This window comes from Panthera onca, chromosome B3 (assembly GCF_046562875.1).
Source record: "Panthera onca isolate mPanOnc1 chromosome B3, mPanOnc1 haplotype 2, whole genome shotgun sequence".
NCBI lineage: Eukaryota > Metazoa > Chordata > Mammalia > Carnivora > Felidae > Panthera > Panthera onca.
In genome coordinates, this window is record NC_138344.1 from 147493502 (window position 1) to 147637680 (window position 144179).

The 144179-nt window shown below is 42.7% G+C and overlaps 1 protein-coding gene, 4 pseudogenes and 1 gene segment (V, D, J or C); all 6 read right to left on the minus strand.

Moving 5' to 3' along the window:
- Positions 1-7043: 7043 nt before the first annotated feature.
- On the minus strand, positions 7044-9314 carry LOC144616502 (uncharacterized). Its single transcript, XM_078447653.1, has 3 exons — positions 9201-9314; positions 8664-9102; positions 7044-7311 (listed from the first exon to the last, which is right to left on the minus strand). Exons 1-3 carry the CDS (start codon positions 9244-9246, stop codon positions 7044-7046), a joined length of 753 nt encoding a protein of 250 aa, XP_078303779.1. The 5' UTR covers positions 9247-9314.
- A 2729-nt stretch (positions 9315-12043) lies between these two features.
- Positions 12044-12575, minus strand: LOC145715545 (immunoglobulin heavy variable 3-23 pseudogene; annotated as a pseudogene).
- A 9048-nt stretch (positions 12576-21623) lies between these two features.
- On the minus strand, positions 21624-113095 carry LOC132675544 (immunoglobulin heavy variable 3-43-like). The segment is given in 4 exon segments: positions 21624-21748; positions 22787-22938; positions 37943-38330; positions 112961-113095. Coding segments are annotated over 4 exon segments (711 nt in total).
- On the minus strand, positions 55869-56754 carry LOC144616599 (disintegrin and metalloproteinase domain-containing protein 21-like; annotated as a pseudogene).
- LOC144616483 (immunoglobulin heavy variable 3-74 pseudogene) lies at positions 56753-59682 on the minus strand (annotated as a pseudogene).
- LOC144616512 (disintegrin and metalloproteinase domain-containing protein 21-like) lies at positions 72435-74689 on the minus strand (annotated as a pseudogene).
- Positions 113096-144179: the final 31084 nt, after the last annotated feature.

Sequence of the window (144179 nt, forward strand, 5' to 3'; positions counted from 1 at the left end):
AACTTATCTTACTATTGGTATTCACGTGGGCAGATAAGCGGAATTGATTTTCACAAAGTCTATTGATACCATTTCTTTTTATGGGTGTTGTGTTCTTAGCTATAGTTTTCCTTTTCTTGATGATTGATTGCTTATGACTAATATTTTTTTAAAATGTTTATTCTTGATAGAGAGAGAGAGAGACAGAACGTGAGCGGGGAAAAGCAGAGAGAGAGGGAGACACAGAATCTGAAGCAGGCTCCAGGTTCTGAGCTGTCAGCATAGGGCCTGACAACGGGGCTCAAACCCTCAAATTGTGACACCGAGACCTGAGCTGAAGTGAGACACTTAACTGACTCAACCATCCAGGCACCCCACTGATTTCTTGACTTCCAATGTAACTAAAAGTCTTGTTTTTTTTTTTTCTGGTTTCTCTCAATGTTGACGTGTTCCCTATTTGGTCTCTGGTGACTTAGAGTTTTGTCGTTTGTTTTTAAATTTATAGACTCTAGCAAATCATTTTCGTGGCATGGTTTTTCCTAATATATGGAAATTATGTGGAAATATATAAAATTGAAGTTCAAATTTCACAAGAGTTGCCATTCTGTGTCTCTTTGGCCAGACTGTTCATCAGATTTGATAGATATGCTCCTGGGGTCCAAAAACACGTTTACCTTTTCAGGTGGTGGGCTTTCTATATGTCTCCGGAGCCGTTGAGCTCTGTGCACACAACCGAGTTTTTGACACAATTTTTCCTTCACAATTCTATGTGAAACCCTCAAAATCCATTTTTTGCATTGCCAATTTTAGACACTTCATGAATAGAACACATTGAAACTCTTGTATCATTTACTAAAATTATTTTACCCTTGCGTGTGTGGGACTGTAATTTTTCTTCTTCCTTCCAAGGGGAGCTCATATCCCCATTTGTGGAATTCTTCCAGGCTTCTCATCTCTTAATACTTTTCCAACGTGCTGTGCAGTTTTTGACCAAATGAATACTTAGGTTTATTTGTACTCTACCACATTGGGTGATAGGAGCCGCGAGAGAGGCTGCATCATATGGGTTTTTTTTTTTTGTCCCCTTATATGTTACCTGTCATATTGAATGTTTACAGAACATATAGCCCCTCACTTTCATGAACCACTAACAGGGGACATGGTTCTCTTCAAGAGACAGGAAAGGAAGACAAGGGAGCTGAGACAGCAAGTCGGGGAAGGAAACCCAGAGCTTCTCAGGAAGCGTCAACTGTCCACACTTTCCAGTTCTGTAGATGTGGGTCCCTGCTGAGGCCCAACCTGGGTTCTTGTGCAGGTGTCTGGACAAGCTGCCCATGATGCGTGGGCATAGTGGAGTTGGGAAGGGCAGCTGTGGTATGAATTCCAGCTCACCTGGCACTGCTGTGAAAATTCATGAGTATGTTAATTTATGTCCACCATCAGTTAGGGATATAATGAGTAAATGCAAGACGTTAGACTCACTACCTTAGATTCCATGTTCATGACAATTAGTGACAACAATTCTCCCTTCCTTTTTTCCACTTTTTAAATTTTTTAAGTTTGTGTTTAAATATTTGTTAGTTAACATATTGTGTAATATTAATTTCAGTAGTAGAATTTATTGGTTCATCACTCACATTAACACCCAGTACTCATCACAACACGGGGCCTCCTTCATCCCCAACACCCATTATCCCATCCCCCACACACCTGCCCTCCAGCAACCCTCAGTTTGGTCTCTAACCTTAGAGTTTATTTTTATGATTTCTTGCTCTTTTTCCCCTTCCCCTAGATCTAAATTCCCCATAGGAGGAAATCATTTGTTGTTTGTCATCTTTGACTGACTTACTTTGCTTAGCATCATGCCCTGTAGCTGCATCAACATCTTTGCAAATGGCAAGATTTCAATCTTTTTTATGACTGAGTAATGTGCCATTCTATACATATAGCAGATTAATCACATGGTGGACTTTTGGTCTCTTTCCTCAGTTTGGCTGTCATAGTTAATGCTGCTGTAAACATTGGGGGGCATGTACTTCCTCAAATCAGAAGTTTTGTATGCTTTGGATGAATTCCTAGTAGAGCAATTGCTGGAGGGTAAGGTTGTTTAATTTTTAGTTTTTAAACTGTTTTCTGGAATGGTCTGGGCACTTTGCATTCCCACCAAGTGTATAAAAGGGTTCCCTTCTCTCCTCACCCTCATCAATACCTGTTGTTTCCTGAGTTGTTAATTGTAGCCATTCTGACAGGTGTGCAGTCATCTCTCATTGTAGTTTTGATTTGTAATTCCCTGATGATGAGTGATGTTGAGCGAATGTTCGTGTGTCGGTTAGCCATCTGAATGCTTTGTTTGGAAAAGTATCTCCTCATGTCTTCTGACCATTTCTTCACTGGATTCTTTGTATTTTGGATGTTGAGTTTGAGAAGTTTTTTTTTATAGATTTGGGATGGTATGCCTTTATCAGATATGTGGCTTGCAAATACCTTTTTAATTTCTGTAGAATGCCTTTTAGATTAGTTGATTGTTTCTTTAGCTGTGCAGAAGGTTTTTATTTTGATGAGGTCCCAGTAGTTCAAATTTGCTGTTGTTTCCCTTGCCTCTCAAGACATGTCTAGTAAGAAGTTGCTATGTCTGAAGTCCAGGAGGTTGCTGCCTGTTCTCCTCTAGGATTTGATGGTCTCCTGTCTCACATTTAGGTCTTTCACCCATTTGGATTTATTTTTGTGTATGGAGTAAGAAAGTGGTTCAGTTTCATTCTTCTGCATGTTCTGGTCCAGTTTTCCCAACACCCTCTGTTGACAAGGCTGTCTTTTTTCCCATTACATAGTCTTTCCTACTTCATCCAAGATGAGGTGGCCATACATTTGTGAGTCCATATCTGGGTTTACTCTTCTGTTCTCTTGATCTATGTGTCTCTTTTGTGCTTGTAGCTTACTGTCTTGATAAGTACAGCTTTGTAATATAGCATGAAATCCATAATCATGAAGCCACCGTTTCTTTGTGTAGCAGAGACATTTCAACACTACTTGCTCCTTAAATCCATGAACATGAAGGTGTTTCCATTTCTTTGTGTCATCCTCAGTTTCTTTCACCGTTTTTAGAGTCTTCAGATTATGGATATTTTAACTCTTTAGGTATCCTATTATATTTGGTGCAGTTGTAAACGGCATGGATAGTTTTTTTATTTTTCTTTCTGTTTCTTCATTATTGCTGTGTAGAAATGCAGCCGATTTCAGTATGTTGATACTGTATCTTGTGACTTTGCTGAATTTGTGTATCAGTTCTTGCAATATTTTGGTGGAGTCTTGAGTTTTTTATATAGAGTGTCATGTCATCTGTGAAGAGGGAATGTTTGACTTCTTCTTTTCCGACTTGTATGCCTTTATTTTTTGTTGTTGTCTGTTTTTGAGGATAAGACTTCCACTGCTGTGTTAAGTAGAATGATGGGTGTGGACATCCCTCTTGTGTTCCTGACAGTAGAGGAAAAGGTTTTTTTTCCCCACTGAGGATATTAGCTGTGGGGTTTTCATGTACGGACTTTATGATGTTGAGGTGTGTTTCCTCTACCCCTTGTTGAGGGTTTTATCAAGAAAGGATGCTGTACTATGTCAATTTTTTTTTTGCATCCATTGAGAGGGTCATATCATTCGTATCCTTTCTCTGATTGATGGTATGTATTACATTGATTTATTTGTGACTATTGAACCACCCTTACAGCCAAGGAATAAATCCCACCTGGTCACGTTAAAGGATCCTTTTAATGTCTTGTTGGATTCAATTTGCAAGTATTTTCTTTCTTTTTTTGCAACGTTTATTTATTTTTGAGACAGAGAGAGACAGAGCATGAATGGGGGAGGGTCAGAGAGAGGGAGACACAGAATCTGAAACAGGCTCCAGGCTCTGAGCTGTCAGCACAGAGCCTGACACGGGGCTCGAACTCACGGACCGCAAGATTACGACCTGAGCCAAAGTTGGACGCTTAACCGACTGAGCCACCCAGGCGCCCCTGCAAGTATTTTCTTGACAATTGTTGTATTCTTGCTCATTAGGGCTAGTGGCATGTAAGTCTCATTTTTAGTGGGGTTTAATCTGGTTTGGAACCGTGATCATACTCATCTTATAGAATGAATTTGGAAGTTTTCTTTCCATTTCTATTATTTGGAACAGTTTGTGAAGACAGGAATATTCTATTCTACTTAAATAGAATATTTTACACTCTTCTTAAATATCTGGTAGAATTCACCTGTGAACCTGTCGGGCCCTGGATTTTTGTGTGTCAGTAGATTTTTGATTAATGATTCAATTTCTTTGCTCATTATCAGTCTGTTCACGTTTTCTCTTTCTTCCTTTTTCAGTTTAGGTAGTTTACATTATTCTGGGAATTTATCCATTTCTTCCAGATTGCCCAATTTGTTGGCATATAAATCTCCAAACTATTGTCTCATAGATGTATTTCTGTGGTGTCAGTCGCAATGTCTCCTCTCAAATTCTGATTATATTTACTTTCGTCCCTTCTCTTTTGTTTTTGCCAAGTCTGCCCATGGGTTTATCATTTTTATTTATTCTTACAAAAACCAACTTATAGTTTCATTCATCTGTTCTACTGTTTTTCTTTGTTTCTATATCATTTATTTCTGCTCTAATCTTTTTTGTTTACCTGTTCCTGCTGGCTTTAGAGTTCATTTGTTCTTTTTCTAGCTCTTTAGTTGTAAAGTGGTTGTGTGTTTGAGACCTTTCTTCTTTCTTGAGTTTGGCCTGTACTGCTATATATTTCACTCTTCCATCAACTTTGCTGCATCCAGATGGTTTGGAACTGGCATGTTTTCATTTTCATTCGCTTCCATGTATTTTTTATTGCTTCTGTAATTTCCTGAAAATCTCATTCCGCTTTTACTACAATGTTCTTTAACCTAATGTATTGGCAGTATTGCTCAAAATTTTCTTGTGGTCGACTTCAAGTTTCATGGTGTTGTGGTTTGAAAATACGCATGGAATGATCTCAGTCTTTTTGTACTTGTAGAGGGCTGATTTGTGACATAGTATGTGATCTGTTCTGGAGAATGTTCCATGCACACTCAGAAAGAATGTGTATTTTGGTGCTTTAGGATGGAATATTGTGAATATATCTGTTAAGTCCATTCAGTCCATGTGTCTTTCAAAGCCATTGTTTCCTTATTGATTTTCAGCTTAGATTGTCTTTCCATTGTTGTAAGTGGAGTGTTAATGTTCTCTATTATTACTATTGTCTATTATCAATGAGTTTCTTTATGTTTCTTACTGAGTTATATATTTCAGTGCTTACATTTTTGGAGTATAAATATTTAAAGCTTCAGATCTTCTTGTTGGATAGACCCCTTTATGATGATATACTGCCTTCCTGATCTCTTGTAACAAACTTTGGTTTGAAAACTAGTTAGTGTGATATGAGTGTGATACTACAACTTTCTTTTGACGTCCGTTAGCATGATAAATTGTTCACCCTCCCCTCACTTTCAATCTACAGGTGTTTTAGGTTGAAAAGGAGTCAATAGTGTGCAGTGTATAGAAGGATCTTGTATTTGTTTTTATCCATTCCGGTGTTCTATGTCTTTTGATTGGAGCATTTTGCCCATTTACATTCACAGTAATTATTGATAGATATAAACTTAGTGCCATAGTGGTACCTCCAAAGTCATTGTTTCTGGAGATTTTCTCTGTTTATTTCTAGTCTTTGTTACTTTTAGTCTTCCTTTCCCACTCAAAGAGTCCCCTTTAATTTCTCGCAGGGCTGATTTAGAGACCATGAACTCCTTTGGTTTTTGTTTGTCTGGGAAATTCTATCACTCCTTGTATCTGAATGACTGCCTAACTGGAGAAAGTATTCTTAGCTGCAAAATTTTCAATTGCGCATGTTGAGGATATGATGCCACTCCCTACTTGCATGAAGATTTCTGTAGAGACATGTGCCATAGTTTTTTTTTAATCTTCCCTTGTTAGTTAGCAACTTCTTTTGTGTTGATGCTTTTATGGTTTTACTTTATCTGGATATTTTGCCATTTTCCTATGATATGTCTCAGTGTTGGCCTGCTTTTTTTTTTTTATTTTATTTTAATGGGTGTTCTCTCTGCCTTCTAGATGTGGATGTCTGTTTCCTTCCCCAGCTTGTGGAATTTTCACTATATTCACTCAGCTAAATGTATCCCCCTTTTTCTCCCTCTTATTCTTTTGGGACTCCTTTCAAAAGAATGTTATTACAGTTTATGGAGTTGCTGATTTCCCTAAGTGTAAGTTTGTGATGCAATATTTTACTTTTCCTCTCCTTTCCAGCTTCATTTCCCCCATACTTTTATCTTCTATGTCCCTTCCTCATTCATCTGCTTCTTTCCGCCTTGAGGTCATTATATCCAATCAGTTTCACATCTCGGTTACAACATTTAAAATTTCCTCCTGACTAGTTTTTAGGTCTTTTCTGTTTGCAGTAAGGGTATCCCTCATGTCTCATATATTTTCCTCAAGCACAGCTAGCATCCTTATGATACTTTTTGAAAATCCTGTTTCATAATGAGAGTTTTCAGAAATTCTGTTTGAGGCACATTAGTTTATGTGTTTTAATTATATCCCTCACAATGACCTTTTATCATGTTTTCTTTTAGGATGAGTTCCTCCATCATGTTGTTGTCTATGTCTCTGCCTTCTTAAATGTTGTAGAAAATCCTGTTATCTTTTCTGCTTCTAGGGTAGTATCTTTATTGAGCAGTGTTCACATACTGTCCAGGGCCTGACACTTCATGAAGGATTTATGTTCCGTGGCACTGTGCTGTCGTGTTTTGGCTGCTCTGTCCCTCAGGACAGTCCTCTGCGGATTTTCTCCTTGCCTCCAGTGGGGAGTGTTGGACTTTGTGCCCAGTGTTGTGAGTTTTAACTAGGTGAGTTTGGTCTGCTTGTTAAAAGAGGCTAATTCCTATCTCCCCTAGAGGTGAGGATATGCGTCACTGTATGATCAGCTGACTTGGTGCGTGTGGGGATTTACAATGGTCTTTGGAGGTAGGGGTGCAGTGGTGGTCTGGTTGCCAGGCACTCTTTCCTAGTAAGCAAGCACTTGATGGGGGCTGGAGTAGGTGGAGCTTGGTGTTAGTGGCTCAGCTTGCACTGGGGATGCTGTGCTGCTGAGTGAAATCTGTCCATGCTGATTGGTGGGAGGAAATATTGGCATCAGCTCCCTCTCTAGTCCCTGGAGTTGGAGGTCCCAGCCTCCCCTGTTCAGGAAGCCCTCACATAGCGAGAACACTTGTGGGTCCCAGGCTTCCGTCAGAATTTCTTTCACCCTGTCTGCGTCCAAGCCATTGACACATCTGGTGGCACAGGGCTCTTATGTTTTATCTCAGGAGCTGTAGCTGGGTTTGAAAACTCCAAATTGTGTGAACTCCATATGACAGGGACCCCACTGATCCTCTGGGAGAGGGTCTTGATGTGCTGTGCCTGGAGCTGATTTACCCCAGATGGGCAGCTGCATCAATACTAGGGGCTTGGAGTGCATGGTTAAGAACAACAAGAAGGCAGCATCCAGCTAGCTGCTCTCAGAAGAGGCTCCTGTGCTAATGATCAGGGAATTTTAATGGTGCCTGTCAGCTCTCCTGTCCTATGAGAGGCAATGCCCCGTCTCCCAAATGCACTCCACAAAGGGAATTGTCTCTCCCCATGCGACCCAGGGGATACTCAGACCACAGTTCCCCTTATGGGCCTCTGCCCTCCTCCACAGGAGCACTGCTGTGCCCACCAGACTCCACCCCAATGATGGGATCGACTTTTAAATCTTCAGTCTTTGAGCTCCACGTTTACAGGAGGATGACTTGTCATGATTAACTTTATAGGTTATCTTGACTGCGTCATAGGTTCCCAGATTCACCACTGTTTCTGTGGATGTCTGTGATGTGTTCCAGAAGAGATTGGCATTTGCATCCATGGTTTCTTTCTGCCTGGGCACCACCCATTCCATTAAGTTTGTGAATAGAATCTGATGCAGATGGAGGACGAATTCCCTCATTTTTACTTCCCATGTGCTTGTTTGAACTGGAATATTGGTCTCCTCTGGCCCTTTTTCTGAGAGTTACATCATCAGCTCTCCACGTTCTGAGACTAGACACTAGTCAGAATCAGACAAGAATCACATCACTGGTTTTCCTGGGTCTTCAGCTGGTGACAGTAGATCATGGGACTTCTCAACATGTTTAGTTATGGAAACCAATGACCTTTGGGTTCTGTTCCTCAGGGGAATCTTGACTAATACATGGAGATTGTTTGTCTCTCATTTCAAGTAATTGAATAAAGCTGTAGCTCATTTAAAGTCCTGAGTAGCAAAGGGCTATGAAGAAAGTGTCACGTTGTTTGAGTGGGACAAGGGCTGGGTGAGGATAAGGAGGAGCTGTGGGATCCTGTGTTCCTGGCTGCACAGGGAGCGCATCTGGGAATCCTGTAAACGTGCAGCTGTTTTGCCTCAGGAAATCTGTAATTCACTCATGTTGAGGGACCGGAGTAAGCAAGTGCAAACAACTGTGTCTTTGTGCATGTTCATCTAGTTTCCCTATGAAAACCCAGTAGCTAATTCAGAGAGTTAATAGGTAAACACAGAATCATATAACCAGGGAGGCTCCCTGGGGAAACTGCTGTGTGGAGAGGAAGCCCCAGACCCTGACAGGAAACCTGCCTGTAACCTCCATCTGCACCTGCGCCTGGGAACACAAAGGAGAATTGTGCATAGTGTGCGCCCCCTGGTGGTGCTGATCCCTTCCAGGAGGGAGGTTTGTGTCTGGGCTCCCAGTGATGTCCCCTCACTGTGTCTTTCGCACAGTAATATGTGGCCGTGTCCTCGGTCTTGAGGTTGTTCATCTGCAGATACAGCGTGTTCTTGGCGTTGTCTATGGAGATGGTGAATCGGCCCTTCACGGAGTCTGCGTAGTATGTACTACCTCCACTACTACTAATTGCTGCGACCCACTGCAGCCCCTTCCCTGGAGCCTGGCGGACCCAGCTCATTGCATAGCTACTGAAGGTGAATCCAGAGGCCACACAGGTGAGTCTCAGGGACCCCCCAGGCTTCACCAGGTCTCCCCCAGACTCCACCAACTGCACGTCACACTGGACACCTGCAGACACAAGACATGTTGGTCAGGAAACTGTCACACATCCACTGTTTCACCATATCCATTCACAGACTCAGTGTCCCTCGTTCACCATGAATTACCTTTTAAAAGAGCAACCAGGAACACCCAGCCCAGCACAAACTCCATGGTGAGGTGTGTGTGTTCTGTGCTGATCACAGAATGGGAACACCTGGGACTCCTGGGGCTGGGGCTCGTCTCCCAGCTGCACGGTCCGGCTGGGTTGGTTTTATCAGCACAGAAAGGGCCCCATTTGCATGTCCTCTGACATATATATCAAGCTCCAGACTTAGATTTGATTGTGTAAAAGTGAATGACAGGGTTAGGGACGCACTTCTACATTAGTTTGTGTGGATGACGGTGTGACAATATGAAGAATTCTTTTTTTTTTTTTTTCAGTTTTGGATCTTTATCTTTATTAATGGAGGCTTCGGCATAATCTTTAAGAAATATTTACCTCAACAGCATGATCACGCATTATTTTCTCTTAAAATATTTTAATTTTTTATTATTAATTAGTATTTATTGTTAGTTTTAAAAATTAACATCGAAATTAGTTATTATATAGTGCAACAATGATTTCAGGAGTAGATTCCTTAGTGCCCCTTACCAGTTTAGCCCATCCCCCCTCCCACAACCCCTCCAGTAGCCCTCTGTTTGTTCTCCATATTTATGAGTCTCTTATGCTCTGTCCCCTCCATGTTTTCATGTTATTTTGGTTTCCCTTCCCTTATGTTCATCTGTTTTGTCTCTTAAAGTCCTCATATGAGTGAAGTCATATGAGTTTTGTCTTTCTCTGACTGACTCATTTCACTTCGCATAATACCCTCCAGTTCCATCCACATAGTTGCAAATGGCAAGATTTCACTCTTTTTGATTGCCGAGTAATACTCCATTGTGTATATTTACCACTTCTTCTTTATCCATTCATCCATCGATGGACATTTGGCTCTTTCCATACTTTGGCTATTGTTGATAGTGCTGCTATAAACATGGGGGTGCATGTGTCCCTTTGAAACAGAACACCTGTGTCCCGTGGAGAAATGCCTAGTAGTGCAATTGCTGGGTCATAGGGGAGTTCTATTTTTAGTTTTTTGAGGAATCTCCATACAGTTTTCCAGAGTGGCTGCACCAACTTGCATTGCCCCCCAAAATGCAAAAGAGATCCTCTCTCTGCATCCTCGCCAACGTCTGTTGTTGCCTGACTTGTTAATGTTAGCCATTCTGACATGTGTCAAGTAGTATCTCATTAGGGTTTTGATTGGCATTTCCGTGATGATGAGTGATGTGGAGCATTTTTTCATGTGTCGGTTGCCCATCAGGATGTCTTCTTTGGAGAAGTGTCTATTCATGTCTTTTTCCCGTTTCTTCACTGGATTGTGTTTTGGGTGTTGAGTTTGATAAATTCTTTATAGATTTTGGATACTAACTCTTTATCTGAGATGTCATTTGCAAATATCTTCTCCCATTCTGTCAGTTGAATTTTAGTTTTGCTGATTGTTGCCTTCACTATGCAGAAAGTTTTGATTTTGATGAGGTCCCAGTAGTTCATTTTTGCTTTTTTTCCCCTTGCCTCCGGGGACGTGTTGAGTAGGAAGTTGGTGCGGCCAAGATCAAAGATGTTTTTGCCTGCTTTCTGCTCGAGGATTTTGATGGCTTCCTGACTTACATTGAGGTCTTTCATCCATTTTGAGTTTATTTTTGTGTATGGTGTAAGAAAGTGGTCCTGGGTCATTCTTCTGCATGTCGCTGTCCAGTTTTCCCAGCACCACCTGCTGAAGACACTGTCTTTATTCCATTGGATAGTCTTTCCTGCTTTGCGAAAGATTAGTTGGCCATACATTTGTGGGTCCATTTCTGGATTTCGTATTCTGTTCCATTGATCTTAGTGTCTGTTCTTGTTTTTTTTTTAATTGTTTTTGGCATTTATTTATTACTTTTCAGAGACAGAGACAGAGCATGAGCGGGGGAGTGTCAGAGAGAGAGGAAGACACAGAATTCCAAGCAGGCTTCAGGCTCTGAGCTGTCGGCACACAGCCTGATGTGGGATCTAACTCACGAACTGCCAGATCGTGACCTGAGTCAAAGTCCGATGCTTAACAGACTGGTCCACTCAGATGCCCCTGAGTGTCTGTTCTTGTGCCAGTACCATACTGTCTTGATGATTACAGCTTTGAAGTATAGCTTGAAGTCTGGGATTGTGATGCCTCCTGCTTTGGTTTTCTTTTTCAAGATTTCTTTGGCTATTCGGCGGCTTTTCTGGTTCTATACAAATTTTAGGATTATTTTTTCTAGCTCTGTGAAGAATGCTGGTGTCACTTTGATCGGGATTGCATTGAATATGTAGATTACTTTGGGTACTATCAGCATTTTAGCAATATTTCTTCTTCCTATTCAGGAGCGTGGAATCTTTTTCCATATTTTGTCTTCTTCCATTTCTTTCATAAGCTTTCTATAGTTTTCAGTATAAAGATTTTTCACCTCTTTGGTTAGATTTATTCCTGGGTATTTTATGGTTTTTGGTGCTACTGCAAATGGGATAGATTCCTTGATTTCTATTTCTGTTGCTTCATTGTTGGTGTATAGGAATGCAACAGATTTCTCTGCGTTGATTGTATATCCTGCCACTTTGCTGAATTCATGAATCAATCTGTAAATTCACTCATGTTGAGGGACAGGAGAAAGCAATGCAAACAACTGTGTGTTTGTGCATGTTAGGGTAGTTTTCCTAGGAAAACAATGATCTAATTCACACAGGTAATGGTAAACACAGAATCCTGTGTCCAGAGAGGCTCCCTGGAGAAACTGCTGTGTGGACAGGAAGCCCCAGACCCTGAGAGGAAACCTGCCTGTAACCTCCATCTTCACCTGCTCCTGGCAACACAAAGCAGAATTGTGCATAGTGTGCGCCCCCCGGTGGTGCTGATCACCTCCTGCAGGGAGGTTTGTGTCTGGGCTCCCAGCGAGGTCCCCTCACCCTGTCTCTTGCACAGTAATATGTGGCCTTGTCCTCGGCCTGCAGGTTGTTCATTTGCAGATAGAGCGTGTTCTTGGAGTTGTCTCTGGAGATGGGGAGTCGGCCCTTTACCGAGTCTGCGTAGTACGTGCTACTTCCATCATCATAAATATATGTGAGCCACTACACCCCTTCCCTGGAGCCTGTCGAACCCAGCTCATTCCATATCTACTGAAGGTGAATCCAGAGGCTACACAGGAGAGTCTCAGGGAACCCCCAGGCTGCACCAGGTCTCCTCCAGACTCCACCAGCTGCACGTCACACTGGACACCTGTAGACACCAGACATCTTGGTCAGGAAACTGTCACACATCCACTGTTTCTCACTCTTATCCACTCACATACTCAGTGTCTCCCGTTCACCAGGAATTACCTTTTAAAAGGGCAACCAGGAACACCCAGCCAAGCACAAAGTCCATGGTGAGGTGTCTGTTCTGTCCTGAGCAGAGAATGGGAACACCTGGGACTCCCGGGGCTGGGGCTCCTCTCCCAGCTGCAGAGTCTGGGATGGGCTTGTTTTATCACCATAGAGAGGACCCCATTTGCATGTGCTCTGACATATGTATCAAGCTCCAGTCTTAGATTTGATTCTTTAAAAGTGAACAACAGGGTTAGGGACGCACTTGTAGTTTAGTTTGGGTAGATGGTGCTTTGACAATATGAATAATTGTATTCAGTGAGTACAGGTGTATTTGCAGTCCTGTGTGCATTTTTACAGGTCTTTCATCAACATAGATCATTTTCACTCTACAAGTATTTGACATACTTTTTGAAGTTTAACCCAAAATACTTTATTCTGTGCCATTTTCACTTGTATAATTTTGTTATTTATTTTGCATGTATTTTCATGCTGGTGTGTAGAATCACAGGTGGTTTGTTTTTATTTATTTTCTTTGTTCATTTTGCATCCTGCTCTTTTCCTCATTTAAAAAAACTGGTTCTAATATTTTTTGTGGTATCTCTAGGGTTTTGTTATGTTTAAGATCAATGTCACCTGCAAACAAGTAATTTTCCTTCCTCCTTACTGATTTAAATGTCTTTTATTTTTTTTATTCCCTATTTTTTTCTGGTTACGTCTTCCAGTGGTAGGAGAAGAAAGCTTTTCCCTTATTTTTTTCTGGGATTTAGCCAGTGTAAGGATTCAATTGACATAAGACCTATCTACAGGAGAGAATAAATTTCATTTTGTAAGTGCATGGCCTTCCTAATGACATGACACCCAGAGAAAGGACAATGTAGGTGGCAATTTTGTCTTTCAGACAAAAAAACATTGGGTTTGGCAAGAGTTAAGTTTGGGGTCACCAAGTAAGTAGGTTTGTTTGCATAGCCTTCTTGCCCCTGTATTCTTTATTCTGGTTCTAACGATGGTTCTTCCCTCTTGGTACATGGGAGGGAGATTTATATCCTGCTGACAAGGGACGATGGAGAGTCTGAGTGTACTTGGACTCTGTCTCAAGTGACTTTCACCCAAATAAGCAGTGTGACAAGATGACATAGTTTGAGGTGGCATATGTATTCTTCACGTTATCATGGGGAACACTTATGTTAGGGGTGACCATCATTGCCTGGCTCCTGAAATGACAGGAAAGCCTTCTGCATTTTACCGTTCAATATGCTGTTAGGTGTGGGCTTTTCATAGTGGCCATGATCATGTGGAGGTAATTTCCTTCGGTCCCTTTTTAATTGGGTTCTTTTTAAATGATGAACATGTGTTGAATTTTGTCTAATGTTTTTTTGAATCAATTAATGATGGCTTTGATTCAGTCATTCCCTCTGTTAATGGAGGACATCACATTTATGTATCTGTGTATGTTGAAGGATCCTTGCATCCCTGGAGTGAATCACACTGGATTATGTTGTATGATCCTCTCAATGTTCTGTTGAATTCAGTATGCTCAGATTTTGTGAAGGAATTTTGCATGTATGTTCATTTGAGATAGTGACCTGTAGTTTCCCTTCTGGTGGTGTCTTTCTTTGGTTTTGGTGTGAAAACAATGCTGTCCTCACAAATTTCATTTGGGAGTGCTGTTTTTTTATCAGCGGTTTGTAATAGTTTGAGAAATATTGGCATTACTTCCTCTTTAAATACTTAGTAGAAGTTTTAATAAAGTCATGGACTCCTCAGCAGATTTTTTGGAGGGTGAGGTTTTAGATAGAGAAATCTTATTAATTTTTCTTTTGTTCCTTTTGTATTTTTCCATGAAGCAGTCTTGGTGGCCTACATTATGGCATAAAATGTGTAATTTGTTCCTGGTGATCTAATTGTTGGCCTATAAATACCTAAGTTTTTCTTTAATGATTTTTTCTATGTCTTTAGTTCAGTTATGTCTCCTCTTTCAATTCTGATTGCATTTGTTTGAGTCTTCCCTATTTCCCCAGGCTACCTATTTGTTTCAAATTTTACTTTGCCAAATACAAATTTTTATGTAATTGATTTGTTTTCTGAATTTGTGATAGTCTCTATTTTCTGTCTGCTTTATCTTTTTATGGTATTTTTATGTTTATCTTTTTATGTGAATAAAAATGCCAATGAGTTTTTAAGGAACCTGAAAAATATACAATTCATATGAAAGCACACAACACATGGAAGCAACAAAACAATCATGACGTCGAGAGAACCTGGAGACATCACACTTCTCTCTTTCTAAATATATTGCAGAGGTACATTAACCACAACAGTGTGCTTCTGGCATCAAATGAGATATTTAGACCAGTGGAGCTCATTATGGAGCCCAGAAGTAGAAGTTTGCAGATGCAGTCAGCAAATCCTGCACGAGATTTCCAACAATGCACAGTGGGGGGAGGATAGTGTCTCTTAAACGTGGTGTTGACTAGGGGCACCTGTGTGGCTCCGTAAGTTAAGCATCCCACTTCCACTCAGGTCATGATCTCACGGTTTGTGGGTTCGAGCCTCACATCAGGCTCCTGCTGACAGCTCGGGGCCTGGATTCTGTTTCTGCCTCTATCTCTGTGCCTCCCTACTCATGATCTGTCTCTCTCCCTCAAAAACAAAGTAAAAATTAAAAAATAGTATTGATATATACATGCAAAATAATAACATTTGGCCATAATCTTGCTTCATACATATACGTCGACACCAAAAAAAAAAATCTCAAAATGGATATAGGATTAAGAACACTTGAACCTAAATGCCTTCAAGAAAACATGAAAGATGAATATGATGACATTCAGTTGAGAATGATTGATTTGATATAAAAGCAAAGTCACAGAGAACAAAGCATGCAAGGGGGACTACACCATACTAGAAAAGGGGCAAGCAAATATTTGTAGAGCTAGAAGGAAGTCTATGGGCAGGTAGCCCCTCCCTGCCCACTGGGGCTCTCCAGATGGATTTGACAAATTGGCTTCCTCATTGGTAAATGGCTGCTTGTTTGGTGGATGGACTGATGCTGTCTGACTGGACAGGCCATTGCCACGACTGTGGTAAAGAATGGAATGCCTGAAACAGTTCCTGCATTTGCCATTCCATTATGGATTTAGCCAGACCAAGGAACTCACTTCAGCACATAGACAAACTCGGGGGTGATACAAAGACTTGGGGGTGATAATTAGAATTTCATACCCCACATCATCCTTAATCATCACAGAAGAGGACGATGAGGATATGTGGATTAGGGGAACAGATATGGAACATGAAAAACTAGACACAAAATTCCTTCAGGAAAAATCCGCCTAGAAACTGGCCTGGAACATCCAGAATCATTGTCCTTGGCCCTTAATGAGATTGGGAATTCTCCAAACATCAGGCAGTGACTGACCCCCTTTGCAAAGTATTTTAGAAAGGAATCCTTAACCCCTTCTCTACTGATTGAGTGAACTTTATGATAACTTATATGACCAAGTTGATGCCATGCATAGCCATGTCCAAGAACTAACAGGTGCACTTGGGTCATATCATCCACAGACAATAAGAACATGGCCTCTGCCACTGACTAGTCTTGCCACCCTTTCTACAGAATATGGGACGCTCATCAGGTCTTCAGAGAGCACCCAGTGCCACCTCGCTGAGAGGGACCTTATGATGAACTCCTAACCGACTACACTGCCATCAGAATAAGGGAAAGATTCTTCTGGATTCACGCAAGCTACACAAAATAGTTCCAGATCGCCATTGTCAAGACCGTGGATGACCATCCCCATGATGACCATTGGTAAGGATTCCCAGAGCCAATTCCCAGGCTTCAGAAGCACATGGCATCACATAGTAGGTCACGGATCAAAAAACTGCATTTCCACCTAGTTTCATTTTCCGGCTCTTTCCTGTCAGGAAAAAAAAAAAAACTTTTTAAAATGGAGCCTACCCTTTCCCCCACTATTAAAAGACTGACTACATTACCTGCTCTCCCTCTGAACCTCTATGACTGTCTGTCTTCAGACTGTATCTGCCCCATTCACCTGTGTAGTTATCTCAGCAGGTCAGACACAGACCCTTACAGCAGTTTTCCAAGTCCCGTCTACAGTAAATAATCAGTCTGATTGTCAATTGTTTTGACATCAGGATAGCAAGTAAGCCCCCAAAGTAGTGGTATTTCCTGCCAATGCAAGCAGGTGAATGCACCATGTGGATGGACAAATGGAAGGGTGTGGTATCCACAACCAGAACGACAATGTCACTCTGCCTTTCCTTCCACTGCATTGATTGGGACCACAACTTTGATGGAAGCTTCAGGATGGTCCTTTGCTCAGGTGAAGTATCGGGAGAGAATACTTCCCTTTGTATGAAGACAGTCATGGTGCTAGGTTCTCTCTCTTGGTGACATAGCAAGGCAATCTGGTGCCAGGTGGTCACAAGGTGCTCCAGCATAACCCCCATGACACAAACACTTTTCAGATCCCAAAATGTTTCATTGGCACTCAGACTACCTGTGCATCAAGTGACATAGCTCAGCCACTTCCAGATAAGGCTTCCTAACAGCACAAGTCATATGAGAGTAGACCGAAAATCTGGAGTAGCTCAGTCAGGTGACAAAACCCACCTTATAGCTGCTGAAGGACTGCAGGCCTCCCATGTCTCACAAACTTTCAGGAATGCATGATAATTGACCAGTGACAGTGACCCTCAATTGCCCAGACCAGTGGGAACTCATGACAGGCTCTACATGAGCTGGTCAGCCTAACATCTTGGCACTCTTTGGACTGTTAGGAATTCCCAAGGCAGCAGGGTAGATATGTACAGGTTGAGAGCAGACTGTGGCTGGGACTCCTTGGTCATCGATGCTGAATGGGACATACTGGCTAGCTCAGTCATGACAGAGTCTCCCCTGTGGCCCTTGAGATACCCTCAACTGCCTAGACAGTCTTGGGAATGTGAGCCATCTTATGGACAGCTGGGAATTTACATTTCAGTAGTGAACTGTAAAGCACCACCTGTTAGGAGGGGCTTTAATGCCCGTCAAGTGGGCAGACTGAAAGGAGAAATGGTGTGTTTAATGTCCCCCCTCCTTCAGCAAATCTTGAATTATGGGGTGCAATTACTCAGTCCTCTATTGCGCACAATATTGATGTGCATATACTGTCTTAATTGGATGTAGGGGGGTGCAATTTGCAGTCCTACAGACTCCTGATATGTAGTTCCCCCCAGGAAAGCCAGGCACTGGGTTTGTTCCCACTGGCCTTGATGGCATGTGAGGGCATCCACATCATTAACAAGACAATGCACGGTCAAAGGGGCCACCATTGCTAAAAGGGATTCAGTAAAGATTCTTCCAATAGTGACATCAAAGGGATGTTGAGACCCTTCTACTATTCCTCCCTTTATACCTAGTAAGCTAAAGGGCACCACACTTTTATTTGGAGGGGTTCCTGGGAAGCACTGTACCTTGGCTTCAGGGTCAATGAGAGAAATAAAGTGTTGTCTGTGTCTGTGTCCTACACGGTAATTACAGAAGTATACAGGCAGTTGTCCCAGGAGGAAGGACATACTCCACAAACCTCTGGGTCCCTAGGCAGCGGCCTTGGCATCTCCCCAACCACTGGGATCCCAGCTCCCCACTACCAGGGCTTTCATGTCCAGAGAAGTGATGGCACCCACCCAAAGGGTAGGAACAGCATTCTCTTGAAGATCCCAAAGTGTCTGATCAAAGTTTCTGACTTGTGTTCAGGCTGTCCTGAGATTAAGTCACTAGGGACCCCTCTTCTCAGAGCTGTGCATAAAGAAAAGTGTGGGCATCATCTCTAGAGCAAGAGATTTGGGTTGAAGTTCCACCCCTTGAATGGGGCACTGCTGGGACCCTCCTGTGGGCTCCTATCTATGGAGGTGGTGATCCCATCAGCATTTGCAGCAAAGAAGTCTTGGGCTTCTTGAAAATTCTCCTTTTCACATCTGACTATGGCATGCATGCTAATGCCTGCTACACTAAAGCTGGTATTCCCATGAATTGTATTGGCACAAGGCTTAAGATCAGAGTGGTCCTTCAAGAAGAACTCCTTAGATTCTGTTGTCAAGTGCCTCTCCTCCAGGTGGAAATGGACAAGGGCTCATGGGCGCATGACATAAGGCAAAAACAAAACAAAACAAAACCCACAACCCACACCCATTGAATTGTCCCCATTCTATCTTAGAGTTGGATTGCATCACCTGGGCTTGACCTCTCCCAGTGGGCCTGTGCTGTCGTGCCATAAAAATCCAAGTCCGGAGAATCAGAGCTTCTTTCTTCCTACCTCTGTGGACTCTGGGGCCCTAGGGAGCCTCTTCCTCAGAGCCTTCCCCTTTTTCCTTGGTGTGTGTCTCTTGCCATGTGCCTTGGGGTGATTGCCATAGCTTTTGATACAATGAAAAGACTGGAAGCTCCGTAGGTTGTCTCTAAGTAAACAGGCCGTTGATACCTTGAGCTTTTCAGTGATTTATGAATCTGGGGCACTTGGACCAATCCAGACAGCTGTAGTGTGTCAAGCACTTAAAGCAACAGCTTGGAGCCAATTGTGAAGACCCACTAGAGCCAATCAATATCCTTGTCTCCCTCCCTTTCGACAAATGATTCCAGGAAACCTTGCATTTTCATGATGGTGTAGTGCCTGTCACCATTTCTCTCTTTCACACTGGTCCGAGGATATGTTGGTGTAGTGGTCTTAACAGGGAGGACCTGGGATAGAAGTTAGCTCTTCCCAGACACGTGTGCTGAGGCCCCCCACACTGAGGTGTCCCCGACAACACCTGTTAAGTAGGGAGCCATTGTCAGCAGCAGTGAGGTATGCAGCCAGTAGGGGGAGGTTGCCTTGGTCATGTCCTCCGCCCAGGGAGACATGATGCTCCTGGTAGGGTTGCCTCTATCACTAGCTAGGCATGGCTAAGCAAGCACAACACCAGGGTACTGGTTGCAACACAGTGGACCCAGCAGCTGGCGTCTTCTTCGACACTAATCTAGGGATATGGTCTTCGGTGTCCAGCAATATTTCACTTGGAGATGAGTAGGAAATACACACCTCTGGAACCCCAGGATGGTGCCTGATTGTTGGTCTCTGCAGGGAGTCTGACCTTTTATGGCACTGGTAACTTAGGATGGGGGTTTCTGGCAACACCTGGCATCAGCCCAAAGCAAAGCTACAGACCACCGGCAAGCTCCAGCTCCTTCCCAGAGCAGCTGAGATGTGGGGGTGAGGAACGAGTGAGCCATTCTCAGTGCTAACACATTGTTGGAGGGCACCACCTAGGCCCCCAATCCCATCCCTGGGGACAAATGTGTTGGGGACCCCAGCTGTTGTACAGAATTAAGAACATGTAGACTGTATCCTGCTGAAGGATTAGGCAAGAGCCATTGCTCGGGGGTGGACAGGTGGCTCCCTAGGATCTGAGCTCTGGCTTTGGATACCTGAGATGCATGGGGCCCTCTGACTCAAGGTGGCGTTTCAGTGCACCCCCAACAAAGGAAATGGAGGCACAGGATTTATGACTCACAGGGCCCAGAAGCAAGGGTACACAAGGACCTTGGGAAGGGCAGACCTCCTTCCCACAGTCCCAGTGATCAGGACATAGAAAACAGGGTAGCAAGTACCTGATTACTTGAGAATGGATGGGGCTGAAGTCCCTAACTTTTCACAGGCTCACCTCTGTGTGGTTATTCAAGAAGGCTCTCAGAAAGCCAAAGTGGGAATCCTAGGCAGATCCTTATCTAAGGTTAAACTCACTGCAAAGTAGGCAAGAGAAAGAGAGCAGGGATTCACATTCATCGGGCTCCAACTGGATGCCAGAGTCATCCATAGGCACTTGTGCCTGCCTTTCTGTTTCATTTCATTGGGTGCTCCATTCAGTCTCATGGTCTCAGTCTCCCACATTTGGAAATTTTGTCCTCAGGGAGGCACAGCTTGTGCTAGGTGGAACCTAATGCCAGTCCCCTTCCCTCACAGCCCACAGACACTCCAGTTGGAACGGGCAGTGTGGGTGGGTGGTAGCCCTCCATTATCCTGAACCCACATTGGGACTGGGGGAAGACAGATTACCTGGAGAATGAGAAAATGTTCAGTGTGCAACCGCACAGTTTTGGAGACAACTCATGAGTTTGTCCCTGAAAGAGCTTGTGTGAACGTCTCTTAATTCTGGAAGCATATACCTCAGTTCCAGACCCAGACGCTAACTCAGGTCCTCTGCACATAATCTCGGGCTCAGTTTGGGCTCTTGGAAGCTTAGATATATACGTAGAGGCCACAAGCATGCAGTGTTTAAGTTTTATTTCAGCGTTCTGGTCAGTGAGCCATGAGAGATGTGTGTCAGAGCCGTGATGTGCCTGTGGACCCCTGTGTCTCCTGCAGACCCCCGAAACGTGGATGTCAGCTCTGCAGCCTCATTACTGTATTTTCACACATGTGCCAGTTGGATTGTCTATAGTTGTTCAGCAGTCAGGAGGCTAATTATGGATTGTCGTCAGCAACAATCAGTCCCTTAACTTTCTCGGGGTTGATAATTTGACATTTGTGGCGACACCACAAGGAATGCAGCTATTATGGCTTAAATGGGACCAAAAACCGCTCTGAGATATAACAGGGATTCATGACTTTGCCTCACTGGCCGCATTCTTCTTGGAGGGGTCCACTGCCTGTGCTCCCACCAGTGCCTCGTCCAGTGCACCATGGAGGATCCCAGCTTATGTGGCAATGGCAGTTCCTGTTAGTGTCGCACGACCCTCTGTGACTGCATTTCTCCAGGATACAGTCATAGTTCAGCTGAGTCACACTTCCAGTGCAGTAGGTGTCCTGACAGAGCTTTCCAGAAGCATAGGGGGTACCAGTTCTCACATGACCAATCTCGGTTGTTCCTGTGCTACTATGTGAATTCAGCCGCAAACACCAGAACCCTGAGATCTCAGACGGATGGAATCCAACATGCTCTTGCAGCTGAGGGAGATGTGTGACGATCCTACACTGCAGCCTTCCACAAGGCACGTCTGTGTGGGAACAGGGTTCAGTGTTGAATTCCCCGGGGTCTTCTGCAGTGTCCATGTCGGCTGCTTTTTTGATTTATGGTCTAGCAGACATCTTCACCTTTCCAGAATTTTTGCAAAGATTTCTTGACAGTGCATAATGCAGTGAGTGCAGTTCCCATGATAGCAGCAGCCCTCTTCAGTGCACGGGGTTCCATCTTGCATATGGAAGTCATCAGGGCCTGACAAGGACACCCCACGGCAGGATTCTGGAAGATCACATATATTTTGGATTGGCCTGCCAAGTGTCCCAGCATCGAAATCGGTGCAGTTTGTATAGCATCTGCCTGTATTACATTTGTCCCCAGAGGTTAAAATACTATCACTCATACAGCATAGATTGCTATAGCACTGCTTTAAGGAGCTGCAGTCACAATGCTTGCCTGGGTCAACTAAGTAGTTTCCGAAATGATTGTGGGTCAGGCTTTTATTTCAATGCACCATTCAGTTGTTGAAGAGGCACTTGCCTAATATGCCACTAATTTTGTGCTGTATATGAATGAAGGAACACTTCCTGAAAGCTTCAGGTATACAAGAGAATTGGGTCCTAATGCAGTTGGACCTTTTCTGGCAAGCATATTCATCCGTGTCAACCCACAAACCAATATTTTTTGCAATCTGATGTGTTGCTATGACAGACATGAGTAAATAATGTCTGCCTAAATAACCCATCACGATGGGGCTTTGTGGATGGCATATACTTCATACAACTGGACTGAAATTAACTTCATGGGATCCATTTCGAATCACAACTAAGGATGAATGTGGTTTAAGAATTCAAAAACCCTTGGACTCATAGTATTGAAAAAAAAGGGCTCTGATGCAACACATATTTGCCCATGTTAGCTGGATCTCTCTCATTATAAATTATCATGAAACCAATATAGTAACTTACATGAATCCCATGAAACAATGAGTCAATTAAGCTAACTAGCCTTATTAGGAATTGGGCACCTTTTGACCTGTGGTTGAACACACTATATATTGTTTTGGAACTGAGAGCAGAATTCCGTGATGGGATGACTATAACTTACTAGAGATCCTGAGGACTGTACTGGCATTTCCTTGAGGAACAGGGGTCCCTATCCTCCTTATATCCCAGGTTATAAGTAGGTCCCGTTGCATTGGTGTCTGCCACTCTCTGAGAAACAATGTGTTCAAATGTTGGGAATCGCTGATGTGTCTGATTTCATAGGCAAGGTCATCCAACTTCATGATACCTTCAAGGCCCCGATAGCACGTGTCCATGGAGACCATGGAAAGAGGAATCTCCTCCAGGTAGCCAAGGTAGCAACAGTCTGGAGGCATGGAGGGGTAGTCCATCTGCAAGTCTCCCTGATCATCCTGAGTGATCATCAGCAGATGTATGGACCTAAAGGGTTTCGTTGGCCACATGTGGATAACGGGTCTCTTGTCCCAAAACACAGGCTACAGGACAGCCAACCAGTCATCTGAATGCCCTTGCCATTGTGCAGCTCCTTCTTTGTAATTACCACCTCAAGGAGATGTAGCGCCATGAGGGACGACCTTGAGAACCCTGGACAGGAGCCAGCACTGCCCAGAATGCAAACTGCAAGAGGGATGCCCTCAAGGTGACCTGGCCCTCTGCCACCCTCATGCCCCTGCTCAGGGACATCTGCCAGTGAGAGTGTATAAGTGGAGGATCCTCAGCAAAGTGAGGTCTAGGCCATCTGACAGAACAGAGGGCTGTACCAGGTGGCCAGTCCCCTGCACCTGGGATCCACTTGTGGGTTTAGGTAACAGTCCCAGGGTGTGGCATTGTGTGACCCTGCACAACAGTTCAGCTGGGGTGGATGTGGGAGAAGCAGGTGAGCCAGTTCAAGCCGTGCTTACATGGACATAGTAAGGACTTGGACCCAGAGACATGGCTCTATTCAGCACATTCCATCTTTCCTCCAGCTAGTGAATATGGGATATGAAAATTTAACACCCTGAACTTCTCTACCAATTCCATGTCCTGTGGTACTGCTGGGTCACTTTCTATGGACGACTGCTTTTCCTCATTATGGAGACCAATGCTTCCTACTTCCTTGGGATGTGGAGGTGGACATTGTCAATTTTACCTTTATAGGTGACTAAAAAAATAGCTTCGTCGTTTTTCATGTCTCATTCTGGTTAGACATTAGTTTTCAAGCCATTTGATCCTTTGGTTTTTGGTTTGAAGCTTCCTCTGAGTTTACTGAGGAAACATTTCCCAGTATTCTGTCATGATTGGTGAAGTACAAGGTTGTATTTTAGTATTTTTTTTATGGCAGCTGGGGAGAACAGAAAGTACTGCTGACCATGTGTGAGCCCCAGGGGTTTTCCGCTCTAATCCCTTATTGGGGTTCTTTCCTGGCCTCTGGCAGTCTCCTCCCATGCATGTGTGGTTCCCTCCTCAGCTGGAGATGCCAGGGAGTGGAGGTAACTTTGGCAGCTTGCACCGTGGAGTCTGCACATGATCAAAAGACGTTATCAACCATGGAACTCCCTTGTTTGATTAAATATGCTCTCCTCCTTTAAAACCCCCTGCGTCAGGGAGAAACCTCAGAGTTGGCTTTTGGACAGGAGTCTGCATTCTTACCAGTGGCTGGCTTTGTGCATAAAGCTCAAATTCCTTTCCTACCAAAACTCAAACTTTGAATGTTGACCTTTCCAGCAACAGGTAGCTGAATTCGGGATTTGATAACAATAAAACAGAGTGGAGTGGCAGTTGCCAGGCGCTGGCAGAGAGGCGCAATGAGGGTTAGATATCAAGGTGTGTGATATTCTGTTATGCAAGATGACTAAGTTCTAGAGGTCTTCTCCACAACATTGCATGTGTACTTAACAATATTGTACTGTACGGTTAAAATTTAGTGAAGAGGGTGGATCTCAGTTTCAGTGAGATCTTACCACAATACACGAGTTTTGCTTCTCACACAAAGTATGCATGGACACACACTCTTTACTGATAAGTGAAAATAATTTAAAAAAATGTACATACTTTGGATCCTAACCCTGGGGATATGCCATTTACAAGTATCTTCTTCCATTCCATAGGTTGTCTTTTAGTTTTGTTTATTGTTTCCTTCACTGTGCAGAATTTGCTATTTTGAGGTACTCCCAAGAGTTCATATATGTATGTATTTAATTTTCTTGTAATATTTTTAATTTAAATTTAAGTGTGTTAACCTACAGTGTAGTATTGATTTCAGGTGTAGAATTTAGTGATTCATCACGTACATATAACACCCAGTTCTCATTTCAACAAGTGCCCTCCTTAATGCCTATCTCCCTTTTAGCCCAACTTCCCCACTTCCCCTCAGTTTGTTCTCTGTATTTAAGTCTCTTCCTGTTTCTTCCCTCTCTGTTTTTCTCTTATTTTATTTTTCCTTCCCCTATGTTGTGTTTCTTATATCCCACATATGAATGAAATCATATGATATTTGACTTTTTCTTACTGACTTATTTCACTTAGGTTAATACGTTGTTGTTCCACACACATTTTCATTCTTTTTGATGGCTGAGTAATATTCCATTGTATATATTTACCACCTCTTCTTTATGTGTTCATCTCCTGATGGATATTTGGGATCTCCCACAATTTGCTTGTTGTTGATAGGGCTGCTATAAACATTGGGGTCCATGTGCCCCTTCGAATCAGCATTTTGGTATCCTTTGGATAAATACCTAGTAAAACAATTGCTCGATCACAGGATAGTTCTATTTTTAATTTTTTTCAGGAATCTCCACACTATTTTCCAGAATGGCTGCACCAGCTTTCATTCCCACCATGTTAATTTTAGCCATCCTGACAGGTGTGAGGTGTTATCTCATTGTGGTTTTGATTTATGTTCCCTGACGAGGAGTGACAATGAGCCTCATTACACGTGTCTTTTCGCCATCTGGAAGTCTTCTTTGAAAAATGTCTATTCATGTCTTCTGACCATTTCTTCACCAGATTATTTGTTTTTTTTTCAGTGTCGAGTTTGAGAAGTTCTTTATAGATTTTGGATACTAAGCCTTTATCTGATAATGCCATTTGCAAATATCTTCTCCTATTTTGTCAGTTGCCTTTTAGTTTTGTTGATTGTGTCTTTGCTGTACAGAAGCTGTTTATCTTGAGGTCCCAATAGTTCATTTTTGCTTTTGTTTCCCTTGCATCTGGGACATGTCCAGTAAGAAGTTGTTCTGACCGTGGTCAAAGAGTTTGGTGCCTGTGTTTTCCTCTAGGATTTTGATGGTTTCCTGTCTCACATTTAGGTCTTTCATCCATTTTGAATTTGTTTTTGTGTATATTGTAAGAAAGTGGTCCGGTTCCATTAGAGTTTCCTGTTGCTGTCCAGTTTTCCCAACACCCTTTGTTGAAGGGACTGTCATTTTTCCATTTGATACTGTTTCCTGTTTTGACGAAGATTAGTTGACCATATTGTTATGTGTCCATTTATGGGTTTTCTACTCTGTTCCATTAATCTATGTGTCTCTTTTTGTGCCAGGACCGTACTGTCTTGATGACTACAGCATTGTAATATAGCTTGAAACCCAGAATTGTGATGCCTCCATTGTTTTCTTTTTTAGGATCGCTTTGGGTGTTCAAGGTCTTTTGTGGTTCCATGATAATTTTAGAAATATTTGTTTTAGCTCTGTGAGGAATGCTTGTATTATTTGACAGGGATATTTGCATTGAATTATTTGCATTGAATGTCTAGATTGCTTTGGGTAGTATCAACATTTTAACAATGTTTTTTGTTTTAATCCATGTGCATGGAATAGTTTTCCATTTCTTTGTGTCTTCTTCAATTTGTACCATAAATGTCCCAGGTTTTTCAGAGTAAAGCTCTTGTAACTCTTTAGTGAGGGTTATTTCTAGGTATCTTATTTTTTTTTGTGTAATTGTAAATGGGATAAATTCCTTGATTTCTCTTTCTCCTGCTTCATTATTGTTGTATCGAAATGCACAAATTTCTGTATGTTGATTTCGTATGCTGCAGCTTTACTGGTTTATTGTATCAGTTCTAGTGGGGTTTTTTTGGTGGAGTTTTTTAGGTTTTCTGTATGTAGTATAAAATTCAGCTCCAAAACTGAATAATCCTATTAAAAAATGAGCAGAAGGCATGAATAGACTTTCCAAAATGCAACATACAGATGGCCAATAAACACATGAAATGATGCTCAACATCACTCATCATCAGGGAAATATAAATCAAAACTACAACGAAATATCATCTCACTCCTGTCAGAATGACTAAACTCAACTACATAAGGAACATCAGGTGTTTGTGAGGATACAGAGAAAGAGGAACACTTTTGCACTGCTTGTGGGAATGGAAACTGGTGCAGCTTGTCTGGAAAACAGCATGGGCATTCCTCAAAATGCTAAAAATATAACTACCTTATGATTGATCAATTGAACTACTAGGTATTTACCCAAAGGATACAAAAGTACTAATTTAAAGGGGATTGCAACTCTATATTTATAGCAGCCCTATCAAAAACAGCCCAGCTATGGAAACAGCCCAAGTAAGCATTGACTCATAAATGGATAAAGTATATGTGGTATATCTACACACACACACACACACACACACACACACACACACACTCATACTCATACACTGGAATGTTTCTCAGCCCTGAAAGGAACGACATTTGCTATTTGTAATGATATGAATGGAGTTAGAGAGTATTATGCTAACTGAAACAAGTGAGAGAAAGACAAATATATGCTTTCATTCATATGTAGAATTTAAGAAACTTCAAATGGGAAATGGGACAAAGAAGAGAGAAGAGCTACACCAAGAAATAAACTTTTTTCAATGTTTTTAAATTTATGTTGAGATAGAATGGGGCGAGGAGCAGAGGAAGTGGGAAGGAGAATCCCAAGCAGTCTCTTTGCTGTCAGTGCAGAAACCAAAATGGGGCTTGATCTCAGAATCCATGATATCAAGACATGAACCCAAATCAAGAGTCTTAGGCTTAAGCCATGGAACATATAAACCCAACAAAACAGATTCTTACCTATACAAAACAAACTTATGGTTACCAGAGGGAACGTGGGAGGAGGTTTGGGGAAGTAGGTGATGGGGTTGCAGGGCCGCACTCATAATGAGCACTGGGTGTTGTATGGAAATGTTGAATCGCTATATTTTACACCTGAAAGTAATACTACATTGAATGTTTACTATGTGGAATATGAATAAAATCTCAAATGATGTATTTACAGTGTCTGCAAATGGCCTTGTTGGCATTCAGCCCATGAAGAAACATTTATTCCAGAAAAAATACTGACAGACGGCAAAGCTAGAATTTTGAGCTAAGGTATGTGCCTTTCCTTCCCCACCCCAGCTCAGCAAATGGAAACTCCAGTGCAAGGAGCTGGGACTATAGGCATGTGCCACTGAGCCTGGCTGCAACCTCCCCTCCAGACTGTTGCAACCAATACCAGGGTTCCTGGTGACCAGCTCCTGTTCAGAGGACTCTTTCCCAGAGGGACAGGATGTCAGTGGCCCTAAGCTGTTTGCTGTTGAGGCCAAGCCCCAGCAGGTGCCACTGAGATGTGGGACTCACTCATTGTTTGCAGCCCCACTCCCAGGATGGAAACTCTGCCCTGGGCACAGTCCACTCGGGATGCTGGGAGCCTGGTCGCCCCAGACCTGACTTGTACAGCAGGGGTCTCATGCCACTAGGACAAGCAAGCCTCAAAGAAGTGCAGCTGCCACTCACCCCTAAACTGATCCCTCATTTTGTCCCCACCTGCAGCTGCAGAGTTTTGCCCAGGGCAGGGGGGAGCTGGAGCAATCCACTAAACCAAGGTGCAAATCTGTTTCAGTATAACTGACTTCATTTACAGATGAGGGTGAGGAAGGTCTGGGCCTCATGTTGTGGGAGAGTCAGGTGCAGGAGACAGATGGTTTCAGTGGAGTATTCCTAACCTACTCCTCCTCACCTGCAGGAGAGAGCCAGAGCCAGGGACAGTGGAGGGAACAGCTCCTGTCAGAACACATGTCAGATTATGGCCTCAACAACTCTCCATTCAGAGGAGTCCGAGGTTGTAGGGTTTAGTCTGTGGAGAGTTGAAACATGAGAGCATTGTTGAGCGCAGGACAGCATTCAACATGAGGCAGAGGAACTTATCATGTGAATGTTGGGCAGAAAGAGATAAAGAAACCCAGCCAAACACTGTCATCTGGGCTGGCTGTGTGAATGTCCCAGGCCACACCACCTCTGTAGTCTTTGAGACGACTTCCCTTCCCTCATATCATGTCTTTGAGGTTCTCCTAGTTTCAATTCTGCATCAATAGCCTCACATTTCTGTGGCAAAGCATCCCATTGATGGAAGTTTCATACTTGGTTTATTCCTTTTTATTTAGAAAGACTTTTGCCTTATTCCTAGCTTCTAACACTAAGATGCTATAAATATTTACACACCATTTATTTTGTGAGCATGGGATTTCACTCTGGAGCAGACACTCGGGAGTGGTATTTCCAGGTTACATGTTAAGTCATCCATGTATAATTTCATAAGCAACAGCCAACAGTTTTCCAGAGCTGGTGTTCGTGTTTCATTCCTACCTGCAGTGTTTGAGGCCCCACGTGTGCTGGATGCTCACCTGGATGGTGTTGCCAGTGTTCCCTTCATACCTGAGCCCTCAGGATGAGTGCATAGGGCATCTATTGCATTCTTGATTTGAATTTCCTTGACAGTCGATGGTGTGAAGAGTCTTTTCCTGTCCTTACCTAATGTGTCTATAACCTCTAGGATGGGATGTTTACTACGCAAGGCTGTGCTTGTTTTATAGAGTGTTGTTTCCTTTCTTCCTATTGACTGTTGAGGGTTCTTAGCATATTCAGGATGCAAGTCCCTTGGTGGTTATGCAATTTGTGAATATTGTCTTTTCCTCCGTAACTTGTCTTACTACTATTGATTGCCACGTGTTCAGAAAAAAATTATTTGATTTTCACAAAGCCCATTTATACTATTTCTTTTTATGGGCCTTTGGTTCTTAGGTATAATTTTGGTTTTCATAATGATTGATTGCTTGTGACTGATAATTTTTTTTTTTAATTTTTATTCTTGAGACAGAGAGAGAGAGAGTGCAAGTGGGCGAGAGGCAGAGAGAGGGAGACACAATCAGAAGCAGGCTCTAGGCTCCAAGCTGTAAGCATAGAAACTGACACGGGGCTCAAACCCATGAACCGTGAGATCGTGAACTGAGCTGAAGTCAGATGCTTAACTGACTGAGCCACGCAGGCACCCCAGTAATTTCTTGATTTACAATATAACTAAAATCTTTTTTTTTTTTTTCTGGTGTCTCTCAATGCTGACTTGTTCGCTAACTGGTCTCTGGTCTCTGTTGTTTGTTTTTCAGTTTATAGTGTGTAGTAACTCATTTTCATGGCATGGTTTTTTCATAATATATGGAAATTCTGTTCTCATGCTGAAATTGAACTCAAGTTTCACAAGATATGCTGTGTGTGTCTTTTTGGACAGATTGTTTATCAGATTTGATAGATGTGCTCCGGGGCCAAAAAACACGTTAACCTTTCCAAGTTTTGGGGTTTCTATATGTGTCAGGAGCCATTGAGCTCTGTGCCCACAACCAAGTTCATGACTCAAGATGTTTCCTTCACAATTCTATGCGAAACGCTGACAATTCATTCTGTGCATTGTCACTGTCAGACACTTCATGAATAGAACACATGAAACTGTTTTATCATTTCCTGCATTTATTTTTTGTTTTGCATGTTTGGGAGTATAAGATTTCTTCTTCCTTCCAAGGGGAGCTCATACAGCATTTGTGGAATTATTCCAGGCTTCTCATGTCCTAATGCTTTTGCAACGTGCTGTACAGTGTTTCACTAAGTGCATATTTAGGTTTATTTGTACTCTGCCACTTTGGGTGATAGGAGCCCATGAGACAGGCTGCACCATATGGGTTTTTATTTGTCCCCATGTAAGTGATCGGTCATATTGAACATTTATAGAACACATAGCCCCTCACTTTCATGCACCAGAAACAGGGGACATGCTTCTTTTCAAAGAGAAGGGAAAGGAATAAAAGGGAGTGGAGCCAGCAAGGTCGTGGGAGGAAACCCAGAGCCTGGCAGGAATGGTCATCTCTCCACACTTTTCAGTCCTGCAGATGAGGGTCCCTGCTGTGGTCCAACCTGGGTTCTTGTGCAGGTGTCTGGACAAGTTGCCCATGGGGTGTCGGCACAGTGGAGTTGGGAAGGGCAGCTGTGGTTTGAATTCCAGCCCACCTGGAACCACTGTAAAAGTCATGAGTATGTTAATTAATGTCCACTAGCAGTTAGGGATAAAATGAGTAAATGCAAGAAGTTAGACTCACTACCTTAGATTCCATGTTCACGACAATTTGTGACAATGTTTCTCCCTTCCTTTTTTTCCACTTTTCTAACTTTTTAAGTTTGTGTTTAAATTTTTATTAGATTACATACTGTGTGATATTAATTTCAGTAGTAGAATTCACTGATTCATCACCCACATTCATATCCAGTACGCATCAGAACACTTGGCCTACTTAATCCCCATCATCCATTAACGCATCCCCTACACCCCTGTCCTCCAGCAACCCTCAATTCGTTCTCTATCCTTGGAGTCTTTTATATTTTTTCTTGCTCTTTTTTTCCCTTTCCCCTATGTTCATCTGCTGTGTTTCTTAAATTCCCCATATAAGGAAATAATATCATGCTTGTCTTTCTTGGACTGCCTTATGTCACTTAGCATGATATCCTCTAACTGCATCAACATCTTTGCAAATGGCAAGATTTCATTCTTTTTTATGACTGAATAATATTCTAGTCTATACATATATATGCATATTCATCACTCGGTGGGCTTTTGGTCTCTCTCCTCACTTTGGCTCTCATTGTTAATGCTGCTATAAACATTGGGGTGCATGTGCCTCCTCAAATCAGAATTTTTGTATCCTTTGGGTGAATACCTAGTAGAGCAATTACTGGAGTACAAGGTAGTTTCAGTTTTAAGTATTTAAAGTGTTTTCTGGAATGGCCACACCCCTTTGCATTCCCACCAAGAGTATAAAAGGGTTCCATTTTCTCCTCATCCTCATCAATATCTGTTGTTTCCTGAGTTGTTAATTTTAGCCATTCTGAGAGTTGTGAGGTCCTATCTCATTAAGTTTTGATTTGTGTTTCCCTGTTGTTGAGTGATGATGAGTATTTTTCATTAGCCATCTGGATGCTTTGTTTGGAAAAATGTCTAGTCATGTCTTCTGCCCATTTCTTCACTGGATTGTTTGTATTTTGGATGCTGAGTTTGATATGTTCTCTATAGATTTTGGATAGAAAGGCTTTATGAGATATATCATTTGCAAATACATTTTTCAATTCTGTAGGTTTCCTTTTAGAGTAGTTGATTGTTTCTTTAGTTGTGCAGAAGCTTTTCATTTTGATGAGGCCCTGGCTGTTAATGTTTGCTATTGTTTCCTTTGCCTTCTGAGACACGTCTAGTAAGAAGTTGCGATGTCCAATGTCAAAGAAGTTGCTGCCTGAGTTCTCCTCTAGGATTTTGATGGTCTCCTGTCTCACATTTAGGTCTTTCACCCATTTTGAATTTATTTTTGTGTATGGTGTAAGAAAGTGGCTCAGTTTCATTCTTCTGCATGTTCTGGTCCAGTTTTCCCAACACCCTTCATTGAGAAGACTGTCTTTTTTTTTTTTTCCCATTACATAGTCTTTCCTACTTCATTCAAGATGAGGTGACCATACATGTGTGAGTCCATATCTGGGCTTACTAGTCTGTTCTATTGATCTGTGTGTCTCTTTTGTGCTTGTAGCATACTGTCTTGATGACTACTGCTTTGTAATATACCATGAAGTCTGCAATCATAAAGTCTCCTGTTTCTTTGTGTAGCATAGACATGTCAACAATACTTGCTCCTTCAATCCTGAACATTGACTGTGTTTCCATTTCTTTGTGTCATCCTCAGTTCTTTCATCGTGTTTGTATTTTTCAGAGTATAGATCTTTTAACCCTTTAGTTATCCTATTATTTTTGGTGCAATTGTAAAGGGGATGGAATTTTTTTGGATTTGTCTTTCTGTTTCTACATTATTACTATATACAAATGCAATAGATTTTTGCATGTTGATTTTGTATCTTGTTACTTTGCTGAATTTGTGTATCAGTGCTTGCAATATTTTGGTGGATTCTTGGGTTTTCTATATAGAGTGTCATGTCATTGTGAAGAGTGAACGTTTGACTTCTTTCTTGCCAATTTGAATGCCTTTATTTCTTTTTGTTGTCTGTTTGTGAGGATAAGACTTCCAGCTATGTTAAGTAGAATGATGGGAGTGGGCATCCCTCTTGTGTTCCTGACAGTAGAGGAAAAGGTTTTTTCCCTACTGTGGATAGTACCTGTGGGGTTTTCATATATGGTCTTTATGATGTTAAGGTGTGTTTCCTCTATGCCTTGTTGAGGGTTTTTATTAAGAAAGGTTGCTGTACTTTGTCAAATGCTCTTTTTCACATCTATTGAGAGGATCATATAGTTTTTATCCTTTATCTTATCGATGTGTTGTATGACATTGAGTCACTTGTGAATATTGAACCACCCTTACAACCAAGGAATGAATCCCACCTGATCGTGGTAAATGATAATTTTAACGTATTTTTGGATTCAAGCTGCAATTATTTTCTTGATAATTGTTGCATCCATGCTCATTAGGGCTAGTGGCTTTTAAGTCTCCTTTTTAGTTGGGTTTTATTTGATTTGGAACCATGGTCATACTGTTCTTATAGAATGAGTTTGGAAGTTTTCTTTCCATTTCTATTATTTGGAACAGTTTGAGAAGACTAGAATATTCTATGCTACTTAAATAGATTATTTACACTCTTCTTTAAATATCAGGTAGAATTCACCTGTGAAGCCATCAGGCCCTGGTCTTTTGTGTTTCAGTAGAGTTTTGATTACGGATCAATTGCTTTGTTCATTATCAGTCAGTTCAGGTTTTCTGTTTCTTCCTATTTCAGTTACTGTAGTTTACATTACTGTAGGAATTTATCCAGTTCTTCCAGATTGACCAATTTGTTGGCATATAAATTTCCAAAATATTTTCTTCTAATTGTATTTCTGTGCTATTAGTTGTGATCTCTCGTCTTAAATTTGTGGTTATATTTACTTAGTCCTTTCTCTTTTGTTTTTGGCAAACCTGGCCTTGGGTTTATCATTTTTATTTATGATTCCAAAAACCAACTTATATTTTCATTGATCTGTCTAATGTTTTGTTTGTTTCTTTATCATTTGTGTGCTCTAATGTTTTTTATTTACCTTCTGCTGGCTTTGGGGTTCATTTGCTGTTCATTTTCTAGCTTCTTTAGTTGTGAAGTGGTTGTGTGTTTGAGATTTTTCTTCTTTCTTGAGTTTGGCCTGTATTGCTATATATTTCCCTCTTCCAACCACTTTTGCTGCATCCAGATGGGGCACTGGCATGTTTTCATTTTAATTTGCATCTATGTATTTTTTATTGCTTCTCTAATTTCCTGAAAACCTCATTCATTCTTTACCACAATGTTCTTTAACCTTAGGTATTAGTGGTGTTGCCAAAGTTCTTGTGGTTGACTTCACGTTTCATAGTGTTTGGTATGAAAATGTGCATGTATGATCTCAGTCTTTTTGAACTTGTAGTGAGCTGATTTATGACATAGTATGTGATCTGTTGTGGAGAATGTTGCATGTGCAGTCAAAAAGAATGAGTATTCTGTTGCTATACGGTGGAATGTTCTGAATATATCTGTTAAGTCCATTTGGTCCAGTGTGCCTTTCTAAGCCATTGTTTCCTTATTAATTTTGGCTTAGGTGATGTGTCCATTGCTGTAAGTGGAGTGTTGAAGTTCTCTATTATTATTCTTTTATTATTATCAATAAGTTTTTTGATGTTTCTTATTAATTGATTTATGTATATATCAGTGCTTACCCTTTTGGTGTATAAATATTTAAAGCTTTATATCTTCTTGTTGGATAGACCCCTTCATGATGATGTACTGACTTCCTCATCTCTTGTAACAGACTTTGGTTTAAAATCTAGTTAGTGTGATATGAGTCTGGTACTACACCTTTCTTTTGATGTCCATTAGCCTGATAAATTGTTCTCCCTCCCCTCACTTTCCATCTACAGTTGCTTTAGGTTGAAAATGAGTCTATCGTAGGTAGTGTACAGAAGGTCTTGCATTTTTTTAATCCATTCTGATATCCTTTGTCTTTTGATTGGACCATTTTTCCCTTTTACATTCACAGTGATTATTGATAGATATAAACTTTTGCCATTGTGTTATCTCTAAAGTCCCTGTTTCTGGAGATTTTCTCTGCTTATTTCTAGTCTTTGTTTCTTTTAGTCTTCCTTTTCCACTCAAAGAGTCCCCTTTGATAATTCTTGCAGGGCGCTTGTTTAGAGGCCGTGAACTCCTTTGGTTTTTGCCTTTCTGGGAAATTCTATCTCTTCTTGTATCCGAATGACCCTTTCTGGACAAAGTATTCTTGCTGCATAATTTTCAACTGTGCATGTTGTGGATATCATGTTACTCCCTTCTTGCCTGAAGGTTTCTGTGGATACATCTGCCATAATCTTTTCTTTTGTCTTCCCTGTTTATTTAGCGACCTCTTTTGTCTTGGTGCTTATAGCGTTTTCCTTCTTCTGTGTATTTTACCAATTTCTCTCTGATATGTCTCAGTGTTGGCCTGCTTTTTTAGAATAATGGCATTCTCTGTGCCTCCTAGATGTGTATGTCTGTTTCCTTCCCCATTTTGGGGAATTTCCCATGGTAATTCACTCAGATAACTCTTCTTCCCTTGTTTTCTCCCTCTCCTTCTTCTGGGACTCCTTTGAAAAGAATTTTATTACACATTATGGAGTTGCTGAGATCCCTAAGTATATGTTTGTGAGGCAATACTTTAATTTTCCTCTTCCTTTCTGCTTTATTTCCCCCACAATGTTATCTTCTATGTCACTTGCTCATTCATCTGCTTTACGCCTTGAGGTCATTATATACCATCAGTTTCACATCTTGGTTACAGCATTTAAAATTTCAGCATGCTAGGTTTTAGGTCATTTCTATCTGCAGTAAGGGTTTCCTTCATGTCTCCTATGCTTTCCTCAAGCACAGCAAGTATCCGTATGATAGTTGTTAAAAATTCTATTTCCTTGTGAGAGTTTTTAGAAATTCTGTTTGAGGCATATTAGTTATATGTGCTTTAATAATATCCCTGGCAATGACCTTTTATCGTTTTTTCTTTTGGGATGAATTCCTCCATCATGGTGTATGTCTATGTCTCTGCTTTCTTAGTGTTTTAGAAAATCCTGTTTTGTTTTCTGCTTCTAGAGTAGTGTCTTTATTGAAAAGTGTTCAATTGCTGTTGAGGGCTTGACTCTTTAGGAAGCATTTGTTGCATATTCTGTGTGCACTGTGGTGTTGTGTATTGGCTGCTCTGTCCCTCAGCTAAGTCCTCTGCAGAGTTTCTCCTTTTCTCCATCGATGAGTGTTTAGACATTGTCCACAATGTTGTGAGTTTTAACCAGGTGAGTTTGTTCTGCCTGTTAAAAGAGGCTAATTCCTATTTCCCCTAGAGGTGAAGCTATGCCTCACTATATGGCCAGTAGACTTGGTGCCTTTGGGGGTATATGTCGTCTTTTGAGGGAGGGGCACGGTGCTGATCTGGTTTCCAGGCCCTCTTTCTCTAGTAAGGAAGCACCTGAGGAAGGCAAGGGGGGGGTGTAGCTTGGTGTCAGTGGCTCAGCTTCTACTGGGAGGTTCTGTGCTGCTCACTGAATTCTGTCCATGCTGATTGGTGGGAGGAAATATTGGCATCAGCTCCCTTTCTAGTCCCTTGAGTTGGAGTTCCCAGCTTCCCCTGTTCAGGAAGCCCTCCCACAAAGAGAACAATCTGTACCTGTGGGTCCCAGGCTTCCATCAGAATCCTGCCTTCACCCTGTCTGTGTCCAAACCATTGGCCCACCTGGTGGCACAGGGCTCTTATGTTTTATCTCAGGAGCTCTAGCTGGGTTTCAAAACTCCAAATTATATGAACTCAATATGACTGGGACCCCAGTGATCCTCTGGGAGAGGGTCTCGCTGTGCTGTGGATGGAGCTGTTTATCCCAGGAGGGCAGTTGCATGAACACTAGGGGCTTGGAGTTCATGGTGAGGAAGAACAAGGAGGCAGCATTCAGTTAGCTGCTCTCAGCAGAGGCTCCTATGCTAATGACCAGGGCAGTGCAATGGTGCCTGTCAGCTCTCCTGCCCCACGAGAGGCAATACACCTTTTACGAAATGCACCCTGAGAAGGGAACTGTCTCTCCCCAAGTCTCCCAGGGGATTTCAGACCACAATGCCCCCTATGCGACTCTGCCTTCCTTCTCCATAGAAGCACAGCTATGCCCACCAGGCTCCATGCCAGTCATGGCATGGACTTCTAAGTCTTCAGTCTTTGAACTGCACATTTACAGGAGGTTGACTTGTCATGATTACCTTTATGTGTCATCTTGACTGCATCATGGGTGCCCAGACTCCCCACTGTTTCTGTGGATGTCTGTGATGTGTTCCAGAAGAGACTGGCATTTGTATCCATGGTTTCTGTCTGCCTGGGCATCACCCATTCCATTAAGGTTAAGAATAGAAACTGATGCAGAGGGAGGAGGAATTCCCTCAGTTTTACTTGCCATGTGCATGTTTGAATTGGAACATTGGTCTCCTCTGGGCCTTGTTCTGAGAGTTACATCATCAGCTCTTCACGTTCTGAGACTAGAAACTAGTTCAGAATTAGATGAGAATTACACCACTGGTTTTCCTGGGTCTCCAGCATGTGAGAGTGGAATGTGGGGCTTATCAATGTATTTAGTCATGGAAACCAAGGTTCTTTGGTTTCTGTTCCTCGGGAGAATCCTGACTAATACATGGAGATGAATTATCTCTTCTTTAGAGGAATTGGATAAAGCTGTAGCTCATTTAAAGTCCTGAGTAGCAAGTGCCAGGAGGGAAGTGTGTCACATTGTTGGGACAAGTGCTGGGTGAAGATAATGGGGGTCTGGGGGATCCTGTAGTCCTGGCTGCACAGTGAGTGCATCTGGGACTCCTGTAAAGGTTCAGCTGTTGTGCGTCAGGAAATCTGCAATTCACTCATACTGAGAGACAGGAGTAAGCAATGCAAACAACTGTGTCTTTGTGCATGTTAGGGTAGATTTCCTATGACAACACAGTTGCTAATTCAGAGAGTTAATAGATAAAGACAGAATCCTGTGACCAGAGAGGCTCCCTAGAGAAACTGCTGTGTGGAGAGGAAGCCCCAGACCCTGACAGGAAAGCTTCCTTTAACCTCCATCTGCACCTGCTCCTGGGAACACAAAGCAGAATTGTGCATAGTGTGCGCCCCCTGGTGGTGCTGATCCCCCCTGCAGGGAGGTTTGTGTCTGGGCTCCCAGTGAGGTCCCCTCACCGTGTCACTTGCACAGTAATATGTGGCCGTGTCCTCGGTCTTCAGGCTGTTCATCTGCAGATACAGCGTGTTCTTGGCGTTGTCTCTGGAGATGGTGAATCGGCCCTTCACGGAGTCTGCGTAGTATGTGCTACTTCCATCAGTATAAATATATGCGACCCACTGCAGCCACTTCCCTGGAGCCTGGCGGACCCAGCTCATGTAGTAGCTACTGAAGGTGAATCCAGAGGCCACACAGGTGAGTCTCAGGGATCCCCCAGGCTTCACCAGGTCTCCCCCAGACTCCACCAGCTGCTCGTCACACTGGACACCTGCAGACACAAGACATGTTGGTCAGGAAACTGTCACACATCCACTGTCTCACTCATATCCACTCACAGACTCAGTGTCCCTCGTTCACCATGAATTACCTTTTAAAAGAGCAACCAGGAACACCCAGCCCAGCACAAACTCCATGGTGAGGTGTGTGTGTTCTGTGCTGATCACAGAATGGGAACACCTGGGACTCCCGGGGCTGGGGCTCCTCTCCCAGCTGCAGGGTTGGAGCCGGACTGGTTTAATCAGCACAGGGAGGGCCCTATTTGCATATCCTCTGACTATATATCAGGCTCCAGACTTAGATTTGTTTCAAATTTAAAACCAGTGTTTGAGAGGCACTTCTGGATCACTTCTTGCAGAAGGGACTGTGACAGTATAAATAATTCTGATCTGTGAACACAGTGATCTTTTCATCAGTGTTTGCCATTTTACATGTCTTTCTCCCAGCACATCATGTTTGGTATGCTATTTTACTTTTTAGTGAAATTTAATCCTAAATACTTTATTTTGTGCCATATAATTTTAATATGTGTTTATTTTTGTGTGATAGATAGAAGGAGAGAGAGATCAGAGAGAGAGAAAGGGACAGAGAATCCCAAGCAGGCTCTGCACAATCATTGCAGACCCTGCCTTAGAATTAAACTCAGGAACCAGGAGATCATGACCTGAGCCAAAATCAACAGTAGGCCCTTAACGGATTGAGCCACACAGATGCTCCATTTTGTGCCATTTTCAATTGTGTGATTTTGTTATTTTTTTCATATACTATGTTTTAGGTGTGTGGAAATACAACATATTTTTGTATGTTGATTTGTACCCTGAACTTTTCCTGAGTTTATTAGTTCTAATACTTTTTTTGTGGAGATTCTAAGGTTTCACTATATGTAAGTTCATGTGATTCTCAAACAAATAATTTTCTTCTTACTGATTTACATGTCTTTATTTCATTTTCTTACCGAATTTTTATGGGTACATCTGCAACTTATAGAAGCAGCAAGCTTTTTCCTTCTTTGCTTCTGTGTTCTTTGTCTGGTCTAAGGATTCAATTGACATAAGACAGATCTACAGAAGAGAATAAATTTCATTTTGCATGTGCACAAGCTTCCTAATAATATGACACCCAGAGAATGAAGAAAGTAGGTGGCCCTTGTGCCTTTTAGAAAAAAAAAATGGATTTGTGAAGAGTTAACAAGACAGAGATTTGGGTTTGGGCAAGTCAATTAGTGAGGAATTAACAAGGCTTGTTTGCACAGCCTTCTTGGTGCTAAAGTTCCCATTTCTGGTGTAAGGATGGTTCTCCCATTCTGGTAGAGGGAAAGGAAGTTTCCCAGGAGAGATTTATGTCCTGCTCTCAGGGGGACAAAGAAGGGTCACAGATTGCTTAGACTAGCTTACTCTAGTGACTTTCCTCCAAATAAGCCATGTGACAAGATGACATACATTGGGTGCCATATTTTACTGGTCTTCATGTTACCATGTGGAATACCTATGTAGGGAATGAGCATCCTTGCCTGGCTCCTAATGTGACAGGAAAAGCTTCAGTTTTTCACTGTTAAATATGCTGTCAGGTGTGGCCTTTTCATCTATGGCCACGATTTTGTGGAGGTAATTTCTTTCTTTCCCTCAGTTGCTGAGATTTTTTAATAATGACAATTTGTTGAATTTTGTCTAGTTTTATATATATCAATAGATGATGATCTAGATGATCAACAGATGTGACTGCATTGTCACATATGACCCTTTCATTGTGTTGTTGCATTCACTATGCTAGGAGTTTTGCATGTATGTCCATCTGAGATATTGGCCTTTAGTTTCCCTTCTTACGGTGTCTTTCGATTTTGCAGTATAGTAAGGTTGGTCTTGTAGATGAGTTGGGGCGTATTCCTTTCTTTTCAGTTTTTGGTAAGAGTCTGAGAGATATTGTCATTAAATATCTTTTATATTTTGATATAATTCATAGATAAAGTCCTCTGTTACCAAGCTGACTTTTTTCTTTTGGGGCGGTGTATGATTAGATTACAGATTGATTTTATTTGTTTTAATTCTGTTAATTTTCTGTTTCTTCATGTACAGTCTTGCGCATTGTTTGTCTCTGGAAATTGCCTAGTTGCCCTTAGTTATCTAATAATGGGTCTATAATTATCTAGGCATTTTCTGTTATTGTTTTTCACTTCTTTGGTATCAGTTATGTCCCCTCCTTAATTCTGATTGTATCTGTTTGAGTTTTACCTATTTCCTAGTAGAGATGCTTTTTCAATTGCATTTAGCTTTCCAGATATCAATTTCAATTTGTTAATTTTTTGTATTATTACACTTTTTATTCCTTTTATCTGTTCTAATAATTTCTAATATTGAGTTAATAAAAATGCCAATGAATGTATCTGGGAAATTCTTATTTATATGGTACCACAAAGCTCACAGAAGTGAGAAAACAATCCTGAGAAAGAAGAACAAACCTGGAGACAGCACACGTCCTCCTTTCTAAGTATAATGCAGAGGTACATTGTCTATAACACTGTGCTGCTGGCACAGAGTCAGACACACAGACCAGTGGAGCAGATTACAGAGACCAGAGTGAAATGTGTCTGGATGCAGTCAGCAAATCCTCCATGAGATTTCATAGAATTAAAATTAGGGAAAAAATGGCCTCTTTCACAAATGGTTTTGAATTCCAGTGAGTAAAATAATGACATTTGGTCCTTATCTTATACCATACAGATATGTAGACTCCCATTCAGCCCCTTCCCTGGAGTCTAGCAGACCCACCTCATCAATTAGCTACTGAAGGTGAATCTAGAGACTGCACAGGAGATTCTCAGGGACCCCCTCCCCTGCCGGGCATCATCAGGTCTCCCCCTGACTGGAACAGCTCCACGTCACACAAGACAACTACAGATACAAGTCAGGAAAATGTCACACACCCACTGTTTCTCTCACTCATATCCACTATCATAGTCAGTGTTTCTTGTTCATCATGAATTACTGTTTAAAATAGAACCATGGAAAACCAAAGTGAACCCAAACTCCATGGTGAGATGTCTGTGTTCTGTTCTGATCACTGAATGTGAACACTTAGGGGCTGGGGCTCTTCTCCCAGCTACAGTTTCAGGGATGGGAGGGTTTAATCAGCATACAGATGTCCTTTGACAATATAGTAAATTTTGCAACAGAATCCTCAAGAAGCCAGTGACCTTTGGCAGGTGTAAGGGATGGGGCAGTGTTTGGTGTCACAATATCTTTCAGGACATTGTGATTTATTAATTTGTGATTTTGCTGCAGTGATTATAAGTACCCATGATAATCCTTATTTTCACATATGAACCCAAACACTTGAGGTAAGAATCAGTATACCACCATTGTACAGGTTAACAGATACACTGCGGCAGAGACAGAGTGTGTGAATGTCCAAGATCACGTATGAGGTGAGAGTAGTCCCAGTATCTGGACCTGTGCTCTCCATCAGGGGACCCACCGGCCTCCTGAACCACATGCAGGACAAGGCTGGACATCCCAGTGAGGTTTGCAGGTTCCTGACCTTCTAGAAGTCCTAGGAGAGTGATGGATGGAAGCCAGGTCTATTCTGTCACAAATTGGAGTGAGTGAGAAGCCTTGACATAGACTCACAGAGCTGATGGAGATGCCAGGGGTTTTCTACAAACACAAGGGGTCATTTACACATTAACTCTATGTGGACATCAATGGAAACCCTCAATATGGAGCCTCTGGGTGGCTCAGTTGGTTAAGTGTCCGATTTTGACTCAGGTCATGGTCTCACAGTTTATGAGTCTGAGCCTTGTGTCGGGCTCTGTGCTGACAGCTCAGAGCCTGGAGACTGCTTGATATTCTGATACTGTGTCTCCTCTCTCTCTCTTCCCCTTGCCCGCTCGTAGTCTGTCTCTCCCTCCCATAACAATAAATAAACATTAAAAAAAGAAAGCCTCAATAACGTTGAAATGGTTGAATTTTATTAAAATATGTTGAAGGCAAAACACCTGAGATCAGGAAGGATGATGTTAATTAAAAATATTTCTTCATCTATGAAATGGAGAACATTATTCTTCTAAAGTCTTGTTAATGTGAGAATGATCAAAGATGTATTTATCCCAGTGTCTGACCCTGGGAAAATTTGTGTATTCCCATTATCATGGTTTATTTAAACACGGAGGACACTTGTGTGTTTCCACAGCTTTTACAAACTCTTTGCTGTGTTCATGTCAGAAGAAGTGTGCAGAGCCTGGATCTGAAAGCCCTTTGAGGAGACCAGTCCTCAACCAATCTCTTGTCCTGGATCATGAGCTCCCTGGTCTCTGAGTTCCCCCTGGTGGTTGTGATTGCCCCTGGTGGTCCCCGTGCTCCTGTTGTTTCACAGACCCCTGCAGAGTTACAGTGACTCCTTTATTCCCCTCCCCATTTATGCAACATGCAAGGGTGAGACCCTTCCATCATGAGCACTGCAGACCCTTCTGTTCACAGGATGTCTCCTCCTACATATTTTCCATCTTTGAACCCTTCACTCTGCTTCTTGCCTATAAATATACAGTTATATTTCCTTTAATCATTGGTGAGCAACAATCTTGAATAGTTATCCTTATCAGCTGGCAAGAGTCAGAAGAACTTTTCATTTGATAATAGAGAGAACAAAAGAAAGATTTTTGGGCTCAGAAATTCTACTTTCATGAACCTGGGATAAATGTGCTCAGCTTCAGACATGTACCACTTTTAAGAAAAAAGGAAGTGTCAATCCCAGAGACACGTTGGAGTCTGAGATTCAGAGCATTCTGTCTTTGAACGTAACGGGTTTCCCCAGATTGATAATCAAATTGTTTCTTGTTGGTGATGCACTTCTAAATTACACTGTATTTCTTCTGGGATAGGAATGTCAGTACCTGTTATGTTATGGTTACCATGCAGAAGCATTCAGAAAACAAAAATGGTTTTCAAGAAATGCAGGTCGGCTGATGGAGAGAGTTTCACCCCAGGATGGAAGGCACCACGGTCTCACCCTACCCAAGCTACATGGTTAGATTTGGGGTTTTAGAGGTAGTGAAATTTAGGTACGTTTTGGACTTGACTTAATATGTAATGATTTGACATGTTGCAGGATTTGGGGGTGTGGTAATGTGAGTGTCATGTGGGAGGGAGGTGAACTTTCCCTGACATCAGTGTGGACTGTGGTCATCTATGTCATTCTTGAACCTGTGTAGAATAACTTATGTGGCCAAAGGGACTTGTCACATGAGATTAATTTTGAGACATTGATATTACTGCCATGTGTATGAGTCTGGGGATGGCGTTCAGGACACAGATGGGCAGTCACCAAGTGTCCGCCTCGGAACTGAAGATGAGTGGGTCCTGAAGACAGCACATCTGTGGGAGGGAATACCTTGAGAATTGTGGGATGAAACCCCTCATCACCAGGCACAGACACTTTCTTGCATGAAGTTCAAGTCTCCCTCTGGATCTGAGTGTCTAACTGAACCCAGGTGGATATGCATGGATGTCCCCAAAATGCTCTGAGGTGAAGAGAAACAGTAAGGAAAGAAACATGAAGAAAGACAGATAACAGCAAGGAAAGTCACATAAAGCAGTCATTGCCATTGAGAGAGGACTTCTGGGGCTGACATGCATCCTGTTTTCTGCAGCCTTGATTGGACAATGTTGGACACTAGCCAGTGGAGTTTGGGGGCAGCCCTACAAACTGGGCTCTGGGATGTAAGAACAGAACCATAGCCACCCCCAAAGCTGACTGTATTGTGGACAAGTGACATGACTCGGGAGGTCCCTCACCTGAGGGTAAAGAGATGTCCTGGCCACCCTGTGGCCCCTCCACCCTCTGAGGTCACTCCCTCCAGATGTTATACATTCACAGCTTCTATTGTATGTGAAATGTACCCTCTCTCAGTAAGGCGATGGTCCACTGCTGGTTCTGGGAGGATCCATCCTTGTGACCTTGTCTCTGGTATAAACCTCTTCTCTGTCTTCTAAGAATGAAAGCAGAGTTCCCCTTAACATGCAGCTAAAATCCAATATTGTGCCCTCACTTGGACCCAATTATTTTTTGGTGTAAATCACTAGTGAAATTGTCATCTGTTTGGAAATTCCCTTCAGAAGCAAGTACTGGAATACATGGGTGGTGTCAGGTGGTGTAGACCAGTGGAACAGCACATGGTAACCATGCATCCTCAAGGCTGAGCTTGTTCCCTAGTGAGGAATGGGAAGTACAAGGAATGCCGGGTGACACTAGTCTGTGCTTTCTGAGTACCCAGCAGACCTGGGTGAATGAGCCTGGTCCAGGAGCAAGGACGTCTACACACAGGCAATACATAGATGCCAGCTGTCTAGACAGACTGCCCCAGAGATGTGGTCACAGAGAAGCAGGGATGGGCAGCTGGGGTTTGAATTCCCACTCACGTGGCACCAACATTGGGAATCCTGAGTATGTTTGTTAATTAATGTCCACTACCAGTTAGGGATAAAATGGGTAAATGCAAGTTGTTAGACTCACTGCCCTAGATCCCATTGGTTATGGCCATTTGTAACAACATTTGTCCCCTTCCTTTTTTCCGCTTGTTTTTTAATATATGAAGATTTTATTTATTTACATCTTTGTTAGTTAACATGTAGTGTAGTTTTAGTTTTGGGAATAAAATTTAGTGATTCATCACATACATTAACACCCAGTGCGCATCACAAGTGACCTACATAATCTCCATCACCCGTTTAGCTATTTGAATCAGAATTTTTGTGTCCTTTGTGTAAATACCTTGTAGAGAAATTGGTGGGACATAAGGTAATTCTATTTTAACTTTTTAAACTCTTCTCCAGTGTGGTCACACCACTTTGCATTTCCACCAAGAGTATAGGAAGGTTCCTCTGTCTCCACATCCTTGCCCATATCTGTTGTTTCCTGAATTGTTCATTTTAGCCATTCTGACAGGTGTGAGGTGGTATCTTATCATGATTTTGAATTGATTTTCCCCAATGATGAGTGATGTTGAGCATCTTTTCATGTGTCTCTTAGCCATCCAGATGTTTTCTTTGGAAAAGTGTCTGCTCATGTCTTTTGACCATTCACTGGATATTTATTTGTTCTTCTGTGTTTGTTAAGTTCTTATAGATTTTGGATACTAACTCTTACCATGTATGTCATTTTCAAATATCTTCACTCCTCTGTCAGTTGCCACTTAGAGTTGTTGACTGTTTCCTCCACTGTGCAGAAGCTTTTTATGTTGATGAGGTCCCAATAGTTCATTTTTTGCTTTTGTTTTCCTTGCCTCTAGAGGCGTGTCTATTAAGAAGTTGCTGAGGTCGAGGTCAAAGAGGTTTCTGTCTGTTTTCTCTTATAGATGTTGATGCTTTTTGGTCTTACATTTAGGTTTTTCATCCATTTTGAATATATTTTTGTGTTTGCTGTAGGAAAGTGTGCCAGATTCATTCTTCTGCATGTTACTATCCAGTTTTCCCAGCACCATTTGCTGAACAGACTGTTCAGCAAATCTGGTTCTCTATTCTGTCCCATTCATGAATGTGTCTATTTTTGTGCCAGTACCATACTTTCTTGATGATTACAGCTTCGTAATACAGCTTGAAGTCTAGAATTGTGATGCCTCCAGCTTTGGATTTCTTTTTCAACATTGCTCTGCCAATTCGGTGTTTTCTGGTTTTATACAAATTTTAAAATTCTTTGTTCTTTTTCTGTGAAGAATGTTGGTGTTATTTTGGTAAGGATCACATTGAATGTGTAGATTGCTTTGGGTAGTATTGATATTTTAACAATATTTGTTTCCCAATCCATGACCATGGAATGCTCTTCCTTTGTGTCTTGTGTAATTTGCTTCATATGCTTTCTATAGTTTTTAGCATACAGATCTCTAACATCTTTGGTTAGGTTTATTCCTAGGTATGTTATGATTTTTGGTGCAATTGTCAATGGGTCTGATTCCTTAATGTCTCTCTTTTCTGCTTCATTTTTGGTGTATGTATATAGTGCCAATAACTTGATGTTGTCTTTGTATCCTACAACTTTTCTGAGTTTTGTCTCCGCCCTAGAAGTCTTTTGGTGGAATCTTTTGGATTTTCCACATAGAGTATCATGTAATCTGCAAAGAGTGAAAGTTTGACTTACTCCTTTCAAATGTCTATGCCTTTTATTTTTTTCATTGTTTGATTGCAGAGACTAAGCCTTCTAGTACTACGTTGAACAAAATTAGTGACAGTGGATATCCCTGTCATGTTCCTGACCATATGTGGAGAGCACTCAGTGTTTCCCCATTGAGGATGATGTTAACAGTGCGTGTTTTGTATATGGCCTTTATGTCGTTGAAGAATTTTCCATCTATCTTTACTTGCTCGATGGTTTTTATCAAGAAAAGATAGTGTAGTTTATCAAATGCTTCTCTGCATTTATTGAAAGGATCATTTGGGTCTTATCCTATTATTGATATGGTGTATAACTTTGATTGATTGTTAATATTGATCCATCCTTGCACCCCAGGAATAAATCCGACTTCATCCTGGTAAATGATTCTTTTAATGTACTGTTGGATTCAATTTGTAAGTATGTTGTTGATAATTTTTGCATCCATGTTCACCTGGGCAATTGGTCTGTAATTCTCCTTTTCTAATTCTTCCTGTTGAAATTTTGGTAGTTTACATGTTTCTGGGAATTTATTCATTTCTTCCAGATGGCCTAATTGGTTGGTATATAGTTTTTCATAATATTCTCTTATAATTGATTGTATTTCTGGTGTTGGTTGTGATCTGTCCCATGAAATTCATGATTTTGTCTCTTTGGGTCCTTTTTCTTTTCTGTTTGAATAATCTGGTCCAGGAAGTTCAATTTTATTCATTCTTTCAGAAAGCAACCTAAAAGTTTTGTTGATCTGTTCTACTGTTTTTGTTTCTTTCTATGCCATTTATAGGTACTCTATGATTGTTTACCCTCCTCGTCTAACTTTAGGCTTCATTTGCTCTTCCTTTTCTAGCTTCTTTAGGTGTAAAGTGGTTGTGTGTTTAAAATTTTATTTTTATCGTGTTAGGCCTGTACTGCTATCTACTTCCATCTTAAACCTGCTTTTGCTGCATCCCACAGGATTTGGACCGTCAACGCTAACATTTTCATTTGCTTCCATGTATTTTTATTTCTTCTTTAATTTCCTGGTCAACCGCTTTATTCTTCAGTGCAATGGTCTTTTACTCCAACTATTAGTGGTGTTTCCAAATTTTTCCTTGTGGTTGACTCCCAAGTTTCATAGTGTTCTGATCTGAAAATATGCATGCCATAGTCTCAATCTTTTTGTACTTGTAGGGGCTGATTTATGACCCAGTGTGTGATCTATTCTGGAGAATGTTCCATGTGCACTCGACAAGAATGTATTCTGCTGCTTTAAGATGGAATGTTTTGAATATATCTGTTAAGTCCATCTGCACCTGTGTCATTCAAAGCCATTGTTTCCTTCTTGATTTTCTTCTTACACTATGTGTTCATTGTTGCAAGTGGGGTGTCCCCTACTTACAAGTGAAAGTCCCCTACTCCTAGTGTATTATTATCAATGAGATTTTTTATGTCATTAATTGCTTTACATATTTCAGTGCCCCAATGTGTGGTCATAAATATTTACAGTTGTTAGTGCTTCTTGTTGGATAGACCACTTTATGATATAATGCCCTTCTTCATCTCTTTTTGCAGTCTTTGTATTTTAAATCCAGGTTGCCTGACATGAATATGGTACTACAGCTTTCTTTTTATGTCCAGTAGCATGATAAATTGTTCTGCAACCCCTCACTTTCAATCAACAGGTATCTCTAGGTCTCAAAGGAGTCTTTTACAGGCAGAATATACCTGGATCTTGTTTTTTTAATCCATTCTGATACTCTGTGCCTTTTGACTGGACTCTTTAGTTCATTTACATTCACAGTGATTACTGAAAGATATGATATTAGTGTAATTGTGTTATCACAATGTTTCTGTAAAGTAATTTTTTTTTCTGGAGATTTATTCTATTCCTTTCTAATGTTTGTTGCTTTTGGTCTTCCTTTCCCACCCAAAGAGTCCCCTTTAGTATTTCTTGCAGGGTTGGATTAGGGGTCACAGACTCCTTTAGATTTTGTTTGTCTGGGAAGCTCTTTATCTCTCCTTCTTCTCAATGACAAACTTCCTGGATAAAGTATTCTTGCCTGCCCATTTTTTTCCCATTCAGCACATTGAATGTATGATGACACTCCCTTCTCTCTTGGTAAGTTTCTGTGAATGGAACTAACCTTATTTGCCTTCCCTTCTTAGGGACTTCTTTTCTCTTGCTGCTTTTAAAAGGATTTTTCCTTTATCTCTATATTATGTCAATTTTCTGATTTCTCTTGGTAATGGCCTACTTTTGTTGATTTTGATAGGAGTTCTCTGTGCCTTCTGGATTTGGATGTTCATTTCCTTCCTTGGGTTAGGGCAACTTTCAGCTACAATTTGCACAGATAAACCTTCTGTCCCTTTTTCCCTCTCTTCTTTTGGGACTCCTCAGAAAGGAATTTTACTACACTATACAGAGTGGCTGAGTTCTCTAAGTCTACATCCATAACCCAAGAAGTTAGTTTACCCTCTCTTTTCTGATTCCTTATTTTCCATAATTTTACCTTCTATATCCTTATATAGAAGGATATATCCTTCTATAACCTTAGTCATTCCTATGCTGCTTCCACCCATTATTATGTGCAGTAAGCATCATGTCTCTTTCATATAATTTTTAAATTTCACCGTTGACCAGTTTTTATGTCTTTTATCTCTGTGGTATGCATATCCTTGATGTCTTCTATGCTGTTCTCAAGCCCATCCATTATCCTTACTATTGTTGTTTTCAGTTCTGTTTTAGGCCTATTCCTTATATCTGTTTTGATTAGATCCCTGGATACGGTCCTTTCTTGTTCTCTCTTTGGGGATGAATTCCTCCATATTCTCATATTGTCTAGGTCTCTGTGTTCTTCTGTGTTTTAGAAAACCTGTTATGTTTTCTGCTTCTGAGAGTCATGGCTACATTAAGAAGAGTTCGTATGCTGTACGGAGACTGGCGCTTCAGGAAGGGTTTGTGGTGAGTGCTGTGTGCACTGTGTTCTTGCGTTTTGGTGTCTTGGTAAGTGGGCATCACCCAATCCATTAAGGTTATGAATAGAATAAAAATAAAAGTGAAGCAAATTCTCTCATTTTTACTTCTTGTGTGCCTGCTTGAGCTGTAACATTGGCTTCCTCTTGCCCTTGGAGTGAAAGTTAAACCATCAGGTCCCCACATTCTCAGACTTGAGTCTAGTTTGGAATCAGATGAGAATTACACCTTTGACTTTATTGGGTATCCAGCATGTGATAGTATATCATGGGACTTCTCTTCCTATTTAGTCATGTAAGCCAATGTGCTATGTGTTCTGTTCCTCAGGATTATCCTGACTAATACATGTAGATGCTTTTTCTCTTGTAGTTTCAAGTATTTGAAGAAAACTGTAACACATATAAAGTTCTGAGAACCTAAGTGACATGAATGAAGTGTCATGGTGTTTGACTGGGACAAGAGCAGGGTGAGGATAACCAGGAGCTATGGGATCCTGGGTCCTAGATGCAAAGTGAGCGCACCTGGGACTCCTGTAAATGTTCAGTTGATGTGCATCAGGATACGTGTAAACCATCGATATTTAGTACAAGGGTAAGCAATTGTAAGAGACTCTATCTCTTGTTCATGTAAGTATAGTGTTCCTGGTAAAACAAACTTTGTAAACCAGACCCGAGTAGGTAAGCACAGAATCATGTGTCCAGAGAGGCTTCCTGGGGGAAACTGCTGTATGGAGAGGAAGCCCCAGGCCATGGCACAAAACCTTCCAACAACCCCTACCTGCACCTGCTCCTGGGAACACAAACAGAATGGTGCATAGTGTGCACCCCCTGGCGGTCCTGATCTTCTTCTACAGGGTGGTTTGTGTCTGGGCTCACACTGACAACCCCTCACTGTGTCCTTGCACAGTAATACATGGCCATGTCTGCAGACCTCTGACTGCTTAGCTCCATGTAGTCTGTGTTTGTGGATGTGTCTGCTGTCAGAGTGAGTCCGCTCTGGAAATTCTGTGCATAGCTTGTAGAACCATCTTCAGGGTTAATGCTTCTCATCCACTCAAGCCCTTGTGCAGGAACGTGTCGCACCCAGTGCATAAAGTAATCAGTGAAGCTATATCCAGATACTTTGCAGAAGATCTTCACTGATGCCCCAGACTTCCTCACTTCAGCCCCAGACTGCACCAGCAAAACATGGGAGTGCACACCTGTAGAGAGGGGACAAGAGTGGATGAAATCAATGTTGACTGGTCCTGGTCCTCTCCTGTGTCCAGGGACTTGGCTGACCCTTAGCTGTCGCCACTGCCACCAGGTAGAGGATTCTCCAGCTCCAGTCCATTGTGAGGGGATGTGTCTCAGGGTCTCCGGTAGAGGATGGCGTTGTACGATGATGCTCTCAGGGCACAGACACACCCATACTTAACCTAGTGCTCTTAGGACTATTTGCATAGCCATGAGACAGAGTATTTCATACACAGGACCAGAACCATCTGGAGACGGTCCCAGAGACCGTGTACATTGGGACTCAGAGAGCACCAGTCTAATCCTTGTTTGAGGACATGGGTCCTTGGCCAGGTTCCTGAACTGTGTGCAGACTGAGCTCCTGCCACTGAGTGATAAGACCTTACAGAAAATTCTCCCCATTGTGGACGAGTATTGAATGAAGCAGAGACCACCTGAACCTGTTGTTGGCTCTGATATCTGTACGTCTTATTCCTGGATAAGCATGACTCCAAACTGTTGCACAAAATGGGGTAATATATGCATCCTGGCTTCCATCTCTTAGATGAAGATATCTAAAAGCCCTGGACTAGCAGTGTCAAGTGTCTTCTCACTGCCTGAGTTCATTAAATGCTCTGATGGAACAGGATATTTAAACACCCTTTAGCATCCATCATCCTGCTCATATTTTAGATTGCTTTCTGGAAAAGGAAACACTGGCTTCTACAGAAAAGCCTTCCTCACCCCTTGTGCACCTACTCACCTGGGGTAGCAGCCTGGTGCTGGGTAGTACTGAAAGCTCCCTGCAGTCTAGGCCCGGCCCTGCAGGGAGGTTCCTGTCAAGACTCACAGGACATTTATTCCCGTGTCTCTACTCCAGCATTACATGGTAGAGGGGAGCAGAAAATGCCACCCCAAATATGCCACTGTAATGAAACATGCTTGAGAAACAGCCAGTGCAGAGACGCACTGACCATCCTTTGTTCCCTAAACAGAATATAAATCTCCTATGTGAAATACACCCTTTTTGTACCAGGAGGGGAGAAATGTCCTTAGCACCAGAAAAAGGAATTTAGGCCCCAGAATGCTGTGCAGAGAAACCTTAGTTCTTCACTATTGTAGTAACACTAAGCACATTGAAGCTCTCACTTTTTCCCCATTGAGGATGATATTAGTGTTGGGTCATTCATATATGGCTTTTATGATCTCGAGGTATGCTCCTTCTATCCCTACTTTCTTGAGGGTTTTTATCAAGAAAGGATGCCGTATTTTGTCGAATGCTTTCTCTGCATCTATGGAGAGGATCATGTGGTTCTTGTCCTTTCTTTTATTGATGTGATGAATCACGTTAATTGCTTTGCAGATATTGAACCAGCCCTGCATCCCAGGTATAAATCCCACTTGGTCATGGTGAATAATTTTTTTAATGTATTGTAGTATGTGGTAGGCTAATATCTTATTGAGGATTTTTGCATCCATGTTCGTCAGGGAAATTGGTCTATAGTTCTCCTTTTTAGTGTGGTTTCTGTCTGCTTTTGGAATCAAGGTAATTCTGGCTTCAGAAAGAGTCTGGAAGTTTTCCTTCCTTTTCTATATTTTGGAACAGCTTCAAGAGAAGAGGTGTTAACTCTTCCTTAAATGTTTGGTAGAATCCCCTGGAAAGCCATCTGGCCCTGGACTCTTGTTTTTGACAGATTTTTGATTACTAATACTATTTCCTTACTGGTTATGGGTCTGTTCAAATTTTTATATTTCTTATTGTTTCCATTTGGTAGTGTATATGTTTCTATAATTTGCCCATTTCTTCCAGATTGCCCATTTTATTGGCATATAATTGCTCATAATATTCTCTTATTGTTTTTATTTCTGTTGTGTTGGTTGTGATCTTTCCTCTGTCATTCTTGATTTTACTTATTTGCATCCTTTCCTTTTTCTTTTGGATCAAACTGGCTAGTGGTTTATCAATTTTGTTCATTTTTCAAAGAACCTGCTTCCAGTTTCGTTGATTTGGTCTACTGTTTTTTGGGTTTCGATAGCATTAATTTCGTTTGTAATCTTTATTATTTCCTGTCTTCTGCTGGTTTTGGGTTCTATTTGCTGTTCTTTTTCCAGCTCCTTAAGGTGTAAGGTTAGGTTGTGTATCTGAGATCTTTCTTCCTTCTTTAGGAAGGCCTGGAATGCTATATACTTTCATCTTATGACCACCTTTGCTGCGTCCCACAGGTTTTGGGTTGTGGTGTTATCATTTTAATTGACTTCCATATATTTTTTAACTTCCTCTTAACTGCTTGGTTAGCCCATTCATTCTTTAGTAGGATGTTCTTTAGTCTCCAAGTATTTTTTACTTTTCGAAATTTCTTCTTGTGGTTGATTTTGAGTTTCACAGCATTGTGTTCTGAAAATATGCACAGTATGATCTCAATCTTTTTGTACTTACTTAGGGCTGATTTGTGTCCCAGTATATGGTCTATTCTGGAGAACCTTCCATGTGTGCTGGAGAAGAATGCATATTCTGCTGCTTTAGGATGAAATATTCTGAATATATCTGTTAAGTCCATCTGGTCCAGTGTGTCATTCAAAGCCATTCTTTCCTTGTCAATTTTTTGTTGAGATGATCTGTCCATTGCTGTGAGTGGGGTGTTGAAGTCTCCTAATATTATGGTATTACTATCGGTGAGTTTCTTTATGTTTGTGATTAATTGATTTATATATTTGTGTGCTCTCCCATTTGGCACATAAATGTTTACAACTATTGGGTCTTCTTCATCTATAGACCCCTTGATCATGATATAATGCCCTTCTGCATCTCTTGATACAGTATTTTTAAGTCTAGATTGTCTGATATAAGTATGGCTACTCGTGCTTTCTTTTGTTGACCATTAGCATGATAGATGGTTCTCCATCCCCTTATGTTCAATCTGAAGGTGTCTTTAGGTCTAAAGTGGGTCTCTTGTGAACAGCATATAGATGGATCTTGTTTTCTTATCCATTCCGTTACCCTGTGTCTTTTGATTGGGGCACTGAGTCCACTGAGGTTTAGAGTGAGTACTGAAAGATGTGAGTTTATTGCCATGATGATGCTTGTAGATCTGGAGTTTCTGATGGTGTGCTCTGGTCGTTTCTAATCTTTCTTGCTTTTGATATATATGTATATATATATTTTTTTTTTTTCATCTTTTGTCCCCTCAGAGAGTCCCCCTTAAAATTTTTTGCAGGGCTGGTTTAGTGGTCAAAAACTCTTTTAATTTTTGTTTGTCTGGGAAACTTTTATCTCACCTTATAATTTGAATGACAGCCTTCCTGGATAAAGAATTCTTGTCTGCATACTTTTCTGATTCAGCACACTGAATAGACTCCGCCACTTCTTTCTGGCCTGCTGAGATTCTGTGGATAGGTGTGCTGCAAACCTGATCTGTCTTCCCTTGTATGTTAGGGACTTTTTTTTCCTTTCTGCTTTCATGATTCTCTCCTTGCCTGGGTATTTTGTGCATTTGACTATGATATGCCTTGTTGCTGGCCAGTTTTTGTTGAATCTAATGGGGGTCCTCTGTGCTTCCTGGATTTTGATGTCTGTGTCTTTGCCCAGGTTAGGAAAGTTTTCCGCTATGATTGGCTCACATAACCCTTCTACCCCTATTTCTCTTTCTTCCTCTTCTGGGACTCCTATGATTCTGATGTTCCTTTTAAATGAGTCACTGATTTCTCTAATTCTTAAATCATGCCCTTTTGCCTTAATCTCCCTCTTTTTTTTCTGCTTCATTATTTCCTATTAGTTTCTCCTCTGTATCGCTGATTCTCTGTTCTGCCTCATCCATCCTTACCACAGCTGCATCCATCCGTGATTGCAGTTCAGGTATAGCATTTTTCATTTCATTCTGGCTATTTGTTATCTTACTTCTCTTAACTCTTCAGGAGGGATTCTAATCTATTTTTGACTCCATATAGTGTTCTTATTATCGTGATTCTAAATTCTGGTTCAGACATCTTGCTTGTACCTGTGTTGGTTAAATTCCTGGCTGTCGTTTCTTCGTGGTCTTTCTTTTGGGGTGAATTCCTTTGTTTTGTCATTTTGAAGAGAGAAAAGGAATTAATGAAGTAGAAATATTGAGATAAAACAAATAAAATTACAAAAATATTAAAATTAAAAATTAAACACACACACACACACACACAAATCTAATAGTTAATGCTTGATCCTAGGTGTGTTTTGTTTCGGTGTTGAAAGTGGTTTGACAGATTAGGGAAAAAAAAGGGGGCAAAGGAAATCACTTGAGAATTTGAAAAAATGAATACACTGATGTAGAGTAAAATGGGTAGATGAGAGTAAAAGAGAATTTGAAAATAATATAGACAAAAGTAAAGTATATAGTAGAAAAAATTAAATAAAAATATTTTTAATAAAAATTATGAATTTTTTGTTGTGTATTTAAGAAAAAAGTAAAGAAATGAAAAAGAGAATGAAGATAAAGAAAAGAAAAAAAAGAAATAATTTGATAATTTGAAAAAGTGAATATACTGTAGTAGACTAAAGTAAAATGATGGAAATAAAAGGGAATTTGAAAAAATTTACATAAAACTAAAAAAACATACTAATGACAATTAAATATGATTATTTTGTAAATATGAAATTTATTGTCAAATAGGTTTCTATACAACACCCAATGATCATCCCAACAGGCGCCCTCCTCAATACCCATCACCCACCCTCCCCACCCTCCCACCCCCATCAACCCTCAGTTTATTCAGTTATTAAGAGTCTGTTATGGTTTGACTCCCTCCCTATAACTTTTTTTTTCCCCCTTCCAATGGTCTTCTGTCAAGTTTCTCAGGATCCAAATAAGAGTGAAAACATACGGTATCTGTCTTTCTCCATATGACTAATTTCACTCAGCACAACACTCTCCAGATCCATCCATGTTGCTACAAAAGGCCACATTTCATTCTTTCTCAATGTCAGGTAGTATTCCATTTTGAATAGATACCACAATTCCTTTATCCAATCATTAGTTGATGGACATTTAGACTCTTTCCATAATTTGGCTATTGTTCAAAGTGGTGCTATAAACATTGGGGTACAAGTACCCCTATGCATCAGCACTCCTGTATCCTTTGGGTAAATTCCTAGCAGTGCTATTGCTGGGTCATAGGGTAGACCTATTTTCAATTTTTTAGGAACATCCACACTAGTTTCCAGAAAGGATGCACCAGTTTGTATTCCCACCAACAGTGCAAGAGGGCCTTACATCAAATATAGTGCCTTACATCAATCCCTTGAAGCATTGAGTCAGTCAAACTAACAAGCCTTATGAGGAATCGGGCACATTTTGACACGTTGTTGAACACACTATACATTGTTTTGGAACCGAGAACAAGTCCTTTCAAAATCCCACGATGGGATGAATACAACTTACTAGAGATCCTGGGGGCTGCACTGATATTTGCTTGAGAGAACAGGGGGTTCCTAACCTCCTTATATCCAAAGGTTATAAGTAGGTCCCGTTGCATTGGTGTCTGCCACTATCTGAGAAACAACGTGTTCAAACCGTTGGGAATGGCTGAGGGGTCTGATTTCATAGGCAAGGTCATCCAACTTCATGATACCTTCAAGGCCCCCATAGCACGTGTCCATGGTGACCATGGAAAGAGGAATCTCCTCCATGTAGCCGAGGTAGTAACAGTCTGGAGGGATGAAGGGGTAGTCCATCTGCAAGGCTCCCTGATCATCCTGAGTCATCATCAGCAACTGTCTGGACCAAAAGAGTTTCTTGTGCCTCATGTGGATAACATGGCTCTTGCCCCCAAAATGCAGGCTATAGGACAGCCAGCCAGGCATCTGAACGCCCTTGCCGTGGTGCAACTCCTTCTTGGGAATTACCACCTCAGAAGAGATGTAGCGCCATGAGGGACGACCTTGAGAACCTTGGACAGGAGCCAGCAATGCCCAGAGCGCAAACAGCAAGAGGGGTGCCCTCAGGGTGACCTGGTCCTCTGCCAGCCTCATGCCCCTGCTCAGGGACATCTGCCAGTGAGAATGGATAAATGGAGGATCCTCAGCAAAACCAGGTCTAGACCATCAGACAGAACAGAGGGCTGTACCAGGTGGCCAGCACCCTACACCTCGGGGCCACCTGTGGGGTTAGGTAACAGTCACAGGGTGTGGCATTGGGTGACCCTGCTCATCAGTTCACCTGGGGTGGATGTGGGAGAGTCAAGTGGGCCATGGTCAACAGTGCTCACATGGACATGGGTAGGGACTCGGACCCAGAAACACGGCTCTATACAACACATTCCATCTTTTCTCCTTCTACTTGGATACGGGATATGCAATTATAACACACTGAACTTCTCTACCAATTCCATGTCCTGTGTTACTGCTGGGTCACTTTCTCTGGATGACTGCTTTTCCTCATTATGGAGACCAATGCTTCCTACTTCCATGGGATATGGAGGTAGACTGTCAACTTTACCTTTGTACGTATTGAAAAACATCGCTTTGTAATGTTACATGTCTTATTCTGGTTGGCTATTAGTTTGCAGGCCATTTGATCCTTTTGGTTTTTGGTTTGAAGCTTCCTCTGTGTTTACTGAGGAAACATTTCCCAGTATTCTGTGTCATTATTGGTGAAGTACAAAGTTGTATTTTAGTATTTTCTTATGCCATCTGGTTAGAACAGAAAGTACTGCTGAACATGTGTGAGCCCCAGGGGATTTCCCCTCTAATCCCTTATTGTGGTTCTTTCCTGGCCTCTGGCAGTCCTCTCCCATGCCTGTGAGTTTCTCTCCTCAGGTGGAGATAGATGCAGGGGAGTTGAGGTTACCTTGGCAGCTTGCACTATGGAGGACGCACATGATTGAAAATGGTATCCACCATGGAACTCCCTTGTTTAAGTACTGTCTAGCCCTTTAAAATCCTCTGGGTTGGGCACAAACCCTCAGAGTTGGCTTTTGGAGAAGAGTCTGCCTTAGCTCCGGGTGGCTGGTCTCCTAAATAAAGCTCAACTTCTTTTCCCACCAAAACTAAAACTTTGAACATTGACCTTTCCAGAAATACTCAGCTGAATTTGGGATTTGATAACAATAAAATGGAGAGTGGAATGGCAGTTGTCAGGGGCTGGCAGGATGGGGCAATGAGGAGTAGATCTCAAGGGCTATGATTTTCTGTTATGCAAGATGATTAAGTTCTAGAGGGGTCTCCACAACATTACCCCTGTCATTAACAGTACTGTACTGTATGGTTCAAATTTTGTGAAGAGTGTTGGTCTCATGTTCAGTGAGATCCTAACACAAAACAAAAGTGGAAGACACGAATTTTACTTCTCACATGACAGTATGCTGAACTGCATGGACACACTCTCTACTGATAATGTGAAAATAATTTAAAAGCATTTACATAGTTTGAATACTAACCCTGAGGATATGTCATTTACAAATATCTTCTTCCATTCCATAGGTTGCCTTTTAGTTTTGTTGATTGTTTCCCTCACTGTGCAGAAGTGTGCTATTTTGAGGTAGTCCCAATAGTTCATATATGTATGTATTTAATTTTCTTGTTTTATTTTTAATTTAAATTCAAGTCTTCAGTCTTTGAGCTCCACGTTTACAGGAAGTTGACTTGTCATGATTAACTTTATGGGTTATCTGGACTGAGTCATGGGTGCCCAGATTCACCACTGTTTCTGTGGATGTCTGTGATTTGTTTCCAGAAGAGACTGGCATTTCCTTCCATTGTTTCTGTCTGGGCATCACCCATTCCATTAAGGTTGTGAATAGAATCTGATGCAGAGGGAGGAAGAATTCCCTCATTTTTACTTCCCATGTGCTTGTTTGAACTGGAACAGTGGTCCCCTCTGGCCCTTGTTATGAGAGTTATATCATCAGATCTCTACGTTCTGAGACTAGACCCTAGTTCAGAATCAGACATATTACACCACTGGTTTTCCTGGGTCTCCAGCTTGTGACAGTAGATCATGGGACTTCCGAACCTCTTTAGTCATGGAAACCAATGTGCTTTGGGTTCTGTTCCTCAGGAGAATCCAGACTAATACATGGAGATGATTTATCTCTTCTTTAGAGGAATTGAATAAAGTTGTAGCTCATTTAACGTCCTGAGTAGCAAGTGCCATGAGGGAGTGTCACGTTGTTTGATTGGACAAGGGCTGGGTGAGGATAATGGGGAGCTGTGGGATCCTGTGGTCTTGGCTGCACAGGGAGTGCATGTGGGACACCTCTAATGGTTCAGCTGTTGTGCCTCAGGAAATCTGTAATTCACTCATGTTGAGGGACAGGAGTAAGCAATGGAAACATCTGTGTCTTTTGTGCATTTTAGTGCAGTTTTCCTATGACAACAGGTATCTAATTCAGAGAGTTAATAGGTAAGCACAGAATCCCGTGTCCAGAGAGGCTCCCTGGGGAAACTGCTGTGTGGACAGGAAGCCCCAGACCCTGACAGGAAACCTGCCTGTAACCTCCATCTGCACCTGCTCCTGGCAACACAAAGCAGAATTGTGCATAGTGTGCGCCCCCTGGTGGTGCTGATCCCCTCCTGCAGGGAGGTTTGTGTGTGGGCTCCCAGCGAGGTCCCCTCACCCAGTCTCTTGCACAGTAATATGTGGCCATGTCTTCAGCCCTCAGGTTCATCTGCAGATACAGCGTATTCTTGGCGTTGTGTCTGGAGATGGTGAATCGGCCCTTCACCGAGTCTGCATAGCTTGTGCTCCTTCCATCATATCTAATATATGTGACCCACTGCAGCCCCTTTCCTGGAGCCTGGCGGACCCAGTTCATGTCGTAGCCACTGAAGGTGAATCCAGAGGCCACACAGGTGAGTCTCAGGGACCCCCCAGGCTTCACCAGGTCTCCCCCAGACTCCACTAGCTGCACGTCACACTGGACACCTGCAGACACAAGACATCTTGGTCAGGAAACTGTCACACATCCGCTGGTTCTCACTCATACCCACTCACATACTCAGTGTCTCTTGTTCACCATGAATTACCTTTTAAAAAGGCAACAAGGAAAACCAAGCCAAGCACATCCTCCATGGTGAGGTGTCTGTGTTCTGTCCTGATCACAGAATGGGAACACCTGGGATGCCTGGAGCTGGGGCTCCTCTCCCAGCTGCACGGTCGGGCTGGGCTGGTTTTATCAGCACAGAGAAGGCCCTATTTGCATGTCCTCTTACATATATATCACACTGAAGACTTAGATTTGCTTCTTTAAAAGTGAATGGCAGGTTTAGGGATTCACTTCTAATCATCAGAGATGATGCAGAGATGCACTAATCATCAGAGAATTCCACCCCCGATCCACTGAGATATCACCTCACAACTGATAGCAAGGCTATTATAAAATAAGGCAAACACAACCAGAACATCTCAAGTGTTGCTGAGGATGTGGAGAACAGGCAATCCTAGAATTCACTTGATGGGAGTGCAACATAGTGTAGCTACTATGGAAAAGTGCGGTGAAATAACCCACTAAACTGAGTTCCTAATCTGCTCCCATACAGTTGACTTCATGTCCAGCTGAGTGTGAGGAAGTTCTGGGCCTCATGTTCTGTGGAGAGGCAGGTGCAGAGACAGGTGGATCCAGTGGATGATTCCTTAACTACTTAAGTAGAATGGACCCCTGGCTGACCGTTTTGTAAGACTTGACTCAGTGTGCCTCCCCACTGGTTGTCTCTGGCTTCCTGAACTGGATGGAGAAAAAAAGCAGTGAAGAGTAGAAACTACTCTTTTCTCTCACAGGAACGTGTATATACTGAGAATCCTTGAGAGAAAGTCGTGGAGTTGATGAAGATGCTGTGGGGTTTCGACAACCACAAGGTTCTTTACTCATGGTCTCTCTTCATGGGCATCAAAGGAAAACCTTAAGGAAAATAAAAGGAGAGAGGAGCTGCTCAAGTATATTAAATTTAGATCACTTGAATGAGTCAGTCTCCTCTGTTTGAAAATCACTTACATCTATTTTAAATGGTGGCCCGTGTACTTGTGAGGCACAGGTCTGTATATGAATTGATTTATCCCCGAGCTTGGTCTCTGTCAAGGTCGACACTACTATATGACTGTTCACTCTAAATGTTAGAAGACATCTGTGTTTGTAAATGGTTTAGGAAACAGTGTGTACTGTTTACTGGTCAGGATGAAGTTTGCAGGGCATGATGAGAAAGATGCTTCACAGGAAACCTGACCCTGAAACACTGGTTCTGGATATGAATTCTGAGATCTTGGGTGCCCCCTGGAGACCTGTGAACCTCCAGGTTCCCTACGTGGCTCCTGGTGTCCTGTGTGTTCCTGATGACCTGAGTGCCCCCAGGTGAACTGAGTGGCAGCTAGTGACCTCAATGCCCTATGGAGACCTGAGCATCCCCCTGGAGGTCTGAGTGCTCCATGCAGAACTGAGCGACCCTGGTGTCCTCAGCTCCCCCTGGTAACCTGAGCACCCCAGGAGATCTCAGTTACCCCTGTTGTCCTGAATGCCCCCTCGTGACTTTTAGGTAACCTCAGGGCAAATCACAATTTTTGGGCCGATGTTCAGCTCTCAGAAGTCCTTTGTGGTGTTTGAGCCAGCTCTGTGGCTAGGCCTATCCTGTCCTGTTCACCCTTAGAGGCGGTTCTGATTGTGTTGCTGTTAATCCTGGGGGAACCTCCAAGGGGGTGGCCAGCACCTGCTTCATCCCTCTTCCTCTTGCCTAACAAACTGCCTAACTCTTGGACATGTGGCTCTTGTGGTCTGGACCCTAGTATGTGATATAGAATATATGATAGTATGTGAACCATCCACTGCATCCACTCTGCTGGGGTCGGTGGATCCAATTCCACCAGAAATTACTGGTTGAGATGGAGAACCCCAAGATGCTGCTAGTGAGGTGCAGAGTGTGCAAGGCACTCACCAGTTGGGCACAACCCCTGCAGCTGCACCTGGGACAGGACCCCTGGGGACAAGGAGACGCAGCCTGGGCCAGTCACCAGCAGTCACAACCATTCCCATCATCCCACATCTGACATCTGAAACCCTCACCTTTGGGACCTCTCACCAGGCACAAGGAAGGCCCTGCAGTCTCTTCTGTTTCTCGAATACAGTTCTGCCTTCCTTAGGGACTTCAGCACTGTCTGAGGAGAGAGCGGTGTGGGCTCCCACACCCTGAGATTGAACTTTACTCTAGATCTTGAGAAGTTTGCCTGTGTGGGAGGGAGCATGTCCTGATAAGTGGGCAAAAATTGAGTCAGGCTCCCCTTGTCCTTCCAGGTCCACCTGTGGGCATCTCTTTGTGGATCCGCAGGCTTGTTGGTCCTCGGTCAAGACAACACTTGGTCTATGAATTGTGTTGGAGGCAGGTCAAGTGATCGCCTCACCTTTCTGATCAGATAGTGAACAAATGAGTGGACCACAATTCACTATATTCTATCTGTCCGAAAGATATTTGAAGGGATCCATACTTTCTCCAGAAAACTTTCCAAATCAAGTCTTTAAATACATTCAATTTTATCAGTCATTCCACACATAACTGCATAGGAAAAATCTATATTGATGTCCAGTCTGGTGTAAATATAACAAGCAAAGGACACTTGTTCCCAGGATCATATTTCTTTTAGTTTCCACACTGATGTATTAACCTCACCTGACAACTACCTGCAGAGCTTGAGCACACCTGGAGACTTCTGATCTTGATGGTTCTCTGCTGAGGGGGTTTGCTTCCTCAGTCATCTGCAAAGTTTGGAAGCAGTGCAGACATCTTTAAGTGCACAGACACCAAGACATGGACACCTTTCTGTCACCTGCAGATATGATTCCCATGCATGGCTGTTGTCTCCATCTCCTGAGAAATCCCCATCCAACACAAGGGGCTGTTAACTCAGGGAGGAGGCACAGATGTCACAGAAAAGTGGGGGACTCTTCACTGATATGGACATAGACCATCAGTATCTGAGGTAAGAAGTTAATGGCACTAAAACAACCACATTAATGAAAATGGATTGGCTGACCTGGACATCATTGGAATCTAAAAATCCGGAGCCTAAAGAAATTGTAGAAAATGTGTTCATAGTCCTGAAGGCATGTGCCAAGAGGATAAATGCTGAGTTAGCTGAATAGACCTCAAATAGAGATCAGAATGCTAGATAGTAAATAGATAAGAGGATAGGTGATGGATGATAGAGGGTAGATAGATGATAGATAGATAGATAATTTTATGTTATATTAAAGTCATTATAGAGGATTCACATCATTATGAATGTATTATAATGAAATTATCCACTATTGGCAATATTTTTTAAAAGACCATAATTTCATACGGAAAAGAATATTTGACACCAACTTGAGATATACAAAAGAAATAATTATGACTTCAATTTTTTCTGAATACAGCTTCCACATGGGGTAGCACATGCCTGCTTGTAGATTCCTCCTCCCTCTGGGCCTTTGGCTTCCATTCCCATTTGTTCCTAGGGTCTCCCTTCCCAGGATGTCCTGAGCTCTGGGATGTGCAGGGACAAGAGCTCTGTCCTGGATCTGGACCATCGTCCCTCTGGCCTAACATTTACAGCTCCTTCCAGGCCCTTGCTCAACCACCAGGCTTCTGCCCACCAGGCTCCATGCCTGCATCCACCACCTGCCAGCCTCCTTCTGGACTCTTCCATTCATTTCCTGTGGATTTAACAACAGTTTATTAGGTTGGCAGGTCTCCTAATAATAATTCGCATTGAGGAAAGAACTGTATAGGTAAAACATGACAGACTCTCTCCATAATAGCCTTGAGTTCATTCCCATGATGTTATTATTTTGCACCCCATCTCAGCCCCTTGACCCCACAGTCTTGCCTTAGAAACTGTCACTTTCACGAACGGAACTAAATCTGTCCCCCCTACACACCTGGTCCATCCTATCTATCTACTCTATATGGTCATCAGACAACCACCAAGCTGAGAAGGAACACAATACAGAGTGTGAAGACATAAGTATTTATAGAAATAATTTTATAAAATTTTATCTAATAATCAAAGTAATGAGATATTAACAGAAGTAACTTAAATATGGTAAATGACCATGTTTATTATAAGATTCTATGAGTTTAGATGAACATAATCAAGTTACAGGACAACCGAGTAACCACAGGTCAAAGAAATGTATCCTTCTCAGGTCTATCCAAACCCTTTCCTTTGCACACCAATCAGTTTCCTATCTCTCCCTTTCTCTCTGGGCCTTGCATGTTCTCTGTCTCAAAAATAAATAAACATTACAAAATAAAGATACGTACAGGTCAGTGATATTTAAGGGAGAACCCAGAAATAATCCCCTTCATCTTTAGTCAACTGAATTTTGACAAGAGCAGACAACATGACATTGGGGAGCAAATGGTCTTTTTAATAAATGGTGCTAGACAGCTGGCTATCCATGTGCAGAGGAATGAAATTGCGTCCATATCTCACACCATATACAAACATCAAATCAAAATGGATCAACAGTTTAAATGTAAAATTATGACCTCTGGAAGCAATATATCGAGATAAATCTTCATGACCATTGGGTTTAGCAATGCTGTTAGAGATGACACCAAAGCACAAGCAAGGAAAGAAAAGTAGATAAATTTAGTTTTCTCAACATTAGAAACCTTTGTACACCAGAAGATGCTATCCCCAAAGTGAAAAGCCAAAGCCTAATGGAAGACAATATTTGCACAGTATTTGTCTGGTAAGAGCCTGTTATGCAGAATGTATAAAAAGTTTTTACAACTCATCAACAAAAACACAACCCAATTTTTAATATGGACAAAGGATTTGGATATATCTTTCCCCAGTGCAATCATACAAATGGTGAATACCACTTGAAAAGATATTAAACATCAATCGTCCTTATGGAAATGGAGATTTAAACAGCAGTGAGATACCCTTTTACACACACTAAAAATGCTCTAATCAATACAACTATAAAATAACAAATGTTGGTAAAGATGTTGAGAAATTGGAACCCTTCAACCTTGCTTGTGGAAATGTAAAATGGTGGAGACTGTGTAAAAGAGTTTGGCAATTCCCCCCCCCCCAAAAAAAAGATAAAAACAGAATTACCATATGGCCCAACAATACAACTCCTAGATGTATATCTCGAAGAATTGAAAACAGTTGTTTAAACAAAGTGCATGTGCACATACATAGCAGTACTGTTCACAATAGCCACATTGTAGAAACTATGCAAATGCCTATCGGTGTGTGAATGGATAAACAACCTGGGGCAGACCTTTAAACAGGAATATTATTCTGTCATACAAAGAAATAAAGTAAAATGTTGTGGCTGTAGAGAATACTGGTTTCTCAGAAAGCTATCACAGAACTCCACATCTGCACTTACATCTGGAAATTTAAAGCAAAGCCTTGAGCAGGTATTCATGTTCCCGTATTCATAGCAGCTTCTTCACAACAGCCAAAAGATGGAAGCAACCCAAGTAACTATTCACAGGTGAGTAAATAAACAAAATGTAGTATATACACAATGGAATATAATTCAGCCTTCAAAAGGAAGAGAGTTCTGACACACACTAGCACACCGACTGAACTTGGCAGTCATTATGCTGAGTGAAATGAGCCAGTGACAGAAGGAAAATACACTATGTTTCCACTTAAGTGACGTGTCCAGAAAAGTCATACTCAGAGACACCAAGTAGAATATGGCTGTAGGGGCCGAGGGGAAAGGGGAATTGGGATTTAGGGTTTAATAGATACAGAGTTTCCCTAGGGGAACATGACAACGTTCTGGAGATGGATGTACAACAGTGTGAATGCAGTTAATGCCAGACAACTGTATGCTTAAAGTGACTTACGTGGTAAGTGTTATGTTACATACATTTAATCAGAATTTAAAAAGGAAGGACTGATACACATCACAACATGGTGAATGCAGAAAACATCCTCAGTGACAGAAGCCATCCAGAAAAGGCCACTCAGGAACCATCTTGCTCCTTTTTTTTTTTTTTTTAACATTTATTATTTATTGTTGAAAAAGAGAGACAGAGACAGGTCATGATAGGGGGAGGGGTTAGCAAGAGGGAGACACAGAATCTCAAGCAATCTGTAGGCTCTGAGCTGTTAGCACACAGCCAGAAGCAGGTGCTCGAACCCATCAACTTCAAGATCACGACCTGATGTGAACTCGGCGTTTAGCAGACTGAGACCCCAGGAGCCCCAGGAACCACCTTGCTCTTTAAATCCCCCCAGGTTACACAGATAGGGGAAAGTCTCAGGAGCACTTCCCCAAAAGAAGCCAGATCAGATTGGGAAAAGACATTTCACAGTGGGGCAGGTGGGGACACTTGAAGTGGGCCTGTGGTCAGGGGTCTAATGTGGAAACGCAGGGATTTCCTCATTTGGGGTTCTGTGGTGGTTTCTCTGGAGGGTGTCCCTGTTTGGGGTAAAACGCACCAAAGTATCTCGTGTGAAGTGGCAAACGCGGCAAAGAAACGAGCGTCCAGGTAAAGCGTATTTGCGCTACCGTGACACGTGCACTGCACGTCTGAAATCACAGAGTAAGGTACTCCTGCAAACAACAGTGTCAGCCCCACACGATAGAAGCAAGAGAGGGGTCAAACGCTGTGACGTAGGCCCACGCCCAGACCCAGCTCACCCAGGCGGAGAGACCACGGGCCCTGCAGGAGGCAGCACGTGAGCCAGAGGCACGTGGGAGGGTTCTTTTTTTTTTTATTTTATTTTTATTTTTTTTATTTTTTAATATATGAAATTTACTGTCAAATTGGTTTCCATACAACACCCAGTGCTCATCCCAAAAGGTGCCCTCCTCAATACCCATCACCCACCCTGCCCTCCCTCCCACCCCCCATCAACCCTCAGTTTGTTCTCAGTTTTTAACAGTCTCTTATGCTTTGGCTCTCTCACGTGGGAGGGTTCTATTGGTGGCCACGTGTCTTGGGTGCAGCGGAAGCAGTGGGATTTGGAATTCAGATTTTCCACAAGATGCCACTAAGAAGCTGTTAGAACTGCGAAAACCAATGAAGGGACATCTCCCGGAAGTGCACTCGGGAGGCGGGGAGGGGAGCCTGGAAGGCGGAGCCCACCACCCAGGGTCAGGCTGGGGAACAACCCACCGCTACAGACCCAAGATTAGAACCCTCCGCGGAGAGAACCCCCCGGCTCAGGCCCCACCAGGGGAAGCTGTGCCCTGCGGCCCCTGCAGGAAACCCACCGCGCCTGCAGCTGGGCCCGGGAGGCGCCTGCTCGCCCTGCAGCCCTGCTTTCCTCCTGTGGACTTCGCTTCAAAACCACGCTCCCAACTTCCTCTTCTCCGCGAAACAGCGTTCGTCTCCGTGTGCTCCCCGCTCGGCCGCGGTTTTGCCACAGCTTGCTGGGCCCGGATGGCAATTCTCCGCTACTCCTGAAGAAACCCACCTTGGCTGGTAACATAACTGGCGGGTTATTTCCAAGGGCAACGGAAGGAGCAACGAGGACACTCGCAGGATAGGAGAGCAGCACACACACACCACGTGCACGTCTGCACGCTCCTGACGACCCGTCGGAAAGAGAAAGGAAGAGACGGTGCCATTTGCAAGCGCGGCGGAAGGAACGACGTGCCCCAGAGGAAATCTGAGCAAGGAGGTGGCAGGCCTGCTGTCCCAGGACAGGGCACTGGGGACAGAAACGCAGGAAGACGCACGGGGGCGGAGAGCTGCTCTGTGCTCCTGGCCGCGGAGGAACCGCCCCTGTGAGCACGTCTGTCCTGCCCGGAGCCATCTGCAGCTCCGGGGTGTCGCCCAGAAGTCCCCACGGCGCCGTCGCAGACTCGCAGACTCGGGAGGGACACCCCGCCCCGCGCGGAGGCCGAAGGGACCCGCGAGGCCAGAGCGGCGGGAGTGCGAGCTCCGCCAGGGGAGCCCGCTCCTGGACCGCGAACCGCATGAGGCAGCGGCGGGAACCGAGTGGGCGCGGAGCAGGAAGACGGCTGCGCGGCCCCGCCGCCCGGCGCCGGTGAGGTAAGCCCCGCGGGGGACACAGTGTCACCGCGCACGAAGCCGCGCGGGGTCCTTTCCCCCCAGGGTCTGGCGAACAGCGCCCCCCTCAGCCTCCAGGTTCCGGAAGCTCCTCTTCCCGGGGCCTGGCTTTCTCCTCGCCTGCTCCTCCCTTGGCGGGAGCTGAGGAGACCGGGTTGTTGTCAGTGTGGACGCGGGGCCACGTCCCCCTGAATCCTCCACAGCGGGTCCTGACGAAACCGGGTTCTTGTCGGTGTGGACACGGGCCCTCATCCCCCCGAAGTCTCCACAGAAGGTCCTGTGGAGACCGGGTCCTTGTCAGTGTGGACGCGGGGCCACGTCCCCCTGAATGCTCCACAGTGGGCCCTAGGAGACCGGGTTCTTGTCAGTGTGGACGCAGGGCCACGTCCCCCTGAATCCTCCACAACGGGTCCTGAAGAAACCGGGTTCTTGTCGGTGTGGACACGGGCCCTCATCCCCCCCCCCCCCCCCGAAGTCTCCACAGAAGGTCCTGTGGAGACCGGGTTCTTGTCAGTGTGGACGCGGGGCCATGTACCTCTGAATCCGCCACTGCGGGTCCTGAGGAGACCCGGTTCTTCTCAGTGTGGACGTGGGCACTCATCCACCCGATGTCTCCACAGCGGCTCGTGAGGACCCCGGGTCCTTGTCTGTGTGGACGCAGGGCCACGTCCCCCTGAATCCTCCACAGTGGGTCCTGACGACACCGGGTTCTTGTCGGGGTGGGCACGGGCCCTTGTCTCCCTGAAGTCTCCCCAGCGGGTCCTGAAATGCTGGGTTCTTGTCGGTGTGGACACGGGCCCTCATCCCCCCGAAGTCTCCACAGAAGGTCCTGTGGAGACCGGGTTCTTGTCAGTGTGGACGCGGGGCCACGTCCCCCTGAATCCTCCACAGTGGGTCCTGAGGAGACCGGGTCCTTGTCAGTGTGGACACGGGGCCATGTACCTCAGAATCCGCCACTGCGGGTCCTGAGGAGACCGGGTTCTTGTCAGTGTGGACGCAGGGTCACGTCCCTCTGAATCCTCCACAGTGGGCCCTAGGAGACCGGGTTCTTGTCAGTGTGGACGCGGGGCCACGTCCCCCAGTGTGGACACAGGGCCACGTCCCCCTGAATCCTCCACAACAGGTCCTGAAGAAACCGGGTTCTTGTCGGTGTGGACACGGGCCCTCATCCCCCCCCCCGAAGTCTCCAGAGAAGGTCCTGTGGAGACCGGGTTCTTGTCAGTGTGGACGCGGGGCCATGTACCTCTGAATCCGCCACTGCGGGTCCTGAGGAGACCGGGTTCTTCCTAGTGTGGACGTGGGCACTCATCCATCCGATGTCTCCACAGCGGGTCGTGAGGACACTGGGTTCTTGTCTGTGTGGACGCAGGGCCACGTCCCCCTGAATCCTCCACAGTGGGTCCTGACGACACGGGGTTCTTGTCGGGGTGGGCACGGGCCCTCGTCACCCCGAAGTATCCACAGCGGGTCCTGAGGAGACCGGGTTCTTGTCAGTGTGGATGCAGGGCCACGTCCCCCAGTGTGGACGCAGGGCCACGTCCCCCTGAATCCTCCACAGTGGGTCCTGAGGAGACCGGGTTCTTGTCTGTGTGGACGCAAGCCCAGGTCCTCCCGAATCCTCCACAGCGGTTCCTGACGAAACCGGGTTCTTGTCAGTGTGGACGCAGGGCCACGTCCCCAGTGTGGAGGCAGGGCCACGTCCCACTGAATCCTCCACAGCGGGTCCTGACGAAACCGGGTTCTTGTCGGTGTGGACACGGGCCCTCATCCCCCCGAAGTCTCCACAGCGGGTCGTGAGGACACCGGGTTCTTGTCTGTGTGGACGTGGGGCCACATCCCCCTGAATCCTCCCCAGCGGGTCCTGAGGAGATCGGGTTCTTGTCCGTGTGGACACAGGTCCAGGTCCTTCCGAATCCTCCACAGCGGGTCCTGAAAAGCCGGATTCTTGTTGGTGTGGACACGGGACCTTGTCCGCCCGAAGTCTTCACAACGGATCCTGAGGAGACCAGGTTCTTGTCGGTTCGGACGTGGGCCCTAGTCCACCCCAAGACTCCACAGCGGGTCCTGTAGAGACTGGGTTCTTGTCGGTTTGGACCTGGGACTTCGTCCTCCGAATCCCCCACAGCGGGTCCGGATGAAGCCGGTTCTTGTCAGCATGGACACAGGCCCTAGTCCTCCCGAATCCTCCGCAGGGGGTCCTGTGGAGACCAGGTACTTCTGGGTTTGGACGTGGGCCCTAGTCCTCTTGAATCCTTCACAGCGGGTTCTGACGAAACCAGTTCTGGTCGGCGTGGACGCGGGCGCTCCTCCACCGGAAGTCTTCACAGTGGGTCCTGAGATCAGGTTCTTGTCACGTGGACAGGAACCTATGTCGTCCTCTTCCCCCACTGTGCATGTAATGGCACAGACTTAAGGTCAGAGTGGTCCTTCATGAAGAACTCCTTAGATTGTGTTGTCAAGGGTCTCTACTCCAGGTTGGAAATGGTCAAGGATCTGGGCACATGACACAAGGCAAAAACAAAAAACAAAAAACCCACACTCTTTGAATTGTCCCCATTCCATCTTAGAGGTGGATGGCGTCACCTGGGCTTGACCTCTCCCAGTGGGCCTGTGCTGCCATGCCATAAAAATCCAAGTCCCAGGAATCAGAGCTTCTTTCTTCCTACCTCTGTGGGCTCTGGGGGCTTGGGGAGCGTCTTCCTCAGAGCCTTCCCCCTTTTTTTTTTTTTTGCCTGTGTCTCCTGCCCTGTGCCTTGGTGTGCTTGTCATGGTCTTTTGATAGAGTGAAAAGTCTGGAGGCTCCTCTAGGGTGTCTCTGTAAACAGGCTGTGGATACTTTGAGTTTTTCAGTGAATGATGACTTTGGCGGTCTTGGAACAATCCAGCCAGCTGCAGCATGTCAAGCGTTGTAAGGAACAGCTCGGAGGCAATGACGAAGACCCACAAAAGCCAATCAGTGTCCTTGTCTCCCTCCCTTTGGACAAATGATTCTAGGAAGCCTTGCATTTCCATGATGGTATAGTGCCTGTCACCATTTCTGTCTCTCACGCTGGTCCTTGGACATGTAGGTGTAGTGGATCGTGACAGGGAAAATCTGGGATAGAAGTTATTTCTTTCCAGAGTCGTGTTCTGTGGCCTCCCACACTGAGGTGTCCCACTCAACACCTGACAAGTGGGAAGCCATTGGTGACAGCAGCTAGGATTGCAGCCACTAGGGGGAGCTTGCCTTGGCCAAGTCATCCACCCTGGGTGCCATGATGCTCCTTGTAGATTTGCCTCCATCACTAGCTAGGGCTGGCTAATCAAGCACAACACCACGGTGCTGGCCGCAACACAGTGGACCAAGCAGCTGGCGTCTTCTTCAACACTAATCTAGGAACACTGTTCTCGGTGTCCACCTCCTTTGGAGGTGAATAGGAAGTACACACCCCTGTACCCCCAGACTGGTGCCTGCTTGTTGCTCTCTGCAGGGAGTCTGACCTTTTATGGCACTGATAATTTAGGGTGAGGGTTTCTGGCAACACCTGGCATAAGCCCAAATCAAAGCTACAGACCACCAGCAAGCACCAGCTCCTTCCCACAGCAGCTGAGACGTGAGGGTGAGGAATGAGTGAGCCATTCTTAGGTCTAAGGCATTGTAGGGGGGCATCAGCTAGGCTCCCAATCCCATCCTTGGGGATAAATGTATTGTGGGACCTCAGCTTCTGGATTGAATTAAGAACATGTAGACTGTGACCTGCTGAAGGAAGTGGCAACAGGAAGTCACAGTGGGTGACAGGCCGGTCCCTAGGCATCTGAGCTCTCACTTGGGGTACATGAGATGTGCGGGCCCCTTGTGACTGAAGGTGGGGTTTCAGTACACCCCCAACAAAGGAAATGGAAGCACAGGATTTATGATTACAGAGCCCAGAACAAGAGGGCACAAGGACCCAGGGAAGGGCAGGCCTCCATCCCACATTCGCAATGATCAGGACATAGAAAACAGGGTACCAAGTACAGGATTTCTTGGGAGCGGATGGGGCTGAATTCGCTAACTTTCACAGGCTCACCTCTGTGTTATTCTAGAAGGTGCTTGGGAAACCAAAGTGAGAACCCTAGGCAGATTCTTATCTACGGTTAAACTCACTGAAAAGTAGGCAAGAGAAAGAGAGCAGGGATTCACATTTACCAGTCTCCCTCTGGATGCCAGAGTCATCCATAGACACTTGTGCCTACCTTTCTGATTGATGTATGGGGTGCTCCTTTCAGCCTCATGGTCTCAGTCTCCCACATTTGGGAATTTGCTCTCCAGCGAGGCACAGCTTGCACTAGTGGAACCTAATGCCAGTACCCTTCCCTCACAGCCCGCAGACACCCCCGTGTGGGACAGGCAGTATGGGTGGGTGGTAGCCCTCCATTATCCTGAGCCCACATGGGACTGGGGTAAGACAAATTACCTGGAGAATGAGAAACTTTTCAGTCCACAACAGCGTAGTTTTGGAGAAAACTCATGAAGTTGCCAATGAAGGAGCTTGTGTCAACTTCTCTTAATTCTGGAACCAGACACTTCTGCTCAAGACACAGCTCTGACTCAGGTCCTCTTCCGAGAAACTAAGGCTCAGTTTGGGTTCTTACAGGCCTAAAAACTACATAAAAGCCAGAAGCATGCAGTTTTCAAGTTTTATTTCAGAGTGCTGGTCGGTGACCCATGAGAGACCTGGTGTCAGAGCTGTGATGTCCCTGAGGACCCCTGTGTCTCCCGCAGACCCTTGGAAACGTGGATGTCAGCTGTGCCGCCTCAATACTGTATTTTTACAGATGCACCAGATGCATTGTGTATAGTTGTTCAGGGGTCTGGAGGCTAAATTATGGATTGTCTTCCCCAAAAATCTCTTCCTTAACTTTCTCTGTGTTTATAGTTCTGACATTTCCAGAAACAACAAAGAGGAATGCAGCTATTATGGCATAAATGTGACCAAAACCCACTCTGAGATATACCATGGATTCATGACTTTGCCTGACTGGCTGAATTCTTCTGGGAGGGGTCCACAGTCTGTGCTCCCACCAGTGCCTTGTCCGTGCACCATGGAGGATCCCAGCCTGTGTGGCAGTGGCAGTTCCTGTTATGGTTGCACATCCCTCTGTGACTGCATTTCTCTGGGATACAGTCATAATTCAGCTGAGCCCCACTGCCAGTGCAGTAGGTATCCTGACAGAACTTTCCAGAAGCACAGGAAGTACCAGTTCTCACATGAGGAATCTGGGTTGTTCCTGTGCTACGATGTGAATCCAGCCCCAACCATCTGAACCCTGGATCTCAGACAGATGGAATCCAACATGCCCTTGCAGTTGAGGGAGATGTGTGACATTCCTACACTGCAGCCTTCCACATGGCACACCTGTATGGGAACAGGTTCAGCATTGAATTCCCCGGGGTCTTCTGCGGTGTCCATGTCGGCTGCCTTTGTGATTTATGGTATAGCAGACATCTTCACCTTTCCCAGAATTTCTGCCAAAGATTTCTTGGCCATGAATAGTGCTGTCAGTGCAGTTTCCATGATAGCAGCAGCCCTCTTCAGTGCACGCGGTTCCATCTTGCATATGGAAGTCACAGGGTACGCCAAGGTCACCCCATGGCAGAACTCTGGAAGATCACGTATATTTTGGATTGGTCTGCAGAGTCTCCTAGCAGCGGAGTTGGTGCAGTCTGTATAGCCTCTGCCTGTATTACATTTGCCCCCAGGGGTTAAGATACAATCACGCATACAGCCTAGATTGCTGTAGCACTGGTTGAATGAGCCGCAGTCACACTGCTTTCTTGGATCCACTATGTAGTTTCCATAATGATAGTGGGTCAGGCTTTTATTTAAATGCACCATTTCAGTGTTGAACATGCACTTGCCTGTTCCACAATTCATTATGTGCTGCATATGAATGAACAGTTACTGAAAGCTTCCATTATACCAGTTAATTGGGTCCTAATGCAGTTGGACCTTTTTTGGCAAGCACATTCATCAGTGTCAATGCACAAGCCACAATTTCTTGCCATCTGATGTGTTGCTATGACAGACAAGAGTAAATAATGTCTGCCTAAATAACTCAGACTGATGGCATATAACCCACTGGTGGATGGCATATAGAATACACAACTGGAGTGCCACGAACCTCATGGGGCCCATCTCAAATCACATTAAGGGTGAATGTGTTTTAAGAAATCGAAAATACTTTGACTCATCCTACTGAAGAGACAAAAGGACTCTGATGCAACACATAATTGCCCGCGTGAGCTTGATGTCTCTCACTATAAATGACCATGAAACCAATAACTTACATCGATACCATGAAATATTGACTCAATTAAGCTAACTAGCCTTATTCGGAATTGGGCACTTTTTTGCACGTGGTTAACACACTATACATTGTTTTGAAACTGAGAGCAAGTCCTTTGAAAATTCCATGATGGGATGAACAGAACTTACTAGAGATCCTTGGGGCTGCACTGCATTTCCTTGAGGAACAGGGGGTCCCCTGTCCTCCTTATATCCTAGGTTATAAGTAGGTCCCATTGCACAGATGTCTGCGACTATCTGAGAAACAAAGTGTTCAAACCATTGGAAATCACCGAGGGGTCTCATTTCATAGGCAAGTTAATCCAACTTCATGATATCTTCAAGGCTGCCATAGCCTGTGTCGATTGTGACCATGGAAAGAGGAATCTCCTCCAGGTAGCCGAGGTAGTAACAGTCTGGAGGCATGAAAGTGTAGTCAGGATGCTCCCTGAGCATCCTGAGTCATCATCAGCAGAGTCTGGACCAAAAGAGTTTCTTGTGCCGCATGTGCATAACATGTCCTTTGCCCCCAAAACGCAGGCTATAGGACAGCCAGCCAGGCATTTGAATGCCCTTGCTGTGGTGCGGCTCCTTCTTGGGAATTACCATCTCAGAGGAGATGTAGCACCATGAGGGATGCCCTTGAGAACCCTACACAGGAGCCAGCACTGCCCAGAGTGCAAACAGCAAGAGGGGTGCCCTCAGGGTGACCTGGCCCTCTGCCAGCCTCATGCCCCTGCTCAGGGACATCTGCCAGTGAGAATGGATAAATGGAGGATCCTCAGCAAAACTAGGTCTAGACCATCAGAGAGAACAGAGGGCTGTGCTAGGTGGCCAGCACCCTGCACTTGGGGGCCACCTGTGGGGTTCGGCAACAGTCCCAGGGTGTGGCATTGGGTGACCCTGCACATCAGTTCGGCTGGGGTGGATGTGGGAGGGTCAGGTGGGCCATGGTCAAGAGTGGTCACATGGACATGTGTAGGGATTTGGACCCAGAGGCATGGCTGTAGTCAACACCTTCAATCTTTACTGAAGCTACTTGCATATGGGCTATGCAGTTATAACACCCTGAACTTCTCTACCTATTCCATGTCCTTTGGTACTACTGGGTCACTTTCTTTGGATGACTAATTTTCCTCATTACAGAGACCACTGCTTTTGCTTCCTTGTGATGTGGAGGTAAACATTGTCAATTTTACCTTTATGGGGGATGCAAAAAATCTCTTTGTAGTTTTGTGTGTCTTACTCTCCTTGGCTATTAGTTTGCAAGCCATTTGGTCCTTTTGGTTTTTGCTTTGAAGGTTCCTCTGAGTTCACGGAGGAAAACATTTTTCTGTATTCTGAGTGATGATTGGTGAACTACAAGGTTGTATTTCAGTATTTTCTTATGCCAGCTTGGGAGAACAGAAAGTACTGCTGACCATGTGTGAGCCCCAGGGGTTTTCTCCTCTAATCCCTTATGGGGGTTCTTTCCTGGCCTCTGGCAGTCTCCTCCCATGTAGTTTGGTTCCCTCTTCAGCTGGAGATGGAGGGGAGTTGAGGTTACTTTGGCAGCTTGCACCATGGAGTCTGCCCATGATCAAAAGATGGTTTTGACCATGGCACTCCCTTGCTTGAATAAGTACCCTCTACTGCTTTAAAACGCCCTGGGTCAGGGAGAAACCTCAGAGTTGGTGTTTGGACAAGAGTTTGCCTTCTCCCCAGTGGCTGGCCTTCTGAATATAGCTCAAATTCTTTTGCCACCCAAACTAAAACTTTGAACATTGACCTTTCCAGCAACAGGCAGCTGAATTTGGGTTTTGATAACAATGAAATGGAGAGTGAAATGGCAGTTTCCAGGGCCTGGCAGGGAGGGTCAGTGAGGAGTAGATCTCAAGGGCTATGATTTTGTGTTGTGCAAGATGATTAAGTTCTAGAGGGGTCTCCACATCATTACCCCTGTAATTAACAATACTGTAATGTATGGTTAAAATTTTGTGAAGAGTCTGGGTCTCATGTTCAGTGAGATCTTACCACAATATAAAAGTGGAAGACACGAGTTTTGCTTCTCACACAACAGTGTGCTGAACTGCATGGACACACTCTCTACTGATAATTTGAAAACAAGTTAAAAAAACTTATACGTTTTGGAAACTAACCCTGAGGACATGTCATTTACAGATATCTTCTTCCATTCCATAGGTTGTTTTTTTGTTTTGTTGATTGTTTCCTTCACTGTGCAGAAGCTTGCTATTTTGAGGTAGTCTCTCTCTATATATAATTTTCTTGTATTATATTAATGTAAATTCAATCTGTTAACATATAGTGTAGTACTGATTTTAGGGGTAGAATGTAGAGAACCATCGCATACATATAACACCCAGTTCTCATTTCACCCAGTGCCCTCCTTAATGGCCACATGCCATTTAGCCCACCTCCCCCACTTCCCCTCAGTTTGTTCTCTGTATTTAAGAGTGTCTTCTGGTTTCCTCCCTCTCTGTTTTGATTTATTTTATTTTTCCTTTCTGTATGTTGTGTTTCTTATATTCCACTAATGTGTGAAATCATAGGATATTTGACTTTTTCTGACTGACTTGTTCCACTTAGCATAATACACTGTAGTTCCATCCACATTATTGTAATTGGCAAGATGTCATTCTTTTTGATGGCTAAGTAATATTGCATTGTATATATTTACCACCTCTTTATGCATTTATGTGTTGATGAGTATTTGGGCTGTTCCACAATTTGTTTTTTGTTGATAAGGCTGCCATAAAGATTGGGATGCACGTGCCCTTTCGAATCAGCCTTTTGGTATCCTTTGGATACCTTTGGTATCCTTGGATAAATGCAATTGCTTGATCACAGGATAGTTCCGTTTTTCATTTTTTGAGGAATCTCCACACTGTTTTCCAGAGTGGCTGCGCCAGTTTGCATTACCATCAACAGTGCGAAAGGGTTTCGATTTCTCTGCATCCTTGCTGACATTTTGTGTGTTCTGAATTGTTAATTTTAGTCATTGTGACAGGTGTGAGTTGGTATCTCATTGTGGTTTTGCTTTATATTTCACTGATGAAGAGTGTTGTTGAGCATCTTTATTCCTGTCATTTTGCCATCTGGATGTCTTCTTTGGAAAAATATGTATTCATGTCTTCTGCCCATTTCTTCACTGGATTATTTGTTTTTTGAGCGTTGAGTTTGGTAAGTTCTTTGTAGATTTTGGATACTAACGCATTGTCTGAGATGTCATACAAATATCTCCCCCCATTTTGTCAGTTGCCTTTTAGTTTTGTTGATTTGTTCTTTGCTGTGCAGAAGCTTTTTATCTTGATGAGATCCCAATAGGTTATTTTTGCTATTGTTTCCCTTGCCTCTAGGGACATGTCTAGTAGGAACTTGTTCTGGCCAAGGTCAAAGAGGTTGGTGCCCGTGTCCTCCTCTAGGATTTTGATGGTTTCCTGTCTCACATTTAGGTCTTTCATTCAATTTGTATTTATTTTGGTGTGTACTGTAAGAAAGTGGTCCAGGTTCCTTACAAGTTCACGATGCTATCCAGTTTTCCCAATACTAGTTGTTGAAGGGACTTTTTCCATTTGATAGTCTTTCCTGCTCTGTCAAAGATTAGTTGATCATATAGTGATGTGTCCATTTCAGGGTTTTCTAATCTTTTCCATCAATCTATGTTTTTTTTTTTTTTTTTGCCAGTATCATCCTGTCTTGACGACTACAGCATTGTAATATAGCTTGATATCCAGAATTGTGATGCCTCCAGGTTTTTTTCTTTTTCAAGATCTTTGGTTATTTGGGATCTTTTGTGGTTCCATGATAATTTTAGAGTTATTTGTTCTAGCTCTGTGAAAAATGCTGGTATTATTTGACAGGAAATTGAATTATTTGCATTGAATGTCTAGCTAGGTTGCTTTGGATAGTATTGTCATTTAACAATGATTTTTCTTTTAATCCATGTGCATGGAATATTTTTCCATTTCTTTGTGTTTTCTTCAATTTCTTCCATAAATGTCCCAGACTTTTCAGAGTACAGATCTTTTACTTCTTTACTTAGGTTTATTTCTAGTATATTATGGTTTTTGGTGTAATTTTAAATGGGATTGATTCCTTGGTTTCTCTTTCTCCTGCTTCATTATTGGTGTATAGAAATGTAACAAATTTCTATATGTTGATTTTGTATGTTACAAATTTACAGGTTTATTGTACCAGTTCTAGCGGGGTTTTTTTTTGGTTGAGTCTTTCAGGTTTTCTATATATGGTATAAAATTCAACTCCAGAACTCAATAATCCTATTAAAAAATGGCCAGAAGACATGAATAAGCATTTTTCCAAATGTGACCTACAGATTGTCACTAAACACATGAAAAGATGGTCAACATCACTCCTCATCAGGGAAATAGAAATCCAAACTACAATGAAATATCAACTCACACTGGTCAGAAAGGCTGAACTCAACAGCACAAGAAACAACAGGTGTTGGTGAGGATGCAGAGAAAGAGGATCCTTTTGGAGGTGTGGTGGGAATGCACACTGGCACAGCCACTATGGAAAACAGCATGGAGGTTCCTTAGAAAGCTAAAAATACAACTACATTATGATAGAACAAATGCACTACTAGGTATTTACCCAAAGGATACAAAAATACTAATTTAAGGGAATTGTACCTCTATGTTTATAGCAGCTATGTCACAAACAGCCCAGCTATGGAAACAACCCAGCCGAAGTATGCATTGATTGATGAATGGGTATAGAATATGTGGTATATCTACATAACCCCGTCCACGCACAGTGGAATATTTCTCAGCCGCAAAAGGAATGACATTAGCTATTGTTAAGGACAGGGATGGGCCTAGAGAGTATTATATTTACTGAAATAAGTCAGAGAAAGACAAATACATGATTTCATCCATATGTAGACTTTAAGAAACAACAAATGGGCAAAGGGACAAATAAGAGAGAAGAGGCAAACCAAGAAATAGGCGATTTTTTCAATGTTCACTTATTTATTTAGAGAGAGAATGGGAGGTGGGGCAGAGGCAGATGGGAAGAGAATCCCAAGGAAACGTCGTGCTGTCAGTGCAGAAACCAAAGTGGGGCTCGGTCTCAGGAATGATGAGATCAAGACAAGAGCCCAGATCAAGAGTCGTGGGCCTAACCCATGGAACCACGTAAGCCCCACGAAACAGATACTTAACTATAGGGGAAAAACTGATGGTTACCCTGGGGAGGGTGTGTGGAGGGATGGGGAGGTAGTTGATGGGGATTAAGGGGAGCGCTCGTAACGAACACTGGGTGCTGTATTGCAATGTTGAATCACTATATTTTACACCTGAAAGTAATAGTACATTGCATGTTAACTAACTGGAATTTGAAGAAAAACTCAAATAATGTATTTATAGTGCCTGCAAATGGCCATGTTGGCATACAGCCCATGAAGAAGCATTTATTGCAGAAAATATACTACCAGAAAGAATACCTAGACTATTTGAACTAAGGTATGTTCTTTTCCTTTCCCACCCCAGATCAGCAAGAAGAAACTCCAGTGCAAGTAACTGTGACTATAGGCATGTGCCCCTGAGCCTGGCTGCAACCTCCCCTCCAGACTGTTGTAGCCAATACACACGGTTCCCAGTGACCAGCTCCTGTTCAGAGGACTCTTTCCCAGAGGGACAGGATGTCAGTGACCCTAAGCTGTTTGCTGTTGAGGCCAAGCCCCAGCAGGTGCCTGAGATGTGGGACTCACTCATTGTTGGCAGCCCCACTCCCAGGAAGGAAGTTCTGCCCTGGGCACAGTCCACTCGGGATGCTGGGAACCTGATCACCCCAGACCTGACTTGTATGGCAGGAGTCTCATGCCACCAGGACAAGCAAGCCACAAGGCAGTGAAGCTGCCAGCCACCCCTAAACAGAGCCCTCAGTTTCTAAACTGTTTGGAATCCTGTTTGTCCCCGACACGCCCTGCAGCTGCAGACCTTTGCCCAGAGTATTGCCCAGAGTATTGCCCAGGAGATGGAGCAATCCTCTAAATCAAGGAGCAAATCTGTTCCTATAGAACTGACTTCATTTCCAGCTAAGTGTGAGGAAGAAGGTCTGGGCCTCATGTTGTGGGAGAGTCAGGTGCAGGAGACAGATGGTTTCAGTGGAGGATTCCTAACCTACTCCCCCTCACCTGGAGGAGAGAGCCAGAGCCAGGGACAGTGGAGGGAACAGCTCCTGTCAGAATACACATCAGAGTATGATCTCAACAACTCTCCATTCAGAGGAGTCCGAGGTTGTAGGGTTCAGTCTGTGGAGACTCCATACATCAGAGGGTGGTTGAACATAGGAGTGCTCTCAAATGAAGCAGAGTATCTCATCCTGTGGTTTGGGAAAGAAAGAGATAAGGAATACCCAACCAAACCACTGTCACCATAGTCTGGCTGTGTGAATGTCCCAGGTCACACCACCTCTGTAATTATGGGACCACCGCCCTTTCCTCCACATCATGTCTTTGAGTTTCACCTGGTTTCAGGTGTGCATCAGTAGTGTCACAGTTCTCTGGCAAAGCATCCCATTGATGGAAGTTTCGTAGTTGGTTTATTCCTTTATATTTAGAAAGACTTTTGCCTTATTCTGAGCTTCTAACACTAAGAAAGATGCTATAAATATTTACACACCATTTATTTTCTGAGCATGGGATTTCATTCTTCAGGGACAAATACTCGGGAGTGGTATTTCCAGGTTCCTTTTTATGTCATCCATGTATAATTTCATAAGCAACAGCCAACGGTTTTCCAGAGCTGGTGTTTGTTTGTCAATCCTTCCTGCATTGTTTGAGGCCCCACGTATGCTGGATGCTCACCTGGATGTTGTTGTCAGTGTTGTTTTCATTCCGGAGCCATTGGGATGTGTGTATAGGGCATCTATTGCGTTCTTGATTTGAATTTCCCTGACAGTCCTTGGTGTGAAGAGTCTTCTCCAGTCAGTAACTAATGTGTCTATAACCTCAAGGATAGGATGTCTACTACACAAGGCTGTGCTTGTTTGATGGAGGTTTGTTTCCTTTCTTCCTATTGACTGTTGAGGGTTCTTAGCATATTCAAGATGCAGGTCCCTTGGTGGTTATGCAATTTGTGAATGTTGTCTCTTACTCTGTAACTTATCCTACTATTGGTATTCATGTGGGCAGATAAGCGTATTTGATTTTCACAAAGTCTATTGATACCATTTCTTTTTATGGGTCTTGTGTTCTTAGCTATAGTTTTCCTTTTCTTGATGATTGATTGCTTGTGACTAATATTTTTTTAAACTGTTTATTCTTGATAGAGAGAGAGAGAGACAGAACGTTAGCGGGGAAAACACAGAGAGGGAGACACAGAATCTGAAGCAGGCTCCAGGTTCTGAGCTGTCAGCATAGGGCCTGACAACGGGGCTCAAACCCTCAAATCTTGACATCGAGACCTGAGCTGAAGTGAGACACTTAACCGACTGAACCACCCAGACACCCCACTGATTTCTTGACTTACAATGTAACTAAAAGTCTTGTTTTCTTTCTGGTTTCTCTCAATGTTGACGTGTTCCCTATTTGGTCTCTGGTGACTTAGAATTTTGTTGTTTGTTTTTAAATTTATAGACTCTAGCAAATCATTTTCGTGGCATGGTTTTTCCTAATATATGGAAATTATGTGGAAATACATGAAATTGAAGTCAAATTTCACAAGAGTTGCCATTCTGTGTCTCTTTGGCCAGACTGCTCATCAGATTTGATAGATATGCTCCTGCGGTCCAAAAACACGTTTACCTTTTCAGGTGGCGGGCTTTCTATATGTCTCAGTAGCCGTTGAGCTCTGTGCACACAACTGAGTGCTTGACACAATTTTTCCTTCACAATTCTATGTGAAACCCTCAAAATCCATATTTTGCATTGCCAATTTTAGACACTTCATGAATAGAATGCATTGAAGCTCTTGTATCATTTCCTAAAATCATTTTACTCTTGCGTGTTTGGGACTGTAATTTTTCTTCTTCCTTCCAAGGGGAGCTCATATCTGCATTTGTGGAATTCTTCCAGGCTTCTCATCTCTTAATACTTTTCCAATGTGCTGTGCAGTTTTTGACCAAAGGAATACTTAGGTTTGTTTGTACTCTACCACATTGGGTGATAGGAGCCGCGAGACAGTATGCATCATATGGGCTTTTTTTTTTTTTTGACCCCTTGTATGTTATCTTTCATATTGAATGTTTATAGAACATATAGCCCCTCACTTTCATGAACCACTAACAGGGGACATGGTTCTCTTCAAGAGACAGGAAAGGAAGACAAGTGAGCTGAGACAGCAAGTCAGGGAAGGAACCCCAGAGCTTCTCAGGAAGCGTCAACTGTCCACACTTTCCAGTTCTGCAGATGTGGGTCCCTGCTGAGGCCCAACCTGGGTTCTTGTGCAGGTGTCTGGACAATCTGCCCATGATGTGTGGGCACAGGGGAGTTGGGAAGGGCAGCTGTGGTTTGAATTCCAGCCCACCTGGCACTGCTGTGAAAATTCATGAGTATGTTAATTTATGTCCACCATCAGTTAGGGACATAATGAGTAAATGCAAGACGTTAGAGTCACTACCTTAGATTCCATGTTCATGACAATTTGTGGCAACAATTCTCCCTTCCTTTTTTGCACTTTTTAAATTTTTTTAAGTTTGTGTTTAAATATTTGTTAGTTAACATATTGTGTAATATTAATGTCAGTAGTAGAATTTATTGGTTCATCACTTACTTTAACACCCAGTACTCATCACAACACGTGGCCTCCTTAATCCCCAACACCCATTATCCCATCCCCCACACACCTGCCCTCCAGCAACCCTCAGTTTCGTCTCTAACGTTAGAGTTTTTTAATGATTTCTTGCTCTTTTTCCCCTTCCCCTAGATCTAAATTCCCCATAGGAGGAAATCATATGGTGTTTGTCATCTTTGACTTACTTTGCTTAGCATGATACCCTGTAGCTGCATCAACATCTTTGCAAATGGCAAGATTTCATTCTTTTTTATGACTGAGTAATATACCATTGTATACAGATAGCAAATTAATCACTTGGTGGACTTTTGGTCTCTTTCCTCAGTTTGGCTGTCATAGTTAATGCTGCTGTAAACATTGGGGTGCATGTACTTCCTCAAATCAGAAGTTTTGTATGCTTTGGATGAATTCCTAGTAGAGCAATTGCTGGAGTGGAAGGTTGTTTAATTTTTAGTTTTTAAACTGTTTTCTGGAATGGTCCGGGCACATTGCATTCCCACCAAGAGTGTAAAAGGGTTCCCTTCTCTCCTCACCCTCATCAATATCTGTTGTTTCCTCAGTTGTTAATTGTAGCCATTCTGACAGGTGTGCGGTCATCTCTCATTGTAGTTTTGATTTGTAATTCCCTGATGATGAGTGATGTTGAGCATATGTTCGTGTGTTGGTTAGCCATCTGAATGCTTTGTTTGGAAAAGTATCTCCTCATGTCTTGTGACCATTTATCCACTGGATTCTTTGTATTTTGGGTGTTGAGCTTGAGAATTTTTTTTTATAGATTTTGGATAGTAAGCCTTCATCAGATATGTGGCTTGCAAATACCTTTTTAATTTCTGTAGAATGCCTTTTAGATTACTTGATTGTTTCTTTAGCTGTGCAGAAGGTTTTCATTTTGATGAGGTCCCAGTAGTTCAAGTTTGCTGTTGTTTCCCTTGCCTCTCTAGACACGTCTAGTAAGAAGTTGCTATGTCCGAAGTCCAGGAGGTTGCTGCCTGTTCTCCTCTAGGATTTGATGGTGTCCTGTCTCACATTTAGGTCTTTCACCCATTTGGATTTATTTTTGTGTATGGAGTAAGAAAGTGGTTCAGTTTCATTCTTCTGCATGTTCTGGTCCAGTTTTCCCAACACCCTTTGTTGATATGGCTGTCTTTTTTTCCCCATTACGTAGTCTTTCCTACTTCATCCAAGATGAGGTGGCCATACATTTGTGAGTCCATATCTGGGTTTACTCTTCTGTTCTTTTGACCTATGTGTCTCTTTGTGCTTGTAGCTTACTGTCTTGATAAGTACAGCTTTGTAATATAGCATGAAATCCATAATCATGAAGTCTCCCGTTTCTTTGTGTAGCAGAGACATTTCAACACTACTTGCTCCTTAAATCCATGAACATTGAAGGTGTTTCCATTTCTTTATGTCATCCTCAGTTTCTTTCACCGTTTTTAGAGTCTTCAGAGTATAGATATTTTTTTTTTTTTTTGCTTATTTGGCATTCATAAGACTATTTTATTAACACCAAACAGATAGGTAAGGGGAAGCGAAAGCAGAGTATAGATATTTTAACTCTTAGGTATCCTATTATATTTGTGCAGTTGTAAACGGGATGGATAGTTTTTTTATTTTTATTTCTGTTTCTTTATTGCTGTGTCGAAATGCAGCAGATTTCAGTATGTTGATACTGTATCTTGTGACTTTGCTGAATTTGTGAATCAGTTCTTGCAATATTTTGGTGGAGTCTTGAGTTTTTTATATAGAGGGTCATGTCATCTGTGAAGAGGGAATGTTTGACTTCTTCTTTTCCAACTTGAATGCGTTCATTTTTTGTTGTCTGTTTTTGAGGATAAGACTTCCACTGCTGTGTTAAGTGGAATGATGGGAGTGGATATCCCTCTTGTGTTCCTGACAGTAGAGGAAAAGGGTTTTTTTCCCCACTGAGGGTATTAGCTGTGGGGTTTTCATGTACGGACTTTATGATGTTGAGGTGTGTTTCCTCTACCCCTTGTTGAGGGTTTTTTTCAAGAAAGGATGCTGTACTATGTCAATTTTTTTTGCATCTATTGAGAGGGTCATATCATTCATATCCTTTCTCTGATTGATGGTATGTATTACATTGATTTATTTGTGACTATTGAACCACCCTTACAGCCAAGGAATAAATCCCACCTGGTCACGTTAAAGGATCCTTTTAATGTCTTGTTGGATTCAATTTGAAAGTATTTTCTTTCTTTTTTTTAACGTTATTTATATTTGAGACAGAGAGAGACAGAGCATGAATGGGGGAGGGTCAGAGAGAGGGAGACACAGAATCTGAAACAGGCTCCAGGCTCTGAGCTGTCATCACAGAGCTGACACGGGGCTCGAACTCATGGACCACAAGATTACGACCTGAGCCAAAGTCGGACGCTTAACCGACTGAGCCACCCAGGTACCCCTGCAAGTATTTTCTTGACAATTGTTGCATTCTTGTTCATTAGGGCTAGTGGCGTGTAAGTCTCATTTTTAGTGGGGTTTAATCTGGTTTGGAACCGTGATCATACGCAACTTATAGAATGAATTTGGAAGTTTTCTTTCCATTTCTATTATTTGGAACAGTTTGTGAAGACAGGAATTTTCTATTCTACTTAAATAGAATATTTTACACTCTTCTTAAATATCTGGTAGAATTCACCTGTGAACCTATCTGGCCCTGGATTTTTGTGTGTCAGTAGATTTTTGATTAATGATTCAATTTCTTTGCTCATTATCAGTCTGTTCCCGTTTTCTATTTTTTCCTTTTTCAGTTTAGGTAGTTTACATTATTCTGGGAATTTATCCATTTCTTCCAGATTGCCCAATTTGTTGGCATATAAATCTCCAAACTATTCTCTCATAGTTGTATTTCTGTGGTGTCAGTTGCGATGTCTCCTCTCAAATTCTGATTATATTGACTTTCATCCCTTCTCTTTTGTTTTTGCCAAGTCTGCCCATGGGTTTATCATTTTTATTTATTCTTACAAAAACCAACTTACAGTTTCATTCATCTGTTCTACTGTTTTTCTTTGTTTCTATATCCTTTATTTCTGCTCTAATCTTTTTTGTTTACCTGTTCCTGCTGGCTTTAGGGTTCATTTGTTGTTCTTTTTCTAGCTCCTTTACTTGTAAAGTGGTTGTGTGTTTGAGACGTTTCTTCTTTCTTGAGTTTGGCCTGTACTACTATATATTTCACTCTTCCATCAACTTTGCTGCATCCAGATGGTTTGGAACTGGCATGTTTTCATTTTCATTTGCTTCCATGTATTTTTTATTGCTTCTGTAATTTCCTGAAAATCTCATTCCGCTTTTACTACAATGTTCTTTAACCTAATGTATTGGCAGTGTTGCTCAAATTTTTCTTGTGGTCGACTTCAAGTTTCATAGTGTTGTGGTTTGAAAATACGCATGGAATGATCTCAGTCTTTTTGTACTTGTAGAGGGCTGATTTGTGACATAGTATGTGATCTGTTCTGGAGAATGTTCCATGCCCACTCAAAAAGAATGTGTATTCTGGTGCTTTAGGATAGAATGTTGTGAATATATCTGTTAAGTCCATTCAGTCCATGTGTCTTTCAAAGCCAGTTTTCTTATTGATTTTCAGCTTAGATTGTCTTTCCATTGTTGTAAGTGGAGTGTTAACATTCTCTATTATTGCTATTGTCTATTATCAATGAGTTTCTTTATGTTTCTTATTAATTGAGTTATATATTTCAGTGCTTACATTTTTGGGGTATAAATATTTAAAGCTTCAGATCTTCTTGTTGGATAGACCCCTTTATGATGATATACTGCCTTCCTGATCTCTTGTAACAAACTTTGGTTTGAAAACTGGGTAGTGTGATATGAGTGTGGTACTACAACTTTCTTTTGACGTCCATTAGCATGATAAATTGTTCACCCTACCCTCACTTTGAATCTACAGGTGTTTTAGGTTGAAACACCTATGTCTTTTGATTGGGCATTTTGTCCATTTACATTCACAGTAATTATTGATAGATATAAAGTTAGTGCCATAGTGTTACCTCCAAAGTCATTGTTTCTGGAGATTTTCTCTGCTTATTTCTAGTCTTTGTTACTTTTAGTCTTCCTTTCCTACCCAAAGGGTCCCCTTTAATTTCTCGCAGGGCTGATTTAGAGGCCATGAACTCCTTTGGTTTTTGTTTGGGAAATTCTATCACTCCTTGTATCTGAATGACTGCCTTACTGGAGAAAGTATTCTTAGCTGCATAATTTTCAATTGTGCATGTTGAGGATATGATGCCACTCCCTACTTGCATGAAGGTTTCTGTAGAGATATCTGCCATAGTTTTTTTTTAACCTTCCCTTGTTAGTTAGCAACTTCTTTTGCGTTGATGCTTTTGTGGTTTTTCTTTATCTGAATATTTTGCCATTTTCCTATGATATGTCTCAGTGTTGGCCTGCTGTTTTTTTTTTTTTTTTTATTTTAATGGGTGTTCTCTCTGCCTCCTAGATGTGGACGTCTGTTTCCTTCCCCAGCTTGTGGAAATTTTCTCTATAATTCACTCAGCTAAAATGTATCCCCCTTTTTTTTCCCTCTTATTCTTTTGGGACTCCTTTCAAAAGAATGTTATTACAGTTTATGGAGTTGCTGATTTCCCTAAGTGTATGTTTGTGATGCAATATTTTAATTTTCCTCTTCTTTCCAGCTTCATTTCCCCCATACTTTTATCTTCTATGTCCCTTCCTCATTCATCTGCTTCTTTCCGCCTTGAGGTCATTATATCCAATCAGTTTCACATCTCGTTTACAACATTTAAAATTTCATCCTGACTAGTTTTTAGGTCTTTTCTGTTTGCAGTAAGCGTATCCTTCATGTCTCATATATTTTCCTCAAGCACAGCTAGTATCCTTATGATACTTTTTGAAAATCCTGTTTCATTATGAGAGTTTTTAGAAATTCTGTTTGAGGCACATTAGTTTATGTGTTTTAATTATATCCCTCACAATGACCTTTTATCATTTTTTCTTTTAGGATGAGTTCCTCCATCATGTTGTTGTCTATGTCTCTGCCTTCTTAAATGTTTTAGAAAATCCTGTTATCTTTTCTGCTTCTAGGGTAGTATCTTTATTGAGAGGTGTTCACATACTGTCCAGGGCCTGAAACTTCATGAAGCATTTGTTTTATGTTCCGTGGCACTGTGCTGTCGTGTTTTGGCTGCTCTGTCCCTCAGGACACTCCTCTGCAGATATTCTCCTTGCCTCCAGTGGGGAGTGTTGGACTTTGTGCCCAGTGTTGTGAGTTTCAACTAGGTGAGTTTGGTCTGCTTGTTAAAAGAGGCTAATTCCTATCTCCCCTAGAGGTGAGGATATGCTTCACTGTATGATCAGCTGACTTGGTGCGTGTGGGGGTTTACGGTGGTCTTTGGAGGAAGGGGTGCAGTGGTGGTCTGGTTTCCAGGCACTCTTTCCTAGTAAGCAAGCACTTCATAGGGGATGGTGTAGGTGGAGCTTGGTGTTAGTGGCTCAGCTTGCACTGGGGATGCTGTGCTGCTGAGTGAAATCTGTCCATGCTGATTGGTGGGAGGAAGTATTGGCATCAGCTCCCTCTCTAGTCCCTGGAGTTGGAGTTCCCAGCCTCCCCTGTTCAGGAAGCCCTCACACAGAGAGAACACTTTTGGGTCCCAGGCTTCCATCAGAATTACTTTCACCCTGTCTACGTCCAAGCCATTGGGCCATCTGGTGGCACAGGGCTCGTATGTTTTATCTCAGGAGCTGTAGCTGGGTTTGAAAACTCCAAATTGTGTGAACTCAATATGACAGGGACCCCAGTGATCCTCTGGGAGAGGGTCTTGATGTGCTGTGCCTGTGGCTGGTTTACCCCAGATGGGCAGTTGCATGAACACTAGGGGCTTGGAGTACATGGTGAAGAACAACCAGAAGGCAGCGTCCAGCTAGCTGCTCTTAGAAGAGGCTCCTCTGCTAATGATCAGGGAACTTTAATGGTGCCTGTCAGCTCTCCTGTCCTATGAGAGGCAATGCCCCGTCTCCCAAATGCACTCCACGAAGGGAATTGTCTCTCCCCATGCGACCCAGGGGATACTCAGACCACAGTTCCCCTTATGAGCCTCTGCCCTCCTCCACAGGAGCACTGCTGTGCCCACCAGACTCCACCCCAATGATGGGATCGACTTTTAAATCTTCAGTCTTTGAGCTCCACGTTTACAGGAGGTTGACTTGTCATGATTAACTTTATAGGTTATCTTGACTGTGTCATGGGTGCCCAGATTCACCACTGTTTCTGTGGATGTCTGTGATGTGTTCCAGAAGAGATTGGCATTTCCATCCATGGTTTCTTTCTGCCTGCGCACCACCCATTCCATTAAGTTTGTGAATAGAATCTGATGCAGATGGAGGACGAATTCCCTCATTTTTACTTCCCATGTGCTTGTTTGAACTGGAATATTGGTCTCCTCTGGCCCTTTTTCTGAGAGTTACATCATCAGCTCTCCACGTTCTGAGACTAGACACTAGTCAGAATCAGACAAGAATTACATCACTGGTTTTCCTGGGTCTTCAGCTTGTGACAGTAGATCATGGGACTTCTCAACATATTTAGTTATGGAAACCAATGACTTTTGGGTTCTGTTCCTCGGGGGAATCTTGCCTAATACATGGAGATTGGTTGTCTCTCCTTTAGAGTAATTGAATAAAGCTGTAACTCAATTAATGTCCTGAGTAGCAAAGGGCTATGAAGAAAGTGTCACGTTGTTTGACTGGGACAAGGGCTGGGTGAGGATAAGGAGGAGCTGTGGGATCCTGTGGTCCTGGCTGCACAGGGAGCGCATCTGGGACTCCTGTAAATGTTCAGCTGTTGTGCCTCAGGAAATCTGTAATTCACTCATGTTGAGGGACCGGAGTAAGCAAGTGCAAACAACTGTGTCTTTGTGCATGTTCGTCTAGTTTCCCTATGACAACCCAGTTGCTAATTCGGAGAGTTAATAGGTAAACACAGAATCATATAACCAGGGAGGCTCCCTGGGGAAACTTCTGTGTGGAGAGGAAGCCCCAGACCCTGACAGGAAAACTGCCTGTAACCTCCATGTGCACCTGCGCCTGGGAACACAAAGGAGAATTGTGCATAGTGTGCGCCCCCTGGTGGTGCTGATCCCCTCCTTCAGGGAGGTTTGTGTCTGGGCTCGCAGTGATGTCCCCTCACTGTGTCTCTCGCACAGTAATATGTGGCCGTGTCCTCGGTCTTGAGGTTGTTCATCTGCAGATACAGCGTGTTCTTGGCGTTGTCTCTGGAGATGGTGAATCGGCCCTTCACGGAGTCTGCGTAGTATGTGCTACCTGTACTACCAATTGCTGCGACCCACTGCAGCCCCTTCCCTGGAGCCTGGCGGACCCAGCTCATTGCATAGCTACTGAAGGTGAATCCAGAGGCCACACAGGTGAGTCTCATGGACCCCCCAGGCTGCACCAGGTCTCCCCCAGACTCCACCAGCTGCACGTCACACTGGACACCTGCAGACACAAGACATGTTGGTCAGGAAACTGTCACACATTCACTGTTTCGCTCATATCCATTCACAGACTCAGTGTCCCTCGTTCACCATGAATTACCTTTTAAAAGAGCAACCAGGAACACCCAGCCCAGCACAAACTCCATGGTGAGGTGTGTGTGTTCTGTGCTGATCACAGAATGGGAACACCTGGGACTCCTGGGGCTGGGGCTCGTCTCCCAGCTGCACGGTCGGGCTGGGTTGGTTTTATCAGCACAGAGAGGGCCCCATTTGCATGTCCTCTGGCATATATATCAAGCTCCAGACTTAGATTTGATTTTGTAAAAGTGAATGACAGGGTTAGGGACGCACTTCTACATTAGTTTGTGTGGATGGCGGTGTGACAATATGAAGAATTCTTTTTTTTTTTCAGTTTTGGATTTTTACCTATATTAATGGAGGCTTCGGCATAATCTTTAAGAAATATTTACCTCAACAGCATGATCACACATTATTTTCTCTTAAAATATTTCAATTTTTAAAATTATTAATTAGTATTTACTTTTAGTTTTAAAAATTAACATCCAAATTAGTTAGCATATAGCGCAACAATGATTTCAGGAGTAGATTCCTTAGTGACCCTTACCAGTTTAGACCATCCCCCCTCCCACAACCTCTCCAGTAGCCCTGTTTGTTCTCCATATTTATGAGTCTCTTATGCTCTGTCCCCTCCATATTTTCATATAATTTTGGTTTCCCTTCCCTTATGTTCATCCGTTTTGTCTCTTAAAGTCCTCATATGAGTGAACTCATATTATTTTTGTCTTTCTTTGACTGACTCATTTCACTTAGCATAATACCCTGTAGTTCCATCCACATAGTTGTAAATGGCAAGATTTCACTCTTTTGATTGCCGAGTAGTACTCCATTGTGTATAGTTACCACTTCTTCTTTATCCATTCATCCATCAATGGACATTTGGCTCTTTCCATACTTTGGCTATTGTTGATAGTGCTGCTATAAACATGGGGGTGCATGTGTCCCTTTGAAACTGAACACCTGTGTCCTGTGGATAAATGCCTAGTGGTGCAATTGCTGGGTCATAGGGGAGTTCTATTTTTAGTTTTTTGAGGAATCTCCATACAGTTTTCCAGAGTGGCTGCACCAACTTGCATTGCCCCCAAAAATGCAAAAGAGATCCTCTCTCTGCATCCTCGTCAACGTCTGTTGTTGCCTGAGTTGTTAATGTAGCCATTCTGACAGGTGTCAGGTGGTATCTCATTAGGGTTTTGATTGGCATTTCCGTGATGATGAGTGATGTGGAGCATTTTTTCATGTGTCGGTTGGCCATCAGGATGTCTTCTTTGGAGAAGTGTCTATTCATGTCTTTTTCCCATTTCATCACTGGATTGTGTTTTGGGTGTTGAGTTTGATAAATTCTTTATAGATTTTGGATACTAACTCTTTATCTGAGATGTCATTTGCAAATATCTTCTCCCATTCTGTCAGTTGAATTTTAGTTTTGCTGATTGTTGCCTCCACTATGCAGAAACTTTTGATTTTGATGAGGTCCCAGTAGTTCATTTTGGTTTTGTTTCCCTTGCCTCTGGGGACGTGTTGAGTAGGAAGTTGGTGTGGCCAAGATCAAAGATATTTTTGCCTGCTTTCTGCTCGAGGATTTTGTTGGCTTCCTGACTTACATTGAGGTCTTTCATCCATTTTGAGTTTATTTTTGTGTATGGTGTAAGCAAGTGGTCCAGGTTCGTTCTTCTGCATGTCGCTGTCCAGTTTTCCCAGCACCACTTGCTGAAGACACTGTCTTTATTCCATTGGATAGTCTTTCCTGCTTTGTGAAAGATTTGTTGGCCATATATTTGTAGGTCCATTTCTGGATTTTGTATTCTGTTCCATTGATCTGAGTGTCTGTTCTTGTATTTTTTTAAATTTTTTTGGCATTTATTTATTACTTTTCAGAGACAGAGACAGAGCATGAGTGAGGGAGTGTCAGAGAGAGAGGAAGACACAGAATTCCAAGCAGGCTTCAGGCTCTGAGCTGTCAGCACACAGCCTGATGTGGGACTCTAACTCACGAACTGCCAGATCATGACCTGAGTCAAAGTCAGATGCTTAACAGACTGATCCACTCAGATGCCCCTGAGTGTCTGTTCTTGTGCCAGTACCATACTGTCTTGATGATTACAGCTTTGAAGTATAGCTTGAAGTCTGGGATTGTGATGCCTCCTGCTTTGGTTTTCTTTTTCAAGATTTCTTTGGCTATTCGGCTGCTTTTCTGGTTCCATACAAATTTTAGGATTATTTTTTCTAGCTCTGTGAAGAATTCTGGTGTCACTTTGATCGGGATTGCATTGAATATGTAGATTGCTTTGGGTACTATCAGCATTTTAACAATATTTGTTCTTCCTATTCAGGAGCATGGAATCTTTTTCCATATTTTGTCTTCTTCCATTTCTTTCATAAGCTTTCTATAGTTTTCAGTGTAAAGATTTTTCACCTCTTTGGTTAGATTTATTCCTGGGTATTTTATGGTTTTGGTGCTACTGTAAATGGGATAGATTCCTTGATTTCTCTTTCTGTTGCTTCATTGTTGGTGTATAGGAATGCAACTGATATCTCTGCGTTTATTTCATATCCTGCCACTTTGCTGAATTCATGAATCAATTCTAGCAGTTTTTGGTGGGGTCTTTTGGGTTTTCCATATAGAGTATCATGTCATCTGTGAAGAGTGAAAGTTTGACCATCTCCCGGCCAATTTGGATGCCTTTTATTTCTTTGTGTTGTCTGACTGCAGAGGCTAAGACTTCCAATACTATGTTGAATAAAAGTGGCGAGAGTGGACATCCCTGTCTTGTTCCTGACCTTAGGGAGAAAGCTCTCAGTTTTTTCCCCATTGAGGATGATATTAGCATTGGGTCGTTCATAGATGGCTTTTATGATCTCGAGGTATGGTCCTTCTATCTCTACTTTCTTGAGGGTTTTTATCAAGAAAGGATGTTGTATTTTGTCAAATGCTTTCTCTGCATCTATGGAGAGGATCATATGGTTCCTGTCCTTTCTTTTATTGATATGATGAATCACATTAATTGTTTTACAGATGTTGAGCCATCCCTGCATCCCAGGTATAAATCCCACTTGGTCGTGGTGAATAATTTTTTAATGTATTATTGTTTCTGGTTGGATAATATCTTGTTGAGGATTTTTGCATCCATGTTCATCAGGGAAATTGGTGTATAGTTCTCTTTTTAAGTGTTGTCTGTGTCTGTTTTTGGAATCGAGGTAATGCTGGCTTCATAGAAAGAGTTTGGAAGTTTTCCTTCCATTTCTATTTTTTGGGAACAGTTTCAAGAGAATAGGTGTTAACTCTTCCTTAAATGTTTGGTAGAATTCCCCTGGAAAGCCATCTGGTCCTGGACTGTTGTCTTTTGGCAGATTTTTGATTACTAATTCGATTTCCTTACCAGTTAAGGGTCGGTCCAAATTTTCTATTTCTTCCTGTTTCAGTTTTGGTAGTGTATATGTTTCTTGGAATTTGTCCATTTCTTCCAGATTGCCCATTTTATTGGCATATAATTGCTCATAACATTCTCTTATTACTGTTTTTATTTCTGTTGTGTTGGTTGTGATCTCTCCTCTGTCATTCTTGATTTTATTTATTTGGGTCCTTTCCTTTTTCTTTTTGATAAAACTGGATAGTGGTTTATCAATTTTGTTAATTCTTTCAAAGAACCAGCTTTTAGTTTCATTGATGTGTTCTACTGTGTTTTGGTTTCGATAGCACAAATTTCTGCTCTAATCTTTAGTATTTCCTGCTTTCTTCTGGTTTTGGGTTTTATTTGCTGTTCCTTTTCCAGCTCTTTAGTCATAAGGTTAGGTTGTGTATCTGAGATCTTTGTCCCTTCTTTAGGAAGGCCTGAATTGCTATATACTTTCCTCTTATGACCGCCTTTGCTGCATCCTAGAGGTTTGCGTTGTGGTGTTATCATTTTCATTGACTTCCATATACTTTTTATTTTCTTCTTTAACGGCTTGGTTAGCCCATTCATTCTTTAGTAGGTTCTCCAGTCTCTAATTATTTGTTACCTTTCCAAATTTTTTCTTGTGGTTGATTCTGAGTTCATGGCATTGTGGTCTGAAAATATGCATGGTATGATCTCGATCTTTTTGTACTTACTTAGGGCTGATGTGTGTCCCAGTATATGATCTTTTCTGGAGAAAGTTCTATGTGCACTGGAGAAGAGGCATATTCTGTTGGTTTAGGATGAAATGTTCTGAATATATTTGTTAAGTCCTTCTGGTCCAGTGTGTCATTAAAAGCCATTGTTTTCTTGTTGATTTTTTGATCAGGTGATCTGTTCATTGTTGTGAATGGGGTATTGAAGTCTCCTACTATTATGGGATTCTTATCGATGAGTGTCTTTATGTTTGTGATTAATTGATTTCTATATTTGGGTGCTCTCACAATTGGCGCATAAATGGTTACAATTGTTAGGTCTTCTTGGTGGATAGACCCTTTGATTATGAATGATATAATGCCATTCTGCATCTCTTGATGCAGTCTTTATATTAAAGTCTAGATTGTCTAATATCAATATGGCTACTCTGGCTTTCTTTTGTTGAACATTAGCATGATAGATGGTTCTCCATCCCCTTATTTTCAATCTGGAGGCGTCTTTAGGTCTAAAGTGGGTCTCTTGTAAAAAGCATATAGATGGATCTTGTTTTCTTCTCCATTCTGTTACCCTATGTCTTTTGATTGGGGCGTCGAATCCATTGACGTTTAGAGCGAGTACTGAAAGATATGAGTTTATTGCTATTATGATGCTTGTAGAGTTGGAGTTTATGGTGGTGTTCTTTGGTCTTTCTACATTTGTTGATTTTGGTATTTATTTATTTATTTATTTATTTATTTATTTATTTATTTATTTATTTATACAGATATATTTTCATCTTTTCTCCCCTCAGAGATTCCCCCTTAAAATTTCTTGCAGGGCTGGTTTAGTGGTCACAAACTCATTTAATTTTTGTTTGTATGGGAATCTTTTTATCTCACCTTCTATTTTGAATGACATCCTTGCTGGATACAGAATTCTTGGCTGCATAGTTTTCTGATTTAGCACACTGAATACATCCCGCCACTCCTTTGTGGCCTGCCAAGTTTCTGTGGATAGGTCGGCTAACCTGATCTGTCTTCCCTTGTAAGTTATGGACTTTGTTTCCCTGTTGGTTTTATGATTCTCTCCTTGCCTGAGTACTTGGTCAATTTGATTATGATGTGCCTTGTTGATGGTCGGTTTTGGTTGAATCTAATGGGAGTCCTCCGTGCTTCCTGGATTTTGATGTCTGTGTCTTTGCCCAGGTTAGGAAAGATTTCTGTTATGATTTGCTCACATAACCCTTCCACCCCTATTTCTCTCTTCCACTTCTGGGACCCATATGATTCTCATGTTGTTCCTTTTTAATGAGTCACTGATTTCTGTAATTCTTAAATCTTGCTCTTTTGCCTTAATCTCCCTCTTTTTTTCTGCTTCATTATTCTTTATAAGGTTGTCCTCTATAACACTGATTCTCTGTTCTGCCTCATCCATCCGTGCCAACGCTGCATCCATCTGTGATTGCAGCTCAGTTATAGCATTTTAAATTTCATTCTGGCTATTTTTTACTTCTTTTATCTCTGCAGAAAAGGATTCTAATCTATTTTTGACTGCAGCTAGTATTCTTATTATTGTGGTTCTAAATTCTGGTTCAGACATCTTGCTTATATCTGTGTTGGTTAAATCCCTGGCTGTCGTTTCTTTGTGGTCTTTCTTTTGGGGTGAATTCCTTCGTTTTGTCATTTTGAAGGGAGAAAAGGAATTAATGAGGTCACAAAATTGAAATTAAAAGATAAAATTACAGAAATATTAAAATTAAAAATTAATCACACACACACAAATTGAATGGAATATGCTATATCCTAGGTATGTTTTGTTCTAGGTGTGGAAAGTGGATTGACAGATTAGAGAAAAAAATGGGAGGGGGAGAAAAAAAGGAAATAATTTGAGAATTTGAAAAAATGAATACACTGAAGTAGACTAAAATGAGAGGATGGGAGTAAAATAGAGTTTGAAAAAATATAGAGAAAAGTAAAGAATATAGTAGAAAAAATAAAGAACAATATTTTTAATAAAAATTAAAAATGTGATTTTTTTCTTTTTCTGTATTCTAGAAAAAAGAGAGGAAACAAAAAAGAGAAAAAAGATACAAAAAAGAGAAAAAAGATACAAAAAGGAAAAAAAGGAAATCATTTGAAAATTCAGGAAGTGAATACACCATAGTAGACTAAAATAAAATGATGGAAGTAAAATAGAATTTGAAAAAATTTACATAAAAGCAATCAATATAGTAAAAAAATTAAAGAAAAATATTATTAATAGAAATTGAAAGTAAAATGAAGTTTTTCTCATTCTGCATTCAAGAAAAACTACAGAAACGAAGAAGAGAAAAAAAAGAAAGAAAAAATAAAAAGAAAACCGGAAATTTGAAAACGGGAATACACTGAGGTAGAGTAAAATAAAATGATGGAAGTAAAATAGAATTTGAAAAAAAATACAGAAATGTAAAAAATATAGTAATAAAAATTAAAGAAAAATAGTTTTAATAATAATTGATAATAAAAATAATTTTTTCTGTTTCTGCATTGAAGAAAAAGAAAAGAAGTTTAAAACAGAAAAAGAAAAAAAAAGAAAGAAAATTGACTAGATGTACTGGCTAACAGATTGATGTAGGACTGAAATTACTTCCTTATCCCCCAGATGTCAGTCTATTTAGCTCTTTATAGTCCATGAGTAAGCGGCAGTGAGACTTGTGTTCCTGAAGAGCCCTGTTGGCCCAGTTGGGTGGGGCTCAGTGTAATGGCTCCGCTCTCCACTAGATGGCGCTTTTAGGCTCCTGGGGTGGATTGTTGTGGTGGTTGTAGGTGCGAATGCACATGCCGGGAGAGGTGAAAATGGCACCACCCAGCTACCCAGTCTGTTCTCCTGGATCAGCAATTGCGCACCCATCCACTGTCTTCAGCCCTTGTCCACTCCCTGCTCCTTCACTCTCCGTGACCAGGCCCGAGGCCGCACCTCTCTCCCAAGTTTTGTCACAGACGCGCGGCTGTTTTCCCCGGACCCTTACATCCAAAGGACCGCAGCTTTGACCTGTTCTGCCCCTCTGTGGGAGGGTCTCACCAAGCAATGGCCCAATGAGCAATGGCCGAATATCAGCAGCACCTGGGAATGCTTGCTGGACCCTGTTGTTGTCGGTGCCCCGAGACTTTGGCCAGGTGCCAGCCCGCCCCAGAAAGAGTTCGCGAGAGAGTGTAGCAGCAGCGTTTCATGGATTATGGAAAATCACAACACACGTCTGGCACCAGGCTTCACCCTAAACGACCTTGTTCCAGCACCAGCGAATGTGGCCGTTTTCCGGGGTCTGCTGGGACCAGATGGCCTTGGCAGTCTCCTCCAAATGTCCTTCCAGCAGTGCAACTGCCTCTCCCCGTGTGGCCTGAGAACATCCCGGACCCCACTCTGTTCCTGGGATTCTCCCTTCCCACCAGAGCACCTCCAGGTATCGAGCTGTGGAGTTGCAGCCTTTGCACTCCCCTTGTTTACAGTCTTAGTGGAATTTACATACTCTCCTTTCTCCTTTCTCCCTTTTTAGTTGAGTCCCTGTGGCTGTTTCCAATTTTCCACTTTCTCTCCAGCTGCTTTTGGGGAGGGGTGCTTTTCCTTTATTCTCCCCCACTCCCCAGTCTCCGTCGTCTCTCCGCTTGCAAAAGCACCTCCCTTCCTGCAGCTTCGTGCTCCCCAAGGTCCCCTCTCCACGCCACGTACTGTTGAATTCTGTGGTTCAGGTTGTGCAGATTGTTGTGTTAATCCTCAATCAGTTTTCTAGGTGTGTAGGATGGTTTAGTGTTGGTCTGGCTGTATTTCATGGACGCGAGACACACAAAAATCTTCCACATTGTTTCCGCCATCTTGTCTCCTCCCCCATTGACTGCCTAATTTTCAATTGAACATTTGAGGATATTATGCCACTCCCTTCTTTCCTGCAGGTTTCTGTGGACACTTCTGCCATAATCTTTATTCATCTTCCTGTATTCGTTAGCAAACTCTTCTGTCTTCATGCTTATAGTGTTTTTTTTTTTAAATATGTGTATTTTGTGAATTTTACTTTGTTATGTCTCAGAGTCGGCCTGCTTTTTTTTTTTTAATTTTAATGGGAGTTCTCTGTGACTCATAGATGTGGACGTAGTCTTCCTTCACCATTTAGTGGAAATTTTCCACTCCAATGCGCTCAGACAAAACTTCTCCCCTTTTTTCTCCCTGTCTTCTTCTTCTGGGACTCCTTTGAAAATAATTTTATTACACTTTATGGAGTTGCTGATTCCCTAAGTATACGTTTGTGATGCAATATTTTAATTTTCCTCTTCTTTCCTGTTTCATTTCTCACAAAATTTTATCTTCCATGTCACTTACTCATTCATCTGCTTCTTTCTGCCTTGAGTTCATTATATCCAATCAGGTTCACGTCTCGGTTATAGCATTTTAAAAATTTCATCCTGACTGGGTTTTAGGTCTTTTCCATCTGTAGTCAGGGTATCCTCATGTCTTCTAGGCTTTCTCAAGCATAGCTAGTATCCTTATGATAGTTCTTAAAAGTTCAGTTTCCTTATGATAGGTATTAAATTCTGTTTGAGGCTTATTATTTATATGTGTTTTAATTATATCCCTGGCAATGTCCTTTATGGCTTTTTCTTTTGGCATGAATTCCTCCATCACTCTGTATGTCCATGTCTCCGCTTTCTTTTTTTTTTAAAGTTTTATTTTTATTTTTGAGACACAGAGAGACCGAGCATGAATGGGGGAGGGTCAGAGAGAGGGAGACACAGAATCTGAAACAGGCTCCAGGCTCTGAGCTGTTAGCACAGAGCCCGACGCGGGGCTCGAACTCACGGACCGCGAGATCATGACCTGAGCCGAAGTCGGCCGCTAAACCGACTGAGCCACCCAGGTGCCCCTCTCCGCTTTCTTAAGTGTTTTAGTAAAATCCTGTTATGTTTTCTGCTTCTAGAGTAGTGTCTTTTTTGAGAAATGTTTACATACTGTTGACAACCTGACATTCTGGAAGCATTTCTTGCATGTGTTGTGTGCACTGTGCTGTCATGTATTGGCTGCTCTGTCCCTCAGGTCAGTCCTCTACAGAGTTCTCCTTGCCTCCAGGGGAGAGTTTTTCAACTTTGTCCATAGTGTGAGTTTTAACTAGGTGAGTTTGGTCTCCTTATTAAAAGAGGCTAATTCCTATTTCCCCTAGAGGTGAAGCTATGCCTCACTCTATGGTCAGTAGACTTGGTGCCTGTGGGGGTATATGGTGGTCTTTGGAGGGAGGGGTGCAATGGTGGTCTGGGTTGTAGGCACTCTTTCCCTAGTAAGGAAGCACCTGAGGAAGGAAAGGTGGGTATGTCTTGGTGTCAGTGGCTCAGTAACTACTGGGGGGTGTTGTGCTGCTCACTGAATTCTGTCCATGATAATTGGTGGGAGGAAATATTGGCATCAGCTCCTTCTCTAGTCCCTGCAGTTGGAGTTTCCAGCCACCACTGTTCAGGAAGCCCTCACATAGAACAATCTGTACTCATGGGTCCCAGGCTTCCTTCAGAACCTGGCCTTCACCCTGCCTTTGTCCAATCCATTGGCACACCTGGCAGCTCAGGGCTCTTCTGTTTTATCTCAGGAGCTCTAGCTGGGTGTGAGTATACCAAATTGTATGAACTCAATGTGACAGGGACCCCACTGATCCTCTGGGACAGTGTGTTGCTGTGATGTGGTTGGAGCTGGTTATCCCAGAAGGGCAGTTGCATGAACACTAGGAGCTTGGAGTTCATGGTGAGGAAGAACAAGAAGGCAGCATTCAGTTAGCTTCTCTCAGCAGAGGCTCCTATGCTAATGACCAGGGCAGTGCAATGGTGCCTGTCAGCTCTCCTGCCCCATGAGGGGCAATGCCCTGTCTCCCAAATGCACTCCAAGAAGGTAACTGTCTCACCCGATATGACCCAGGGGATCCTCAAACCGCAGCCGTCCCTATGGACCTCGGGGCTCCTTCTCCACAGGAGCACTGCTATACCACCAGGGTCCACCCCAGTGATGGCATGGAGTTCTAAATCTTCAGTTTTTGAACTCGACATTTACAGCAGGCTGACTTGTCATGATTACGTTTATGTGTCATCTTGACTGCGTCATGGGTGTCCAGATTCACGACTGTTTCTGTGTATGTCTGTTATGAGTTTCCAGAAGAGATTGGCATTTACAACCATGGTTTCTTTCTGCCTGGGTATCACCCATTCCATCATAGTTCTGAGTAGAATCCAATGCAGAGGGAGGAAGAATTCCCTCATTTTTACTTCCCATGTGCTTGGTTGAACTGGAACATTGGTCTCCTCCTGCCCTTGTTCTTAGAGTTACATCATAGGCTCTGCAGGTTCTGAGACTACACACTAGTTCAGAATCAGGCGAGAATTATACCACAGGTTTTCCTGGCTCCCCAACTTGTGACAGTAGATCATGGGACTTCTCAACATATTTTGTCATGGAAACCAATGTGCTTTGGGTTCTGTTGCTGGAGGGAATCCTGACTAATACATGCAGATGATTTATCGCTTGTTTAGAGGAATTGAATAAAGCTGTCGCTCATTTAAAGTCCTGAGTAGCAAAGTGCCAGGAGGGAAGTGTCACATTGTTTGATTGGGACACGGGCTGGGTGAAGATAATGGGGAGCTGTGGGAGCTTGTGGTCCTGGCTGCACAGGGAGTGCATCTGGGACTCATGTAAATGTTCAGCTATTGTGCCTCAGGAAATCTGTAATTCACTCATGTTGAGGGACAGGAGTAAGGAATGCAAACAACTGTGTCTTTGTGCATGTTAGGGTAGTTTTCCTAGGAAAACAATGATCTAATTCACACAGGTAATAGGTAAACACAGAGTCCTGTGTCCAGAGAGGCTCCCTGGAGAAACTGCTGTGTGGACAGGAAGCCCCAGACCCTGAGAGGAAACCTGCCTGTAACCTCCATCTTCACCTGCTCCTGGCAACACAAAGCAGAATTGTGCATAGTGTGCGCCCCCCGGTGGTGCTGATCGCCTCCTGCAGGGAGGTTTGTGTCTGGGCTCCCAGCGAGGTCCCCTCACCCTGTCTCTTGCACAGTAATATGTGGCCTTGTCCTCGGCCTGCAGGTTGTTCATTTGCAGATAGAGCGTGTTCTTGGAGTTGTCTCTGGAGATGGGAAGTCGGCCCTTTACTGAGTCTGTGTAGTACGTGCTACTTCCATCATCATAAATATATGTGAGCCACTACACCCCTTTCCTGGAGCCTGGCGAACCCAGCTCATTCCATATCTACTGAAGGTGAATCCAGAGGCTACACAGGAGAGTCTCAGGGACCCCCCAGGCTGCACCAGGTCTCGTCCAGACTCTGTCAGCTTCACGTCACCCTGGACACCTGCAGACACCAGACATCTTGGTCAGGAAACTGTCACACATCCACTGGTCTCACTCATATCCACTCACATACTCAGCATCTCTCGTTCACCAGGAATTACGTTTTAAAAGAGCAACCAGAAACACCCAGCCAAGCACAAAGTCCATGGTGAGGTGTCTGTTCTGTCCTGATCAGAGAATGGGAACACCTGGCACTCCGGGGGCTGGGGCTCCTCTCCCAGCTGCAGAGTCTGGGATGGGCTGGTTTTATCACCATAGAGAGGACCCCATTTGCATGTGATCCAACATATATATCAAGCTCCAGTCTTAGATTTGATTCTTTAAAAGTGAACAACAGGGTTAGGGACGCACTTGTAGTTTAGTTTGTGTAGATGGTGCTGTGACAATTTGAATAATTGTATTCAGTGAGTACAGGTGTATTTGCAGTCCTGTGTGCATTTTTACAGGTCTTTCATCAACATAGATCATTTTCACTCTACAAGTATTTGACATACTTTTTGAAGTTTAACCCAAAATACTTTATTCTGCCATTTTCACTTGTATAATTTTGTTATTTATTTTGCATGTATTTTCATGCTGGTGTGTAGAATCACAGGTCGTTTATTTTTATTTATTTTCTTTGTTCATTTTGCATCCTGCTCTTTTCCTCATTTAGAAAAACTGGTTCTAATATTTTTTTGTGGTATCTCTAGGGTTTTGTTATGTTTAAGATCAATGTCACCTGCAAACAAGTAATTTTCCTTCCTCCTTACTGATTTAAATGTCTTTTATTTTTTTTATTCCCTATTTTTTTCTGGTTACGTCTTCCAGTGGTAGGAGAAGAAAGCTTTTCCCTTCTTTTCTTCTGGGATTTAGCCAGTGTAAGGATTCAATTGACATAAGACCTATCTACAGGAGAGAATAAATTTCATTTTGTAAGTGCATGGCCTTCCTAATGACATGACACCCAGAGAAAGGACAAAGCAGGTGGCACTTGTGTCTTTCAGACAACAAAACATTGGATTTGGCAAGAGTTAAGTTTGGGGTATTATGTTAGTCACCAAGTAAGTAGGTTTGTTTGCATGGCCTTCTTGTCCCTGTGTTCCTTATTCTGGTGCTAACGATGGTTCTTCCCTCTTGGTACACGGGAGGGAGATTTATATCCTGCTGTCAAGGGACGATGGAGAGTCTGAGTGTACTTGGACTCTTTCTCAAGTGACTTTCACCTAAATAAGCAGTGTGACAAGATGACATAGTTTGAGGTGGCATATGTATTCTTCACGTTATCATGGGGAATACTTATGTTAGGGGTGACCATCATTACCTGGCTCCTGATTTGACAGGAAAGCCTTCAGCATTTTACCGTTCAATATGCTGTCAGGTGTGGGCTTTTCATAGTGGCCATGATCATGTGGAGGTAATTTCCTTTGGTCCCTTTTTAATTGGGTTCTTTTTAAATGATGAACATGTGTTGATTTTTGTCTAATGTTTTTTTTGAATCAATTAATGATGGCTTTGATTCAGTCATTCCCTCTGTTAATGGAGGACATCACATTTATGCATCTGTGTATGTTAAAGGATCCTTGCATCCCTGGATGAATCACACTGGATTATGTTGTATGATCCTCTCAATGTTCTGTTGAATTCAGTATGCTCAGATTTTGTGAAGGAATTTTGCATGTATGTTCATTTGAGATAGTGACCTGTAGTTTCCCTTCTGGTGGTGTCTTTCTTTGGTTTTGGTGTGAAAACAATGCTGTCCTCACAAATTTCATTTGGGAGTACTGTTTTTTTTATCAGTGTTCTGTAATAGTTTGAGAAATATTAGCATTAATTCCTCTTTAAATACTTAGTAGAAGTTTTAATAAAGCCATGGACTCCTAGGCAGATTTTTTGGAGGGTGAGGTTTTAGATAGAGAAATCTTATTAATTTTTCTTTTGTTCATTTTGTATTTTTCCATGATACAGTCTTGGTGGCCTACCTTATGGCATAAAATGTGTAATTTGTTCCTGGTGATCTAATTGTTGGCCTATAAATACCTAAGTTTTTCTTTAATGATCCTTTTCATGTCTTTATTTCAGTTTTGTCTCCATTTTCAATTCTGATGGCATTTGTTTGAGTCTTCCCTATTTCCCCTGGCTACCTATTTGTTTCAAATTTTACATACTTTTCCAAATACAAATTTTTATGTAATTGCTTTGTTTTCTGTATTTGTGATAGTCTCTATTTTCTGTCTGCTTTATATTTTTATGGTATTTTCATGTTTATCTTGTTATGTCAATAAAAATGCCAATGAGTTTTTTAAGGAATCTGAAAAATATACAATTCATATGAAAGCACACAACACATGGAAGCAACAAAACAATCATGACGTCGAGAGAACCTGGAGACATCACACTTCTCTCTTTCTAAAGATATTGCAGAGGTACATTAACCACAACAGTGTGCTGCTTGCATCAAATGAGACATTTAGACCAGTGGAGGTCATTACGGAGCCCAGAAGTAGAAGTTTGCAGATGCAGTGAGCAAATCCTGCACGAGATTTCCAACAATGCACAGTGGGGGGAAGATAGTGTCTCTTAAACATGGTGTTGACTAGGGGCACCTGTGTGGCTCGGTAAGTTAAGCATCCCACTTCCACTCAGGTCATGATCTCTCGGTTTGTGGGTTCGAGCCTCACATCAGGCTCCTGCTGACAGCTCAGGGCCTGGATTCTGTTTCTGCCTCTATCTCTGTGCCTCCCTACTCATGATCTGTCACTCTCCCTCAAAAACAAAGCAAAAAGTAAAAAATAGTATTGATATATCCATGCAAAATAATAACATTTGGCCATAATCTTGCTTCATACATATACGTCGACACAAAAAAATCTTAAAATGGATGAAGGATTAAGAAGAACACTTGAACCTAAATGCCTTCAAAGAAAACATGAAAGATAAATATGACATTCACTTGAGAATGGTTGATTTGATATAAAACCAAAGTCACAGAGAACAAAGAAGGCAAGGGGGACTACACCATACTAGAAAAGGGGCAAGCAAATATTTGTAGAGCTAGAAGGAAGTCTATGGGCGGGTAGCCCCTCCCTGCCCCCTGGGGCTCTCCAGATGGATTTGACAAATTGGCTTCCTGTTTGGTTAATGGCTGCTTGTTTGGTGGATGGACTGATGCTGTCTGACTGGACATGCCATTGCCACGACTGTGGTGAAGAATGGAATGCCTGAAATGGTTCCTGGATTCGCCATTCCATTACGGATTTAGCCAGACCAAGGAACTCACTTCAGCACATAGACAAACTACGTACTTGCAAAGACTTGGGGGTGATAATTAGAATTTCATACCCCACATCATCCTTCATCATCACAGAAGAGGACGATAAGGATATGTGGATTAGGGGAACAGATATGGAACATGAAAAACTAGACACCAAATTCCTTCAGGAAAAATCCACCTGGACTGGCCTGGAACATCCAGAATCATTGTCCTTGGCCCTTAATGAGATTTGGAATGCTCCAAATAGCAGGCAGGGACTGACCCCCCTTGCAACAGTATTTTATAAAGGAGTCCTTAACCCTTTCTTCCCTGATTGAGTGAACTTTATGATAACTCATATGACCAAGTTGATGCCATGCATAGCCATGTCCAAGAAGTAACAGGTGCACTTGGGTTATATCATCCATAGACAATAGGAACATGGCCTCTGCCGCTGCCTAGCCATGCAACCCTTTCTACAGAATATGGGACGCTCATCAGGTCTTCAGAGAGCACCCAGTGCCACCTCGCTGAGAAGGACCTTATGACGAACTGCTAACCGACTACACTGCCATCAGAATTAGGGAAAGATTCTTCTGGATTCATGCCAGCTGCACAAAATAGTTCCAGAAAATGCCATCGTCAAGATCCTGGATGGCCATCCCCACAACGACCATAGGTAAGGATTCCCAGAGCCAATTCCCAGGCTCCGGAACACATGGCATCACATAGTAGGTCATGGATCAAAAAACTGCATTTCCACCTAGTTTCATTTTCCGGCTCTTTCCTGTCAGGAAAAAAAAAAAAACTTTTTAAAATGGAGCCTACCCTTTCCCCCACTATTAAAAGACTGACTACATTTCCTGCTCTCCCTCTGAACCTCTATGACTGTCTGTCTTCAGACTGTATCTGCCCCATTCACCTGTGTAGTTATCTCAGCAGGTCAGACACAGACCCTTACAGCAGTTTTCCAAGTCCCATCTACAGTAAATAATCAGTCTGATTGTCAATTGTTTTGACATCAGGATAGCAAGTAAGCCCCCAAAGTAGTGTTATTTCCTGCCAATGCAAGCAGGTGAATGCACCATGTGGATGGACAAATGGAAGGGTGTGGTATCCACAACCAGAACGACAATGTCACTCTGCCTTTCCTTCCACTGCATTGATTGGGACCACAACTTTGATGGAAGCTTCAGGATGGTCCTTTGCTCAGGTGAAGTATTGGGAGAGAATACTTCCCTTTGTATGAAGACAGTCATGGTGCTAGGTTCTCTCTCTTGGTGACATAGCAAGGCAATCTGGTGCCAGGTGGTCACAAGGTGCTCCAGCATAACCCCCATGGCACAAACACTTTTCAGATCCCAAAATGTTTCATTGGCACTCAGACTACCTGTGCATCAAGTGGCATAGCTCAGCCACTTCCAGGTAAGGCTGCCTAACAGCACAAGTCATATGAGACTAGACCGAAAATCTGGAGTAGCTCAGTCAGGTGACAAAACCCACCTTATAGCTGCTGAAGGACTGCAGGCCTCCCATGTCTCAAAAACTTTCAGGAATGCATGATAATTGACCAGTGACAGTGACCCTCAATTGCCCAGACCAGTGGGAACTCATGACAGGCTCTACATGAGCTGGTCAGCCTAACATCTTGGCACTCTTTGGACTGTTAGGAATTCCCAAGGCAGCAGGGTAGAGATGTACAGGTTGAGAGCAGACTGTGGCTGGGACTCCTTGGTCATCGATGCTGAATGGGACATACTGGCTAGCTCAGTCATGACAGAGTCTCCCCTGTGGCCCTTGAGATACCCTCAACTGCCTAGACAGTCTTGGGAATGTGAGGCATCTTATGGACAGCTGGGAATTTACATTTCAGTGGTCAACTGTAAAGCACCACCTGTTAGGAGGGGCTTTAATGCCCGTCAAGTGGGCAGACTGAAAGGAGAAATGGTGTGTTTAATGTCCCCCCTCCTTCAGCAAATCTTGAATTATGGGGTGCAATTACTCAGTCCTCTATTGCGCACAATATTGATGTGCATATACTGTCTTAATTGGATGTAGGGGGGTGCAATTTGCAGTCCTACAGACTCCTGATATGTAGTTCCCCCCAGGAAAGCCAGGCACTGGGTTTGTTCCCACTGGCCTTGATGGCATGTGAGGGCATCCACATCATTAACAAGACAATGCACGGTCAAAGGGGCCACCATTGCTAAAAGGGATTCAGTAAAGATTCTTCCAATAGTGACATCAAAGGGATGTTGAGACCCTTCTACTATCCCTCCCTTTATACCTAGTAAGCTAAAGGGCACCACACTTTTATTTGGAGGGGTTTCTGGGAAGCACTGTACCTTGGCTTCAGGGTCAATGAGAGAAATAAAGTGTTGTCTGTGTCTGTGTCCTACACGGTAATTACAGAAGTATACAGGCAGTTGTCCCAGGAGGAAGGACATACTCCACAAACCTCTGGGTCCCTAGGCTGCGGCCTTGGCATCTCCCCACCCACTGGGATCCCAGATCCCCACTACTAGGACTTTCATGTCCAGAGAAGTGATGGCACCCACCCAAAGGGTAGGAACAACATTCTCTTGAAGATCCCAAAGTGTCTGATCAAAGTTTCTGACTTGTGTTCAGGCTGTCCTGGGATTAAGTCACTAGGACCCCTCTTCTCAGAGCTGTGCATAAAGAGAAGTGTATGCATCATCTCTAGAGCAACAGATCTGGGTTGAAGTTCCACCCCTTGAATGGGGCACTGCTGGGACCCTCCTGTGGGCTCCTATCTATGGAGGTGGTGATCCCATCACCATTTGCAGCAAAGAAGTCTTGGGCTTCTTGAAAATTCTCCTTTTCACATCTGACTATGGCATGCATGCTAATGCCTGCTACACTAAAGCTGGTATTTCCATGAATTGTATTGACACAAGGCTTAAGGTCAGAGTGGACCTTCAAGAAGAACTCCTTAGATTCTGTTGTCAAGTGCCTCTCCTCCAGGTGGAAATGGACAAGGGCTCATGGGCACATGACATAAGGGAAACAAAACAAAACAAAACCCAAATCCCACACCCATTGAATTGTCCCCATTCTATCTTAGAGTTGGATTGCATCACCTGGCCTTGACCTCTCCCAGTGGGCCTATGGTGTCGTGCCATAAAAATCCAAGTCCGGAGAATCAGAGCTTCTTTCTTCCTACCTTTGTGGACTCTGGGGCCCTAGGGAGCATCTTCCTCAGAGCCTTCCCCTTTTTCCTTGGTGTGTGTCTCTTGCCATGTGCCTTGGGGTGATTGTCAGAGCCTTTTGATACAGTGAAAAGACTGGAAGCTCCGTAGGTTGTCTCTAAGTAAACAGGCCATTGATACCTTGAGCTTTTCAGTGATTTATGAATCAGGGGCACTTGGACCAATCCAGACAGCTGTAGTATGTCAAGCGCTTAAAGCAACAGCTTGGAGCCAATTGTGAAGATCCACTAGAGCCAATCAATATCCTTGTCTCCCTCCCTTTGGACAAATGATTCCAGGAAACCTTGCATTTTCATGATGGTGTAGTGCCTGTCACCATTTCTCTCTTTCACACTGGTCCGTGGATATGTTGTTGTAGTGAAGACCTGGGATAGAAGTTAACTCTTCCCAGGCACGTGTGATTAGGCCTCCCACGCTGCAGTGTCCCCCTCAACACCTGTCAAATAGGGAGCCATTGTCAACAGCAGTGAAGAATACAGCCAGTAGGGGGAGGTTGCCTTGGCTGTGTCCTCCGCCCAGGGAGACATGATGCTCCTGGTCGAGTTGCCTCTGTCACTAGGTAGGCATGGCTAAGCAAACACATCACCAGGGTACTGGCTGCAACACAGTGGACCCAGCAGCTGGCGTCTTCTTCGACACTAATCTAGGCATATGGTCTTTGGTGTCCAGCAATATCTCACTTGGAGATGAGTAGGAAATACACACCTCTGGAACCCCAGGACGGTGCCTGATTGTTGGTCTCTGCAGGGAGTCTGACCTTTTATGGCACTGGTAACTTAGGTTGGGGGTTTCTGGCAACACCTGGCATCAGCCCAAAGCAAAGCTACAGACCACCGGCAAGCTCCAGCTCCTTCCCAGAGCAGCTGAGATGTGGGGGTGAGAAACGAGTGAGCCATTTTCAGTGCTAACACATTGTTGGAGGGCACCACCTAGGCCCCCAATCCCATCCCTGGGGACAAATGTGTTGGGGACCCCAGCTGTTGTACAAAATTAAGAACATGTAGACTGTATCGTGCTGAAGGAATAGGGAAGAGCCATTGCTCAGGGGGTGGATAGGCAGCTCCCTAGGCATCTGAGCTCTGGCTTTGGATACATGAGATGCATGGGGCCCTCCTGACTCAAGGTGGGGTTTCCGTGCACCCCCAACAAAGGAAATGGAGGCACAGGATTTATGACTCACAGGGCCCAGAAGCAAGGGTACACAAGGACCTTGGGAAGGGCAGGCCTCCTTCCCACAGTCCCAGTGATCAGGGCACAGAAAACAGTGTAGCAAGTACCTGATTACTTGAGAATGCATGGGGCTGAAGTCCCTAACTTTTCACAGGCTCACCTCTGTGTGGTTATTTGAGAAGGCTCTCAGAAAACCAGTGGGAATCCTAGGCAGATCCTTATCTAAGGTTAAACTCACTGAAAAGTAGGCAAGAGAAAGAGAGCAGGGATTCACATTCATCGGGCTCCAACTGGATGCCAGAGTCATCCATAGGCACTTGTGCCTGCCTTTCTTATTCATTTTATTTGGTGCTCCTTTAAACCTCATGGTCTCAGTCTCCCACATTTGAAATTTGCTCTCCAGGGAGGCACAGCTTGTGCTAGGTGGAACCTAATGCCAGTCCCCTTCCCTCACAGCCCACAGACACCCCAGTGTGGAACAGGCAGTGTGGGTGGGTGGTAGCCCTCCATTATCCTGAACCCACATTGGGACTGGGGGAAGACAGATTACCTGGAGAATGAGAAAATGTTAAGTGTGCAAGAGCACAGTTTTGGAGACAACTCATGAATTTGTCCCTGAAAGAGCTTGTGTGAACGTCTCTTAATTCTGGAAGCATATACCTCAGTTCAAGGCCCAGATGCTGACTCAGGTCCTCTGCACATAATCTCGGGCTCAGTTTGGGCTCTTGGAAGCTTAGATATATACGTAGAGGCCACAAGCATGCAGTGTTTAAGTTTTATTTCAGCGTTCTGGTCAGTGAGCCATGAGAGATGTGTGTCAGAGCCGTGATGTGCCTGTGGACCCCTGTGTCTCCTGCAGACCCCCGAAACGTGGATGTCAGCTCTGCAGCCTCATTACTGTATTTTCACACATGTGCCAGTTGGATTGTCTATAGTTGTTCAGCAGTCAGGAGGCTAATTATGGATTGTCGTCAGCAACAATCAGTCCCTTAACTTTCTCGGGGTTGATAATTTGAGATTTGTGGCGACACCACAAGGAATGCAGCTATTATGGCTTAAATGGGACCAAATACTGCTCTGAGATATAACAGGGATTCATCACTTTGCCTCACTGGCCGCATTCTTGTTGGAGGGGTCCACTGCCTGTGCTCCCACCAGTGCCTTTTCTGTGCACCATGGAGGATCCCAGCCTGTGTGGCAGTGGCAGTTCCTGTTATTGTCACCCGACCCTCTGTGACTGCATTTCTCCGGGATACAGTCATAGTTCAGCTGAGCCACACTGCCAGTGCAGTAGGTGTCCTGACAGAGCTTTCCAGAAGCATAGGGGGTACCAGTTCTCACATGACCAATCTCGGTTGTTCCTGTGCTACTATGTGAATTCAGCCGCAAACACCAGAACCCTGATATCTCAGATGGATGGAATCCAACATGCTCTTGCAGCTGAGGGAGATGTGTGACAATCCTACACTGCAGCCTTCCACACGGCTCGTCTGTGTGGGAACAAGGTTCAGCGTTGAATTCCCCAGGGTCTTGTGCAGTGTCCATATCGGCCGCTTTTTTGATTTATGGTCTAGCAGACATCTTCACCTTTCCAGAATTTTTGCAAAGATTTCTTGACAGTGCATAATGGAGTGAGTGCAGTTCCCATGATAGCAGCAGCCCTCTTCAGTGCACGGGGTTCCATCTTGCATATGGAAGTCATCATGGTACGCCCAGGACACTCCACAACCCTGCCTTCATCCTGTCTGTGTCGAAACCATTGGCCCTCCTGGCATCTCAGGGCTCTTATGTTTTATCTCAGGAGCTCTAGCTGGGTTTGAATACACCAGATTGTATGAACTCAGTATGACAGTGATCTCCCTGATCCTCTGGGAGAGCATCTCGCTATGCTGTGGTTGGAGCTGGTTATCCCAGAAGGGCAGTTGCATGAACACTAGGGCTTGGAGTTCATGGTGAAGAACAACAAGAAGCAGCGTCCATTTAGCTGCTCTCAGCAGAGGCTCCTATGCCAATGACCAGGGCAGTGCAACGGTGCCTGTCAGCTCTCCTGCCCCATAAAAATGCACTCCAAGAAGGTAACTGTCTCACCCGATGTGACTCAGGGATCCTCAAACTATAGCACTCCCTATGGGCCACGGGGCTGCTTCTCCCCAGGAGCACTGCTATGCCCACCAGGTTCCACCCCAGTGATGGCATGGACTTTTAAACCTTCAGTCTTTGAACTGCACATTTACAGAAGGTTGACTTGTCTTGATTACCTTTATGTGTCATCTTGACTGCGTCATGGGTGCCCAGTTTCCCCACTGTTTCTGTGGATGTCTGTTAACTATTCCAGAAGACACTGGCATTTCCATCCATGGTTTCTGTCTGCCTCGGCATCACCCACTCTGTTAAGGTTCTGAAGAAAATCTGATGCAGAGGGAGGAAGAATTCCCTCATTTTTACTTCCCATGTGCTTGTTTGAACTGGAACAGTGGTCTCCTCTGGCCCTTGTTCTGAGAGTTACATCATCAGCTTTCCACGTTGTGAGACTAGAGAGTAGTTCAGAATTAGATGAGAATTACACCTCTGGTTTTCCTGGGTCTCCAGCATGTGAGAGTGGAAGGTGGGGCTTATCAATGTATTCAATCATGTAAACCAATGTGCTTTGGGCCCTGTGCCTCGGGAGAATCCTAATAAATGGAGATGAATTATCTCTTCTTTAGAGGAATGGAATAAAGCTGTAGCTCATTTAAAGTCCTGAGTAGCAACAGCTAGGTGGGAAGTGTCATGTTGTTTTATTGGGACAATGGCTGGGTGAGGATAAGGAGGAGCTGTGGGATCCTGTGGTCCTGGCTGCACTGGGAGTGCATCTGGGACCCCTGTAAATGTTCAGCTGTTGTGCCTCAGGATATCTGCAATTCACTCATATTGAGGGACAGGAGTAAGCAATGCAAAGAACTGTGTCTTTTGTGCACGTTAGTGTAGTTTTCCTATGACAACACAGTTGCTAATTCAGAGAGTTAGTAGGTAAACACAGAATCCTGTGTCCAGAGAGCCTCCCTGGGGAAACTGCTGTGTGGAGAGGAAGCCCCTGACCCTGACAGGAAACCTGCCTGTAACCTCCATCTGCACCTGCCTCTGGAAACACAAACCAGAATTGTGCATAGTGTGTGCCCCCCTGGTTGTGCTGATCCCCTCCTGCAGGGAGGTTTGTGTCTGGGCTTCCATTGGGGTCCCCTCTCTGTGTCTCTTGCACAGTAATATGTGGCTGTGTCCTCGGTCTTGAGGTTGTTCATCTGCAGATACAGCGTGTTCTTGGCGTTGTCTCTGGAGATGGTGAATCGGCCCTTCACGGAGTCTGCATAGCTTGTGCTCCTTCCGTCATATCTAATATATGCGACCCACTGCAGCCCCTTCCCTGGAGCCTGGCAGACTCAGTCCTTGCTGTTGCTACTGAAGGTGAATCCAGAGGCTACAACGGTGAGTCTCAGGGACCCTCCAGGCTTCACCAGGTCTCCCCCAGACTCCACCAGCTTCACGTCACACTGGACACCTGCAGACACCAGACATCTTGGTCAGGAAACTGTCACACATGCACTGGTTCTCACTCATAGCCACTCACATACTCAGTGTCTCTAATTCACCATGACTTACCTTTCAAAAGAGCAACGAGGAAAATCCAGCCAAGCACAAACTCCATGGTGAGGTGTCTGTGTTCTGTCCTGATCACAGAATGGGAACACCTGGGACTCCTGGGGCTGGGGCTCCTCTCCCAGCTGCAGGCGGCAGAGGGCCTACAGAGGGCTACAGAGAGGGCACTATTTGCATGTCCTCTGACATATATATCAAGATTCAGACTTAGATTTGATTCTGTAAAAGTGAACGACAGGGTTGGGGACGCATTTCTACATTAGTTTGTGTGGATGGTGCTGTGAAAATATGAATAATTTTAATTGGTGAGCACAGGTATATTTGCAGGCACGTGTGCAGTTTTACAAGTCTTTCATCAACATTGGTCATTTTCGCTCTACAATTATTTTACATCCTTTTTGATATTAATCCCAAATACTTTTTTCTGTGAAATTTTCACTTCTATAATTTTGTTATTTGATTGCATATATTTCCACGCTCGTGTGTAGAATCACAGGTGGTTTATTTTTCATTTATTTTTGTTCATTATGTATCCTGCACTTCTCCTCATTTTTTTTTAATATATGAAATTTACTGTCAAATTGGTTTCCATACAACACCCAGTGCTCATCCCAAAAGGTTCCCTCCTCAATACCTATCACCTACCCTGCCCTCCCTCCCACCCTGCCCTCCCTCCCACCCCCCATCAACCCTCAGTTTGTTCTCAGTTTTTAACAGTCTCTTATGCTTTGGCTCTCTCCCACTCTAACCTCTTTCTTTTTTTTTTTTTCCCTTCCCCTCCCCCATGGGTTTCTGTTATGTTTCTCAGGATCCACATAAGAGTGAAACCATATGGTATCTGTCTTTCTCTGTATGGCTTATTTCACTTAGCATCACACTCTCCAGTTCCATCCATGTTGCTACAAAAGGCCATATTTCATTCTTTCTCATTGCCACGTAGTATTCCATTGTGTATATAAACCACAATTTCTTTATCCATTCATCAGTTGATGGACATTTAGGCTCTTTCCATAATTTGGCTATTGTTGAGAGTGCCACTATAAACATTGGGGTAAAGGTGCCCCTATGCATCAGTACTCCTGTATCCCTTGGATAAATTCCTAGCAGTGCTATTGCTGGGTCATAGGGTAGGTCTATTTTTAATTTTCTGAGGAACCTCCACACTGCTTTCCAGAGCGGCTGCACCAATTTGCATTCCCACCAACAGTGCAAGAGGGTTCCTGTTTCTCCACATCCTCTCCAGCATCTATAGTCTCCTGATTTCTTCATTTTGGCCACTCTGACTGGCGTGAGGTGGTATCTGAGTGTGGTTTTGATTTGTATTTCCCTGATAAGGAGCGACGTTGAACATCTTTTCATGTGCCTGTTGGCCATCCGGATGTCTTCTTTAGAGAAGTGTCTATTCATGTTTTCTGCCCATTTCTTCACTGGGTTATTTGTTTTTCGGGTGTGGAGTTTGATGAGCTCTTTATAGATTTTGGATACTAGCCCTTTGTCCGATGTGTCATTTGCGAATATCTTTTCCCATTCCGTTGGTTGCCTTTTAGTTTTGTTGGTTGTTTCCTTTGCTGTGCAGAAGCTTTTTATCTTCATAAGGTCCCAGTAATTCACTTTTGCTTTTAATTCCCTTGCCTTTGGGGATGTGCCGAGTAAGAGATTGCTACGGCTGAGGTCAGAGAGGTCTTTTCCTGCTTTCTCCTCTAGGGTTTTGATGGTTTCCTGTCTCACATTCAGGTCCTTTATCCATTTTGAGTTTATTTTTGTGAATGGTGTGAGAAAGTGGTCTAGTTTCAACCTTCTGCATGTTGCTGTCCAGTTCTCCCAGCACCATTTGTTAAAGAGACTGTCTTTTTTCCATTGGATGTTCTTTCCTGCTTTGTCAAAGATGAGTTGGCCATACGTTTGTGGGTCTAGTTCTGGGGTTTCTATTCTATTCCATTGGTCTATGTGTCTGTTTTTATGCCAATACCATGCTGTCTTGATGATGACAGCTTTGTAGTAGAGGCTAAAGTCTGGGATTGTGATGCCTCCTGCTTTGGTCTTCTTCTTCAAAATTACTTTGGCTATTCGGGGCCTTTTGTGGTTCCATATGAATTTTAGGATTGCTTGTTCTAGTTTCGAGAAGAATGCTGGTGCAATTTTGATTGGGATTGCATTGAATGTGTAGATAGCTTTGGGTAGTATTGACATTTTGACAATATTTATTCTTCCAATCCATGAGCAGGGAATGTCTTTCCATTTCTTTATATCTTCTGCAATTACCTGCATAAGCTTTCTATAGTTTTCAGCATACAGATCTTTTACATCTTTGGTTAGATTTATTCCTAGGTATTTTATGCTTCTTGGTGCAATTGTGAATGGGATCAGTTTCTTCATTTGTCTTTCTGTTGCTTCATTGTTAGTGTATAAGAATGCAACTGATTTCTGCACATTGATTTTGTATCCTGCAACTTTGCTGAATTCATGTATCAGTTCTAGCAGACTTTTGGTGGAGTCTATCGGATTTTCCATGTATAATATCATGTCATCTGCAAAAAGCGAAAGCTTGACTTCATCTTTGCCAATTTTGATGCCTTTGATTTCCTTTTGTTGTCTGATTGCTGATTCTAGAACTTCCAGCACTATATTAAACAACAGCGGTGAGAGTGGGCATCCCTGTCGTGTTCCTGATCTCAGGGAAAAAGCTCTCATTTTTTCCCCGTTGAGGATGATGTTAGCTGTGGCTTTTCATAAATGGCCTTTATGATCTTTAAGTATGTTCCTTCTATCCCGACTTTCTCAAGGCTTTTTATTAAGAAAGGGTGCTGGATTTTGTCAAAGGCCTTTTCTGCATCGATTGACAGGATCATATGGTTCTTCTCTTTTTTTTTGTTAATGTGATGTATCACGTTGATCGATTTGCGAATGTTGAACCAGCCCTGCATCCCAGGAATGAATCCCACTTGATCATGGTGAATAATTCTTTTTATATGCTGTTGAATTCGATTTGCTAGTATCTTATTAAGAATTTTTGCATCCATATTCATCAGGGATATTGGCCTGTAGTTCTCTTGTTTTACTGGGTCTCTGTCTGGTTTAGGAATCAAAGTAATACTGGCTTCATAGAATGAGTCTGGAAGTTTTCCTTCCCTTTCTATTTCTTGGAATAGCTTGAGAAGGATAGGTATTATCTCTGCTTTAAATGTCTGGTAGAACTCCCCTGGGAAGCCATCTGGTCCTGGACTCTTATTTGTTGGGAGATTTTTGATAACCGATTCAATTTCTTCGCTGGTTATGGGTCTGTTCAAGCTTTCTATTTCCTCCTGATTGAGTTTTGGAAGAGTGTGAGTGTTTAGAAATTTGTCCATTTCTTCCAGGTTGTCCAATTTGCTGGCATATAATTTTTCATAGTATTCCCTGATAATTGTTTGTATCTCTGAGGGATTGGTTGTAATCATTCCATTTTCATTCATGATTTTATCTATTTGGGTCATCTCCCTTTTCTTTTTGAGAAGCCTGGCTAGAGGTTTGTCAATTTTGTTTATTTTTTCAAAAAACCAACTCTTGGTTTCGTTGATCTGCTCTACAGTTTTTTTAGATTCTATATTGTTTATTTCTGCTCTGATCTTTATGATTTCTCTTCTTCTGCTGGGTTTAGGCTGCCTTTGCTGTTCTGCTTCTATTTCCTTTAGGTGTGCTGTTAGATTTTGTATTTGGGATTTTTCTTGTTTCTTGAGATAGGCCTGGATTGCAATGTATTTTCCTCTCAGGACTGCCTTCGCTGCATCCCAAAGCGTTTGGGTTGTTGTATTTTCATTTTCGTTTGTTTCCATATATATTTTAATTTCTTCTCTAATTGCCTGGTTGACCCACTCATTCGTTAGTAGGGTGTTCTTTAACCTCCATGCTTTTGGAGGTTTTCCAGACTTTTTCCTGTGGTTGATTTCAAGCTTCATAGCATTGTGGTCTGAAAGTATGCATGGTATAATTTCAATTCTTGTAAACTTATGAAGGGCTGTTTTGTGACCCAGTATATGATCTATCTTGGAGAATGTTCCATGTGCACTCGAGAAGAAAGTATATTCTGTTGCTTTGGGATGCAGAGTTCTAAATATATCTGTCAAGTCCATCTGATCCAATGTATCATTCAGGGCCCTTGTTTCTTTATTGACTGTGTGTCTAGATGATCTATCCATTTCTGTAAGTGGGGTGTTAAAGTCCCCTGCAATGACCACATTCTTATCAATAAGGTTGCTTATGTTTATGAGTAATTGTTTTATATATCTGGGGGCTCGGGTATTTGGCGCATAGACATTTATAATAGTTAGCTCTTCCTGGTGGATAGACCCTGTGATTATTATATAATGCCCTTCTTCATCTCTTGTTACAGCCTTTAATTTAAAGTCTAGTTTGTCTGATATAAGTATGGCTACTCCAGCTTTCTTTTGGCTTCCAGGAGCATGATAGATAGTTCTCCATCCCCTCACTCTCAATCTAAAGGTGTCCTCAGATCTAAAATGAGTCTCTTGTAGACAGCAAATAGATGGGTCTTGTTTTTTTATCCATTCTGATACCCTATGTCTTTTAGTTGGCGCATTTAATCCATTTACATTCAGTGTTCTTATAGAAAGATATGGGTTTAGAGTCATTGTGATGTCTGTATGTTTTATGCTTGTAGTGATGTCTCTGGTACTTTGTCTCACAGGATCCCCCTTAGGATCTCTTGTAGGGCTGGTTTCGTGGTGACAAATTCCTTCAGTTTTTGTTTGTTTGGGAAGACCTTTATCTCTCCTTCTATTCTAAATGACAGACTTGCTGGATAAAGGATTCTCGGCTGCATATTTTTTCTGTTTAGCACACTGTAGATATCGTGCCAAGCCTTTCTGGCCTGCCAAGTTTCAAAGGAGAGATCAGTCACGAGTCTTATAGGTCTCCCTTTATATGTGAGGGCACGTTTATCCCTTGCTGCTTTCAGAATTTTCTCTTTATCCTTGTATTTTGCCAGTTTCACTATGATATGTCGTGCAGAAGATCGATTCAAGTTACGTCTGAAGGGAGTTCTCTGTGCCTCTTGGATTTCAATGCCTTTTTCCTTCCCCAGTTCAGGGAAGTTCTCAGCTATAATTTGTTCAAGTACCCCTTCAGCACCTTTCCCTCTCTCTTCCTCCTCTGGGATACCAATTATGCGTATATTATTTCTTTTTAGTGTATCACTTAGTTCTCTAATTTTCCCCTCATACTCCTGGATTTTTTTATCTCTCTTTCTTTCAGCTTCCTCTTTCTCCATAACTTTATCTTCTAGTTCACCTATTCTCTCCTCTGCCTCTTCAAGCCGAGCTATCGTGGTTTCCATTTTGTTTTGCATTTCGTTTAAAGCGTTTTTCAGCTCCTCATGACTGTTCCTTAGTCCCTCGATCTTTGTGGCAAGAGATTCTCTGCTGTCCTGTATACTGTTTTCAAGCCCAGCGATTAATTTTATGACTATTATTCTAAATTCACTTTCTGTTATATTATTTAAATCCTTTTTGATCAGTTCATTAGCTGTTGTTATTTCCTGGATATTCTTCTGAGGGGAATTCTTCCGTTTGGTCATTTTGGAGAGTCCCTGGCGTGGTGAGGACCTGCAGGGCACTTCCCCTGTGCTGTGGTGTATAACTGGAGTTAGTGGGCGGGGCCGCAGTCCGACCCGATGTCTGCCCCCAGCCCACTGCTGGGGCCACAGTCAGACTGGTGTGTGCCTTCTCTTCCCCTCTCCTAGGGGCGGGATTCACTGTGGGGTGGCGTGTCCCGTCTGGGCTACTTGCACACTGCCAGGCTTGTGTTGCTGGGGATCTGGCGTATTAGCTGGGGTGGGTAGGCAAGGTGCACGGGGGCTGGAGGGGCAGGCTTAGCTCGCTTCTCCTTAGGTGATCCACTTCAGGAGGAGCCCTGTGGCAGCGGGAGGGAGTCAGATCCGCTGCCGGAGGTTTGGCTCCGCAGAAGCACAGAGTTGGGTGTTTGCGCGGAGCGAGCAAGTTCCCTGGCAGGAACTGGTTCCCTTTGGGATTTTGGCTGGGGGATGGGCGGGGGAGATGGCGCTGGCGCCTTTGTTCCCTGCCAAGCTGAGCTCTGCCGTCCGGGGGCTCAGCAGCTCTCCCTCCCTTTGTCCTCCAGCCTTCCCGCTTTCCGAGCAGAGCTGTTAACTTATGACCTCCCAGACGCTAAGTCGCGCTTGCTGTCGGAACACAGTCTGTCCGGCCCCTCCGCTTTTGCCCGCCAGACTCGGGGGCTCTGCTTGGCCGGCGAGCCGCCCCTCCGCCCCGGCTCCCTCCCGCCATTCCGTGGAGCGTGCACCGCCTCGCCGCCCTTCCTACCCTCTTCTGTGGGCCTCTAGTCTGCGCTTGACTCCGGAGACTCCCTTCTGCTAATCCTCTGGCGGTTTTCTGGGTTCTTTAGGCAGGTGTAGGTGGAATCTAAGTGATCGGCAGGACGCGCTGTGAGCCCCGCGTCCTCCTATGCCGCCATCTTCCGGAACCTCCTTCTCCTCATTTTTAAAAACTGGTTCTAACATTTTTTGTGGTATCTCTAGGCTTTTGTTATAAGATCATGTCCTCTGCAAACAGGCAATTTTTCTTCCTTCTCACTGTTTTAAATGTCTTTTATTTCTTTTTATTGCCAAAGTTTGTGAGCAATTCTTTCAGTTGTAGGAAAAGAATGCTTTTCCCTTCTTCTGGGGTTTTACCTGGTGTAAGGATTCAATTGACATAAGACTGATCTCAAGGGGAGGATAAATTTCATTTTGCAAGTGCATGGCCTTCCTAATGATATGACACCCAGAGAATGTACAGAGCAGGTGGCACTTGTGACTTTCAGACAACAAAACATTCGATTTGGCAAGAGTTAAGGCAAAGGTGTGGGTTTGGGGGTATTTAATTAGTCAACAAGTAACTAGGTTTGTTTTCACAGCCTTCTTGTCCCTGTGTTCCTTATTCTGGTGCTAAGGATAGTTCTTCCCTCCTGGAACAGGTAAGGGAGTTTTCCCAAGGGAGATTTATTTCGTGCTGTCAAGGGACAAAGGATGGTCTGAGTGTCCTTGGACTGGCTGTTTCTCATGTGACTTTCATCCAAATCAGCAATGTGACACGTTGATATGGTTTGAGGCAGCATGTTTATTCTTCACGTTATCATGTTGAATACTTATGTTGGGGGTGATCATCATTGTCTGATCTTGATGTAGGAGGAATGGTTTTCATATTTTTCTGTTCAATATGCTGTCAGATGCCGGCTTTCATAGTGGACATGATCATCTGGAGGTAATTTTCTTCTTTTTTTTCTTTCACTAACATGTTTGTTTTTTTATTTTTTTAAATTTATATCCAAATTAGTTAGCAAATAGTGCAACAATGATTTCAGGAGTTGATTCCTTAGTGCCCCTTACCCATTTAGCCCATTCCTCCTCCCACAACCTCTCCAGCAACCCTCAATTTGTTCTCCATATTTATGAGTCTCTTCTGTTTTGTCCCCCTCCCTGTTTTTATATTATTTTTGTTTTCCTTCCCTTATGTTCATCTGTTTTGTCTCTTAAAGACCTTATATGAGTAAAGTCATATGATTTTGTCTTTCTCTGACTGACTCAATTCAGTTAGCATGATACCCTCCCGTTCCATCCACATAGTTGCAAATGGCAAGATTTCATTCATTTTGATAGCCGAGTCATACTCCATTGTATTGATATACCACATCTTCTTTATCCATGATGGATTTTTTTGTTTTTTTTTTCTTTTGAGTGTTGAGTTTGATAAGTTCTTTATATATTTTGAATACTAACTCTTTATCTGATATGTCATTTTCAAATATCTTCCCCCATTAGTCAGTTGCCTTTAGTTTTGTTGATTATTTCCTTGCTGTGTAGAACGTGTTTATCTTGATGAGATCCCAATAGTTCATTTTTGCTGTTGTTTCCCGTGCCTCTGGGGACAATGTTTAGTAAGAAGTTGCTCTGGTCAAGGTCAAAGACGTTGGTGCCTGTGTCCTCCTCTAGGATTTTTATGGTTTCCTGTCTCACATTTAGGTCTTTCATCCATTTTGAATTTATTTTTGTGTGTATTGTACAAAGTGGTCCAGTTTCATTACAATTCCATGTTGCTGTCCAGTTTTCTCAACACCACTTGTTGAAGGGACTCTCATTTTTCCATTTGATACTCTTTCTTGCTTTGTCGAAGATTAGTTGACCATATAGTTATGGGTCGGTTTCTGGGTTTTACAATCTGTTACGTTAATCTATGTGTGTATTTTTATGCAGGTACTATACTGTCTTGCTGACTATAGCATTGTAATATAGCTTGAAATCCAGAATTGTGATGCCTCCAGTTTTTTTTCTTTTTCATGATTGCTTTGCAGATTCAGGGTCTTTTGTGGTTCCATGATAATTTTATTTTTGAAGTGTTTTTATTTATTTTTGAGAGAGAGAGAGCATGAGCATGGGAGGGGCAGAGAGAGAGGGAGACACAGAATCTGAAGCAGACTCCAGGCTCTGAGCTGTCAGCACAGAGCCCAATGTGGAGCTCGAACTCACGGTCTGTGAGATCATAACCTGAGCCGAAGTCAGATGCTTAACCAACTGAGCCACCCAGGGGCTGCAACCATTATAAGTTTAGAATTCTTGGTTCTAGCTCTGTGAAAAATTCTGGGATTAGTTGAGAGGGATATTTGCTTTGAATTACTTGCATTGAATGTCTAGATTGCTTTGGGTAGTATAAACATTTTAACAATGTTTCTTTTCTGAGAGAAAATGGGAGGAGGGGCAGAGGAAGAGGGAAGGAGAATCCGAAGCATTTTCTGTGGTGTCAGTACAGGAACCAATGTGTGGCTCGATCTCAGGAACCATGAGTTCAAGACATGTGCCCAAATCAAGAGTCATGGCTTTAACCCATGGAGCACGTAAGCACACCAATTATACTCTTAAGTATAGAGAACAAACTGATGGTTACCAGAGGGAAGGTGAATGGAGGGTTTGGGGAAGTAGGTGATGGGGATGAAGGGGTGCACTCATAATGAGCACTGGGTGTTGTATGGGAATTTTGAACCACCACATGTCACACATGAATCTAATATTGCATTGCATGTTAACTAACTTGAATTTGAATAAAAAAATCAATGTATTTTAAGTGTCTACAAATGGCCTTGTTGGCATACAGCCCACTAGGAATCATTTATTCCAAAAACTATACTGACAAAAGGAACAGCTAGAATTTTGAGCTAAGGTATGTTCCTTTCCTTCCCCACCCCACCTCAGCAAATGGAGAATCCAGTGCAAGTACCTGGGACTATAGGCGTGTGCCACTGAGTCTGGCTGCAACCTCCACGCCAGATTGTTGTAGCCAATACACAGGGTTCCCGGTGCCCAGCTCCTGTTCAGAGGACTCTTTTCCAGAGGGACAGAATGTCAGTGACCCCAAGCTGTTTGCTGTTGACGCCAAGCCCCTGCATGTGCCACCGAGATGTGGGACTCATTGTATGCAGCCCCACTTCCAGGATGGAGGCTTTGCCCTGGGCACAGTCCACTAGGGATGCTGGGAGCCTGGTCGCCCCAGACCTGACTTATGTGGCAGGAGTCTCATGCCACCAGGACAAGCAAGCCACAAGGAAATGAAGGTGCCACCCACCCCTAAAGTGATCCCTCCTTTTGTCCCCACCTGCAGCTTCAGAGTTTTGCTCAGGGCAGGGGGGACCTGGAGCAATCCACTAAACCAAGGTGAAAATCTGTTCTGGTACAACCGAGTTCATTTCCAGCTGAGTGTGAGGAAGGTCTGGGCCTCATGTTGTGGGAGAGTCAGGTGCAGGAGACAAATGGCTTCAGTGGAGGATTCCTAACCTACTCCTGCTCACCAGCAGGAGAGAGCAAGAGCCAGGGACAGTGGAGGGAACAGCTGCTGTCAGAACACATTTGAGATTCTGTTCTCAGCAACTCTCCATTCAGAGGAGTCCGAGGTGGTGAGGTTCAGTCTGTGGAGACTCCATACATCAGAGCATTGTTGAACATAGGACAACATTCAACATGCAGCAGAGGAATTTGTCATGTGGGGGTGGGTCAGAAAGTGATAAAGTCTAACCAAACACTGTCGCCTAGGCTGTCACATCTAGGCTGGCTGTGTGAATGTCTCAGGCCACACCACCTCTGTAGTCTTTGAGACTACTTTCATTCCCTCACATCATGTCTTTGAGGTTATCCTAGTTTCAGGTCTGCATCAATAGTGTCACATTTCTGTGGAAAAGCATCCCATTGATGGAAGTTTTATACTTGGTTTATTCCTTTATATTTAGAACGACTTTTGACTTATTCTTAGCTTCTAACACTAAGAAAGATACTATACATATGTACACACCATTTATTTTCAGAGCATGGGATTTCATTCTGGAGAAAATTCTCGGGAGTGGTATTTCCAGGTTACATGTTAAGTCATCCATGTATAATTTCATGAGTAACAGCCAATGATTTTCCAGATCTGGTGTTCATTTTTTATTCCTACCTGCAGTGTTTGAGCCCCCCAGAGTGCTGGATGCTCACCTGGATGGTGTTGCCAGTGTTCCCTTCATACCTGACCCCTCAGGGTGTGTGCATAAGGCATCTATTGCATTCTTGATTTGAATTTCCTTGCCAATCGATGGTGTGAAGAGACTTTTCCTGTCCTACTAATGTGTCTACAACCTCTAGGATGGGATGTTTACTCCGCAAGGCTGTGCTTGTTTCATAGAGGGTTGTTTCCTTTCTTCCTATTGACTGTTGAGGGTTCTTAGCATATTCACGATGCAGGTCCTTGGTGGTTATGCAATTTGTGAGTATTGTCTCTCCCTATGTAACTTGTCTTACTGCTATTTCCTCATTGGCAGAAAAAAACATCCGATTTTCACAAAATGTAATTATACCATTTCTTCTTATGGGTCTTGTGTTCTGAGCTTTAATTTTGGTTTTCATGATGATTACTTGTGACTAATATCTATTTTGTAATGTTTATACTTGAGAGAGAGACCGAAGGTGAGTGGTGGAGAGGCAGAGAGAGGGGAGACACAGAATCTGAAGCAGGCTCCAGGCTCTGAGCTGTCAGCAGAGAGCCTGACAGGATGCTCAAACTCTTGAACTGTGACATCACGACCTGAGCTGAAGTAGATGCTTACAGCGACTGAATCACCCAGGCACCCGACTTATTTCCTGATTTACAATGTAAATAAAAGCCTTTTTTTCTGGTTTCTCTCAATGTTGAATTGTTCCCTCAGTGGTCTCTGGTGACTTAGTGTTTTGTTGTTTCAGTTTATGGACTCCAGTAACTCAGTTTCATGGCATGGTTTTTTGATAACTATATGGTCAATTCTGTTGTCATGCTGTAATTGAACTTCAAATTTCATAAGAGATTCTGTGCGTGTCTCTTTGGACAGATTGCTCATCACATATGATAGATGTGCTCCTGGGGTCAAAAAACGTGTTTACCTTTCCAGGTGTTGGGCTTTCTCTATGTCTCAGGAGCCATTGAGCTCTGTGCACACAACCTAGTTCTTGACACAGGATTTTCCCTTCACAATTCTATGTAAAACCCTGAAAATTCATATGATGCATTGTCACTGTCAGACACTTCATGAATAGAACACACTGCAATGTTATATCATTTCCTGAAACTATTTCCTAAAATTATTTTACTCTTGCATGTTTGGGGGTATGATTTTTCTTTCTCCTTCAAAGGGGAGTTCATATCTGCATTTGTGGAATTCTTCCAGCCTTCTCATCCCCTAATGCTTTTCCAACGTGCTGTACAGTGTTTCACTAAGTGCATATTTAGGTTTATTTGTACTCTGCCACATTCGGTGATAGGAGTGTAAGACAGGCTGAACCATATAGCTGGGTTTTTTTTTTTTGTTGTTGTTGTTGTTCGGTTCCCATGTAAGTGATCTGTCATATTGAATGTTTTTAGAAAAGATAGCCCCTCACTTTCATACACCACTAACAGGGGACATGGTCCTTTTTAAAAGAAAAGGCAAAGGAAGACAAGGGAGCTGAGACACAAGGTTGGGGAAAGAAACCTACAGGCTGGCAGGAAGGGTCATCTCTCCAGACTTTCCAGTTCTGCAGATGTGGGTCCCTGCTGAAGCCCAACTTGGGTTCTTGTGCAGGTGTCTGGACAAGCGGCCCATGAGATATGGGCACATAGGATTTGGAAAGGGTTGCTGTAGTTTGAGTTCCAGCCCGCCTGGCACTGCTGTGAAAATTCGTGCATATGTTAATTTATGTCCAGGACCAGTTAGGGATAAAATGGGTAAATTCAGGAAGTTAGGCTCACTACCTTAGATTCCATGTTCATGAAAATTTGTGACAACATTTCTCCCTTCCTTTTTTTTTTTTTTTTTTTACTACTTTAATTATTAAATTTGTGTTTAAATTTTGGTTAGTTAACATATTGGGTGATATTAATTTCATTAGCAGAATTTACTGATTCATCACTTACATTAACACCCAGTACCCATCACAACGCATGGCCTACTAAAACCCCCTCACCCATTATCCCATCCCCCACACACCTGGCCTCTAGCAACCCTTAGTTTGTTCTCTAACATTAGAGTCTTTTATGTTTTTCTTGCTCTTTTTTCCCTTCGCCTATGTTCCTCCGTTGTGTTTCTTAAAATCCCCATATGAGGAAATCATATGATGTTTGTCTTTCTTTGACTGACTTACTTCGCTTAGCATGATACCCTCTAGCTACATCAACATCTTTGCAAATGGCAAGATTTCATTCTCATTTCTGAGTAATATTCTAGTCTATACATATAGCACATTCATCACTCGGTGGACTTTTGGTCTCTTTCCTCACTTTGGCTCTCATTGGTAATGCTGCTGTAAACATTGGGGCGCATGTACCTCCTCAAATCAGAATTTTTGTATTCTTTGGGTGCATACCTCATAGATCAATTGCTGGAGTGTAAGGTCGTTTCATTTTTAAGATTTTGAACTGTTTTCTGGAATGGCCACACTATGCATTTTCACCAAGAGTATAAAAGTGTTTTCTTTTCTCCTCAGCCTCATCAATATGTCTTGTTTCCTAGTTGTTAGTTTTAGACTTTCTGACAGTTTGAGGTTGTTTCTCATTGTAGTTTTCATTTGTATTTCCCTGATGATGAGTGATGTTGAGCATCTTTTTGTGTGTCGGTTAGCCATCTGGATGCTTTGTTTGGAAAAGTGTCTAGTCATGTCTTCTGCCCATTTCTTCACTGGATTAGTTGTATTTTTGGTGTTGAGTTTGATACATTATTTATAGATTTTGGATAGTAAGCCTTTATGAGATTTGTCATTTGCAAATACCTTTTTCAATTCTGTAGGTTGCCTTTTAGTATAGTTGTTTGTTTCCTTAGCGCAGATCTTTTTATTTTGATGGAGCCCCAGTTTTGAATGTTTGCTATTGTTTCCTTTGTCTTCTGAGATGCGTCTACTAAGAAGTGGCGATGTCCAGTGTCAAAGAATTTGCTGCCTGAGTTCTCCTCTAGGATTTTGATGGTCTCTTGTCTCACGTTTAGGTCTTTCACCCATTTTGAATTTATTTTTGTGTATGGGGTAAGAAAGTGACTCGGTTTCATTCTTCTGCATCTTCTGGTCCGGTGTGCCCAACACCATTTGTTGACAAAATTGTCCTTTTTCCATTACATACTCTTTCCTGTTTCAGCCAAGATGAGGGGACCATACATTTGTGAGTCCATATCTGGGTTTACCTTTCTGTTCTATTGACCTGTGTGTCTCTTTTGTGCTTGTAGCATACTGTCTTGATGACTACAGCTTTGTAATGTAGCATGAAGTCTTCAATCCCGAAGTCTCCTGTTTCTTTGTGTAGCATAGACATGTCAATAATATTTGCTCCTTCAATCCTTAACATTGACTGTGTTTCCATTTCTTTCTGTCATCCTCAGTTTCTTTCATCATGTTATATAGTTTTCAGAGTATAGATCTTTGAACTCTTTAGGTATCCTATTATTTTTCATACAATAGTAAACGGGATTGATTTCTTTTTTTTTCTTTTGATTTGTCTTTCTGTTTCTTCACGATTGCTGTATAGAAATGCAATAGAATTCTGTATGTTGATTTTTTATCTTGTGACTTTGCTGAATTGGTGTATCAGTTCTTGCAATGTTTTGGTGGAGTCTTGGGTTTTCTATGTAGAGTGTCATGTCATCTGTGAAGAGTGGAAGTTTGACTTCTTCCTTTCCAATTCGAATGTCCTTGTTTCTTTTTGTTGTCTGTTTGTGTGGATAAAGCTTCCAGGAATATGTTAGGTAGAATTATGAGAGTGGGCATTCTTGTGTTCGTGACATTAGAGGAAATTTGTTTTCCCAGTGAGGATATTAGCTGTGGGGTTTTCATATATGGACTTTATGGTGTCGAGGATTTTTTCTCTATCCCTTGTTGAGGGTTTTTATCAAGAAAGGATGTTTAACTTTGTCAAAAGTTATTATTTTTTTTGCCTCGATTGAGAGGGTCATCTAGTTGTTATCCTTTCTCTTATTACTGTGATGTATTACAGTGATTTATTTGTGAATATTGAACCACCCTTACAGCCAAGGAGTAAATCCCACCCTATCATGGTAAATGATATTTTAATGTATTGTTGGATTCGATTGGAAAGTATTTTCTTGAGAATTGTTGCATCCATGCTCATTAGGGCTAATGGCCTGTAAGTCTCGTTTTTAGTGGGGTTTAATCTGGTTTGGAACCATGGTCATACTGACCTTATAGAATGAGTTTGGAAGTTTTCTTTCCGTTTCTATTATTTGGAAGAGTTTGAGAAGACTAGAATATTCTATTCTACTTAAATAGAATATTTACACTCTAATTATCCGGTAGAATTCACCTGTGAAGCCATGAAGCCCTCGACTTTGTGTGTCAGTAGGTTTTTGATTACTGATTCAATTTATTTTCTCCTTTCAGTCTGTTCAGGTTTCCTATTTCTTCACATTTAAGTTTAGTTAGTTTATATCATTCTGGTAATTTATCCATGTCTTTCAGATTGACCAATTTTTTGGCATATAAATTCCAAAATATTTTTTATAATTGTATTTCTCTGGTGTTAGTTGTGATCTCTCCTCTCAAATTTGTGATTACATTTACTTAGTCCTGGAGGAAGATGGCAGTGTAGGAGGACGTTGGGCTCACTGGGTCCTGCTGATCACTTAGATTCCACTCACGTCTGCCTAATTTACCCAGGAAACCACCAGAAGACTAGCAGAATGGACTCTCTGGAGCCAAGCATAGACGAGAGGCCCACAGAAGTGGATAGGAAGGTTGGAGAGGCGGTCCACGCTACATGGACTGGGTGGAGGGAAAAAGGCAGTGGAGGTGCAGCCAGCCCACCCAGCAAGGCAGAGCCCCCGAATCTGGCTTGCAAAAGCAGAGGGGCTGGATGGAGTGTGTTCTGACAGCCAGTGGGAATTAACATCTGGAATGTTATAATTCAACCGCGCTGCTCAGAGAGCGGGAGGGCTAAAGGACAATGGGGGAGAGAGTTGTTGAGCCCCACAGGATAGAGCTCAGCTTGGCGGGGAACAAAGGCACAGGGAAGAGCCATTTCCCTTGCCCATCCCCCAGCCAAAATCCCAAAGGGAACCAGTTCCTGGCACGAACTTGCTTGCACCGCACAAATACCCAACGCTGTGCTTCTGCGGATCCATCCCTCCAATGGGTCTGCCTCCCTCCCAGTGCCACAGGGCTCCTCCTGAAGTGGACCACCAAAGGAAAAGCGAGCTGAACCTGCCCCTCCCGCCCCTGTGCATCTTGTGGATCCATCCAGGCTAATATGGCAGATCCCATCAAAGCAGCGCCCAAGCCTGGAAGTGTGCAAGTAGCCCAGAGGCCACACCACTCCACAGTGAGTCCTGCCCCTGGGAAAGGGGAAGATAAGGTACACAGTAGTCTGACTGTGGCCCCAGCGGTGGGCTGGGGGCAGATATCCGGTCTGACTGCAGCCCCGCCCACCAATGGAAGTTACTCCAGACAGCACAGGGGAAGAACCCTGCAGTTCCGCGCCACTCCAGAGACTCTCCAAAATGATGAATCGGAAGAATTCTACCCATCAGAAACTACAGGAAATAGCGACAACTAATGAACTGATCAAAAACAATTTAAGCAGTATAGTAGAAAATGAATTTAAAATAATAGTCATAAAATTAATCGCTGGTCTTGAAAAAAGTATAGAGGACAGCAGAGAATCTACTAATACAGAGATCAAGGGACTAAGAAACAGTCAGGAGGAGCTAAAAATGCTATAAATGAGCTGCAAAACAAAATGGAGGCGACCACAGCTCAGATTGAAGAGGCAGAGGAGAGAATAGGTGAATTAGAAGATAAAATTATAGACAAAGAAGAAGCTGAGAAGGAGAGATCAAAAAATCCAGGAGTATGAGGGGAGACTTAGAGAACTATGTGACATAATTAAATGAAATAATATATGCATAATTGGGATTCTAGAGGAGGAAGAGGCAAAGGTGCTGAAGGTGTACTTGAAGGAATTATAGCTGAGAACTTCCTTTATGTGGGGAAGGAAAAAGGCATTGAAATCCAAGAGGCACAGAGAACTCCCTTCAGATGTAACTTGAATCGATCTTCTTCATGACATATCATAGTGAAACTGGCAAAATACAAGGATAAAGAGAGGATTCTGAAAGCAGCTAGAGATAAACATGCTCTGACATATAAAGGGAGACCAAAAGACTAGTGACGGATCTCTCTACTGAAACGTGGCAGGCCAGAAAGGAATGGCAAGAAATCTTCAGTGTGATGAACAGAAAAATAATGCAGCTGAGAATCCTTTATCCAGCAAGTCTGTCATGTAGAATAGAAGAGAAAGAGGTCTTCCCAAACAAAGAAAAACTGAAGGAATTCATCACCACTAAACCAGCTCTAAAGAGATCCTAGGGGGGATCATGTGAGACAAAGTACCAGAGACATCACTACAAGTATGAAACCTACAGATATCACAATGACTCTAAACCTGTATCTTTCTATAATAACACTGAATGTAAATGGACTAAATGCTCCAACCAAAAGACATAGGGTATCAGAATGGATAAAAAAACAAGACCCATCTATTTGCTGTCTACAGTAGACTCATTTTATACCTGAGGATACCTTCAGATTGAAAGTGAGGGGATAGAGAACCAACTATCATGCTATTGGAAGTCAAAAGAAAGCTGGAGTAGCCATACTTATAACAGACAAACTAGACTTTAAAGGCTGTAACAAGAGATGAAGAAGGGCATTATATAATAATCACAGGGTCTATCCATCAGGAAGAGCTAACAATTATAAATGTCTATGAACCAAATACGGGAGCCCCCAAATATATAAAACAATCACAAACATAAGCAACCTTATTGATAAGAATGTGGTAATTGCAGGGGACTTTAATACTCCACTTACAACAGAGCATAGATCATCTAGACACAGGATCAATAAAGAAACAAGGGCCCTGAACGATACACTGGATCAGATGGACTTGACAGATATATGTAGAACTCTGCACCCCAAAGCAACGGAATATACCTTCTTCTTGAGTGCACATGGAACCTTCTCCAAGATAGATCATATACTGGGTCATAAAAGAGCCCTTCATGAGTATAGAAGAATTGAGATCATACCATGCATACTTTCAGACCACAATGTGATGAAACTTGAAATCAACCACAAGAAAAAGTCTGGAAAGCCTCCAAAAGCATGGAGGTTAAAGAACACCCTACTAAAGAATGAATGGATCAACCAGGCAATTAGAGAAGAAATTTAAAAATATATGGAAACAAATGAAAACGAAAATTCAACAAACCAAACGCTTTGGGATGCAGCAAGGGCAGTCTTGAGAGGAAAATACATTGCAATCCAGGCCCATCTCAAGAAACAAGAAAAATCCCAAATACAAAATCTAACAGCACATCTAAAGGAAAAGAAGCAGAACAGCAAAGACACCCCAAACCCAGCAGAAGGAGAGAAATAATAAAGATCAGAGCAGAAATAAACAATACAGAATCTAAAAAAACTGTAGAGCTAATCAATGAAACCAAGAGTTGTGTTTTTTTTTGAAAAAATAAACAAAATTGATACCCCTGGAGCCAGTCTTCTCTAAAAGAAAGGGAGATGACCCAAATAGATAAAATCATGAATGAAAATGGAATTATTACAACCACTCCCTCAGAAACACAAGCAATTATCAGGGAATACTATGAAAAATTATATGCCAACAAACTGGACAACCTGGAAGAAATGGACAAATTCCTAAGCAGCCACACACTTCCAAAACTCAAACAGGAAAAAATAGAAAGCTTGAACAGACCCAAAACCAGCGAAGAAACTGAATCAGTTATCAAAAATCTCCCAACAAATAAGAGTTCAGGACCAGATGGCTTCCCAGGGGAATTCTACCAGACATTAAAGCAGAGATAATACCTATCCTTCTCAATCTATTCCAAAAAATAGAAAGGGAAGGAAAACTTCCAGACTCATTCTATGAAATCAGCATTACTTTGATTCCTAAACCAGACAGAGACCCAGGAAAAAAAGAGTACAGGCCAATATCCCTGATGAATACGGATGCAAAAGTTCTCAATAAGATACTAGCAAATCGAATTCAACAGCATATAAAAATAATTATTTACCATGATCAAGTGGGATTCATCACTGGGCTGCAGCGCTGGTTCAACATTCGCAAATCAATCAATGTGATACATCACATTAATAAAAGAAAAGATAAGAACCATATGATGCTGTCAATCGATGTAGAAAGAGCATTTGACTAAATTCAACATCGTTTCTTAAAAAAAACCCTCAAGACACTCGGGATAGAAGGAACCTACTTAAGCATCATAAAAGGCATTTATGAAAATCCCACAGCTGATATCATCCTCAATGGGGAAAAACTGAGAGCTTTCTCCCTGAGATCAGCAACACGACAGGGATGTCCACTCTCACCGCTGTTGTTTAACATAGTGTTGGAAGTTCTAGCATCAGCAACCAGACAAGAAAAGAAAATCAAGGCATCAAAATTGGCAAAGATGGAGTTAAGGTTTCGCATTTTGCAGATGACATGATATTATATATGGAAAACCTGATGACTCCACCAAAAGTCTGCTAGAACTGATACATGAGTTCAGTAAAATCTCAGGATACAAAATCAGTGTACAGAAATCAGTTGCATTCTCATACACTAATAATGAAGCAACAGAAAGACAAATAAAGAAACTGACCCCATTCACAATTGCACCAAGAATCATAAAATACCTTGGAATAAACCTAACCAAAGATGTAAAAGATCTGTATGCTGAAAACTACAGAAAGTTTATGAAGGAAATTGAAGAAGATATAAAGAAATGGAAAAACATTCCGTGCTCATGGATTGGAAGAATAAATATTGTTAAAATGTCAATACTACCCAAAGCTATCTACACATTCAATGCAATCCCAATCAAAACCACACCAGCATTCTTCTCGAAGGTAGAACCAGCAATCCTAAAATTTGTATGGAACCACGAAAGGCCCCAAATAGCCAAAGTAATTTTGAAGAAGAATACCAAAGCGGGTATCACAATCCCAGACTTTACCCTCTACCACAAAGCTATAATCATCAAGACAGCATGGTATTGGCACAAAAAGAGACACATAGACCAATGGAATAGAATAGAAACCCCAAAGATAGACCCACAAAACTAATCTAGACCTGCGAACTAATCTTTGACAAAGCAGGATACAATATCCAATGGAAAAAAAAGAGAGTCTCTTTAACAAATGATGCTGGAAGAACTGAGCAGCAACATGCATAAGGATGAAACTAGACCACTTTCTTACACCATTCACAAAAACAAACTAACAATGGATAAAGAACCTGAGTCTGAGACAGGAGACTCAGACTTTCTCCTAGAGGAGAAAGCAGGGAAAAACTCTGACCTCAGCTGCAGCAATTTCTTACTTGACCCAACCCCAAAGGCAAGGGAATTAAAAGCAAAAAGGAACTATTGGGACCTCATGAAGATAAAAAGCTTCTGCACCACAAAGTAAACAATCAACAAAACTAAAAGGAAACCAATGGAATGGGAAAAGATATTTGCAAGAGACATATTGGACAAAGGACTAGTATCCAAAATGTGTAAAGAGCTCACCAAACTCCCCACCTGAAAAACAAATAATCCAGTGAAGAAATGGGCAGAAAACATGAATAGACACTTCTCTAAAGAAGACATCCAGATGGGCATCAGGCACATGAAAAGATGCTCAAAGTCGCTCCTCATCAGGGAAATACAAATCAAAACCACACTCAGATATCACCTCATGCCAGTCAAAGTGGTCAAAATGAACAAAACAGGAGACTATAGATGCTGGAGAGGATGTGGAGAAACGGGAACCCTCTTGCACTGTTGGTGGGAATGCAAACTGGTGCAGCCTCTCTGGAAAACAGTGTGGAGGTTCCTCAAAAAATTAAAAATAGACCTACCCTATGACCCAGCAGTAGCACTGCTAGGAATTTACTGAAGGGGTACAGGAGTGCTGATGCATAGGGGCACTTGTCCCCCAACGTTTATAGCAGCACTCTCAACAATAGCTAAATTATGGAAAGAGCCTAAATGTCCATCAACTGACAAATGGATAAAGAAATTGTGGTTTATATACACAATGGAATACTACGTGGCAATGAGAAAGAATGAAATATGGCCTTTTGTAGCAACATGGATGGAACTGGACAGTGTTATGCTAAGTGAAATAAGTCATACAGATAAGGACATATGTTTTCACTTCCATGTGGATCCTGAGAAACTTAACAGACGACCATGGGGGTGGGGAAGGCAAATAATGGTTGGAGAGGGAGGGAGCCAAAACAGAAGAGACTCCTCAAAACTGAGAACAAACTGAGGGTATATGGGGGGTGGGACGAGAGGAGGGTGGGTGATGGCCACTGAGGAGGGCACCTGTTGGGATGAGCACTGGGTGTTGTATGGAAACAAATTTGAAAATAAATTTCATATTAAAAAAAAATTTGCTTAGTCCTTTCTCTTTTGTTTTTGCTAAGTATGGCCTCGGTTTATCATTTTTAGTTATGCTTCCAAAATCCAGCTTATAGTTTCATTGATCTGTTCTACTGTTTTTGTTTGTTTCTTTATCATTTATTTCTGGTCTAGTGCTCTTTATTTACCTTCTCCTGCTGGCTTCAGCGTTCATTTTCTGTTCATTTCCTAGCTTGTTTAGGTGTAACATGGTTGTGTGTTTGCGATTTTTCTTCTTTCTTGAGTTTGGCCTGTATTGCTGTATATTTCCCTCTTCCAACCAGTTTTGCTGCATCCAGATGGTTTGGCACTGGCATGTTTCCGTTTTCATTTGCTTCCATGTATTTTTTACTGTTTCCTTAATTTCCTGAAAATCTCATACAATCTTTACTACAGTGTCTTTAACTTCATGTATTAGTGGTGTTGCCAAAGGTTTCTTGTGGTTGACTTCAAGTTTCATAGTGTCCTGGTCTGAAAATATGCTTGGTATTATGTCAATCTTTTTGTACTTGTAGAGGGCTGATTTGTGACATAGTATGTGATCTGTTCTGGGGAATGTTCTATGTGCACTCAAAAGGAATGTGTATTCTGCTGTTTAGAATGGAATGTTCTGAATATATCTGTTAAGTCCATTTGGTCCAGTGTGTCTTCCTTAGCCATTGTTTCCTTATTGATTTTCAGCTTAGATGATGTGTCCATTGTTGTAAGTGGAGCGTTAAAGTTCTCTATTATTATTATTATTGTATTATTGTCAATTAGTTTCTTTATGTTTCTTATTAACTGATTTATATATATCAGTGGTTACAATTTTAGCATATAAAGATTTAAAGCTTTGTATCTTCTCATTGGATAGACCAGTTTATGATGATATACTGCCTTCCTCATCTCTTGTAACAGATTTTGGTTAAAATCTAGTTAGTGTCATACGTGTATGGTACTACAACCTTCTTTCGACGTCCGTTAGCATGATAAATTGCTATCCCTCCCCTCACTTTCAATCTACAGGTGTTTGGGTTGAAGATGAGTCTATTGTATGCAGTGTATAGAAGGTCTTGTATTTTTTTATCCATTCTGTTTTCCTATGCCTTTTGATTGGAGCATGTTGCCCTTTTACATTCACAGTGGTTATTGATAGATATAAACTTAGTGCCATTGTGTTACCTCTCAAGTCACTATTTATGGAGATTTTCTCTGCTTATTTCTAGTCTTTGTTTCTTTTAGTCTTCCTTACCCACTCAAAGCGTCCCATTTAATATTTCTCAAAGGGTTGGTTTAGATGCCACGAACTCCTTTGGTTTTTGTTTGGGAAATTCTCTCTCTCCTTGTATCTGAATGACAGCCTTGATGGGTAAGGATTCTTGGCTGCATATTTTTGAATTGGGCATGTTGAGGATATCATGCCACTCCTTTCTTGCCTGCAGGTTTCTGTGGAGACATCTGCCATAATCTTTTATGTCTTCCCTTTTTAGTTAGCGACTTCTTTTGACTTGCTGCTTTTAGTGTTTTTCTTTCTATGTGTATTTTGCTAATTTTACTGTTATATGTCTCTCTGTTGCCTGCTTTTTTTTTTATTTTAATGGGAGTTCTCTGTGACTCATAGATGTGGACGACTGTTTCTTTCCCCAGTTTGTGGACATTTTCCTCTATAATGCACTCAGATAAAACTTTTCCTTTTTTTTCTCCCTCTCGTTTCGCTTGGACTTCTTTTTTTTTTTTCAATATATGAAGTTTATTGTCAGATTGGTTTCCATACAACACCCAGTGCTCATCCCAAAAGGTGCCCTCCTCAATACCCATCACCCACCCTCCCCTCCCTCCCACCCCCCATCAACCCTCAGTGTGTTCTGTTTTTAAGAGTCTCTTACACTTTGGCTCTCTCCCACTCTCACCTCCTTTTTTTTCCTTCCCCTCCCCCATGGGTTTCTGTTAAGTTTTTCAGGATCCACATAAGAGTGAAACATATGGTATCTGTCTTTTTCTGTATGGCTTATTTCACTTAGCATAACACTCTCCAGTTCCATCCATGTTGCTACAAAGGGCCATATTTCATTCTTTCTCATTGCCACGTAGTAATCCTTTGTGTATATAAACCACAATTTCTCAGGGACTCCTTTGAAAAGAATTTTATTTCACTTTATGGAGTTGCTGAGTTCCCGAAGTATACGTTTGAGATGCAATATTTAGTTTTCCTCTTCTTTGCTGCTTCATTTCCCCCATAATTTTATCTTCTATGTCACTTACTCACTCATCTGCTTCTTTCCACCTGAGGTCATTATATACAATCAGTTTCACATCCCGTTTATAGCATTTGTAACGTTTCAGACTGACAAGTTTTTAGGTCTTTTCTATATGTAGACAGGGTATCCTCCTGTCTTGTTTGCTTTCTTGAAGCACAGCTAGTGTCCTTATGATAGTTTTTAAAAATTCTTTTTACTTATTATAGTTTTTAAAAATTCTGTTTGAGGCATATTTGTTATATGTGTTTTAATTATATCCCTTACAATGACCTTTTATCGTTTATTCTTTTGGAATGCATTCCTCCATCAGTCTGTATGTCTGTCTCTGCTTTCTTAAGTTTTTCGGAAAATCCTGTTATGTTTTCTGCTTCTAGAGTAGTGTCTTCATGAGAAGTGTTTACATACTGTTGAGGACCTGATATTCTGGAAGCATTTCTTGCATGTGCTGTGTGCACTGTGCTGTCATGTATTGGCTGCTGTGTCCCTCAAGTCATTCCCCTGCAGGTTTCTCCTTGCCTCCAGTAGGGAGTTTTTCAACTTTGTCCAGTGTTGTGTTTTAACTAAGTGAGTTTGTTCTGACTGTTAAAAGAGGCTAATTCCTATCTCCCCTAGAAGTGAAGCTTTGCCTCACTATATGGTCAGTAGACTTGGTGCCTGTGGGGGTATATGGTGGTCTTTGGAGGGAGGGGCGTGGTGCTGGTCTGGGTTCCAGGCAGTCTTTTCGTAGTAAGGAAGCATCTGAGTAAGACAAGGGGGGTGGATCTTGGTGTCAGTGGCTCAGCTTCTACTGGGGGGTGCTGTGCTGCTCACTGAACTCTGTCCATGCTGATTGGCGGGGGGAAATATTGGCATCAGCAACCCCTCTAGTCCCTGCAGTTGGAGTTCCCAGCCGCCCCTGTTCAGGAAGCCCTCCCACAGAGAGAAAAATCTATACTCGTTGGTCCCAGTCAGAACCCTGCCTTCACCCTGTCTGTGTCCAAGCCATTGGCCCACCTGGTGGCACAGAGCTCTTATATTTTATATCAGGAGCTCTAGCTGGGTTTCAAAAGTCCAAACTGTATGAACTCAGTATTATAGGGACCCCACCGATCCTCTGGGAGAGGGTTTTTCTGTGCTGTGGCTGGAGCTGGTTATCCCAGAAGGGCAGTTGCATGAACATTAGGGGCTTGGAGTTCATCTAGGACTGCTTTAAGGTTCAGCTGTTGTGCCTCAGGAAATCTGTAATTCACTCATGTTGAGGGACAGGAGTAAGCAATGCAAACAACTGTGTCTTTGTGGTGTTAGTGCAGTTTTCCTATGACAACACAGTTGCTAATTCAGAAAGTTAATAGGTAAGCACAGAATCCTGTGTCCAGGAACTGCTGTGTTGAGAGGAAACCCCAGACCCTGACAGGAAACCTGCCTGTAACCTCCATCTGCACCTGCTCATGGGATCACAAAGCAGAATTGTGCCTAGTGTGCGCCCCCTGGTGGTGCTGATCCCCTCCTGCAGGGAGGTTTGTGTCTGGGCTCCCAGTGAGGTCCCCTCACCGTGTCACTTGCACAGTAATATGTGGCCGTGTCCTCGGTCTTGAGGCTGTTCATCTGCAGATACAGCGTGTTCTTGGCGTTGTCTCTGGAGATGGTGAATCGGCCCTTCACGGAGTCTGCGTAGTTTGTACTACTTCCATCAGTATAAATGCGTGCGACCCACTGCAGCCCCTTCCCTGGAGCCTGGCGGACCCAGTGCATGTAGTAGCTACTGAAGGTGAATCCAGAGGCCACACAGGTGAGTCTCAGGGACCCGCCAGGCTTCACCAGGTCTCCCCCAGACTCCACCAGCTGCTCGTCACACTGGACACCTGCAGACACAAACATCTTAGTCAGGAAACTGCCACACATCCACTGTCTCACTCATATCCACTCACAGACTCAGTGTCCCTCGTTCACCATGAATTACCTTTTAAAAGAGCAACCAGGAACACCCAGCCCAGCACAAACTCCATGGTGAGGTGTGTGTGTTCTGTGCTGATCACAGAATGGGAACACCTGGGACTCCCGGGGCTGGGGCTCCTCTCCCAGCTGCAGGGTTGGAGCCGGACTGGTTTAATCAGCACAGGGAGGGCCCTATTTGCATATCCTCTGACTATATATCAGGCTCCAGACTTAGATTTGTTTCAAATTTAAAACCAGTGTTTGAAAGGCACTTCTAGATCACTTCTTGCAGAAGGGACTGACAGTATAAATAATTCTAATCTGTGAACACAGTGATCTTTTCATCTGTGTTTGCCATTTTACATGTCTTTCTCCCAGCAGGTCATGTTTGGTATGTTATTTTACTTTTTAGTGAAATTTAATCCTAAATACTTTATTTTGTTCCATATATTTTAATGTGTGTTTATTTTTGTGTGACAGATAGAGGGAAGGAGAGAGAGATCAGAGAGAGAGAAGGGGACAGAGAATCCCAAGCAGGCTCTGCACAATCATTGCAGACCCTGCCTTAGAATTAAACTCAGGAACCATGAGATCATGACCTGAGCCAAAATCAACAGTAGGCCCTTAACGGAATGAGCCACACAGATGCTCCATTTTGTGCCATTTTCAATTGTGTGATGTTGTTATTTTTTTCATATACTATGTTTTAGGTGTGTGGAAATACAACATATTTTTGTATGTTGATTTGTACCCTGAACTTTTCCTGAGTTTATTAGTTCTAATACTTTTTTTATGGAGTTTCTAAGATTTCACTATAAGTTCATGTGATTCTCAAACAAATAATTTTCTTCTTACTGATTTACATGTCTTTATTTCATTTTCTTACCGAATTTTTATGGGTACATCTGCAACTTATAGGAGCAGCAAGCTTTTTCCTTCTTTGCTTCTGTGTTCTTTGTATGGTCTAAGGATCCAATTGACATAAGACAGATCTACAGAAGAGAATAAATTTCATTTTGCATGTGCACAAGCTTCCTAATAATATGACACCCAGAGAATGAAGAAAGTAGGTGGCCCTTGTGCCTTTTAGAAAAAAAAAATGGATTTGCGAAGAGTTAACAAGACAGAGATTTGGGTTTGGGCAAGTCAATTAGTGAGGAATTAACAAGGCTTGTTTGCACAGCCTTCTTGGTGCTAAAGTTCCCATTTCTGGTGTAAGGATGGTTCTCCCATTCTGGTAGAGGGAAAGGAAGTTTCCCAGGAGAGATTTATGTCCTGCTCTCAGGGGGACAAAGAAGGGTCACAGATTGCTTAGACTAGCTGTACTCTAGTCACTTTCCTCCAAATAAGCCCTGTGACAAGATGACATACATTGGGTGCCATATTTTACTGGTCTTCATGTTACCATGCTGAATACCTATGTAGGGAATGAGAATCCTTGCCCGGCTCCTAATATGACAGGAAAAGCGTCAGTTTTTCACTGTTAAATATGCTGTCAGGTGTGGGCTTTTCATGTAAGGCCACAATTTTGTGGAGGTAATTTCTTTCTTTCCCTCAGTTGCTGAGATTTTTTAATAATGACAATTTGTTGAATTTTTTCTAGTTTTATATGTATCAATAGATGATGATATAGGTGATCAATAGATGTGACTGCATTGTCACATATGACCCTTTCATTGTGCTGTTGCATTCACTGTGCTAGGAGTTTTGCATGTATGTCCATCTGAGATATTGGCCTTTAGTTTCTCTTAAGGTGTCTTTTGATTTCACATCATAGTAAGGTTGGTCTTGTAGATGAGTTGGGGCCTATTCCTTTCTTTTCAGTTTTTGGTAAGAGTCTGAGAGTTATTGGCATTAAATATCCTTTATATTTTGATACAGTTCATAGATAAAGTCCTCTGTTACCAAGCTGAATTTTTTTCTTTAGGGGTGGGATATGATTAGATTATAGATTCAATCTTACTTGCTTTAATTCTGTTAATTTTCTATTTCTTCATGTACAGTCTTGTGGATTGTATAACTCTAGAAACTGCCTAGTTGCCCCTTAGTTATCTAATAATGGGTCTATAATTATCTAGGCATTTTCTGTTATTGTTCTTCACTTCTTTGGTATCAGTTATGTCCCCTCCTTAATTCTGATTGTATCTGTTTGAGTTTTACTTATTTCCTAGGAGAGATGCTTTTTCAATTGCATTTAGCTTTCCAGATATCAATTTCGATTTGTTAATTTTTTGTATTATTACACTCCTTATTCCTTTTATCTGTTCTAATAATTTCTAATGTTAGTTGAGTTAATAAAAATGCCAATGAATGTATCTGGGAAATTCTTATTTATATGGTACCACAAAGCACACGGAAGTGAGAAAACAATCCTGAGAAAGGAGAACAAACCTGGAGACAGCACACGTCCTTCTTTCTAAGTATATTGCATAGGTACATTGTCTATAACACTGTGCTGCTAGCATACAGTCAGACACACAGACCAGTGGAGCAGGTTACAGAGACCAGAATGAAATGTGTCTGGATGCAGTCAGCAAATCCTCCATGAGATTTCATAGAATTAAAATTAGGGATAAAATGGCCTCTTTCACAAATGGTTTTGAATTCCAGTGAGTAAAATACTGACATTTGGTCGTTATCTTATACCATACAGATATGTAGACTCCCATTCAGCCCCTTCCCTGGAGTCTGGCAGACCCACCTCATCAATTAGCTACTGAAGGTGAATCTAGAGACTGCACAGGAGATTCTCAGGGACCCCCTCCCCTGCCAGGCATCATCAGGTCTCCCCCAGACTCTACCAGCTGTACGTCACACAAGACATCTACAGACACAAGTCAGGAAAATGTCACACATCCACTGTTTCTCTCACTCATATCCACTAACATAGTCAGTGTTTCTTGTTCATCATGAATTACTGTTTAAAATAGAACCACGGAAAACCAAAGTGAACCCAAACTCCATGGTGAGATGTCTGTGTTCTGTTCTGATCACTGAATGTGAACACTTAGGGGCTGGGGCTCTTCTCCCAGCTACAGTTTCAGGGATGGGAGGGTTTAATCAGCATACAGATGTCCTTTGACAATATAGTAAATTTTGCAATAGAATCCTCAAGAAGCCAGTGACCTTTGGCAGGTGTAAGGGATAGGGCAGTGTTTGGTGTCACAATATCTTTCAGGACATTGTGATTTATTAATTTGTGATTTTGCTGCAGTGATTATAAGTACCCATGATAATCGTTATTTTCACATATGAACCCAAACACTTGAGGTAAGAATCAGTATACCACCATTGTACAGGTTAATAGATACACTGCAGCAGAGACAGAGTGTGTGAATGTCCAAGATCACGTATGAGGTGAGAGTAGTCCCAGTATCTGGACCTGTGCTCTCCATCGGAGGACCCATCTGCCTCCTGAACCACATGCAGGACAAGGCTGGACATCCCAGTGAGGTTTGCAGGTTCCTGACTTTCTAGAAGTCCCAGGAGAGTGATGGGTGGAAGCCAGTTCTATTCTGTCACAGATATTGGAGAGAGTGAGAAGCCTCAACACAGACTCACAGAGCTAATGGAGATGCCAGGGGTTTTCTACAAACACAAGGGGTCATTTACACATGAACTCTATGTGGACATCAATGGAAACCCTCAATATGGAGCCTCTGGGTGGCTCAGTTGGTTAAGTGTCCGATTTTGACTCAGGTCATGGTCTCACAGTTCATGAGTCTGAGCCTTGTGTCGTGCTCTGTGCTGACAGCTCAGAGCCTGGAGACTGCTTCATATTCAGATACTGTGTCTCCTCTCTCTCTCTTCCCCTTGCCCGCTCGTAGTCTGTCTCTCTCTCCCATAAAAACAAATAAACATTAAAAAAAGAAAGCCTCAATAACGTTAAAATGGTTGAATTTCATTAAAATATGTTGAAGGCAAAACACCTGCGATCAGGAAGGATGATGTTAATTAAAAATATTTCTTCATCTATGAAATGGAGAACATTATTCTTCTAAACTCTTGTTAATGTGAGAATGATCAAAGATGTATTTATCCCAGTGTCTGACCCTGGGAAAATTTGTGTATTCCCATTATCATGGTTTATTTAAACAGGGAGGACACTTGTGTGTTTCCACAGCTTTTACAAACTCTTTGCTGTATTCATATCGGAATAAGTGTGCAGAGCCTGGATCTGAAAGCCCTTGAGAGGAGACCAGTCCTCAACCAATCTCTTGTCCTGGATCATGAGCTCCCTGGTCTCTGAGTTCCCCCTGGTGGTTGTGATTGCCCCCGGTGGTCCCCGTGCTCCTATTGTTTCACAGACCCCTGCAGAGATACAGTGACTCCTTTCCTTCCCTCCCCATTTATGCAACAAGCAAGGGTGAGACCCTTCCATCATGAGCACTGCAGACCCTTCTGTTCACAGGATGTCTCCTCCTACATATTTTCCATCTTTGAACCCTTCACTCTGCTTCTTGCCTATAAATATACAGTTATATTTCCTTTAATCATTGGTGAGGAACAATCATGAATAGTTATCCTTATCAGCTGGCAAGAGTCAGAAGAACTTTTCATTTGATAATAGAGAGAACAAAAGAAAGATTTTTGGGCTCAGAAATTCTACCTTCATGAAACTGGGATAAATGTGCTCAGCTTCAGACATGTTCCACCTTTAAGAAAAAAGGAAGTGTGAATCCCAGAGACACGTTGGAGTCTGAGATTCAGAGCATTCTGTCTTTGAACGTAACGGGTTTCCCCAGATTGATAATCAAATTGTTTCTTGTTGGTGATGCACTTCTAAATTACACTGTATTTCTTCTGGCATAGGAATGTCAGTACCTGTTATGTTATGGTTACCATGCAGAAGCATTCAGAAAACAAAAATGGTTTTCTAGAAATGCAGGTCGGCTGATGGAGAGGGTTTCACCCCAGGATGGAAGGTACCACGGTCTCACCCTACCCAAGCTACATGGTTAGATTTGGGGTTTTAGAGGCAGTGAAATTTAGGAACGTTTTGGACGTGACTTAATATGTAATGATTTGACATGTTGCAGGTTTTTAGGGGTGTGGTAATGTGAGTGTCATGTGGGAGGGAGGTGAACTTCCCTGACATCAGTGTGGACTGTGGTCATCTATGTCATTCTTGAACCTGTGTAGAATAACTTATGTGGCCAAAGGGACTTGTCACATGAGATTAATTTTGACACACTGATATTACTGCCATGTGTGTGAGTCTGGGGATGGCGTTCAGGACACAGATGGGCAGTCACCAAATGTCCGTCTCGGAACTGAAGATGAGTGGGTCCTGAAGACAGCACATCTGTGGGAGGGAATACCTTGAGAATTGTGGGATGAAACCCCTCATCACCAGGCACAGACACTTTCTTGCATGAAGTTCAAGTCTCCCTCTGGATCTGAGTGTCTAACTGAACCCAGGTGGATATGCATGGATGTCCCCAAAATGCTCTGAGGTGAAGAGAAACGGTAAGGAAAGAAACATGAAGAAAGACAGATAACAACAAGGAAAGACACATAAAGGTGTCATTGCCATTGAGAGAGGACTTCTGGGGATGACATGCATCCTGTTTTCTGCAGCCTTGATTGGACGTTGTTGGACACTAGCCAGTGGAGGTCGGGGGCAGCCCTACAAACTGGGCTCTGGGATGTAAGAACAGAACCATAGCCACCCTAAGGTGACTGTATTGTGGACAAGTGACATGACTCGGGAGGTCCCTCACCTGAGGGTAAAGGGATGTTCTGGCCACCCTGTGGCCCCCCCACCCTCTGAGGTCACTCCCTCCAAATGTTATACATTCACAGCTTCTATTGTATGTGAAATGTACCCTCTCTCAGTAAGGTGATGGTCCACTGCTGGTTCTGGGAGGATCCGTCCTTGTGACCTTGTCTCTGGTATAAACCTCTTCTCTGTCTTCTAAGAATGAAAGCAAAGTTCCCCTTAACATGCAGCTAAAATCCAATATTGTGCCCTCACTTGGATCCAATTATTTTTTGGTGTAAATCACTGGTGAAATTGTCATCTGTTTGGAGATTCCCTTCAGAAGCAAGTACTGGAATACATG

Bases quoted from the DNA above. Each gene is read 5' to 3' on its own strand.
- LOC144616502 (XM_078447653.1), bottom strand. From the start codon at position 9,246: ATGGAGTTTGTGCTGGGCTGGGTGTTCCTGGTTGCTCTTTTAAAAG. The intron at 9,103-9,200 runs GTAATTCATGGT...TTGTGTCTGCAG, and splicing joins CCTGGTTGCTCTTTTAAAAG to GTGTCCAGTGTGACGTGCAG. The intron at 7,312-8,663 runs GCAGGTTTCCTG...CTGTGCCACCAG, and splicing joins GGTGCAGATGGAGGTTACAG to ATGTGTCAATGGCTTGGACG.